Source organism: Panulirus ornatus, chromosome 19 (genome assembly GCF_036320965.1).
Source record: "Panulirus ornatus isolate Po-2019 chromosome 19, ASM3632096v1, whole genome shotgun sequence".
Classification (NCBI taxonomy): Eukaryota; Metazoa; Arthropoda; class Malacostraca; order Decapoda; family Palinuridae; genus Panulirus; species Panulirus ornatus.
In genome coordinates, this window is record NC_092242.1 from 61,806,020 (window position 1) to 61,943,519 (window position 137,500).

At 42.3% G+C, this 137,500-nt stretch overlaps 1 protein-coding gene across 1 annotated transcript; it reads left to right on the forward strand.

The window, feature by feature from the left end:
- The first annotated feature begins 35,585 nt into the window (after nt 1-35,585).
- LOC139755568 (potassium voltage-gated channel protein Shaw-like) lies at nt 35,586-98,861 on the forward strand. Its single transcript, XM_071674044.1, is given in 15 exon segments — nt 35,586-36,127; nt 77,876-78,128; nt 82,318-82,467; nt 83,699-83,831; nt 86,038-86,217; nt 87,172-87,332; nt 89,521-89,717; nt 89,995-90,206; nt 90,769-90,978; nt 91,551-91,740; nt 93,190-93,354; nt 94,725-94,831; nt 95,830-96,234; nt 96,236-96,275; nt 96,742-98,861. Coding segments are annotated over 14 exon segments (2,307 nt in total). The 5' UTR covers nt 35,586-36,127; nt 77,876-78,084; the 3' UTR covers nt 96,855-98,861.
- Nucleotides 98,862-137,500: the final 38,639 nt, after the last annotated feature.

Below are 137,500 nucleotides of genomic sequence, written 5' to 3' on the forward strand. Positions count from 1 at the left end.
ATGGGAGTACATAGGAAGATAGACAAAAAGGAGACTTGTATATATATATATATATATATATATATATATGTGAGAGCACATGGGAGTACATAGGAAGATAGACAAAAAGGAGACTTGTTGGTCTATAATGAAATTCCCCCTCCACGGGACGGTAATAACACCTTAAGTTCCTTACTTATTAGTGACAGAAATAGTATAGTAAAGCAGATGGTACCTTCCCACTCACCCACCTCTCCCTCTGGCACAACAACAGGTTAGGATGATACATATAGATAAGGAGGAGTACCATAGGATGAGAGATAAGGAAGAGTACCATGTAGTATTTAGAGGGTATGCTGTCGAGGATGTGTTTTAGGGATCTGTCAATGTGAACATCTTTATATATATCTAGAACCGACGGTGGAATTCTCCGTGACAAAGCTTCAAAAGAGAAAATTCAAAAAAGAAACGAATAAAAGAGAATGAAAGTTGTTGTCTATGAGAAGCTAAAGATGTGTCACCTTTTGCCTTCCTGAACAGGTTTTATTTTACTGATAACTATTATCATCAAAGTGATTATCGAAATGTGATTTAGAATTGTTGATAATCTTTATCTTAACAACATTCGAAGGCTGTTTACGTCAGTGTTCTGGATCTGTACAACTGAGAGAAAGAGTCTCTCTCTTTTCTCTCTCTCTTTTCTGCTGCTCATGGACAAAACCGGCATAAACATATACATAGAAAACCTTTGGTAATTTTTGCGTAAACTTGGTCTTGGTACCACCAAACTCCCAGGGAGACTCATGAATATTTTCGCTGATCCTGGGAGGATTCTCGTGCCCCAGAGGGCTCTCTTGCAGGGGCGAGGTCAAACCTCCCTGGATCATATCGATCTCCTACAGAGCGCAGGAGGGACGATGGGAAACTCCTCTGAACCATCAGTCTATGAAAGTACACGCTAGGTCCTCATAGGGACGATGCAACCTTTGAATAAGACATTATTTTGTGTCTTATTCTCTTCGTCGTCATTCTTCTTCCACCGAGACATTTGTGGACCAGGTGGTGTTCCATAACGTGAAGTGTACATTGATTATCATCGACCAAAAAGGTCTCTCTGTTTCTCTCCTGGGTAAGGAATCTTGGAGAAAGGTCAGTTAGCGTGTTCAGTGGCCCACGAAAAGGTTAATTTTATGTAGAAGGTTGGCTATCCTTGTGCAGGGTGGCTATTTTCCTGCAGCAAACACAATAGCTATTTCTATATACAACTTAGACACAAGACCTCGTTCTTAATGGTCGCATAATGGTGACATAAGAGCTTAATGGTCAGACAATGTTGACATAATGGACTGAATAGTCACATAATGTCGACATACGACGTTTTATAGGCTGGACAGGGTAGACACTGAAGTTTAAATGGTTGGACAATGTCGATGATAAAGTTCTCTTTGAACAGTGTCAATATACAGGTGTAATTGGTGTAATCATTACAACGAGAAGGGTAGTGTAAATTTCTGTTTCTATTTTCTGATCTTTTTTTTTTTTTTTTTTGAATTAGTGAAGTGTGGTGGGACATGTCCGTAGACTTTTGTCCGTATGCCAATGGCAGAGAGGGAACTCCGCAGACTCTACCACCACATTTTACTACCACACTATACAGACAAGATCTCCCATTCACCAACAGACTACTTAGTCCTATGGAAGCTTATTGTGATAATGCAAAGGATCAAAACTCTCACTTTGATGTGGTAAGAGAAGAAAAACATGTATTGGGTAATGAAATGTGGATATGCAAGTCCGTAGAGTTTTTCATGTTTTGCGGAATATTTGGTTGGAAAAACCCAGAGTTTATTTGTCGTCTTAAACGCTTCCTGGTCCTCAAAGATCTTCATTTGTCTGTGTAAGACTTCTTTAGTACTCACAAGAACCATAACTCTTAAAGTTTTAAATACGTATAACAATGAGGGCGTAAACAATAAGCTTATAAACAGAGGTGTTATGAAGAGTGACCTTATTAACAGTGACCTAATGATCATTGACATAAACAACTGGTCATGAATAGTGACATCATAGACAGTTACATCATAAACCATGACCTCATGACCTGCTGGAAAAACAATAAAAAACTCTGTAGTACACCATCAGTATGACACTGTCTGTGCATTCTAATTCGAGTAATTAATTTCGGAAATGTTTTGATACGAACGAAAAGTTTTCGACAGAAAGGAATTTGGGGAGGGAAACACATTTTGTACGATATTATATCATATAAAATTATGTACTTCATTACCATATACTCCAACATGGAATAATGTTGTATCAGTGTACAATGCATATAATGATGTTTAACTATAGTATGATATCCATCAATATACTCAAAACTGTCAGCATTCGAGGGAATCAAAAGAGAGACCATATCTTCCATGAGTGGTCTTTGATGTTTCAAAATCGAAAAGGAAAAATGAATGTATGCAAATGAGGGGCAAGAGGGAGGGAGGGAGGGATGGAGGGAGGGAGGGAGGGATGGAGGGAAGGAGGGAGGGAGGGAGGAAGGTGGCGCAACCAATTCAGGTTCTATAAGACCCGAGGGTTGAGGCCTTACCTCTAAGTATGCAGGTGGCGTCACGTCGCTGGTGCGCCCTTTTTCCCTTGTCCTGTGTTAATGAATCTTAATTGACCTTAAATTACATTAATTAAACATACACCTACACATAATTAAACTGTTTATGGTCTCATTACACGCTAGGGTGGTTCATCTAGTGGCTCAGACCTGCTCACAACAACACACACAGACACACACAGACACAGACACACACACACACACACACACACACACACACACACACACACACACACACACACACACACACACACACACCTACTCCTTCGTGGAGTAAATGTGAGGATGGCAGGAGAAGACCTAAACCAGATATCAAGGATCAAAAAAGGATGGGAAATCAGTGTTGCCACGTAAGCTCCAGTGAATGAGCGGATGAGAAGGATAACTTGCATAATATACTTTGAATTAAGAGGACAGATAGATAAATAGATAAATAGATGATTAGATAGATAGATAGATAGATAGATAGATAGATAGATAGATAGATGAATAGATAGATAGGCAGATAGATAGAAGACAATACATAGAATGATAAATAGTTAGACGGATATTAAGAAAATATAAACCATCTGCATAAAGGAGAAAATATAGCATAGATTCTAAAGTTGGGACGCATAATGCAGATCTGTTTGCGGCTGAAGTGGCCACAATAGACCAGTGTAAACTGACGAGTTCAGCTATGTAATGGAATTCAAAATAAAGTGAAGCTAGTATAGGGATGTTTAACTGTATCTCTTTACGGTACGACCTCTGAATCACCTTTCAAATACGAGTCAGTGAGAATCCTTCTTAGGTAGCTTCAGAAGCCGAACTTAAGATTAAACTCTTTAAATTTAATAAGGAGTTGAGAAGAAACTCTATATTTATATTCTGTGATCAGAAATTCTTACGCAAACTCTTCCGGAGCACACACAAAAACTGGTCTTGTTTGGTTATGCTACTCCATAAAACCAGAAGTCAACATCTTATTCATGAGGTTGGAAGGACAAGTCTGTTTTCCCGACCCGTTCGTCACCCCTTAGGCATTCTGATCAAACTAAGCAGCCTCCGTAACCCCAGCCTTTATGGTGATATTTTGAGAGATCTTGTGTAGGTCATGTCCTGTGAGATGTATGGAAAACGTGGAAGAAATGTCAGGAGGAAGGAGTGAGGATGGGTGCGGGAGTAGAGTATGTAGGAGAGAGTATGTGGGGGTACATGGGAATATATATATATATATATATATATATATATATATATATATATATATATATATATATATATATATATATATATATATATATATATATATATATATATATATATATATAATATATATATATATATATATATATATATATATATATATATATATATATATATATGTGAGAGCACATGGGAGTACATAGGAAGATAGACAAAAAGGAGACTTGTATAATATATATATATATATATATATATATATATGTGAGAGCACATGGGAGTACATAGGAAGATAGACAAAAAGGAGACTTGTTGGTCTATAATGAAATTCCCCCTCCACGGGACGGTAATAACACCTTAAGTTCCTTACTTATTAGTGACAGAAATAGTATAGTAAAGCAGATGGTACCTTCCCACTCACCCACCTCTCCCTCTGGCACAACAACAGGTAGGATGATACATATAGATAAGGAGGAGTACCATAGGATGAGAGATAAGGAAGAGTACCATGTAGTATTTAGAGGGTATGCTGTCGAGGATGTGTTTTAGGGATCTGTCAATGTGAACATCTTTATATATATCTAGAACCGACGGTGGAATTCTCCGTGACAAAGCTTCAAAAAAGAAATTCAAAAAAGAAATGAATAAAAGAGAATGAAAGTTGTTGTCTATGAGAAGCTAAAGATGTGTCACCTTTTGCCTTCCTGAACAGGTTTTATTTTACTGATAACTATTATCATCAAAGTGATTATCGAAATGTGATTTAGAATTGTTGATAATCTTTATCTTAACAACATTCGAAGGCTGTTTACGTCAGTGTTCTGGATCTGTACAACTGAGAGAAAAGAGAAGAAACGTTTGTGCACGCAGGGAGGTGGCTATGGAGGAATTGTGAGTGAAAGTGGGTGATGAGGGTGGTTAAGTGGGGTGGGAAAGGGGAGGGAAAGGGGGTGAGGAGGAGGGTTAGGGAGTTAGGGAGTGGGGGAGGAGGAGGAAGGAGTGTGGCATAAAGTAATAACACTGAGCCAGATGGTTTACTGACGGTTCTACTTTATGGAAACTGGGAGAGGTGGAGGAGTGAGGGGAAGGGAGAGAGTGAGAGGGAAGAGAGGGGAGGGGGGGGAAGGGAGTAAGGAGGAGTGGGATGGGGGCCTCAGGCCTGGCCTCTCACTTGTTCAGTTAGCTGAGTTTCCCTCCCTCTCCCCCAGGACTTCAGTCAGGACAAAATATATTATACTGAACGACGTTTGCTCGATTTCCGATACTTCCCCCCACCTCTCTCTCTCTCTCTCTCTCTCTCTCTCTCTCTCTCTCTCTCTTAGGTCAGCGTCGCGTCCCCCCAGTCCTGCCTAATGGCAAAATATCTTACGTACTGCCGGGAAGACGTTACTCTCAACCTTACTTCCGTTGGTCTACAAGTTCCCCCTTCGTACATACGCACATACCAGCTTCCAGCTCCGGCGGCCTCTAGCGGGTGGGGTGGGGTGGGGGGCGGGGTGGGGGGGGGATGGAGGGGTACAACTTACGAGAACGCCGCCAGGTGTGGAGGGCGACTTTATACACAGACTACTAAGAGACTTGGCCCTAGGCTGCTGCTGCTGCTGGTGTACTTAGCAACTAAATACTTTCCAAGAACTGTCTGCCACTGTTAAGTCCCTCTGCCATTTTCAGGGGGTTGGTTCAGGTACATACAGCTTCCGAAATCACATTCCAGTAATTTTCTTATGTATATGTATGTAATCCGAATGATTCACCTTAATCTAATTTACAGTTACAGGGTCTTGATGACGTTAAAGTTACTTTCTACCAAGACTAGAGTTCTCAACATTCCAATTTAGACTCGAGGAACTTGAAATAACTCTCCCTAACCGGACCTAACTTAGACTAGGTGGAATAAGTTTGGTCAGAATTCAAGTTAAGTTTTGGGAACAACTGACCCCAGACTTTGTCGGTGTCATTTAAAGTAAGAAAAAGAGTTCCAAGCAGGTCCCTTGCCTTCCATTGCTACCGTTCTAAATACAGACATACAGGAGGTTGCAAGAGGTCACAGGAGGCTGGAAATGATATGCTCAGTGGAGCTGACGTGTGAGCCAGATGTGGGGAAACACCATCGACCTATATTCATAAAGAGAGCATGACCTGGGCACAACATGTTGGCCTGGGTACGATGTGTGGTCTGGGCGCTTCTTGTGGCCTGGGTACAGCATGTGACCTGGGTACAACTCATGTGGCCTTGGTACAACCCATGTGGCCAGGGTACAACACATGCCTTTTTACACGTTTCCAGATATCAAAGAACTCACTTCAGCCGCTCTGTCTGAAGGAAAATCTGGCTAGATTGCTCTCGAAAGAGGCGCTCACCCGCGCCATCCACTTTGGCGCTCACCCATACCAATGTTGGCGCTCACCCATGCCGTTCTCCACCCTTCACCCCTTCGAGGTCAAAAGACTCATCTGTGAGGATACATGAAGTTTTCCAATCTTACCTTTAATCTCTCTCGAGTCATCATATTGACAGACAGATATACCAACAGACCAATAGACAGACAAAGAGACGACAGAGAACGTCCCACCCACACGTCTATATAGGGACGTTACCAAAAGGAACTTTATCTTTCGATCATTACTCATAAATACGAATAGAAAATAATGAATTCCGTCATTCGTTAAACTGTTTATGACACGACAAGTTTTTTCTTTTTCTTTCCAGCTACGAAAAGCTTTTTGCCTTTCCTCTCTCGAATGTGTATCTACAGCGGGGCAACAGCCAATAGCGAGACGTCCAGGTCCTCCCTGATTGGGCGAGAGAATTGAGGTAATGTTCCCAGTGCTCGTGTGATTGACTTAATTAATGACAAGGAAATTGACGAACGTCTAGTTAAGGGGGTCTTCATGGGAGGTTGGGGATGGTAGAGGAGGGTGGGGGAGATCAGTTGCAGAGGTGTCATGATGTTACCAGATGATGGAAAGTTATTGGTAAATAACTTAGAAAAGGAGACGTGACCTTAGTACAAACACTTGATTATGGACATATGAACATCCTCCTCTCGTATGATATCATACTGCAGCAACCAGACTTTGTCATTCTCCCGTGGAATCCACAAAAGCTGGTGTTGTGGCCTTAGGAGCCAATGACGTCAAGAGTGAGTCAGTCGCCCCGCTAAACCCGGGTTACATCACAGAGATGTAAACAAGGGTTGAACAAGATGATGTACGTTGAGGAATATTTCACTAAAGTATCGGACAATTTTCCAGATATTTGAACCATGATTTTGTTCCTCTTCGAACAATGAAAAACACAGTAAGGGTTCGATCCGCTAGGGTATCACAGCTAAGCTTCATTTCAGTAAAATGACAGTGGCAGCGACTTATTCAAATGGGACCTGAGCCAGAGTTAAGGTTGCCCATACATTGGTCGCTGATTCAAAGCATCTCTGGCCCTGGTATACATCTTTCGCTTATGTTCTCAGAGCGACCTTGGAATCACAGCAGGTCGACGGTCCAGTTTAAGAGACAGAATTTAATTTCTAAACACGTCGAGTGAGAGAAAGAGAGAAAAGAAATGGACATGAATTACCTTCCAACAGTCGAGAAAGAATCGTAAGCTACAGCACTATGTGTCTCTGGACCGGACTATTGAAACAAAGAATATATGTTTGCCCATTTGTTTCCGTAACGTAGAATTGCTCTGTGTCACACCCCCAGTCTGGATCTTTCTCATCCCTAATTCTGACGTGACTACACCCCAGTTGTAACACGGTTCCATCTACACGTAACACAGATACCACAGATATGGACAGACAGACAGGAAGATAAGCAGACAAATAGGAGAGAGAAGAGAGTGTATATATAAGGTAAAAAGAAATGGTATCCGGCTTATTTCTCATTAGTTTGGCATTAGAACCGAATGCGAATAAAACTTACAAATCACTGGCATTTCAGGTTATAAAAATGTCGTAGTTTCAATTAACTAATGCAAAACACAGTGTATACCAGAAAATATATATATATATATATATATATATATATATATATATATATATATATATATATATATATATATATATATATATATATATATATATATATATATATATATATATATATATTCATTTCTAATCATCATGATAATCTATAAGGATTTTCATGGGTGTGGTTTCAGCTGAGATATGCATAAATAATGGAGTCTCTAACATGAAGAAAAATCTTGTCATGAATTTCTGAGCGTCTGGTAAACCAGTAAACCCCAAGAAGTCTGGTACACCAAATGTTAGTTTACTTGGCTCGTGACTGTTCAGTTCCTCGTGTATACAAACACAGAGTTCAGTGAATAAATACCTGAGTTGAGAACAAATACTTTGGCCACTCCTGAGTCTCCATGTACGTACGTTCTTCAGCTGAAACCCTGAAGAACACCAGCACGTACCTTGACCTGAACACCAGCACGTACCTTGACCTGAACACCAGCACGTGCCTTGACCTGAAGACCTGCACATGCCTTGACCTGAGGACCTGCACGTGTCTTGCCCTGAGGACCTGCACGAACCTTGACCTGACGAGCAGCACGTACCTTGACCTAAAGACCAGCACGAACCTTGACCTAAAGACCTTGACGAACCTTGACCTGACGACCAGCACGAACCTTGACCTGAGTGACCTGCACGTAAGAGTAATCCCTCTGAAACAAAAAGGTTTTACCCTTTTCTCTTTTACCAAGAAATAGATTTCCCTTAAAAGACCTCGGTATATGTTACATCTTTAATGCTGGGAAAGATATTCTGGGATCTAAATGTTGCTCTGGCATATACATAAAGTCAGCTATCAGGTTTCCTTTTATAGTTGCCTCCATGTAATCTTTTTCTTGATAATCTCTCTCAAGAAAATGATAATAATTCTAATTACTTTCAAGAACCTGATTCGCCTTGTTTACATCATAATAATCTTGATGCTATCCGACACAGTTTCTTATCGCTGTTTCAGACCCTACCTCAAGGGAAATACGACTCTACGACCAGCTGACAAAAGGCGTAAACTTCCCTCAGTTTTCGCTCTTACTCGAGTCTTGCATGACCCTTCATTACTCTTGTCTGGCTCTCCAGATTTTAATTTTACTGCTAATGTGATGACTGAAGAGCTGGAGCGATAAGGTCTCCCCTCCTCCTCCTCCCACCTCCCACCTTCTCCATCCCCCCTCCCCCCCTCCAGTTGTCGTCAGTCAAGCTAGAGAGGAGAGAGAGAGAGAGAGAGAGAGAGAGAGAGAGAGAGAGAGAGAGAGAGAGAGAGAGAGAGAGAGAGAGAGGGGGGGGGGGGGGTTCAGGTAAGGAAAGTGCCATGGGTAAGGGGCCAGGGAAAGAAAGAGAAGACTAGGAAGAGACAGAACCAGGGAGATAGAGAGCCAGGGAAAGGTTCTAGGAGAGAGAGAGAGAGAGAGAGAGAGAGAGAGAGAGAGAGAGAGAGAGAGAGAGAGAGAGAGAGAGAGAGAGAGAGAGAGAGAGAGAGAGAGAGAGAGAGAGAGAGAGAGAGAGAGAGAGACAGGGGAGCTAGAGGCCACACAGAAAAAAAAAACGAAGATCCAAGTGGAGTATAAATGCCTTACGACGTGTGGAGGATATTCTGAAGTTCGTCAGCCTTCGTTCAGGAGACCAACATCACACTCCACCTGCTGTCAGTGGATAAGCCAACCAGCCAATCGACCAGCCAACCTACCAGCCAGCCAGCCAGCCAGCCAGCCACCCAGCTAGACAGACAACCAGCAAGCCAAGGCAGCCAACAACTTACAACTCTGTCCTCGCTGACGTGTATAAACAACCGAGAGCTTGGAATTTGACTCGAATTTCCCCAGGGTCGTCCATGATCGTGGTGTTGTGGTTAGCCTTACTGACCATCACACAACCACGGGCCGCCTGGGATAAAACCCACGTTGGTTCGATTCCCAGTCGCAGCAGCTGGTTCACAGTCCACCCAGCTGTTCGTCACATATAGTAATCACATGGCCCTCAGTGACAGCCTTATGTGTCCACGAGAAGCTGGTGGTTTACAGCGAAGAGAAATTGTATATTTTAGATTAATTGCGTTTTTCGTCGAGATGAAGAATTGTAACAGAGAGATTTATGGAAAATATGAAACCTGGATTTATTGGAAGGTTATCGATAAAAATAATGTTATCTTGCAGAGATAAGAATGATAACACTCCACTCAGATTTTGATATTATAACAACTTGAATTTACCATCTTTCTTCTGCAAATTTTCGATTTTGATAAATTGATATTCATTTCCATTTAATGTCTTTAGCTTTGAAGAGAAACCCAATCAATTTTTAAGGTTACCAAAGATGTTTTTCTGATGTCGGTGTTTTGGGAAAGACCACTCGGACTCTAAGATTATCCCAGGCCACTTGGGGACTATGAGTCATCCCAGACCACTTGGAGTCCCAGGGACCGTCTTAGATCACTTGGGATCCAGGCCAATCCCAGAACGTTCGAGGTCCCAGACCATAATTAGTCCTACGATTTTCAAAACCCACCATGGTCCTATGACAACAGTTAACCACTCGACCACTTCAAGAACAAAATCTAAATTATTGTCTAACTATATCTAAACCTAAATTCTGGTACCAAATTCATCTACAGACAGAAGAAAGATCTACATCACTTTCTCCCAGTCAGACAGTGACATCACTGCAGGCGAGCAAGCACCGTCGCCAGTGATAGAGGCAGTGATTCAATTTGTCCAAGAGAATGATAAGATGTCCGATATTTATCTTTTTGTCCTTTTTCTGAGGTCTTATTTGGTCAGATTTCCAGACGTGCCAATTTAATTCCGCTGACGCGCCAGATGGATCCTGGAGACTGATGGTACAAGTTGTGGCACCACACACACACACTCTCTCTCTCTCTCTCTCTCTCTCTCTCTCTCTCTCTCTCTCTCTCTCTCTCTCTCTCTCTCTCTCTCTCTCTCTCTCTCTCTCTCTCTCTCTCTCTCTCTCTCTCTCTCTCTGGGGCTGTCAACAGCAGCGCCAGAGAGACGACCCTTCTGTGAACACCATCCCAAGAGAAGATAATGCTAAGCAGCGTGTTACCATTAGGTCGATATCTACCCAAGAACTTTAAGGAATACTTACTTCATCCAAGTGCCAATCTGTTTGGATGAAACCGATGAAAACACTTGATTCGTCGCTAAATTACATGGTCATCACGAGAAGAGAGGGACGTACATAACTTCTTAAATTACCTTTCTTTTTAAGCATAAGTATATAAGGTTCCTTAATCCTACACTTTACGTAAGAGATTAAATTCCTTTAACGTATTGTATTGCGTAGGATGGTGGAGAAGAGACCTCGGAATGCCTAGCTGACGTTGGGGGTGAGAGAGAGAGAGAGAGAGAGAGAGAGAGAGAGAGAGAGAGAGAGAGAGAGAGAGAGAGAGAGAGAGAGAGAGAGAGAGAGAGAGAACTGAACTAAATTAACTTTCAGTTGAATAAAAAAAAGAATTGCGAAAGAAAATATGTTTGACAGCTTTTATTACAAATTTAAATGAGAGGAGTCACATTTCTTTTCAATCACCTTGCTTACAAAAGTCATCTCAGACCAATAGATATAAAGATGAGTGAAGGTGACAGAAAACATTGATGAAATAAGTTCTTTTACAGATGCGAACTTCCGGGGTGAGGGAGCAGTGCTTATGCAAATGTCAAAATGAATAAGACTGTGATGATATTTGGCTAAACATCTTTTTGACAGAAGATTAATATCTATTCGAATACATTTGAGTATATGGAGCAAAACCGAATATCTTAGTGAATATCAAACATATAAATGCCATGAATATCTTTTCTAATTCAGTCCACACATCAGGAATGTGGAATACAGCATTGCTAGGAACACTTAAGCCTTCATTAATTTGCGTAATGTACAAAATGATTTAATCTTCGTTAGTGTCATCATCATCATCATTCAAAATAGAACGGCACAGGAGAACGATACGTAATGGCTCTACAATTAAAGGTCAAATAGAATGCAGGAACATATGATAACAACATATATATGCTAATCTTGGAATGAAGATAACCATTTACCAGTCCCCTGTGGTCCGCTTTTAACTGGGTTAAAAAAATTAAGGACATTTTTCAGTAGCGAAATTAGGGGTTTGGGTTGGGGTTTAAAGGATTTTCTTCAGATAACGCAAGAGACATTTATTAACGATGATCAGTGTTTTAGAAGAGTGCCTTGGTCTGGGGAGTAAGAGAAGGTTCCAATATTCATTAAATCATGAATAATGGCTCTATCTCTCTCTCTCTCTCTCTCTCTCTCTCTCTCTCTCTCTCTCTATATATATATATATATATATATATATATATATATATATATATATATATATATATATATATATATATATATATATATATATATATATATATATATATATATATACACTCACACATCAATGATCTCACTTATGTCTGTCGCTAAATATATATATATACATTTATATCACTCTATATAATTCGTATCTGTGTCAACACAGTGGCATTCATTACATCTGTGAAATGTTGAGAATAATGCCGTTTAATTACGATACCAGCTAACAAACGAACACAGCAAAACATTCCCTATTCATAATTGGATGCTGTGTACTGATTTAACATTATGATGATATTTAGGCAAAAATGGTGACTGTGTGTGTGTATATATATATATATGTATATATATGTATTACGTCACTACGTTGAATTATCTTTATATGATTCATGAATCAAGATGATATAGCAATGATTCATGATTCAGCATAGCAGAAATGACTCATGGTTCAGAATAACATAGTTTTGACCTGTACAGGGTTTAGAAGAACACGATAATGATCCATGACCCCAAGATAACCCAATGATGATTCATGACTCAAGATAACACAGTAGTGAATCACGATGACACAGTACGTGGCTCAGAATTACACGGACGCGATTCGCGATTCGAAATAACACAATAATGAATCATGATTCGGGATAACAATGTAATGAGACCTGGCTGTGGCCCACTAACTTTTGCCCCGGTGTAGTTAACGAAGTCAGAGAAGTCTTTTTTTAAATTTTCACAGCCTCGAGGGAAGTCCTCTCTCTCTCTCTCTCTCTCTCTCTCTCTCTCTCTCTCTCTCTCTCTCTCTCTCTCTCTCTCTCTCTCTCTCTCTTCTCTCTCTATCTATCTATCTATCTGTCACACACACACACACACACACACTCACACACACACACACACACACACACACACACACACACACACACACACATACACACAAACATATTTCTTAGCTGGCTTGACAAACTAATATTTTCAAAGGAAAGCGTAGCATACGCTTTTTTTTTTGCGTTTAAGAATAATTAGAAGCGAAGAAAATTTACGTGAAATTCTTATCCTATCTTTCTCTGTTATCAAACTCGTTTACTCAAACTCTGCAGCTAAAAATACATACACATATTGTGAGATTGTCGAATACAAATTACTCCCAAATGCAAAGGAGTTCGAGAAAAATATGAATAGATTAATATTTGATAGATAAATCGAGAGTAAATTTGGAATAGATTAATGCGTGATTAATAACAGTGAGTCCTTGTGGGACGGAGGAATGAGTGACATGTTAATCACCAGTAATCAAGGATGGTAATTACGGGTTGTGTAAACTGCTGTTAAAAGTGTTGTGTTCCGGTGCTCAGGGCGCTGTATGCGTCTGTGTATTTATGCATATATGTATGTATTCATGTGTGTATACAATATATTTCCTAAAGTGATTTGAATGTCACTTGTGCGAATTCCTTCTTTTTTTTTTCCTTTTTTATTCCTCTGTATTCGTATCTGATACTACCTTCAACAATATTCCTCATACGTCTCATTTCAAGTATGTTCCCATTCCCCGCTGTTCCCTAGTGGGTAAAAAAAAAAAAGACAATGTTCCAAGCAGGTACGTGTACTCATGAAGGTTGTGAGACAATGCAGAAATGAGTCGAAATTATGATATGCAGATTAAGGAAATGTCCTGGATTCATGTGACGCAATACATCACACAAGAGGAAGACAGCTGAAGTGGAGGAGGAATATATCCTCTTGTTGGGAGACTAATGTAATTAATTCCCCTGAGAGATAGTAAGAAGGACTGATACTGATACCATTACTCGTAATTCAAATTACCTTTAGAATTATTTCCGATGCCAGAATTGTCTAGTGTTTCAGGATTAAATATTACCTGTGGGCCTAAAGTATCTTAACATATGTAGAGATGTATTAGGTAGCCATTCTGCCAAAGGTTGAGAGAGAGAGAGAGAGAGAGAGAGAGAGAGAGAGAGAGAGAGAGAGAGAGAGAGAGAGAGAGAGAGAGAGAGAAGGCAAGAGTGGCCACATCACATCTCATATCAACATTGGACGCCAAACAAGAGAGTAAGAGTGAAGTGTCTCGATGTTCTTCTTTAGTGCACTCTCCCTTCTCTCTCTCTCTCTCTCTCTCTCTCTCTCTCTCTCTCTCTCTCTCTCTCTCTCTCTCTCTCTCTCTCTCTCTCTCCCTTCCTCCCCTGGACACTCTCTGACACTCACCTGACACTCTCCCCCCTTGCTCACCCAGCCAGCGCTCGCCACACCTCCCTCATCCCTTGCTTTACTACCCGTCTTCTGTTCCCCCAAGCCCGGCCGACACATTACAGGCAAAGATGGAAAATTGTTCCGTAGTCCTCGAACTCTCTCTCTCTATTACCTGCAAGTTTATCTATATATATTTATATACAAGTTTGGAATTCCTACAAGACTGAAGACTTATTCATTCTACTCAACAGTGAACAGTGAAGGGAAGATCTGACACTTGTGAAAAGGGATATTTTGAAGCAATTCATATGGCGTTGTGAGGTACCGTTGTTCTCCTCCTTTGGAACGTTGTTAGATTTGTTCGCTGGGCAGGTGGTGAGCTGGTCCCATGATTCGCTGGTGTAGATGGGCAGTACTACCCGTACCAAGTGCGGCAAAGAAGGTGCGGTAGTCAGGACTGGACGCTGTTTGTTGCTATGGTGACCAAGGTACAGACCCAAGCCCCTGTGGTAGGTGGCTGGACACTACCTCAGCTGCTGCTGCTGCTGCTCTACCACAATCCAGGTGATAGTGGTGGTGGTAGTGCAGGTAGTGGAGATGGTAGTGGTGGTGGTGTTGGATGGCCCAGTTTTGCTGTGTATGGTGCAACAAGGCGACTATAGCAATCACAATAATGACCGTCCAACATTTTAACTTGATGATCCATAAGGTTACCAGACTTAACCAACTCTATGAAAAGACGCCTCGGTACAACACAACCAATACGACTGCTAATTACAGCGTACTGTATGTTACAGAGATCCAGGGGGGTTGACGCTGTATCTATCTAACCTGCCCACAGAACTGGTTACCAGAATTGTGGAAAAGGTACACTAACTTCTGGCAAATGGTAGAATTGCATTCAAAATGGTAACTCTTGGTCACTGCACCTAATAAACACAAAAATCTAATTGCTAAGATAAAGAGATGAGATATCGAAGTGGTACATGAATTAAGAGGACTGAACCACTGCGAGAGGCTGCGGGTTACGCCTCTGTCCGCCATGGAAGAGAGAAGAGAGAAGCGTGACCTGATACCAGCCTCCAAAGCTTTTAAATCAACTGGACGACACTGGCAGTAAGTAAACAGTTCATCACAATGTGCAGTACCAGAATACGAGAGGCCATGACCGACGAGCAGAGAGAGAGAGAGAGAGAGAGAGAGAGAGAGAGAGAGAGAGAGAGAGAGAGAGAGAGAGAGAGAAGCTGGTCAGGAAAGAACGTAAGGAAATACTTGTGTAGTGTTAGGGTGGCTGATGGTGGGTTAGAGTGATGCAAGAAGGAAAGTAGGTACTCCAACACTATACACAAATCTAAAACTCTACTTAATAGTATGAAATATTCAGTAGATTGCACCCCACGAGTGTGCAACTTCCTCTGCAGACAGTGCACACACACACACACACACACACACACACATATGTGGGAACATCAGGGAAGACCTGCTTAATAACCTAATTTACCGCCTAATTAACATTAGCGTCAGAGGTAATGAGATCATTGACCTGACTGTATCTTATAGGGTTAGGTTCTCCTACAGGGCCACCTGCATCTCTCTCTCTCTCTCTCTCTCTCTCTCTCTCTCTCTCTCTCTCTCTCTCTCTCTCTCTCCCTCCCTCCCTCTCTCTCTCTCTCTCTCTCTCTCTCTCTCTCTCTCTCTCTCTCTCTCTCTCTCTCTCTCTCTCTCTACTTTGTTTTTTTCTGTCTTTATATTCATTTTCTTCATTTCTTGCACTTTCCCATTTCTCTTTTTTTCTTTCGACTTCTTCCTCTTAAAAAGAAATACAGGTTAACTTACGTAAAGCTAATCATTGACAGGTCAAGTCCACCCAGGTATGTTGACCTGCAGGTGACCTGTCAGGACGTAAACCATGCTAGACATAGAGGTGAGACTTCAGTGCTCCGCTTTTGGCTGCAACAGGAGCGTATCATACCCATAAAAAAGAGCTTGTTATAACCTTAATAAGGTTGTAAATTGAGAACCCAACAACCTCACATAGTCTCCTGATCATCCTTGTACATTCTTTCCACTGTGTATGACCCCATGGGCTTCCATAATTTTTTTTTCTCTTTTTTTCTTTTTCGAAAATCCTCCTTTACACTCAATTCTAATCTCTGTATTTCCACTAAATCCCCGGAGACATTAATTGTTTTACTAACTCTGAAATCCCTGCCAGGAATTACTGAAACACTTATAGATATGTAATTTCCTAACATCTCTCCTCATGCGAGTCCAAGAAATCTCCTCATTACGAAATCCTAAAGTAATCCTTACGTCATAGAAAATCCAAAACTCTCATGGAAATCCAAAGATAAGCTTTACAACGTAATCCTCAAAATCATCCTTCGTCAGGTGATTCTAAATCCCTTTTCCCCATGTAATCCTTAGTAGAGCACTTTCCCCCTTCTCTCTCTCTCTCTCTCTCTCTCTCTCTCTCTCTCTCTCTCTCTCTCTCTCTCTCTCTCTCTCTCTCTAACCTCTTCCCGGTTCTCCCAGCCTTCTCTCTTCTGTTACCAAGCCTCGCTCTACCAGTTCTCACCTTACATCTCACCTTACAACTTTCTCTCTCGCTCTCTTTCTCTTCACTTTTAGTGTTTAAATAACATCATTTCTTCTTTTCCCCTCGCTTCCTGCACCTGTTTCGCTCACTCGTGGCCTCACACTTCACTCGGACAGAGAAAACCAGAGTGAAAATTGGGGGAATTTTGGCGATGTCACTTTATAATGGTAATTAAGCCATGTTAGATCATTAGGGTAATTAGATTATGTCAGATCATTATGGTAATTGAATCACGTTTTTTGCATGCATGTTCTTAGTTTCCCTTGTTAGCGAGGTAGCGCCAGAGGCACACGAAGAAAAGGCATTCATTTGCTCACATTCAGCCTTCAGCAGTCATGTGCAGTGCGCAGATCCCAAAGCCTTCTATTCAGATCCAAGTTTCAATCTACTGACATTACGTTACCCCCCGTGTACCACATCGCTCCAATTCGTTCTATCCCTTGGACGTCTCACACACTTCTGTATATTCAGGTTCCGATAATTCAAAGCGTCTCACGTCTCTTCTTCGTTCTCCTCTTCCTCACTGTTCCCTCCACTTCTGACGCATACATCCCCTTAGTCGATCTCTCCTCACTCATCCTCTCCGTATGTCCAAACCACTTCTTGCAAACCTTGCTCACCTCTCTCAAACATACTCCGCTCACAACCACACCTCCCTGTATCTCTCTCCACGCACACACACACACACACACACACACACACACACACACACACACACACACACACACACACATACATATATATATATATATATATATATATATATATATAGAGAGAGAGAGAGAGAGAGAGAGAGAGAGAGAGAGAGAGAGAGAGAGAGAGAGAGAGAGAGAGAGAGAGAGAGATGGGTATAATGCAACAAATAATGCAAATAAATATAGCACAAGAACACATGGAAATAAGCCCCACCTTCATGCAGTTGACGGATCTTGCGTAAGTCAACCATGCAAGGAAATTGTTGTGTAAATTCTGAAAAAACATCAAAAATGCAACATCGTCCACAGAAAACCTTGGTCACTTGTCGACGACACGCCGAATCCTTTGCCTGATTTTTACCTCTGAAGATGTGACTAAGTTAAATTTATTGGTTGGATGAGAGACCTTACAGTTCTCAGCTGTCGTTTAACTTCTTGAGTACGACTGTAGGACGATCCTGAAGGGGCACGACAGGACGGCCCTTAAACACGACGCTGTGACCTTGGAGTAGAATGGCCTAGTTTCGGACTTCACCTTTAAGGGTCAGGTCAGACGGCAAGCCATCATACCCACAAAGTCTTGTTCCGTCGTGTTCAAGGGTTGTACCGTCGTGTTCAAGGGTTGTACCGTCGTGTTCAAGAGTTGTACCGTCGTGTTCAACGGTTGTACCGTCGTGCTCGAGAGTTGTACCATCGTGCTGAGGGCGAATTAGAGAGAGAGAGAGAGAGAGAGAGAGAGAGAGAGAGAGAGAGAGAGAGAGAGAGAGAGAGAGAGAGAGAGAGAGAACTTGGGTCTTATTGGTCGGCGATACAGTGTCAACACTGACCCTCACTTCCCTGTGGTCCCTCTCCCCAGCTCCCTAGCGCCTCCCCCCCGCAAGCCCTAAGCTCCTCTCCCTAGCACCCAGGACTCCAGTCCCCTCCCCCCCACCCCCCACCCTCTTCTCCCCTGAGGGTAATATCTGATGACACAACCCCTAAGTGTGGCGCCAGGGCGAGGCTGTCCGTCTGGCTGGCCATCTCTTTGTTTCCCCTTCTGTCTGTCTGTCTTTCTGTCTGTCTCTCTATCTGTCTGTATACATGTGTGTCTGTCTATTTGTTTATCTCTCTGTCTGCCTCTCTATCTATCTGTCTATCTGTTTGTTTGCCTGTCTGGCTATCTAGCTACTTGTTTGCTTCCATGTCTTTCTCATTGTTTGTTTGTTTGTTTAGTTGACTGTAAGACTGTCTTTCTGTCTGCCTCTTTGTCTACCTTATGGTATATACCTTTACAGTCGTCTGTTTACCTGCCTGGTTTTCAGCCCGTCTGTCTACCTACCTGTCTACAGGGAGAGACAAGAGTTGTATGTCTCCCGTCCATAAGAGATCCATACAGACCTCCTCACCAAGTCCCATATCTCTCACTATCGTGATGAATAACAAAACTGGAGTGGACACCAGGGCCATAGATTAGTGATTTAGATAGTAAACACCAACCCCCCCTCACCCACTCACCCCCGATATGGTGTTTATTGATGAGAGTCTGTGTTTATCCTGTGACATCATGGTATCAGACCGATGTGATGCGAACCAACCAATCACAGGCCCGCTCTGATAACGCTAACCAATCAGAGTTTGTGTGTTCAGCTGACAGCCAGCCAATCACTGCTTGTGTACCCTTTTCACGACCAGTCAGCGTTTATTCATCATACTGAAAAGCCAATCATTAGGATCCCTGATGTAAATGGACAAAAAATTTCCTCTCATATTACATTTCACTTTAACTCTTATACTGTGGTCGACGCTGCTTTCGAAAGCACGTGAAAAAGGAGAGAAAACGAGGCGTAAAATACATACATTCATTTACAGAGGAAGCCTCATGAACCCATTTAGAAAACATTGTTGAATTCAGTCGACCAAAAAGTTCCGAAGCAGTGTTTTTATTTGTGAAGCAGTGTTGTTGTCGTTCGGAACCTTAAAACACCAGGTGGTTGTTGAGTCATGATGTGAACATATGATCATTAAAGTCGTCGCTAAGTCACAGATGGGTCACAACTCCTCAAGGTCACCATGAAGGTCGTGGGGATGATCTATTATGGTCTTAAAACCTGTTGCAGCTAGTGTGTGGAGTAGGGAGAGAACGAGAAGGTATTTCCCATTTCACAGAAATGTGATTCAATCACATGTTTACCAAATGGCGTCCTAGCTTCGTCTCTTCGATGTATATCAACTGACTTATATTTCTCTCTTGTGTCTCCCCTGATGATGTGACTATTACACGAAAGTGCACTTGGGAACTTACCGTGGGTGGACCAGATACAGACTCTGAAACCACTTATTCGCTCCCTTTAACCCCTTTTATCCAGTACGTTACAGGGGAGCTTATGCCACGTACCCATTTCATCGACTAGCTCACTGTGGGAGGATGAACAGGTGGGTTAACTGTGGACCAGCTGCCACGACTAGGATTCGAACCGATGCAGACTTGACCCTGGGCGGATCGTGAATGCATCATGGTCAGCAACGTTATCATCCTACCTTTTCACTTAACAGTCTGAGTTAATTCGTCCAATGAGACCAAGGACAATATTTCAACTTTATCGGAAGGACTTTCAACCCTATAACATAGGCACATAGCACACACACTTTCCCCCCCCGAAGGTATTTTAAAAGAAAATTTCTTTTAACTCTGTTTCTTCTGTTTATTCTGTTTACAACAACAAATCTCGAAAGCAGCTTTTGCGTCATAATCACTCACTTCTTTCGTACAGCCGCCACTGTTCCTCAAACATAAACACGAATCCGCGTTAACTCTGCGAACGGAGGCGATGTTCGCGTCCAGAATCCGGATTCTCAATTCTCCTGTTAGTCTTATATCTGTAATGACAGGAGCTTCATGATAGCCAGATGAGCGACCAGGAATTGTATTTTAGCAGGTGCCTCTCTCTCTCTCTCTCTCTCTCTCTCTCTCTCTCTCTCTCTCTCTCTCTCTCTCTCTCTCTCTCTCTCTCTCTCTCTCTCTCTCTGTATGCGTTTTTTTTGTATTTGTGTGTGTGTGTGTGTGTGTGTGTGTGTGTGTGTGTGTGTGTGTGTGTTATTTACATCAAATCACAACATTATAATTGGCTAAGGGACCCCAGAGGCATCGAAGGGAGGAAAATATTTACAGGAAGGTAACTAGGGCTGTGATAGGGCGACTGTGTTTACAGTTATGGAGGAGCCAATCAGCGATCGAGTTGCCTCTCTGGGGGAACTAAGCTCTGCTCGCCAAAGTATCATTTAGAGCCATTTTGAGGAGATAGCATCCTACTTGTTATTCAACACACGTACATTTCCCTTGAGTAGCTTGCCTGTAGATTACTGTATTATTCATATCATCTATGAATGTATGTATGTATGTATCTCTCTATATATCTATCTATCTATGTATCTATCTATCTATTCATCGAGTCTTTCTTCATCAGTCTTCATCATTAGTGTCGTCCATGCCTTACAGACAATATACACTACCGTAGCAATTCTATGAACTATGTTGAGTGAAAAACATAATTCTTTTTTTTCTTCATCTGAGGAAATCCATGTGTCGAGGATGATCCAAAATGCACCACACTGACCCATCAAGACTGGACCGAGCAGCAGAGGAAGGAGACGAAATGGGAAGCAGTGAATCATGGAGCTCTCGCAACACACACACACACTCACACACACACACACCACTAAGGGAAATAACGCCGTAAGGAAGATGTGTTGTGTGTACCACATGCTCCGCCTTGTCTGTTTCCTTGTGGGACAGAAGCTGGTGTTTTTCTGTTGCTTTTGTCTCCCCCGTTTCTCTTTCCCTGAGGGAGGGAAAGTGCTGCTTCTCTTTCTGGGAAAGGAACTGTTGTTTCTGTCTCGTAGTGGGACGGAAAGGTGCTGCTTCTGTCTCGTAATGGGATGGAAAGTTGCTGCTTCTGTCTCGTAGTGGGACGAAGAATTGTTGCTTCTGTCTCGTAGTGGGACGGAAAATTGCTGTTTCTATCTCGTAGTGGGACGGAAAATTGCTGTTTTTGTCTCATAGTGGGACAGAAAGTTTCTGCTTCTGTTTCTTCGTGGCGCAGGGAGGCAATTTAGCATTCATGCATTTTATCATCCCTCATAAGAGAGGGAAAGACGCACTGGTCTGGCAGGAGCAGAGCGGAAGTGGAGGCGAACGTCTTGTGTATTTTCTCTCTCGTTTTATAGACCGTAAAACCAGCCTGTTAGAGAGAGATGCTCTGTGCCTGATAATGTTGTAAACTTTCAGAGTTTATTATACGTCGACATATTTAAGTAATACATGCTAGGAATAATTTAAACACACACACACACACACACACACACACAATAAACACACACAGACACTCTCTCTCTCTCTCTCTCTCTCTCTCTCTCTCTCTCTCTCTCTCTCTCTCTCTCTCTCTCTCTTCTCTCTCTCTCGTCACTATCGTCAGGCCAGACCAGCGAATCTCACTGGGGATTACATGGATTTCTCTCCTGTTAATCGGGGGATTACTCGGATTTTCTCCCTGTTAATCGATATTGGATTTCAAAGGAAGGGATTAACACTGTATTGAAGGCAGTTCAGCCACCCATCGGGTGAGCTTTGCTGGTCAGTGATCAATATCGGTGGTTCTCCAGTGGCGAAATTTAGAATTCGTTCAGCGGTTTCTAAACAAAACGAAAACGTTTGGTGGAATGAAAATGGGTTTCTATAGAACGTCGAGAAATGGTTTCTCTTCGGATATGATACAGTGTGGGATCTACACTATAGTGTGGGGATATAGCGTGGGATCTATACTACAGTGTGGGGATATGGTGTGGGATCTACAGTGTGGGGACACAGTGTGGGGTCTACAGTGTGGGAATATAGCGTGGGATATATAGTGTGGGGATACAGTTTGGGATCTACAGTGTGGGGTTACAGTGTGGGATACAGTGGTAACAACTGTGGGAACTTTACCTAGTGCAGTGATCCGACCTTTGAACACGACGGTACGACCTTGAACACGACGGTACGACCCTTGAACACGACGGCACGCCCTTGAACACGACGGTAGGACCCTTGAGCACGACGGTAAGACCCTTGAACACGACGGCACGACCCTTGAACACGACGGTACGACCCTTGAACACGACGGCACGACCCTTGAACACGACGGTACGACCCTTGAACATGACGGTACGACCCTTGAGCACGACTGCAAAGTCTATGTCAATGATGACCTAGCCTTTGACCTAACGTATACCCTATGTATTATCATACATCCTTTGACCTCGTATTATATTTATATCATACATGAAAATCATCCTATTTCCATCAAGACTATATATCCTAGGCCATCGTAACGCGTCAAATCTTGAGCATTCGGTGATAGTACCATGACATAACACCTGAGGACCAGACACCGTACGACCAGCCTCTGCCATAACGATAACACATCCTTAGTCGATAAGAATGACATCAGACCGATAACTCAGTTACGATGTTGACACTGACGTCAATCAAATAATTAGAGTCAATTAGTGGATTCGTTTGGTCGACAGACTCAGGTGTAATAAGTTTACCTTCACCACAATCGGACGTTTCCCTTCCCTTCCCTTCCCTCCTTCCCTCCCTCACAACGCTGTCTATGGCATATTTCTCTCTCTCTCTCTCTCTCTCTCTCTCTCTCTCTCTCTCTCTCTCTCTCTCTCTCTCTCTCTCTCTCTCTCTCTCTCTCTCTCTCTCCAGTACCTTTGACGGCGCCTGTCCTCGGCCTGTCAACTCCTGGAGGTTTACCGGGAGTTTAGGGAGACTTAGACGTGTGGGGATCTGAGCAAAAAGCCATCTGAGAAAAGATCTGTATATCTATTTTTCATCTTTTTTTTTTTCGTCTTCTTTTTCAGGGAAAGACCGGACGAGTGTCTCTATTTTCGTCCCTCTCAGGGCGATAGATTCGTTCAGGGACGAGATTTGGATACGTGGGTTTATATGGTTTCCAGTGAGGATGAGGAGGTAGGCAATATGAAGATGGTGGGGAGGGAACGAAGGCATTGTGGGGAGGACGGACGGGGAGATGAGGAATGGGGATATGAGTGCCTGTGAAGGTTAGTGGGTGAGAAGGGTACGTCCAATGAGGGTGAATATGAGGAAACACGTTGATGAGGGAGGTAGTGAATGATACAGGTGGACAATGAGGGTGAATATGAGGAAACACGTTGGTGAGGGAGGTAGTGAATGATACAGGAGGACATGAGTATATGGTGAGTGAATGAGGGGAAAACATTGAGTGCTGAGAGGCAGGAATGGGGCGAAATTGGGAGTCAAGAGAGAGAGAAGATAATGGGGTAAATCTGTGATGAAGCAGGAATGGCTATATGGAGGTCTGGGATAAGTGAGTGTAATAGGCGATAGGTCAATGAGATGGGTCTCCTTAAAGGGAGTCACCACTGGGGTTGGGGAGGAAAATAGAGCCCTTACCCCACACTACAACAACAACAACAAACAACAACAACAACAACAACAACAACAACAACAACAACAACAAATAACCCAGAAACCCGCACCCGTGGGAGTAATTCGTTGCTTACTTACCATGACCAAAAAAAAAAAAAAAAAAGAAAATCTCCGACAATTTTTGAAGAATATTTTCATTTAGAAGTGGTAAGGCCTTTCAAACACACCTCCCATTATCATAGAAAACTCTCTCAACTAAAACCATATTTTTTCCCCCTCCAGTTAAATAGAAAGACGGAGAATTTCTTACAAAAGACCGAGCGTTCTCTTTTTGCTGTTGTTTTCTCTTTTTTTTTTCCTTTTCATCGAGATTTTATCAAAGAGGAAATTTCAGTCAAAAAAGAGAGGGGAAAGGATTAGGGTACACTGCTGCTGGTCCTCTTGCTAAAATACCAGCGATATCTATTCTCATGTTTATATCACTGCGATCTCCTTCATGAATTATATAGCAAGTGACATATAGACACACACACACACACACACACACACACACACACACACACACACACACACACACACAACACGTAACACACGGACCTCAAACTTTAAAGTTTAGGTCAAAGGCCGGACTATCAAACCCAAGTGATGGACCGACGTGTTCAAAGGTCGTGCCATCTTTCTGAAAACATCAGAGGGGGATTCGGATTTCGTCTCTCCTCAATACAAGTGAATAATGGAGTAGCTTCAGATCCCCTTACTGCAGCATGGGCTTTCAGGAATGCGTCTCCGTTCAGTATAGATGGATAGGAGAGGCAACAATATGTACCGAGGTACTACGGTATGTTTACAGTTATCGCTTGATGGTTTCTATAGGGTCTATGTACTTAGCTTACTGGTCACTCAGTAGCCTTTAAGAGAGCCAGATTCTACCTGTACTGGGTTGGGATCTATGTAGCATCAGTCGTGTGAAGGATCTAAAGGGCTTAGTTGCTAGTGAATCGATCACAAAAGAGTTCGAGATCATGGTAGGTGGGGGGCTGGATGCTTTCTTACGCTTTGGGATAAGCACATGAGTGAAGGCTGTCTACATAGCATAAGGAAATCGTAAATAGCAAAATTCATGGCTTTTATATCATACATTTGAGTGATGTCAAGTTACATACTTATTGAACTGAAGTGATACAGTGTTAACATGGGGAACATTTAGTGATGAAAACATTTTCGCGTTGGTTTCGTTACAGTAATACTGTAGTTGATATACGCATGAGTGACGTTACTATGGGAAGACGAAGGCATTTGCTTACACAGATGTCAACTTGTTCATCGATTGTTCATGACTTGTGCGTCTGTACGAGCGCTGGTCAGTACAAGGTGTTTCTGGTGATGGACGTAGGTCAGTGGTCGTTAATCTTGATGTTTTATACCAGACGATCGCCCCTATGACCTTCAAGAAACTTATCCTTAAGGAACCTCAGTGGTCAGAGGACCAGATGAGATGACAGGGTCGTCATTGTCATCGTCACAGGCCTCTGTACAGACTGAATGAGTCACTGGTTCACGCGTTCACTGGGAAAGGTGTCTGATTTGCATGTTTCCTTCACAGCCAAGAAGGTGGGACGCTCCTGTGTGAAACCGGTAGGCCAATGCAGGCGGGATCCAAGGCTGGGAGAGAGAGAGAGAGAGAGAGAGAGAGAGAGAGAGAGAGAGAGAGAGAGAGAGAGAGAGAGAGAGAGAGAGAGAGAGAGAGAGAGAGAGAGTACAGGTCGACAAGTCGACCTGTACTCGTTGTTTTGTTTTGTTTGTTTGAGTGGTTTACGACCTTGTTTTTGCATTGTTCCCATTATACACTCTTGTTTTGCATCCTTTTCTCGTGTCGTATTTCTCTCCATTTTACATTCTCGCGTTCCATTTCTCCGTTTTAACTTTCCTGTTTGTATTCAAATTGATGTGCGTATCTTGTGCTTACTGAGGCTGGAGGGAAATGCAAGGGGTTGAGGATTGAATTTTACAAAAGTAAATGAGAAATTGGCTTCTACATGGGGTTAACCTGCCTACGATTTCCCATCGCCCTCAGCTGATGTGAACACAACGAAGAGTTATGGCTCCCGGGGAAATGACAATGAAGATTCTACGAACACGTAAAATGAGAGATAAATGGAAAACGCGAATTGAACACGGAGGAAACGAAAGAGGAGAATATAAAAAGGAGGGAGGGAAAATGCAAATTGAGAATGCATAACGGAGACAAAAATGTAAAACGAAAATGTAATATGGAGAGAAAATAAAAGCAAAACTATAGAGGGTAATACAGAGAGAAACATAATATTCAAACCAAATCCACAGAAGGAAGAGATTCAGGTAAAACGCAGAATGAAACCCAAGGAAATGCAAAACGAAATCAGGAGAGTAAAGCCAGGGTAAAACTGTTTTCATAGAATATGAGAAGGAAGAAAAGCAGATAGAAGTGGGAGGGGAGGTAGCCAGGCCTTCCATTGGAAACCCATCACCTCAGGGGGATGACACACAGGGAGAGAGAGAGAGAGAGAGAGAGAGAGAGAGAGAGAGAGAGAGAGACATAGGAGGCCTGAAGGATGGACAGACACTTCCTGCAGAAGGTACGGGATGATTAAGAAGCCCCTTAGAGGATCACATGGCAAATGTGGAATCAAATACAGTTGTCGCGCTGGAGATGAGATAACGATCTTTCGTTGAACGATCATTCGTTGAACGATCATTCGTTGAACAACTCATAGTACTGATATCGAACCTGGTGGATGTGGCTGTATTGATAAAAAAAACCTTCTAGTCGTATGAGGAACGTGGCTGGGTGGTTGTGCTTACGAAAGTCACATATCACAACAAAATACGAAAATATGTATATCTCTTTTTTTTTTTTCTTTGGCTCGAGATTCTCAGCGAAGCGGATAGGAGATGATCGAAGAGATGCGGGCGCATTTGACTTGTGGATTTTCTTACGTCTATGAGACAGCAATGGTCAGTAAATAACGGAGTGGGAAACGAAAAATGTAGTTCTGGGAGAACATAAGAATGCCCGGAGAATATGGAATGCCACTGCGTCAGTCTGTGAATAAATTGAGGGAGTGTGCACGGGCCTGGAGTCCGTGTGTTGCGGGCAAAGGGTTTTTTTTATTTCTTTTTTCTTTTTTTTTCAGGGCGACGAGACGGGAAGTTGAAGACGATAGTACTGAAGTAAATGCGAAGGAGTTTTAAAAGAGAGAGAAGGATAGAGAGAGAGAGAGAGAGAGAGAGAGAGAGAGAGAGAGAGAGAGAGAGAGAGAGAGAGAGAGAGAGAGAGAGAGAGAGAGAGAGAGAGAGAGCTAGGCCGACAGTGAAAAAAAAAACAGAGAGAAATAGACAGATAAGGAAGGAGAAAGTTGTATTTATGAGGGAAAGAGTGAGGAAAAAAGTAAGAAGATGGCGTCTTAACTTTGAAGTTAGCTTGGACAAGTAGGTCCCCACCAGCGCAGGAGACGGAGTTGGCTGAGTGACCCCCTGGCAGAGCGATGGCAAAGATGGTGTGCTTTCTACAGTTGGTCCACCGTCTTCCAGCTGGTCCACCGTCTTCCAGCTGGTCCAGGGTCATGCAGCTGGTCCACCGTCATGCAGCTGGTCCAGGGTCATGCAGCTGGTCTAAGGTCATGCAGATGGTCCATCTTCCTGTAGTCTGAACCATCATTCTACAGATGGTCTACCAACAGTGTCCATCTGTTTGCTGTAGGGCAATGGTCGGCAGAAGGAGAGGTTCCTCACTGCTCTTAGTCGTGCTCACCAGCTGTAGGAACACGTCTCGTCCATGCTGAGGAAACAGCTGGAAGAAACACCTGGCGCAGCTGAGAGCCAGCTGGTCTCTTGGCCCTCCAGAGTTTCATTACAGACTCACAGTTGTTCATGATAGACACCATCAACGTAGACAGACGGCATCCTCACTCACGCCTCCTACTCTACCTCCGTTGATTATGACGATTTCGTGAGTTCGTGATCACGAACTGATGAGAATTCGTAAGAGGGAATGCTCCTGTGAGTCACTAGAGTATGCATTACATGTCAACAAAGCGAGGGACACATTGTAAGGACAGATGGACAATTAATTCATTTCTGGTTGAGGGGTACAACTGGTTGGCCAGGTTAACTAGGGGCTTGGCCAGCAACTGAAGGAGGGTTTGGGGGCCAGGATAACTGGGGGCTTGGCCAGCAACTGGAGGAGGGCTGGGGGCCAGGCACTGGGGGCTTGGCCAGCAGCCTACGTCTGGTGGTCCATCTTCTTTATCTCTGGCAGACAAGTGACCCATCTGGGTCACATATCCAGCCGTCAACAGCCTGCCTCACATCTGTCTGTTTTGACTCCTGTCAATACCCTGCTTCATATATATGCCAGCTCTGGTATACACTCACACACACACACACACACACACACACACACACACACACACACACACACACACACTCACACACACACACACACACACACACACACACACACACACACAGATACACACACACACACATACACACACACACACATACACACACACACATACACACACACATATACACACACACACATATACACACACACACATATACACACACACACATATACACACACACACATATACACACACACACATATAATACATATATATATATATATATATATATATATATATATATATATATATATATATATATATATATATATATATATATATATATATATATATATATATATGTAATTATATAACTCCCACAATCATTTCATACAGTAATCTATTACGAAATTACGAAAGCTTCAAAACGGCTAAAAACCTGGAGATCAATGAATTCCAGTTTATTTTCATCCAGTAATTACCCCTCCAGTCCAGGGTAATTAAACAACCAGCATTTATTTCCAGGACGAACTTTGCATATTAATTCTTGAGTCTAGGTTCACTAATTCCCCTCCCCACCTCCAAAAAAAAAAAAAAGGGACATCATTATGAATTAAATTCCTACTTATCAATTCTCTCTACTAAGTACGGAGGTCGTATTAGAAACCTTTGATAATTACAGTGTATAATTCGACATATATTGAAATAATTCTCCACACTGAACAAATATATATATATGTATATTTTTTTTTCAGCTTAAACGGGGATGGAATCAACCGAACAACGGTGGTATAAATTGTACAATTTTGTGGTCAACTTTTCAGTGATCCTTTTGTCGCAGACATTTTGTATCCATATTGTTAATTTTCCGGATAACCCTATTGTACAGATGATATACTGTGTACATTTACATCATAGATCTACTGTATGAGTATAGGCCATATGCCATCTGTCTAACTATACAGTTTAAACCTATTGTATATATCTACTGTATGAGTCTATTGTGTAAATGCTGTATAACTCTACTGTATGAATCTGATGTATGAGCCTACTGTATCAGGGAGTAGACAGGACCATGTCATCTATTTGAGAAAGGTATTGTCACTTAATACATCAGTATAGTCGACAATTAATTGTCAACCCTATTAATTTCACCTTAATGTTATTCATCGAATCATTAGTAGAATCATTATACCTGTATTGCTCAGGGATACGAATGAAGGACTATTTCTAAGAATCGTAAGGACTCTTACGAATCATTTAGCATCAGATGAATCACATGGATGTTGAAGAATCCTTTGCTCTGTAGGGAGACATAAGGATTCCAAAGGAAGCATCATGTTTCACCTCATGACCAAGATACTGTCCAGAGTCGTGGATAGATTTCATGATGGGGAAAGATTGCTCATGATATCTGGGTGTAGCATAGCTGCTCTCTCTCTCTCTCTCTCTCTCTCTCTCTCTCTCTCTCTCTCTCTCTCTCTCTCTCTCTCTCTCTCTCTCTCTCTCTCTCTCTCTCTCTCTCTCTCTCTCTCTCTCTCTCTCTCTCTCTCTCTCTCTCCCTCTCTCTCCCCAGAGTAAGCTGGGGAGGATATGGTCCATAGCTTGTAATCAATTCGACGGGTCCCTTTCACAACGTACGAGAGAGAGGAAATGAAAGAGAAAATGTATAAAAAAATAAAGAAATGGAGAGGGGAAGGGGCATAGGTAAGCGGAGGGAGAGAGAGAGAGAGAGAGAGAGAGAGAGAGAGAGAGAGAGAGAGAGAGAGAGAGAGAGAGAGAGAGAGAGAGAGAGAGAGAGAGAGAGAGAGAGAGAGAGAGAGAGAGAGAGAGAGAGAGAGAGAGAGAGAGACTACGACGACCCCCTCAGTAGGACTCGTGTGGGGTCAGGTTCCCGCCCGACATCACCAAGACAGGCACCAGCACTCAGTCACTCCTGGAAACCTCACTGGTGACCCCAAGCTTACATAACTGTGACCTGCTGACCTTACTGGTGACCCCAACTTTGATGCCTGTGACCTGGTGACCTCACTGGTGACCCCAACTTTGATGCCTGTGACCTGGTGACATCATTGGTGACCCAGCTTTGATGCCAGCGACCTGGTGACCTCACTGGTGACCCCAACTTTGATGTCTGTGACCTGGTGACATCATTGGTGACCCAACTTTGATGCCTGTGACCTGGTGACATCATTGGTGACCCCAACTTTGATGTCTGTGACCTGGTGACCTCCTTGGTGACCCAGCTTTGATGCCAGCGACCTGCTGACCTCACTGGTGACCCCAACTTTGATGTCTGTGACCTGGTGACATCATTGGTGACCCAGCTTTGATGCCTGTGACCTGGTGACATCATTGGTGACCCAGCTTTGATGCCAGCGACCTCCTGACCTCACTGGTGACCCAGCTTTGATGACCTGGCTGGTGATTCTCGTATTGGTGCATGTAATCTGGCGACTGTAGTGAGCCAGTGCACGAATCATGGTCAGAAACGCTAATTCGACATCAGGGAAACCCTTGTGTGTGTGTGTGTGTGTGTGTGTGTGTGTGTGTGTGTGTGTGTGTGTATGTGAGTAACCTAATTGAAGGAAACTATAACCATATCATCTAGACAAACAGACTGAGAAGCAGACAGACAGACTGACAGACAGACAGATAGACAGACAGACAGACAGACAGATAGACAGACAGACAGGCAGACAGGCAAGCCCCTCAGGCGTCAATATACCATATTTCCCACCTGAACACATCAGGTTTTCAACCCTCTGTCCTTAATTAATTTCGACCCAGACCCGAATTAGGTGTTGAAGCCCAGGCCTCGATCCTCCCTTCGACCCTCCCTCCTTCCCTCCCTCACTACCACCACCATCCTCCCTTCGACCCTCCCTCTCTCCCTCACCACCACTACCATCCTCCTTCACCACTACCACTCTCCCTCAATACCACCACCAGCCTCCCTCACCACCACTACCACCCTCCTTACCTCCCTGCCCACTGGAACAACCACTGTCTCTCTGTCTGCTCGTCCTGGCTCATCAAGGGAGGTCGTACCTGAACAGACCGTACCCAGATGTTTGTAAAACGACCCTTTTGACCTCCATTACGACTACTGATATTCTGACATGCCCACAACACTATCATCCTCCCGGTCTTCCTCCTAGGTCGTCTCATTTGCATACAAAATACACAGGCAAAACACATAAATGCAAATGATAGACATACCCCCGAGGCAAACACGTCATGAAATGGGGGGATAAATGTGACCAAATATAACGAAGTGGATGATGACGTTAACCAGAGACGAGGGAAGTTATAAATATACAATGCCATACGTACAGATTTGCGAGGCCGGCTCTGAAAATACTTGAAACATTTTCTAGTCTTCATATTCTTGAATGATTTCTCACAACTTTCTCTGGCATAACTTCAACACAGACTCGTGAATGTATATATATATATATATATATATATATATATATATATATATATATATATATATATATATATATATATATATATATATATATATATATATATATATATATATATATATATATATATAATCACAATTACTACCCTTAAACAACGAGGATTCGAACCTTGTACCGTTTGCGTGATAGGCTGGTAAGCCGACTATTTGGCTGTTTCTCATATACCCAACCAAGTGGTCGGCTTACCTGGCCACGACACAAATGGTACGGGGTTCGAATCCATGCTGTTCGAGAGCATATATATATATATATATATATGTATATATATATATATATATATATATATATATATATATATACAGTTCTGTTATTGTCTTTTTCCACTACCTCTGCTTGAAATACGTAGATAGTAATACTATCCAGTTTATCATCAACAATCCAGCTTATTACAGTCTATGTGAACGCATTTGTCTCGTTTCAATCCGACAAATGAAGATTTTCCAGTCATTTCGCCATGAATACCATAGGTTAATTGAAGACTCCAAAATTTCCTTCACATTCACGAATAACATTTCAATATCCCCTCACATCAGAGAGGTTCTATTTGAACACCAGTAGGGCGGGGCAATCCTTTCAAAATATTGGAATATAAAATGCAAATAAAAGTAATTCGCAAAATCCTCTGGAAATCTGGGTAAATCCTCGACCATTGTGAAAATAGACAGGTTTCTCCAGCCACCCACCCACCCCCTGACTCCATGGGAAATGGATAAGGAACGCTGTCTTCTTCACATCTCACTAATTGTGATTCTGAGGATATAAAGCCATACCTGGAGACTAAGAGACATAAAATGACAAAGCCATTAAAAGAAATACAGAAATTTCATGATCCTTGAATCATTTTTTTTCTTTCCTTTCGAACGTGTTTGTTTTGCTATTAGACTATGAGTTTGAGAGTTTGTATAAACATATCATTTACCTACAAGTGGACAGTGATTCTGAAGGACAAAAATGTTATTTCAATTCATATTTTTTTATCGTTTTTTTTTCTCGTCTGATAGTAAGAGTGTCTCATTAATACTGTTTTCAGCCCCGACTCAAAAAACCAAAACCAAAACAAAAAAATACAATCTCCGTCTCTCCAAATGTGTTCTAGGAGGAATTGTGAGTCCCACGTCTCACCAGTGTCAGGTAGGAGTGAGTGTGAGGTAGAAGGGAATACTGTGGTCACAAGATGATGAGGGAGGGGGGGCGAGGAGGGGGAGGGGGAGGATGGTTACCGTAACAAAAGGTGTTGTTGTGGGGGGGGAGATGTCGTCATGGCAACGGCCCAGCTCCATCTCTGTCAGTGGAATGCTGTCAGGTACCTCCTCATAAAGCATTATAACCCCCCTTCCTCACATACACCACACCCCTCACTCACACTCACACTCAAACACTCACATTAATGAGAAATCCCTTTACTTATCCTGAAGTCCGTAGTTCACTTATTTTTTCCTGAAATGGTCATTCATTAATGTTCAGAGTATTCTCAAACTCTCTTAGATTCCATGTGAATCACTCACACTCGCTCATACACTCATACACACGCACTCATCACCAGCCACTCAAGACTCACATACACCACAACGAGAGTCAACTCCGAATCACAAAGACAGAAAACTGAGCAAGGGTCTTTCCTTACCAGTTCGGAAGTCAATAAAGATAATAGTATAATAGACGTAATGAGAGACAGTAACCCGATTTTCGTCTTCTGACCTGTCATGTTGACGGGATTACGAGGGAAAGAAAACGACAAGGTGTTCATGGGTCCTCCTCCCCCTTAACGATGGGTGGCACAGTGTATTCACCCCTTTTCCCACTCCCCCCTTTTTCCTCCCCCAATTTTCTGGTCTAACACCTTCTGCACGACGGGAAGCTGCTCAAACCAGACCAAAACGACTCTCCAGCACGATGGTGCGATCCTCGAACACGACAATACGACACGTGAGTGTGATAGAACGACGCTTTAGCTCAGAGCACGGACCCTTTGAGCACGACCCAAACGACACTTTGAGCAAGACAGAACGACCCTTCAGCAAGGGGGTACGACCTTTCAACACGATGGGTGAGATCCTTGATCACGACGACAATGAGCCTGGGGTATGTTGGCCTGGCCTTTGACCTGACCCCCACGGATAAGGTCAAAGGTCAGGCCATCAATACTCAAGGGTCGTATCTATTACGTTGTAGTGCCGACCAGTCGTGCTCAGGAGGCTGATGTCTTGAGTTCCATCTGCCATGTATCAGAATTACGGTCTCGTGTTAAGAAAATTAGAATCGAAATTCCAGCGCCGAGGTGCTATGGAGGATGTACACACTGAAGTACCAATTGGAATTCCTTCTTTTTCTTTTATATAAATGACAGTGAGAGAAGATCATAACGCTGTGGCGCTCCCAGGGCATGATCACAAAAGGTAAAAGGTTAATGTTGATGTGCACTTGCGTGCCTCGACACGAGTCCTTGCTTAGCACGCGCGTGGAGGTGGACGACAACTAAGGATATAACAGACGTTGGAACGGGAGAAGGACTGATATCTACCTCCTCCTACGCTGGAACACCCCGTTGTGGGCGCCAGAGCAAGCTACAACCATCCCAAGCTACAACCATCCCAAGCCACAACCATCCCAGGATCCCAACTACAGGCACGGTGCATTTACCTCACTGTGCACAGTGGCTGGAATTTCTTGGAAGGCCAGGCTGTGAACGCTGGCTGAAGTGGACACAAATTGGTCTCAGGACAACCAAGCTAGAACCGCAGGCGCTTGAATTGCTTGGAGGTAACCTAACCTTGTTACGTCTTGTGTTGTGTGTTTCAGGCCAAGGAGAGGAGGGTGGGGGGGTCAGACACTGGTGAAGATTGTGTTCCGTGATTCAAAACTAGGGCCAGACACCGGTGAAGATTGTGTTGTGTGGTCCAGGGATGGGGCCAGACACTGGTGAAGATTGTGTTGTGTGGTCCAGGGATGGGGCCAGACACTGGTGAAGGTTGTGTTGTGTGCTCCAGGGATGGGGCCAGACGTTGGTGAAGGTTGTGTTGTGTGCTCCAGGGATGGGGCCAGACACTGGTGAAGGTTGTGTTGTGTGGTCCAGGGCAGGAACCAGGTATTTATAAAGACTGTGTTGCGTGTTCCAGGGCAGAGGTCAAACGTGTGTGTGTGTGTGTGTGTGTGTGTGTGTGTGTGTGTGTGTGGTTATTTTGTTTGTTTTATGTGTATATGTGTGATTGTGTATCCTTATATGAGTGTTTGTGTATGATTGTATGTTTAAGTGTAGGTGTGCGTTTCTCTATGTTTGCGTATAAATATATTATTATACTATATATATATTTATATATATTATATATATATATATATATATATATATATATATATATATATATATATATATATATATATATATATATATATATATATATATATATATATATATATATATATATATATATGCTCGAGAAAACATGAAGACAGCCAACACCTGAGGTAGTGTAGCATCAGCTGAGGGCGACAGGTGTGAGAGAGAGAGTGTCTGGCCAGCAGGCAGGCGGGCAGGGAAGGAGAGAGAGAGAGAGAGAGAGAGAGAGAGAGAGAGAGAGAGAGAGAGAGAGAGAGAGAGCTCTCGCAGCAGCCCTCTCACAGCCAGTGTCGCTCCGGCTTCAGGCGAGGGAGGCTGTGGCTCTTTCTCCTCTCGCGAGCTCTCACCGCCTCCGGCCCCCTCTCCTAAGGACGGGTGTCTCCCTCCCCGCGCCACAAACTTCATATATCCAACGAAACAAATGAACATCACTGCTACACACGAAAGCCTAATATGATATCCAACACCTTGATCTCTATCTTTAGTTATCATTATGATTAGAATTTAGATAACAAAGAGGCGAAAGAGATTTCGAAACCTTTAGTGAATCACGCTTACATATATCTATCTTTATCAAGGCCAGTGATTGTAAGCTGAATATAAGCTTATGCAAGAGGAAAGGAGGAAGAAGTCGAAAGCCATGAAAGTTTTGCTGTATTCTCGTCCTTGTGGGTCGCATTATGGCCTCTTGTGTGTGATGTGTTACAGGCAGTGAGCGTAACACCATGTCACAGGGTGCGTGTAACATGGCCCTTGCTCTTGGATCTCCCTGAGACAGTGTGACGAGATGACGACTCCATCAGGAAAAGATTGATCTGTAACGCTTCCTAAACCAGTAACTAACAAGGTAAGTAACGCACGGGTAATAAAGTAACTCCAGAAGTAACAATTGGTAATAAAGTAACATTCCAGGTAATAAAGTAACATTCCAGGTTATAAAGTAACATTCCGGATTATAAAGTAACACTCCAGGCTATAAAGTAACATTCCAGCTATCAGACTATGGCTATTAAACTTTCATAAGTCAATAATACCAAAGTATGAAAAGTAACAACGCCAAAGTATCAAAAGTAACAACGCCAAGGTAACAAAAGTAACGACGCCAAATTAACAAAAGTAACGACGCCAAAGTCATATAAAGTAACGATATAAAAGCAAAGTAAGGCTACTAAAGTAGAACAAAGTAATGCTAATAAAGTTATAAAAAAGTTACGTTCACAAAATTAACTTTCGGGACTATTGTCCTTAAAGATCCCACTGTCAGTATCCCACGAGGTGCCATAGCCTCATATCCCGAAAAGTCCCACTGACTTGCATCCCAGAACGTCCCACAGACCAACATCTCAGAAGGTCTTACTCATCAACATCCTTCAGGGTCCCACAGACCAACATCCCAGAAAGTCCCACAAACTAATATCCCGAAAGGTCCCAGAGACCAATATCCCAGAATGTCCAGCAAAACCAATATCCCAGTAGGTGAGCCTTAAAACACCCTCACCCCCCAAAAAAATGTTAAAATAAATGAAAATTGAATGTCTTCGCAACACACCACAGGATCTTCAGAAGTGGTGTGGAAATAAAGATATCAGAAGTGATGCGTTTAAAGAATCAGAAACCACTCATCCATGGGGCAAAGTTGACTGTCACAACACATTAATAATAGATTCAAATTCTATATTAAACCCTCAGCGAAATGATCACCAGATTCACAACACTGGTGCTAGAAACCATGTCCCAATATAGATGTCAGAAATTATATCTTAGAAGTAGTGTAGAAACCTACAGATAGAGATGTCGGATATTGCAAATATAGAAACCTATGTGAATATATAGATACCTATATAAGGCTTTAAGTATTCTTATCTATTGTAAAGTACAACAAACAGTTTTTAGCATATGTTAAAGTCAGAAAATCTTCGCTGGGAGATTTTGAATCTCTGTAAAGGTGCCGGAAACCAAAATTAATTCCCAACAAAGGTGTCTGAACTCGTACCACTATCAGGTCTTAAATGGCATCATTTAGTGTCAAAAGCCACATAATATCAAAAACTATATGATGAGTAAAGTGTCAAAAAAAAAACATGTGTGTGTCTTCACCAAGGTGTCAAAAACAATACCATCATCAAGACAGTCAAAAGACGTCAAAAAAAAAAACTCATGTCAGTCAAGATGTTAAGAAAAATGACAGTGTCAAAATTCACATAGCAATCACTAACTGCAAAAAAAAATTAGATAAGATAAAGATTTATTTTCCTCAAAGTGTCAGTACAAGAGAAATATATTCTTTTATCAGAACTAGATAAGATAAAGTACCATTTTCCTCAAAGTGTCAGTAGAGGAGAAATATATTCTTTTATCAGAATCACATAAGATAAAGTGCTATTTTCCTCAAAGCGTCAGTAGAAGAGAAATATATTCTTTTATCAGAATTACATAAGATAAAGTGCCATTTTCCTCAGTGTCAGTGCAGGAGAAATAAATTCTTTTATCAGAATTACATAAGATAAAGTGCTATTTTCCTCAAAGTGTCAGTAGAGGAGAAATATATTCTTTTATCAGAATTACATAAGATAAAGTGCCATTTTCCTCAAAGCGTCAGTAGTGAAAGATATCTTTTTATCAGAAAAAAATCTAAAGAAAGAATCTTGCCTTCTCCAAGATGAGGCCAGAAAGCCAAACATCTCCAACTCTTAAGATCTCCAAAAACTAAGGAGGAGAAATGCAGTACTGAGGAGGAGGGTGCGTGTGTGTGTGTGAGGGAGGGAGGAAGGCAGTGGGTGAATAAAGGAAGGAAGGAAAGGAACGGGTAGAGAGAGAGAGAGAGAGAGAGAGAGAGAGAGAGAGAGAGAGAGAGAGAGAGAGAGAGAGAGAGAGAGAGAGAGAGAGAGAGAGAGAGAGAGAGAGAATTAGTGTGCTAGAGTCTTGGTCACAAGGGGTAAAGAACCGCTTCCGGACACCCCCCCCCTTCAAACACTTACCCTAAGGGGAAGGCAACCTCGGCCCCCTCCCCACCCCACCCCAGCCCCCCTTGGAGAGAAAACGGCATATGTGACACCAGAGAAGACGGACGGGAGAAGGGTGATGGAAGAGGAAAGTAAGTGTAAAAAAAAGCTTAAGAAGAAGAAGAAGAAGAAGAAGAAGAAGAAGAAGAAGAAGAAGAAGAAGAAGAAGAAGAAGAAGAAGAAGAAGAAGAAGAAGAAGAAGATGAAGAAGAAGACGAAGAAGAAGAAGAAGAATGAGAAGAAGAAGAAGAAGAAGAATAAGAAGAAGAAGAAGGGGAGGAGAAGAAGAAGAAGAAGAAGAAGAAGAAGAAGAAGAAGAAGAAGAAGAAGAAGAAGAAGAAGAAGAAGAAGAAGAAGAAGAAGAAAGAGATACGCAAAATAACATAGATCCAGAAAAATAGCGTTAAGGCAGAAGAATCACAGATATAAGGAAAACAGCGATCAGAAAATGCCAATCACTTTGAGGTGCATTCGTAAAATCACTGAAAACAAAAACAGACAAAAGAAATACTACAAAATTAAGCGAAAGTAGAATACAAAAAACAGAATCAGAGACAAATGTAGAATAGAAATCCATCGGTAATTTATATAGTAATGGAAATGTAGCTGATGGGAACGGGAGAAATTCACAAGGGGGTCGGTGCTTACATGACTATTATGTACGCAAGAGAGGGATGGATGTACGCAAGAACGAGATGGACGTAAGCAAGAGCAGGATGAACGTACGCAAGAGCAGGATGAACGTACGCAAGAGCAGGATGAACGTACGCAAGAGCAGGATGAACGTACGCAAGAGCAGGATGAACGTACGCAAGAGAGGGATAGACTTTGTATTTGAAAATACATTGCCAGGTTCAGATCAGGTTTACAGAGAAGTTTAAAAATACACCAAAGAATTTCAGACATGATATATAAATACAATAACCAGAGATATACACAAGAATGATTTTTTCTATATATCTTTGTAGGATATAGAGTAATGTATGGAACATATCAGCAGTATATAGCATAAGATAACAGAGATAAAGGTTAATAAATGTTTAAAAAGGTATAAAAAGGTATAAAACAACTGTATTAATGATTATGAAGATAAGAATTTGATATGCAAATGAATGTCAGGTTTATTACTAACATTTCAAAATGTGAAATGAAAATGTATGAAGAGATAAAGTAATAAATGATATTGTTAAAATGAAATAAAAGGTTTTGAAGGCAATCTTATCTGTGATACTGATAAGAGATTTCGAGAGTGTGAAGATACAGACATGATAGAGATATGAGACATTAAGGATGTTGATGACCAAATATCAATTTAGATTTTGATCGTTAGTCAGAGACAATTTTGCTCGCTGATATAAGGAAACGAACGAAACATAATGACAACACACTATTAAAGAGATAACACAAACATCACTTTCCATAATGAATTGTTTGTAAACATTTTGTTTGTTACGTGTCACACCATAAAATATAATGAAGCAGGTAAAGGAATCGATTGAGCTGTATATCCAGCCCGTCTCTCTCTCTCTCACATCATCATCCCAGATCAAAAAAGAAATGTAAAAACTTTGAGCAACGACCCAGGGCAAAATTAATTGAAAGGTATCGGTGTCTGTGTCTTGCAGAAATGTGTAATGATGGCTTGGCACATGTATACTAATGAATTCGTCATTGGCATCATATAAGTTCATAATATAAAGATCTCATATTTGTTGATTCGAATACGTTGTGTCTGTTAGACAACATATTCCGTTAACAGAAGTTTCATTCGTCTGTTACGAATGACTGTAAAGGCATTCTGCCGGTGTCTGATAGATCAAGACCTCTAGTGTCTGTTGATAATTGAATTTATCTGTCTTTTAACGAAGGTCTCATGTGTCTGTTGATCAAGAGTTTCTGTGTCTGTTGACGGACATGTCTTTCTGTGCTTCCATCAGTCGTTTATGTGTCTGTTGATGGACATGTCTTTCTGTGCTTCCATCAGTCGTTTCTGTGTCTGTTGATGGACATGTCTTTCTGTGCTTCCATTAGTCGTTTCTGTGTCTGTTGATGGACGTCTTTCTGTGCTTCCATTAGTCGTTTCTGTGTCTGTTGATGAAGACTTCTTCATCCTATTAAGTAAGTCTTTCTGTGAAAATCACTCGATGGTTGTCTGTTCATAGAGACTTCTTGTTCCAATACACTGAGCTGAAGAAAATAAGACTTTTTTTGTAATCATTTCATATGGATTTGTAATCATTTCACATGGATTTTTTGTAATCATTTCACATGGATTTTTTGTAATCATTTCATATGGATTTGTAATCATTTCATATGGATTTTTTTGTAATCATTTCATATGCATTTGTAATCATATCATATGGATTTTTTTGTAATCATTTCATATGCATTTGCAATCATTTCATATGGATTTTTTTTGTAATCATTTCATATGGATTTGATCTAACCAAGAATTGAGAAATACCAGCACCATGGAATTTGTCAATTCAATAATTCATTCGATCAAACTTTTGCATCACAACAAAATGTTATTTTGGCTTCTCAGGTCGAATGCATGATAGACTTTTATAAAGGCCCTTCAAGAATCTATCTTGAACACACACACACACACACACACACACACACACACACACACACACACACGCACACACACACATACATACACTGTGAGGTCACGATAGAAGATAGAAACAGATGGAGTGAGATGGAATGAGGAGGAGGAAGAGTTGGAAAGCACCGAAGTAAAAAGGATAAACAAAATTAGATTGCTAAAGAGTCTTGACCCATAAATGGGTGATGGTTATATGAAATCTCTCCATATTTGCTGCAGATGTGTGCAGATACACTTGCCAGACGGTGTGAAGTGTTGTTCAAGACGATGCTTGAGAAAGGTAAGGTGCCGAAGGAGTGACAGAGGGCAATGGTCGTACCAATCTTTGAGAAAGGAGACAGGAAAATTATGCCAATTTACAGACCACTCTCTCCGATAAGTGTGGTTTATAGAGTATTGGAAAAGGTATTCAGAAAGTAAGTGTGTGACTACTTGTGAAGGAGAAACTACTTAAGAGAGAAAAAATGCATGCGGGAGAAGGATCTTCAAAAAGGGTATAAGGTAGGCATTTCTTCAGCGGTTGGAAAATTGGGTTAGAAGATGGGAACAGAGGATGCATGTCAGCGAAGCCTGGTGTGACGAGTGGCGTGCCCCAAGGCATAGTCCTGGGACCATTCCTTTTTCTGATCTGTTTAGATTACTTGCCATATGGACTTTGGACTCATAAATATATGTATTTACGGATGATGCTAAGGACCCGAGAGAATTAAAGATTGAGGAGAATTACTTCATCTTTTAAGAGGACTTAGACATGAAATTTAACCTGGGTTAATGGAAGGTAGTAGCATAGGGCACAGTAATAGAAAGAGTCTCACTTTTGATATCATAATCTGCAGGAATCCAGGCGTGAGCGGGAGGTGGGAGTCGATCCTGTGCGCCACCTGTCGACAGATCCCAACTTTAAAAGGATTGTAAAAGAAACAAACAGACTGTCTGCTGGTAGCTACAAATGTACGTGGACGAGGGTAGGACGTAAGCGAACATGGCTTTCTCTTCGTCTGTTCCTGGCGGTACCTTGCTAACGCGGGAAACGGTAAACACGGATAAAAAAAAGATAATGTATATATAAAAAAAAGGATATCCTTGGCACAACCTAACTATGCAGTGCATGACCAAGAAGCTAAATAAACTCTCATTGAATATTCAGTTCAATTTCGCCTTAATCTCGATTCTGAACGGTAATATCCACAGTGGTCCATGCCCACACTCTCTTCAGGAGGTCCCCGGTTCGTTACCCCGCCTGCATTAGCCACTTAACGACCAGAAACTGTCATGCTCACTCCTAGAGTGAAATTTCCACTTTCGAGCGCCTCCATCACCTTGAAGGTTGAGATCTGGGTTGAGGGTGAGGGTGAATTTTAAGCTGCTCCTTCTACAAGTCCTTCAACCTTTGAGAGCCACGTTTGATGTGGTGTAAGTCTATTGGGTAAAAAAAAAAAAGAGGGTCTCAAAAAAAAAAGAGGATCTAAGACTGTCTCTCTGTGCGACTGAACACCACAAGAAGATCCCGATTTGAGATCGAGTAACATATCACAGAAGTTTGCACCATCTAGAGTTCATGTGGGTACAGTTGCTTCTGCAAACCTCAAAGGAAAAGAGAGTGTTTAACTCTCGCTTTAAAAAACAATGTTTGCTCCTGGCAACGAAGACTGAGGGCTGTGCTTGTCCAACCCAGCAGCAGCGGGCTAGTCAACAACGCCTCAAGTTCACTACCAACGCCAGACAAAGGAACAACGAGGCGCGCAAGGTTCCAACGGGCCAAAAGCATTATCATTAGAATCCGACTTTTGTTAGTAAACCTGAGAGAATATCTTTTCACGTCAACTTGTACTTCTTGTGTGTGTATATATATATATATATATATATATATATATATATATATATATATATATATATATATATATATATATATATATATATATATATATATATATATATATATATATATATATTTATATATATATAAAATCTGGATTTTAGATATCAATGTGTATATTGCCTGTTGTTCACGATACACACCAAAATCGATTAACTGTTGATAATGTAAGTGAGCGGTGTGATCTATTCAAAAGCCTTCCATTACCAATACGTCGTTTATCTAGCCATAACACAAGTGGAACTCTCCTCCGAGATTTTAACTCTGTGGAGGACAACCTTAATATATCTATTTAGACAATCACAGGCTTAATGTCAATGGTTTCCTATGTTATATCAGGTGATGGTATGCTATTAGACAGTTGTTAGCGAGAATATGACATGATATATATGTCCAAGAATGATTGTATACTCCTCTGTTCAGCATTTGAACAGGGGAGTAGCATTTGAAATTACTGATGATGAATAAGAGAAGGAAGTATGAGAAATACCACTAGAAGACGGAAGAATATAGAAGGGAAGAAACTCGAATGAGGAAGGGAGAAGAGGAGGTGGTATAGAGGAAGATGATGTAAATTCGAGTTGATGATGAGGAGAGAAAGCGACGCCTAGTATAATGAGAGCAATCTGTCGCAGCCTCCAGCCCCTCCGCTCCGTTATGGAACCTGATCCCCGCCAGCAGGGCACACCAGGCGCCTCCTGGCTCCGGTGTGTGGGAGAGAGGGAGGGAGGAGATCGCTCCTCCTCCTCCTGCAACCCATCGACAAAGAACATCTCTATCTGTCTATCGGGCTATTTGTCTATCTATCAAATCATCGTCTCTCTCTCTCTCTGTCTCTCTCTCTCTGTCTCTCTCTCTCTCTCTCTCTCTCTCTCTCTCTCTCTCTCTCTGCATCTATCTATATATCTATCTATCTATCTGTCTGTCTGTCTGTCTATCTATCCATCTATCTCCGCATGTGTATTTTCCATTGATCAAAGTTCTTCTTTTACAATCTGATAGGAGTAGTTTGCTATGCCATAGAACATGACGAAAACCCCGTATTTGAGGCGTGTATTCTCCTTTTCGTAAATGCTGTAGAACCCGCTCTCTGCCGGGATAACTTACGTTCTTTTTGGGTTTTTTTTTTTTAGTGACGCGTTCAGATGAGAGAGAGAGAGAGAGAGAGAGAGAGAGAGAGAGAGAGAGAGAGAGAGAGAGAGAGAGCTGCGTGTCCCGTTATCATTTAAGAAACCCGTTTAATCCAGTTATTTCCGGCTCTCCTGAGATAATGTGTCCGGTAAATATTTCCGTTTCCAATTACCGGCCCACAAATGAAGCAGGCTAAACTGCTATTTAATAAAAAAAAATAAAAAAAGATAAGCCAAAGTGTTTTTAGACGAGGGTGCCAGCTTTTCTTGAGCTTAAATCTCTTAACAGAAATAAAATTAAAAATTTCCGGGAAGATTCCGTTTTCAAATCCATTTCGCTTAATAGATGTATCGGTTAAGAGAGTTACGGTTAAGACGGGTTTTACTGTAATGATTTTCTTTTTTTTATTTTAGATCAGAAAAAAACTTTTGTTTGAAAGGCAGAAAATAATGATATAATGGTCTGGTTCTACTAGTGTCATTACGAGCCAAAAATACGAAAAAAATAATGTTAAAAAGGCAATGATTTTGACTAATAGTAAAGTCTCTCTTAACGAATATAGTTTACAGTAAAGCCTACCTCAACGAATATAGTTTACAGTAAAGCCTACCTTAACGAATATAGTTTACAGTAAAGCCTACCTTAACGAATATAGTTTACAGTAAAGCCTACCTTAACGAATATAGTTTACAGTAAAGCCTCTCTTAACGAATATAGTTTACAGTAAAGCCTCTCTTAACCGACATAGTTTACAGTAAAGCCTACCTTAACGAATATAGTTTACAGTAAAGCCTACCTTAACGAATATAGTTTACAGTAAAGCCTACCTTAACGAATATAGTTTACAGTAAAGCCTACCTCAACGAATATAGTTTACAGTAAAGCCTCTCTTAACGAATATAGTTTACAGTAAAGCCTCTCTTAACGAATATAGTTTACAGTAAAGCCTCTCTTAACGAATATAGTTTACAGTAAAGCCTCTCTTAACGAATATAGTTTACAGTAAAGCCTCTCTTAACCGACATAGTTTACAGTAAAGCCTACCTTAACGAATATAGTTTACAGTAAAGCCTACCTTAACGAATATAGTTTACAGTAAAGCCTACCTCAACGAATATAGTTTACAGTAAAGCCTCTCTTAACGAATATAGTTTACAGTAAAGCCTCTCTTAACGAATATAGTTTACAGTAAAGCCTCTCTTAACGAATATAGTTTACAGTAAAGCCTACCTTAACGAATATAGTTTACAGTAAAGCCTCTCTTAACGAATATAGTTTACAGTAAAGCTTCCCTTCGCTACGAAGTTTACAACGAAGGCTCTCGTAAGCAACATAGCATACAGTAAAGGCTCTCTTTATCGGACGTAGCTTACAGTAAAGCCTTTCTTTACGGACATAGTTTTTCGGTTGGGACGTTTCGTTGAAGTGGTCTTCTCGAATTCGAGATGTTTACCTTCTTAATGAGAAGAAGAACCGTAATCTTGCCTCTATTTCCGTCTTCATCCGTAATGTTTCAGGGGTTTTAATCACAGGTAACCGGCCATGTGTTCCTCTAATCACTCGAGAAAGAAATATTCGGATAAACGGGCGTTTTTTACTTTGGGTTTTCCACAGGTTTCATTGCTAAGTTAAAAAAATATGCTAGAATTGCTAGAAATATCTCTTATCAGCATTGATAATGTAATGAATCTTAGGTACACCATGAGAATGATGAAGTTAAAACGAGTAATAAAAGGGGGCCTAATACAAAAGCATTTCCAACTGCAGAGTACAACTGGAAATAAAAATGGTTATAATAACATACTTAAAAGTGGTTTGTTTCCCCCCCCCCACTACCACCCACCTCCCCCCTTTTTTATTTTTTGGGTTCATCCGGGACCTGAATGTGTCCATAGGCAGTGTCGAGCAGTTTGACAATGTATCCCTTATATAAAAACCTGCCCCTAAACTGCCTCCCTCTAAAACAATGGCGTTTAAAAAGACTTAACAATTTGACAAAAGCCCACTTCGGTCTTGCCTGTATACACTCAGTTATGAGAGAGAGAGAGAGAGAGAGAGAGAGAGAGAGAGAGAGAGAGAGAGAGAGAGAGAGAGAGAGAGAGAGAGAGAGAGAGAGAAAGAGGTGAACTTACTGGTTATTAAACATTTATACGAAGGATCTGAACCCAAGGGAGGAGGTAATTAATTACACCTTGGCCTCCTGTCATATTTTTTCTTCTCTGCTGCTACAACAGACACTTTCACACAGGGACTTACAGCTTTCCAGGGACTTACATCTGGTATAAATGGTTTACAGTTTACCTCAACTGGAAGCAGCATCAGTGGTGCTGACACAAAGGAAGGATTTACGATATAGTGTTTGAGGCACCGTCTGCGTTTACAATGGTGCTGAAACAGAGGCAGCATTCACAATGGTGATGGCACAGAGAAACCATTTACAATGGGGTTAACACAGAGAAAGAATTTACAGTACGCACGATCCGCTTTTTCCAATGGTACTGGCATAGGGAAAAAGCATTTAACATGCATATACTAACGCTGAGCTTCCGTGATTTCTCTTGTTTACATTCTACTTCTTTTTACGTCAAGTACCTACACTTACCAAGCAACTAGACAGGTCTGTCTGGGGTTCGAAACCCGCAACCCGGCTTCGCGCTTGTCCAAGGCTTCGAAAACAGTGATTCACACACATGACGATATGTATCAAACATTGAACTGTTCGAAAGCTTAATAAGCTTAACATTCTTAGTTTTAAGGGCTATATCGCGTATATTATTCTAGATGATATTCTATACAGTGACGCGTATTACTCCATAAAGCAAACCAGATAACTCAGTCCGGATGTTTTCTATACTATGTCTAAATGGTAACTGTACTTCAAACATGCATAGAGTTGCAAAAATTCGTATCATCTTTCAACTCAGAACATAAGAGGAAGTTTCTATGGCGTGTGTGTATGTGTGTGTGTGTGTGTGTGTGTGTGTGTGTGTGTGTGTGTGTGTGTGTGTGCGTGTGTGTGTATGCGTGTGTGTGTGTGTGTGTGTGTGTGTGTACTATGATATAAAAAAATGGAAAAACAGAGTCACACAGAAATAACGCAGGATAATACTTGATATCTAGCGAGCCTACCATGATAATAGATAAATAGATACTTTGATAAAACATAATGCAATGAAAACGAACTACGAATAATAGAACAGATAAACTTCCATGTTGTTCAGTCCTAGATTGTGTTAAAAGAGATCCTCAATAACCCCTCACGTACCAGCAAACTGTGCCTACCTGTAGACAGTCCTCTCAGAGACCTCGAACGGTTTAAGGTCAACCCACAGAATGTCAGGGTAACTTTATACCACACACACACACACACACACACACACACACTTCCCTTCACCACCACCATTTCTTTTATATTTGAGGTCCCTCTGTGTTGTGTCATGTGATCCTAGACCCCGAGCATAGAAATACGGTGCAGAGTTTTGAAGTTCGTGAGAAATAGGAAACTGTGTTAGAGAAAAAAAAAGAGATTGAGTCTTTTTACAGATTATTTATAGATTACGTAAATATAGAAATGAGGTGAGAGGTTATGTTCTTAAGTGGGGAAGTGAAGGCTGAAGTGTGTGTGTGTCAGATGTTTATATTAAGGGGCACAGCGTCAGTGGACCTAATCAGCAAAGGACGGATGTATGACAGATTAACTGGTGTCAGAGGATGGTTGTCAGCTGTTGTCAGCACAAGCTGGCTGACACTTGTGGTTGACAAGGTTGACAACGTTTTGGAAGTAGTGATCTTACGTCTTATGTACAATGTCAACCAACATTGTAAGGTATGAGGCACCTGCTTTCATCAACCTAGGTGAACTTGCTCACACATATACGTAAACACACCCACAGAAACAACCAAATAACACTCATATAAACAATACATACATACATTCATGCATACATCCATACATACATCCATCCATACATACATACATACATACGTACATATATACATACATTTATACATAAATTTATACATACATTTATACATACATCACACATACATGCATATATATATGTACAAAAAAAACATACATACATACATACATACATACAAACATACATACATACATACATACTTACATACATACGTACACAGTCTGTGGAAGTCAACATCCTTCTCCTTCATAATACAACACTGAATGAGGCCAGACTCGGGCGTTTTTCCCCCACTTCGACTACCTGTTCTGTTCCAGCGATGTTATATATATGTATATATAATCTCCCGTAATTCCTAGACCTTACAACTTCCTCAATCTCTATTTCTGATGGTGTTCTCAGTCGATGATACACCCGACCTGCCAAATCTCAACTCTTAAAATAAACGACAACCCAAACATTTGCACCCCAAGCCCCATCTCCTCCCTCCTCCCTCTTCCCTCCTCCTTCCTTCCTCTTCCCTCCTCCCTCCTCCCTCCTCCCTCTTCCCTCCTCCCTCCTCCCTCTTCCCTCCCTTATATCCACCCTGATGAAGTATACCAGAGTCGTGGACTATCGTTTTTACGACTATCTTTGCCCTCGTAACTGAGACAAATATTGTTCACTGACAGAGGTCGTTATCTCGTGGTATATCTGTCACTTTGTGTCCCTCTATTTTTGATGTAAAGGGACATTTTTTTTTAACATTCATGTGCAATAAACTCCACCGCTATTTTCCCTCGCTCTCTATTGTACGTTGTAAATATATTTGATGATAACACTCTTTTTTTTCAGGGTCTAACGTGTATTTTGTACGATCCTCAAACGAAATTTCTAGTTAGGTGGGGTTTACTTTGAACTGCCGTATCACTCTAACTATCTACCTCTCTATCTATTCATCTACCGTTATATATATATATATATATATATATATATATATATATATATATATATATATATATATATATATTGGAAAGGATCACAATTTTGCGCGTGATCAACATATTCCTATGAGTCCACGGGGAAAATGAAACGAAAAGTTACCAAGTGCACTTTCGTGTAATAATCACATCATCAGGGGAGACACAAGAGAGAAATGTAACAGTCAGTTGATATACATCGAAGAGACGAAGCTAGGACGCCATTTATATATATATTTATATATATATATATATATATATATATATATATATATATATGTAACTGTGTATGAGGAGGAGCGATCAGTGTTCCCCCCACGCCCTCCTTGTACATCATTATGCAAAATCCCTGTCATTACTCACAGGAAAGAAATACAGTTTCGTTATCAAGCTTTAACCAACTTCTCACATGAGTTGAGTGTTTTGAATCAAAGTCTCTGTCTCTTTTTGGGCGAAAAACCTGACCCATCTTTTTTTGTGTGTGTGTTTTGTTTAACTAGGCCTATTGTATGAGCCACGAAACAATTGATAATCATTGTCAGGCCTCATTGTATGTACTTTTTCATGAATAAACCTGCTGAATAGAATATATTTTTTTTTTAAAGAAAAAACACTACACTGTCTTCTTTTTTATGATTTCAATTAACTTTGATATTTGTATATTTATATGATTTTTTAATCATTGTCCTTGAAAGGAATAAATCACAGAAGTCCTTCTCGTCTCTTAAAACACATATGTTAATGATGATCATGCATGACACCACTTCATAAGGATCATGAAGTGGTCAGTTCTTTTTAGTAAATCACACACTCACACACACACACACACACACACACACACACACACACACACACACACACACACAGTTGTAACACTGTTCATGCTTTTCTCCTCTCTCTCTCTCTCTCTCTCTCTCTCTCTCTCTCTCTCTCTCTCTCTCTCTCTCTCTCTCTCTCTCTCTCTCACATGATAAAAACCAAATTCGTTCACTCGTCCACATCTTTATAACATTTCATATTGATAAGTAATGACTATTCTGCAACCCGGAAATCTGATCTTCATAACATTTCGTGCTGATATTTCAGATTAAGCAACCTGGAAAATATATGAGCTTTCATGCTATCTTTTAATTACTCTAAAACCGTGTGATTCTGTTCCTCATATTCTGTAGTCAACTGTTGATATGTTAATTTGCTTATAATTAGTGAGGTGGAAATTAAATCAGTTCTGAACCTTTAAGAAAAAAAATCAAATCAGTTCTGAACCTTTAAAAAAAAAAAGGAATAAGGAAATACTTGAGTATTAGGAATTCAGTTCCTTTGACTGAACTCAGGTAATTTCTCCCACTCACATCTTTTACCTACACCTGGCTGGAGGAGACGTGAGTTACGGATCGCTAGTCAGTCAGGCCCAGAGAGAGAGAGAGAGAGAGAGAGAGAGAGAGAGAGAGAGAGAGAGAGAGAGAGAGAGAGAGAGAGAGAGAGAGAGAGAGAGACAGACAGACAGACAGACAGACAGACAGACAGAGTCACACAATGCTGTTGTCTTCTGCAGCCACACACATACACACGATCTCTTCCCTCTTTTCCAGCGCCAGAGAATTATAGACTCGTTCTTCATCCTCACAGCTGATGAAATATAAACAACAAGTCAATTTTTATTAACTTGCTGGACTAGCTAACCCACATTTTTGTCTGGGTAAGGTCATGACCTGGATTACCCTACCCACGTGAGTGTCTGAGCTAGGTCATGACCTGGATTACCCTACCCACGTGAGTGTCTGAGTAAGGTCATGACCTGGATTACCCTACCCACGTGAGTGTCTGAGTAAGGTCATGACCTGGATTGCCCTACCCACGTGAGTGTCTGGCAAAGCTCATGACCCAAGTTGGGGAATCTTGGTAAGGTCATGAACTCGCATGACCTTGCCCCACTCAGCGACATGGTACACTAAGGTCTCCCGTGAGATAAGGAATTAACCAGGAGAGCGTTCCAGCGACTTAAAGATGTTTGAATTCCTTGGAAAAATTGCCCAGAATAGCTGTCACAGTGTGGAGTCGAAGGTGTTCAGTTACTAATGTTTCTGAGAATAGACACCTTGACTCCAGCACTGGTAACAGGGACAAAAATGAATCGTCTTTAGCAAGAGAAAGAGTGTTGAATTGTCTGTACACCACCATCGTATTGGAAGAGAATTGTGCGATGTGAATATGATAGCTAAGGTTCTTTCTATATCTATATGCTAACTGAGAGAAATAGCAATCATACAAGTCATGAGAACAAGAGGCGTTTCAAAGGGTGTCAGTTTATAGAATCGAATCTCTCTGTTCAAAGGATCTATCAGAAACAAGTCTTGCTGAATACATGACATACAAGTCTTGACGAAGGTTCTTTATCCTTCTCCCACACTGTATCCTACAAGTCTTGCAGGAGATTGTGAAATGATAATAGATAGTTCAAATTTTTATCATTATCGTATTAGTATATGTTCAATACTTCTGTACACTCGACCTAGCGTGATCTGTGTGATGTTTGAGTGTTCATTCTGATCTGGATGATGCTTTAGTGTTCTCAATTTGATCTGTGTGATGTTTGAGTGTTTAATCTAATCTATGTGATGTCTGAGAGTTCTTAGTTTGATCTATGTGATGGTTGAGTGTTTACAGTTATCTCATTCTTTATTCATATTATGTGTAAAAGAAAAAGACTTTATCACTTTATTTTCATCTTTCAGAATTTTTTCTGAAACTACTGAGAAGTTCATAGAATTCTTTAATGATATAGAATAATATAGAATGATTAGAAAGGTTTCTGAATCCACCGTTCTATCATAGGATATGAATCTATCTGTCTCACGAAAGAATTCTGTGGTCTATCGTATTTCATTATATTTGTTACATCTATATGCTATGGAGGCTGATCTATCTACCTCTATCAGTCATTATGACGTTTTACCACTACGTTCTACACAATACTCACTACACATCACAGCCACCACAACGTACATATAAAAGTTATCTTCAACAAGACTCCGTAACCCTTCCACTACTCCCGATCATGTCTCTCCTCTACATTATCCTCACGTCTAACCACTACATATCCCACTACATATATATATATATATATATATATATATATATATATATATATATATATATATATATATATATATATATATATATATATATATATATATATATATATATATATATATATATATATATATATATATATATATATATATATATATATATATATATATATATATATATATCTCCACTACTACCTTGACCCCTCCCCCATTACATATACCTGCCCCTACCCAGTTACATATCTGGGATCGAATTAGATCCTCCAGGGAAATCTCCCCCACGCCCTCTTTACCTGAATTGAATTTCCCGTTGAATAATGTTGGGCAAGACATCTACTGGTCCCTGCTGCCGCCCTGGGCCTCACCACGAGTCAATGTATTCAAATGTACTTTTGTTGTTGTTTCGCTGTATATCTTCCCAGGGTCATGCTATAATTTCCAGGATCTGGGGGGCTTGTAGTCTGTGATGTATATATCAACATTACCAGCTGATATTTTATCTATTATTCCTTATCTATTATCTATTTCGTTATTTGTCTACTTTTTTCATTTCTTTTTCGGGTGCAAGTGGGATGGTATAGTGAGGAAGACACGAAAGGTATTCGTAGTTTTGTCATTCTTTCGTTCGTTTCTGAAGTTAGAGGAAAGTTGAGTGTTGTCTCACTGGAGATGTAGGTAGGTCAGTCAGCGTACCTAAGGCTTGAAAGGACGAGGAGGAAAGAGTTAGCCAAAGACGATCGACGCTCAGCCACTGGACTCCACTCTGCCTACACTCCTGTCTCCCATCATCACCCAGTGAGGCCAATCTGCTCATTCCCTCAGTGTGTAGAGCAGCGTCATGGAGTAACCTGTGGCTCGGTCATGCGTCCTTCGAATCAAAGGAGACAAATATGGCACTTGCTTTCGAGGTGACGATATCATAGAGGCAAATATATATATATATATATATATATATATATATATATATATATATATATATATATATATATATATATATATATATACATAAAATCCTTTTTTGCCCCAGGAGTCCCTCCTATATAATGATAAATTCTTCCTAGTGGACCATCAAAGAGATAGAGAGAATCGTAAATAGTGAACACGTCCGGCGTGTTGCGTATCTGATGGCTGCGCACGGTAGCAAACCTTCCCTCCCCCGCCTGCGACCAACAATGGCCTCACCCCGGACGTAACTCATGGAGACACTGGTCTCACAGTAACTCTCCAGCGCCCAGCGACCCCTGAGGGATGACTTCCTTCCTCATCTTTACGGCCTGGAAGGCTATGGAAGGGGTGGATATCTCTCCAGTGGTAATCCCTGCTGAAGACAACATTAGCTGGGATATATATATATATATATATAAGGTGAGAATTCTTCTCTACCCTTTGAACACACTGAGGTCATTATCATGGCGAGAGATGGCTACCAAAAGCCTAAGCCAATAGCTAGGTTCTCTCAGAGCAGAGATATAGATATAGCTATAACGTTCGTTCAAGTTTGGGATGAAAGAGAAGAAGAAAATATCCCAGATTTCTTCTTTTTTTCGTTTAGGTGGGATAGGGACGGGGATAGAGGCAAAATTGTGATAGATATCAGAAATCTGACGTTTTGTTCTGGAGTGACGCCATACGAAGCGAGTGTCTCGCTGCCAACGAAGAGATCACGACCTTCGAAAGACATCATAAAGCAATGATGTAAAGGAAAGTAGTCCGAGATACGTGTAGTAACCCGTAGGGAACATAGCGACCTGTTGAAGATTATTCGAAAGGAGGAAAGTGGTGGGGAAAGAGGCGATACAGACTTCAAACTTTTTAGGACATCGTGCGTTTTATATGGACACACTACAACTGGAGAAGTAGTCTGATATGTTCGTCAGTTCTTGTGTCCTGTGTTGGCCCTCCATAACGCTCTTCCTGGAAGCCTTCTTTCAGTGTGCTCTGTCTGGATGCCTCTCTTACCTTGCGCCCTCGCCCCCACATCCTCTAGGAAACCTGCTTCGTGTCCTTTCAAAGACGTTTCCTTATACTTGACGCGTCTTGTATGATCAAGCGATTATCCGGAAGACAAGAAATGTCTTCTACTCAATGTAGAATATTGTGAGCCACTGTGTTGCTCTTATGTATTCTGTAAACTGCTAAAATACTGCTGTAAACTAGTGTCATCTATTGAATATCGTAAAGTATCGTGCACTGTTGTGTTACAGAGTCAAGCACTATTAGATTCATGAAGTTTTGAAATATTTCACAGACTTCTCACCAGGGATCACTCACACATTTCTTTGTTTCTACTTTAAGTCTTCATGATCTCAAAATTAGAACCATATGAACCTGGCTCACACTTCAAAACAATATAATCTTAAGTCTCATAATTTCTATATGTCTGTAAATCATTTATTATATTTTTCTGACACATGTATAGAAAGTATTGACAGTGGGTAAGAAGAAACGAAGGTCGAATGCATCGTCTTCAAAGATATTTTTGCATGAGATGAACGAAGGGAAAATCCTCAAAAAAAAAAGGAAAAAAATACCTGGGATGAATGGGAAATTTTTTTTCTATGTTTCGACAATGACAAATGTGGGACCATTAGGGGGAAAAACGAACATGCAAACGTCATCTGAACTTTGGAAATGAATTTCCACAGGGAGAACTAAAAGCGATAACCAGTGTTGCCATCATGAGGTCAGTGTTTTTGTTGTGAATTCCTCATCACTGCTACCAAAAGAAGACTTTATCAAATTGGTATTATTGTAGCCTCATCCCCTGACCACAATTATGAGAAAAAGAAAATGTTACAAAGTTAAGAACTTAAGCTCACGAGGGAAATAAACTTACTCCATTTGGGATATATCTTATGGTGGAGAACTTAAGCTTTTAACTGTACATGGCCCTTCAAGGGTCAAGGGTGTGATCAAAGGCCAGGCCATCATATCTAAGGATTGTACCGTTCTGTACAAGTGTCGTACCCTCCTCTTCAAGGGTCATACCTTCCTGCTCAAGGGTCGTATCGTCCTGTTCAAGGGTCGTACCGTCTTGCCTAAGGGCTGTCCCTGACGTGCCTTAGGGTCGACTCGTCATGGCCAAGATGTGTATTATTTACAAGAGGAAATACATTAGTATTCCCAGGAGTGTGTCATTCTTCTTGTGTTATTAAGTTCCGCCATGATATATGATCAGACCTCCTGTATTATTGCATAGCAGGACTCAAGTTTATATGTAAATTATATGATTTGTGTCCATCTGTTTTACCCTTGTGCTTCAGTGTGTGTGTGTGTGTGTGTGTGTGTGTGTGTGTGTGTGTGTGTGTGTGTGTGTGTGTGTGTGTGTGTGTGTATATAGCACATCTTTTGCCTCCTTCTCGTGGATGACCTTTCTTGTTGATCTCTGACCTTTTATCGATGACCTTTGACCCTACGTTATCAAGATAAAGTCACTTCTAATGTACACTCAACACTAGTGTCACTATAACGTTTACCAAATTTCTTAATAATTTCCTGTGTTTGAATCCTCGACCCTCACAATTTGAATATATCTTTTTTCCCATCATCTTAGATGTATGACAATTTATTTTATAATTAGTTCATCTCTTTATTCTTATTCTGTTTATTCATTCTATTCTTTATCCCGTTGTTTAACAGTGGCAGCATGAAACACACATACATTCTTAGGCTGAATTGATCAAAATCGAATGTTCATCTAGTTAAGGTAAGGGAAGCAAGCGAATTCTTCACCTAACTAATTCTTAACTCTAATTCTTCAGCTAACTAATTCTTAACTCTAATTCTTCGGCTAACAGTTCTTAACTCTAATTCTTCAGCTAACAGTTCTTAACTCTAATTCTTCACCTAACTAATTCGTAACTCTAATTCTTCAGCTAACAATTCTTAACTCTAATTCTTCAGCTAACAATTCTTAACTCTAATTCTTCAGCTAACTAATACTTAACTCTAATGACCAACAAAGTGTGATGATCCAGGGCTGTGGTGTGAGCGTTACAGTAACATTTCATGCAGTAATTCCACTCCTGTATCATAATTCCCTTGTATATTGGTGGACGCTGGAATTCATATGTTTTGGGTGAACGAAATATCAAATATATATATAAAAAAAAAGGACGGATAGAATCCAACCACATATGCACGTACACAAACATTGTAACAAATATGTATATGCATGTGCATTTATTAATACAGTTGTATAATACACGCATGCAAGAGAGGGAAGAGGAACCGTAAAGTTATACAAGACTGTATTTTACACACACACACACACACACACACACACACACACACATTATATATATATAATGAGAGCGAGCGAGAGAGAGAGAGAGAGAGAGAGAGAGAGAGAGAGAGAGAGAGAGAGAGAGAGAGAGAGAGAGAGAGAGAGAGAGAGAGAGAGAGAGAGAGAGAGAGAGAGAGAGAGAGAGAGAGAGAGAGAGAGAGAGAGAGAGTCGGCTGCTGATTAGTCTAGAGTGTAAGGTTCTCTCTCTCCGGATGTTCATCATGATGCCTCTGTAAGAAATAGGAACGAAAGAAAAAGAAAAAAGAAAGATGGATGTCTCTCATAAAACAGCGTCTGTTGTATCTTGTTGGGGTGGGTGGGTGGAGGTTGGAGGTGGGGGGGATTGTGGAGATAAATGTATTTCTTCTTTTTTCCCTCATCCAGTCTGGTTGGGAAGTGATGTTTTGTAGGCCCAGATGGTTGATGGAGTGCCATCTAGATGCACACATCATCCGTTCTTTAACATCATAATTACTTTCTGGTATATTTTATTTCCTTATATGGGGTATTTCCTAGATTTTTTACTGTACGAGTCTGTATATATATATATATATATATATATATATATATATATATATATATATAGAGAGAGAGATAGATATATAGAGAGAGAGAGAGAGAGAGAGAGAGAGAGAGAGAGAGAGAGAGAGAGAGAGAGAGAGAGCCCGTGCGCCTGTCCTCACCTCTGCTTACACACTTTACCTCATAATTGTCACAATTAACTGTCACCTTCTCTATATTCCTTCTGATTATCTATTCAGAAACATTAGTCTCTTGATCGATTTAGGCTCTACAGCAACAGGTGATTATTGATCTATTCACAATCTCCACCACAAATCTATCGCAACCTTTCAACTTAGTCCTATGGTCGACATAGAATATCCCTGCATTATTTACAGAATATCATCCCATTGAAATCCCAATATCGAGATATTCACCACCAGCTGGACTGTATACATGATAATATCATCAAAGGTCTTTGCCAGGCCAATAAAGGCTTTGTACTCTTTGATTTTAGTAGCTGCTAAAACAGAGAATACTGCTATTAAAATGGAGAATCCTTAATATAACTTTATATGCTGTTTTATAACCTCTGTGTCAATATCTGCCATGCGTGTCTTTCATTTGATGTGCAGATCAGCACCATCTATCATTTCCATCACCTTACAGATGCACACTTACGTATCTATCTCCTCTCATAATGATCCCTTGTTCTTACAGTTAGTGAAGAAGCTTACAACGAAATCTCACTGTGTTTTAAGTCTGATGTTTCCACTTACGATGATATCATACTTGTCAACCCGATATATATATATATATATATATATATATATATATATATATATATATATATATATATATATATATATATATATATATATATATATATATATATATATATATATATATATATATATATATATATATATATATATATATATATATATATATATATATATATACATATATATATATATATATATATACATGTAAATTTATATACCATAGAAGGGGTCATAATATCGTTTGATTAATTCTATGTTTCATGAATGTCTCTTAAAGAAGGTATACACAGATATGCCAATACACATTGACTACATATGTAAATCAATGATCATCCCTTTCTTCCATCAACCTATGTATGGTATGGAGTGGACACACTGACACAAAAATCCTAAGGATAAACATGTTCCTTATTTCTCGAAGTATTAGGTGAGGTTTGGTGGGAAACGCAGCGAAAGAACTAATGCCAAGTTCTCATAAGAAGCGGAAAGGAAGTGTTTGGAAATTACCTAACGACGTCATTGGCCGGATGAAGATATAGACGATATATAGGAATGGAGGGAGGGAGGGGGGGAGTACGGTAGCGGGTGCCCCACTCCCCCCCAGTGTGTTTATATAAGGCTGGAGGAAGGTTGGGTACCTCAGCCTCCAACACATATCATATTCCTGGCTTAATGATGACCTGGAGTGTACCAGAATACGGCCTTCCTCTCTCTCTCTCTCTCTCTCTCTCTCTCTCTCTCTCTCTCTCTCTCTCTCTCTCTCTCTCTCTCTCTCTCTCTCTCTCTCTCTCTCTGTCTGATAGATGCTCCCGTCACCCACCGAGGGAGGTCATAACCTGCACAACATAATGACATGTAACACAGTTATCCGGGTCGTCTTCCTTTACGACGCTCATCTGACCCAAATATATCCCTTGATGATTTCCTCCATAAAACGCTACAGTTAGCCAGAACTTCACCGTTCCCGGCCTTAGACGTGAACAAACAGAAGTGAAGGAGGAGGAGGCGGGGGAGAAAAAAGCATCACCAGATGTGACAGTAGATGTTTGCGAAGGTGTATTCAATTTCAGGGTGAGCCAGAGTTCAATATGTTATCATGTGGTGTGTTGTGATGTGACTATGAGGTCATCTGCGTATGAAAGGACTTTCACACTCTGGTGTGTGTGTGTGTGTGTGTGTGTGTGTGTGTGTGTGTGTGTGTGTGTGTGTGTGGAGAGAGAGAGAGGGTATGTAAGGAGAGGTTAAAGAGGGTTGGGGAACGCATAGGACCCTGAGGAACCCCTTAATACAGCTTGGGGATTTCGGGTGCGATGCTTTTTTCTTTTTTTGGGATGGTGTGTGTGACACTGGCTTACCGTCCCTCTTCAAAGTTTCCTACTATCCATTTCGTGTCGTCAGTACTGTTGAAGTCGTCGTCCAATGGAGGACATGTGATGGATCGTCTCTCTTCAAAGGGTCTTATCCATTTCGTGTCGTCAGTGCTGTGGAAGTCGTCGTCCAATGGAGGACATGTGATGGATCGTCTCTCTTCAAAGGGTCTTATCCATTTCGTCGTCAGTACTGTGGAAGTCGTCGTCCAATGGAGGACATGTGATGGATCGTCTCTCTTCAAAGGGTCTTATCCATTTCGTGTCGTCAGTGCTGTGGAAGTCGTCGTCCAATGGAGGACATGTGATGGATCGTCTCTCTTCAAAGGGTCTTATCCATTTCGTGTCGTCAGTACTGTGGAAGTCGTCGTCCAATGGAGGACATGTGATAGATCGTCTCTCTTCAAAGGGTCTTATCCATTTCGTGTCGTCAGTACTGTGGAAGTCGTCGTCCAATGGAGGACATGTGATGGATCGTCTCTCTTCAAAGGGTCTTATCCATTTCGTTGTCAGTACTGTGGAAGTCGTCGTCCAATGGAGGACATTATGATGGATCGTCTCTTTAAGGTTTTGTCTTCCACGGCAGTTGATCCTTGCAGCCACCACCTGCTTGGGATGAGCCCCCGACCCAGCCATCCAAACCTCCTGCCAGCCGAGGAGGCTCATAACAAGGACTGAGAGGAAGGGGAGGTGGGTCAGGTGAAAGCCATTGGATATGGGGAAGACTCCAGACAACAGAGACGCATCATTAGGATCGTCGTAGTCTTAGAGGTATATAGCCCTGCCCGAGTGAGCCTATCCAACACACAACACGAAGCGTTACTTGAGACTGAAACACAAACCTGGTAAATACCGTTTTTACATAACATGTAATTACGAATCTAAAGACTGGAGATTAAACCGTCAATCTCCAGTAATTCATTTATCATTACTTTTTTTAAAATTTTTCCCTGAGTAGTGTTATATTCCCAGTGATTTGTGTCCAGATTTCGCCACTGGAGAAGATTTTTGTCACCTCGCTTCGGTGTCTCATTCTAAGTGAGTGGAAGTCTTATTCAAGGCTAAGGCATACGTGCCCACGCAAGGCTAAGGATGCGTCCCCGTGCCTGTGTTTGTCTGAGGGGGTCGTAAGACTATACAGTTCATGGGCGACAGGTGACCAAGAGGAGTTAATGAGATGCACACAAAACACCTGGATATATATCTCTCTGCAGATGACATTTCCGGGTGTATGATAATGTCATATGCAAAGAGTGTGGTGAGGGGCGGGGGTTAAGAGAATCTGAATGGATTTAGATCACATGTAATCCCATGTACATTTCTCGTCTGACCACCTCTACATGGGTCACAGCATTTGTGTTTCACCCATGCCCTCCAGCGCTCGACGGAACCTGGTCTGTATCTCCAAGGGTGACCTAACAGTAAGGCCATGGATTCGATTAAGGTTATACCAGTATCATAATAGTCTCTCTCTCTCTCTCTCTCTCTCTCTCTCTCTCTCTCTCTCTCTCTCTCTCTCTCTCTCTCTCTCTCTCTCTCTCTCTCTCTTAGGGGGGTTATCGAGCAACCGTGCACTTACCTAGTGATCTTAGACACAATGAGCTAAGACAATACGATCCTCCAGCATCGCCAGCATAGGAATGGAGAACTTATGGTGAATCTAATATCTGAAAAGCTGTTGAAAGCTGTTATCCAACGTGATAGAAAACACTAATGGTATCCCCTTTAAAACGGAATGGCCCTCTGTGACGTAGTTGGTAATCAGTAAGTATAATCTAGACTTGATCTCCGTTAACTGGTATGCAAATTAAGAGTTCACAGAGGTACAGGGAAAACACCAGACGCATCGAGAGAGACGTGTGTTCACAAAACTGTGTTGGGTCGTCATCCATCGTGAGAGACGAGTGTTCACAAAACTGTGTTGGGTCGTCATCCATCGGGAGAGACGAGTGTTCACAAAACTGTGTTGGGTCGTCATCCATCGCGAGAGACGTGTGTCCACAAAACTGTCTTGGGTCGTCATCCATCGTGAGAGACGTGTGTTCACAACACTGTGTTGGGTCGTCATCCATCGGGAGAGACGTGTGTTCACAACACTGTGTTGGGTCGTCATCCATCGTGAGAGACGTGTGTTCACAACACTGTGTTGGGTCGTCATCCATCCCTCCTCTCAGATCCTTCATGGTTTATTCTGAATAGGTTTTTTTTGTACATTTTTCCCTGAGTTCTGATGTCCAAACATGGCAAAGCCGGAACTCTGTAGGAGGAGGATGAGGAGGAGATGCAGTGCTGGTATGAACTGTGTGAACGAATGCTTTGAGGCAAGCCTTTCATTCCGTGTTTTACATCCATCTCTTTCATTGTTCTTCAGTGTAAGGACTTAGCTCTCTCGTCTAGTGTGGAGGGACATGCATTCTCATTCTAGATTAAACAGACCGTCCAGCTTATCTTTGATTCAGGCGCACTGTCATGACTTAGAGGTTCTTCATAAACATCCGAAATCACATTTGAACCAATTGTCTTTTAGACCATGTTAGAGTTATATACATTCTAGATCATACTAGAGCTATATACACTCTAGATCATATTAGAGCTATATACACTCTAGATCACACTAGAGCTATATACACTCTAGATCACACTAGAGCTATATACACTCTAGATCATACTAGAGCTATATACATTCTAGATCATACTAGAAATATATACACTCTAGATCATACTAGAGCTATATACATTTTAGATCATACTAGAGTTATATACACTCTAGATCACACTAGAGCTATATACACTCTAGATTATACTAGAGCTATATGCACTCTAGATCACACTAGGCAGAACTAGAGGTATGCAAATCCTGGATTACATTAGACGTATAGATATTCGAGATAATGTAAGGAAGAGATGATGATAATATTCTGTTATGATGGACGCTGGTTCTATTCCTCGTGAGTGAATCACAAAGGTCATTTCCCTGGACATGTTATAAGGTCATTTCCTCAAATAAGGTCATGAAGACTTTTCCCAAGTCAGGTAATTAAGGTCAGTTTCCTGGAGAGGTCATGACGTCATTTCCCATCCAGGTCAGAGTGTCCGTTTCATTGGTGAATCATTTATGTGATTTCCGGAGTCAGGTCATAAGGTCATCCTCGGAGTCAGGTCATAAGGTCATTTCCCTGGTCAGGTAGTAAGGTCAGTTTCCTGGACATGTTATAAGGTCAATGACCTTTCACCTCGGGTGTATCTCGACCCCTCTACTCCTCTCTTGACCTCCATGATGTCCATAGAGCACTGAGTATAGAGCACTGAACATAGAGCACTGAACACAGAGCACTGAGCACAGAGCATTTAGCATAGAGCACTGATCATAGAGCATTAAGCATAGAGCACTGAGCATAGAGCACTGAGCATAGAGTACTGAGCATAGAGCACTGATCATAGAGCATTAAGCATAGAGCACTGAGCATAGAGCACTGAGCATAGAGTACTGAGCATAGAGTACTGAGCATAGAGCACTGAGCATAGAGCATTAAGCATAGAGGATTTAACATAGAGCATTAAGCATAGAGGATTTAACATAGAGCACTGAGCATAGAGCTGGAGCCGTCGACAATCTTGGGTCGTTCCCTTAAGAGCTGCACTATTGTGGTCACTACGTCACTGTTATTGTATCCTTATAATACAGTTGTATCTTTATAATACAGTTGTATCTTTATGATACAGTTGTATCCTTATGATACAGTTGTATCTTTATGATACAGTTGTAGTAGCTGGAAGTTTGGTGGTGTATTACTAAGCACTTCACGGATCATCTAGACCTAACGCTGTAGTATTTCATGAACTTCATCGTCAATAAGAGCAAGATTCATGTGATTACAGTTGTCACACATACGTACATACATATCCGGTACAGTGTTGTCAAGTAAATCTAAGTGATTACATATCCGGTACAGTGTTGTCAAGAAAATCTCAAGTGATTACATATCCGGTACAGTGTTGTCAAGTAAATCTTAGTGATTACATATCCGGTACAGTGTTGTCAAGTAAACCAAAGTGATTACATATCCGGTACAGTGTTGTCAAGTCAATCTAAGTAATTACATATCCGGTACAGTGTTGTCAAGTCAATCTTAAGTGATTACATATCCATGTAACAATGCCTTAGATGTACACAACACGAGAGCGATTAAATACATTTGCCAAACGAGCTCAGAGTATGACGAACATAGTGTGATTAATGAGACCAATTATGAGTTAATGAAAGTTACGACGGTAATGGAGTGTAATATATTTGGTGTGTCGTTATGCGTTTTGAAATTTAATAGGTGTTGATTGGTGCACTCTCATTTTTTTTTTTTTTTTTTTTTTTCCAAAAGAAGGAACAGAGAAGAGGTCCAGGTGAGGATATTCCCTCAAAGGCCCAGTCCTCTGTTCTTAACGCTACCTCGCTATCGCGGGAAATAGCGAATAGTATGAAAAAAAAAAAAAAAAAAAAAAAAAAAATATATATATATATATATATATATATATATATATATATATATATATATATATAGATAGATAGAGAGAGAGAGAGAGAGAGAGAGAGAGAGAGAGAGAGAGAGAGAGAGAGAGAGAGATCCCTGTGTGCTAAACGTTGACCATGTCGCCCTGAGGTCAAGGGATCAAATAACAGCCAGGGATGAGCCAACAATTAATTTTCCCAGGTCACCAGAACCTAATTAATAATGAGAGAGAGAGAGAGAGAGAGAGAGAGAGAGAGAGAGAGAGAGAGAGAGAGAGAGAGAGAGAGAGAGAGAGAGAGAGAGAGAGAGAGAAGGGGGTCTGGGGGGGAAAATCCCACAGAGTCCCTGTCGTAATAAAATCCCTCAGGTTTTCATGGGAGGCACACGATATGGGTCGTGTTGGGACACCTAGAGGGGAATTGCAATGGTCGACTCGGCTGTTCGAGTCGGAAAGTTTGACACTTTCTTCCTTTTTACTGGTTGTCTGCTCCAGATACGACTCCTGCAACTGTGGGTTGTGGCTTGCTAGGAAAGGCTAGTTCAGTGCTAGTTTATACTGCTAGTAGAACTAGTCCTGGTTAATAGTAAATGTAATAGTAGGAATGATGATAATGATTATGATAACAGTTCACAATATATACCTTCACATAATGTATATAAGTTTTTATTTTTTCTCTAGACACATTATGAATAAATAATTACCTCATAATAAGACATCAAAGTAAGAAAACTATGCATGAAATGTCATTACCAAATTTGAGGGTATATATATATATATATATATATATATATATATATATATATATATATATATATATACGAATAAAGTGCATATGAACGCGCACCTTCATAGAACATACAAAGCTCCAACAGCCAGGATCGAACCTGGGACCCCTTGTGCAAGAGGCAGGCATGCTAACCGCTAGGCTAAGGGACTGTATAATAGGAAACAACTATTCGAAATACTAAGTACTCGAATACCATTCGTCTCACAATGGTGAGCAACGGGGTCTATCGGTTGTTTCCGAACAGAACACATAGCCAGCTGATAGCGTTTTACCGAACCTGACTGTACAACGCGGAGTTATATGAATACGAATAAAGTGTATATGAACGCGCACCTTCATAGAACATACAAAGCTCCAACAGCCAGGATCGTATTCATATAACTCCGCGTTGTACAGTCAGGTTCGGTAAAACGCTATCAGCTGGCTATGTGTTCTGTTCGGAAACAACCGGTAGACCCCGTTGCTCACCATAGTGAGACGAAGGGTATTCGAGTACTTAGTATTTCGAATAGTTGTTTCCTATTATACAGTCCCTTAGCCTAGCGGTTAGCATGCCTGCCTCTTGCACAAGGGGTCCCAGGTTCGATCCTGGCTGTTGGAGCTTTGTATGTTCTATATATATATATATATATATATATATATATATATATATATATGACATCATATAAAAGAAAAAAGTCTCTCTCTCTCAAGAGCACCGGTACGGAAACTTTTAGCTGGGAACGCCCCCCCCTGGGTCTTTGGTGGCCAGCGCCTCCTGCAAGGTGAACATTTTGAACAACTAGAACGTAGATAGCCAAGACTCATTCCCACCTGTTAAGCCTTTGGAACACCGCCTTTCTCCTCGCACACCCCTGAGGCATGGCATAGTTCACGCAACGACAAACACATTGTTTTTTTTGTTGGGTGTTGTTGTTGTTGTTTTTGTTCTTATCATGCTGATGACATATCCAGACGTCTCGTTTTCCTTTGATGAAAGATTTCTCTCTCTGTCCCATCTTCTGTACAACCTCGCCCACACCAAGGGGCTCTCTGTGTGATGAATACATTACACGTACATGAACGCGCTGTGCTCATGAATACATTACACGTACATGAACGCGCTGTGCTCATGAATACATTACACGTACATGAACGCGTTGTGCTCATGAATACATTACACGTACATGAACGCGTTGTGCTCATGAATACATTACACGTACATGAACGCGTTGTGCTCATGAATACATTACACGTACATGAACGCGTTGTGCTCATGAATACATTACACGTACATGAACGCGTTGTGCTCATGAATACATTACACGTACATGAACGCGTTGTGCTCATGAATACATTACACGTACATGAACGCGTTGTGCTCATGAATACATTACACGTACATGAACGCGTTGTGCTCATGAATACATTACACGTACATGAACGCGTTGTGCTCATGAATACATTACACGTACATGAACGCGTTGTGCTCATGAATACATTACACGTACATGAACGCGTTGTGCTCATGAATACATTACACGTACATGAACGCGTTGTGCTCATGAATACATTACACGTACATGAACGCGTTGTGCTCATGAATACATTACACGTACATGAACGCGTTGTGCTCATGAATACATTACACGTACATGAACGCGTTGTGCTCATGAATACATTACACGTACATGAACGCGTTGTGCTCATGAATACATTACACGTACATGAACGCGTTGTGCTCATGAATACATTACACGTACATGAACGCGTTGTGCTCATGAATACATTACACGTACATGAACGCGTTGTGCTCATGAATACATTACACGTACATGAACGCGTTGTGCTCATGAATACATTACACGTACATGAACGCGTTGTGCTCATGAATACATTACACGTACATGAACGCGTTGTGCTCATGAATACATTACACGTACATGAACGCGTTGTGCTCATGAATACATTACACGTACATGAACGCGTTGTGCTCATGAATACATTACACGTACATGAACGCGTTGTGCTCATGAATACATTACACGTACATGAACGCGTTGTGCTCATGAATACATTACACGTACATGAACGCGTTGTGCTCATGAATACATTACACGTACATGAACGCGTTGTGCTCATGAATACATTACACGTACATGAACGCGCTGTGCTCATGAATACATTACACGTACATGAACGCGTTGTGCTCATGAATACATTACACGTACATGAACGCGTTGTGCTCATGAATACATTACACGTACATGAACGCGTTGTGCTCATGAATACATTACACGTACATGAACGCGTTGTGCTCATGAATACATTACACGTACATGAACGCGTTGTGCTCATGAATACATTACACGTACATGAACGCGTTGTGCTCATGAATACATTACACGTACATGAACGCGTTGTGCTCATGAATACATTACACGTACATGAACGCGCTGTGCTCATGAATACATTACACGTACATGAACGCGTTGTGCTCATGAATACATTACACGTACATGAACGCGTTGTGCTCATGAATACATTACACGTACATGAACGCGTTGTGCTCATGAATACATTACACGTACATGAACGCGTTGTGCTCATGAATACATTACACGTACATGAACGCGTTGTGCTCATGAATACATTACACGTACATGAACGCGTTGTGCTCATGAATACATTACACGTACATGAACGCGTTGTGCTCATGAATACATTACACGTACATGAACGCGTTGTGCTCATGAATACATTACACGTACATGAACGCGTTGTGCTCATGAATACATTACACGTACATGAACGCGTTGTGCTCATGAATACATTACACGTACATGAACGCGTTGTGCTCATGAATACATTACACGTACATGAACGCGTTGTGCTCATGAATACATTACACGTACATGAACGCGTTGTGCTCATGAATACATTACACGTACATGAACGCGTTGTGCTCATGAATACATTACACGTACATGAACGCGTTGTGCTCATGAATACATTACACGTACATGAACGCGTTGTGCTCATGAATACATTACACGTACATGAACGCGTTGTGCTCATGAATACATTACACGTACATGAACGCGTTGTGCTCATGAATACATTACACGTACATGAACGCGTTGTGCTCATGAATACATTACACGTACATGAACGCGTTGTGCTCATGAATACATTACACGTACATGAACGCGTTGTGCTCATGAATACATTACACGTACATGAACGCGTTGTGCTCATGAATACATTACACGTACATGAACGCGTTGTGCTCATGAATACATTACACGTACATGAACGCGCTGTGCTCATGAATACATTACACGTACATGAACGCGCTGTGCTCATGAATACATTACACGTACATGAACGCGTTGTGCTCATGAATACATTACACGTACATGAACGCGTTGTGCTCATGAATACATTACACGTACATGAACGCGTTGTGCTCATGAATACATTACACGTACATGAACGCGTTGTGCTCATGAATACATTACACGTACATGAACGCGCTGTGCTCATGAATACATTACACGTACATGAACGCGCTGTGCTCATGAATACATTACACGTACATGAACGCGCTGTGCTCATGAATACGTTACACGTACATGAACGCGTTGTGCTCATGAATACATTACACTTACATGAACACGTTGTGCTCATGAATACATTACACGTACATGAACGCGTTGTGCTCATGAATATTCTCATGTCATATAGTAGAGATACCAGTGGTGGATAGGCCCGGTCTTCCATGCTGTGATATGTAAGGCAGCAGTAGTGTTGATTTCCCACTCGAGTTCTTGATGATTCTCGTCTCTTGCGTCGTTCTTTTTTTTTTTGGAGGGGAGATGTAGGGGAGAGGAGGCAAGAGCGTGTCTATAACCCTCCTCCTTCCGTCTCGATACCCATTTAACATTGAGAATTCACAGACCTCTAGCTTATCTTCCTAGCGTCCTATAGAGAACAAGACAGAACTGTCTACTTTACCCATTAACAATGACAATCCAAAATAAATTCTTAGTTATTTTTCGGCATATTTTTTTCAAAAGGTTCCTTTCCTCTCTCTCTCTCTCTCTCTCTCTCTCTCTCTCTCTCTCTCTCTCTCTCTCTCTCTCTCTCTCTCTCTCTCTCTCTCTCTCTCTCTCTTGCACGTAGCAGGTGGTTCGCCACATATCCTTACCCACATCTGACCTGACTCAGAATCAGTCTTTAGTTATTGCCTTGTAACACAACAGTGAAAAAAATATACATATAAAAGTATTCTATCCAACATTTCACATGTTCTGTGTGCAACTCGCAAAGTATCAAAATGCAATAGGGATTTGGAGAATAATATGTCTTCCTCGAAACTACCATCGTATGAAAGACTTTGGGCTCAAGTGGCCTTCAAAAGTATTAATGAACTCGAATTGATAATAAATATTTATAAAACAAACATGATCATTCATTATCATTCATTCATGAAAGCCAAAAAAAAAAAAGTGAGGGACTTGCTGATTGAAACCGTGATTATACAAGTGAATAATCCCAACATGATTGATGTATCTGGGAGAAAAGTGGGATTGATGAGTCGCGAGGACCGTGTGATTGATGTATGTATGTAGAGTGTGTGGTTGATGCATAAATAGGTAATGTGTGGTTGGGTGTATCTAGAGGGAGTGTGTGGTTCGTGTGTGTAGAGGGAGTGTGTGGTTGATGCATATATAGGTAATGTGTGGTTGGGTGCATCTAGAGGGAGTGTGTGGTTCGTGTGTCTAGAGGGAGTGTGTGGTTGATGTATCCAGAGAGTGTGTGTGTTGATGTATGTAGAGTGTGTGGTTGATGTACCTAGAAAGAGTGCAGGATTTACGTATGTAGAGAGAGAGTGTAGGGGTTTGATGCATGTAGAGAGAGCGTGTGAAGTTGATGTATCCAGAGAGAGAGAGAGAGAGAGAGAGAGAGAGAGAGAGAGAGAGAGAGAGAGAGAGAGAGAGAGAGAGAACGGTGGCCATCCATCCGCCTCTCACACACTTGGCCAAGTCATTACCCACTTGAGGACCTGAAGATAAGTACCTCAGTCATTCATTAGTAAGTCAGTCCTCAACAGACTCAGCATGAAGAGGCATAATCAGTCTCATTAAACTAGTCTTTATCTTTTTGAATTTACTAATTAACACCAGAGTTAAAAATAAACTTAGAAAGTTATATCTTTTTTCTTTTTTTTTTTTCCTTTTTCCATTTATTCTTTACTCTGGTTTCTCTGTTTCACTTTCCCCCTCTTTCATGTGTGTGTTTGTGTGTATGTGTCTCTCTCTCCCCTGTCATTCCCCTACGTCATTTCCACACACATATGTTCCAATGTGTTTCCCCTCCTTCCTGTTCACTCCTTTATTACCCTACTCTATTCCTTTTCCCTCTACACCGGTCAATCTTTCTTCTTCTCTCTCTCTCTCTCTCTCATTTGGGCATCCGTCTCTTCTCCTCTGTCGCCCTTTCATGTAACTCTGATTTCCATCTTCACTTGTGAATCCTGCGATACCATTTAATGCACTAGGTGTAGGATTACTGTCGAATTACTTCAGGGTTACCTTTAGGATTACGATTATTTTAGGATTACTTTAGAATTACTTTGATATTGTATTAGGAATACCTTAGGATTTCCTTTAAGATTACCTTAAAACTATTTCAAAATTCTCTCATTTGTTTTTCTAAGTGCTTTTGCTCTTCCTGCTTTTCCTAAGCTCAAGAGATGCCATCTATTTCCTCTCCTGTGTTTAATACCACTTAAACATTTCCTCCACTTCACCTGCTCCCCTCACCAGACGCGTTTGTCAACATTAATGTGTCGGAGTCTCTTATCATTTGTTGCAGACTTGATGATTCATGTGTATGTCAACTACAGTGTAAGTGTAACGCCATCAACATGAACATATTCATCAGTCAATGTTCATCATTAAATAGACTAACCACTAAATAAATTTATATATGTCAACACAGTATTACCGCAGCTCAACAAGCATGTAACTTTATATCACATGGTAATCACCATTAAATACATGATGCATATTAACACAATACCACTGCAATTCAACCCATATGTAACTTTGCATCATGTAATGTCCAACGAATCACTACTGAATGTATAATGAATAAACCACATAATTTACTCTGCAGAACTTCCTTTACTATGTAGATAAACTTCAGTCATGTGCTTATCGAAAGCGTAGAAGAAATATCCAACCCCACCTCGATCTAAAGAGCTTTATGACTAGAGTTATGTAATTTCTTAACTATATACATTCAGCCCGAATGGCTGACTGAATTCAAAAGGAAATTCTTTATTTTGTTTGTGTATTTAAAACACACACAGGTTCCTTTCTTCGTCGTTTGAGATCAACAATATCACCTCACATGAGCAAGACTGAGCGATCCTTGAGCAAAACAGTGTGACACCTGAGGGCGAAGGGATAACCCGTGAGCCAGAAGGTATGACCTTTGAACCTATCGTTACAACTCGAAGGTGTTGGTTGATGGTCTGGTCTTTGACCTATAATAACCCTTAAGGGTCAAGATTATAGGTCAGAACATCATAACCAAGGGTTGTACTACCGTCGTGCTCAAGGGTCGTACTACCGTCGTGCTTAAGGGTCAAGATTAAAGGCCAGATCATCATAAGCAAAGGTTGTGCACTACCGTCGTATTCAAGGGTAGTACCGTCGTGCTCAAGGGTCGTACCACCACCGCCGTACTCAGGGGTCGCACCGTCGTGTTTTAAGGGGGTTACTAACACATGTCCCTCACCAACCCGCTTCACCTTCTAATGTTCGATCATCTGTGGTGGCGAGAGACAAAAATGACTGTCTTGAGAGACGGTGATCTAAGTCAGCTTTCCACACCCGTCACCTCCAGTAATTACTTTGAGATGATTCTTACGGCAGCTCCCTCCTGCTGGCGATGACGCGCCAGGCGAGGGGGCGTTGCACCTCCCGCCGTCGTAGACAGAAATAGTTGCCAGTGTAAACAACATCTTAATGAAGTTCTTGGCAACCCTTCCTTGCCTAGCGTTACATCAGAACCTCATGCCCGCCTAGACCGAGACCAGACCCGCCCCACCCAGACCAGACGCACGTCTACACTATACCCAGACCCAGAACAGACGCACATCCAGACCAGACCCACATCCAGAACAGACCCCCATCCAGACTACATCCAGACCCAAATCATATCTTAGAACCATACCACGACCAGATCCCACTACCACACACACACACACACACACACACACACACACACACATACACATACACATACACTCCTTCGACAGACGGTATCAAGAATCAGGCCTCGTCTCCCACCACCACGATATCAGGGACATTCCCAGTCCAGCCTGGCCAGCGGTCGTAGATACAGTCTCCCGAGCCTGACAAATACAGAGCATCAGCTGCGGCAGGGGGAGCCTAGGGGCTACCGTAGCCCCCTGAGGGGCTAGATACGTGAGGGGGTTTTCTCCTGTGTGATGCCCTGACTCAAGGGGCTATCTCGGCCATGCCTCGCCATCCCTTGTAGCTATCAGTCTGAAACTCCATCTTTGGTCATGTTAATTTGCCTGAGTGCCTGTCTGCCCACCACACTGTCTCTCCTTAGCACTGTGTCTCCTTAACACCGTCTCTCTTTAGCACTGTCTGTCCTTAGCACTGTCTCTCCTCAGCACTGTCTCTCCTTAACACTGTCTCTCCTTAACACCGTCTCTCTTTAGCACCGTCTTTCCTTAGCACTGTCTCTCCTTAACACCGTCTCTCTTTAGCACCGTCTTTCCTTAGCACTGTCTCTCCTTAACACCGGCTCTCTTTAGCACCGTCTTTCCTTAGCACTGTCTCTCCTTAACACCGTCTCTCTTTAGCAACGTCTGTCCATAGCACCGTCTCTCCTTAGCACTGTCTCTCCTTAGCACCGTCTCTCCTTAGCACTGTCTCTCCTTAGCACCGTCTCTCCTTAGCACCGTCTTTCCATAACAGAACGTCTTCTTAACACCGTCTTACCTCAGCACCATCTCTCCTTAACACCACCGTCCCTTCACTGAGCCATATCCTTAAGAACTCCCGGACATCTTGGGATAAACAGGTTATTAATGTTCTGAAGCCATTGTAGTGAAAGACAGAGGAGCATCGACCAGACGTTAAATCCTCTCTCGCTAATGGGTGTGTCCACCAAGCCTCTCCCTTGACCATTCGTATTCCTCATTTTACATTTAGACGCTGAACAATACAGGAACATCCTCTTATAGATTTCCTAATTGGGTGAATTCTATTCTCTTCTGGTTGAGGTTTGGTTGATTTGGAAGTTCATTGAAAATCAGACAATGTTTTTGGCAAATGAGATTAAGTATAGCTTTGTCCCTTCTAAAGAGTTGGTTAGAGAATAAAGCTAAGTAAGCTAAGTGTTTCTGGTGAATGCATGTGCAAGTACACCAGTTAGCTGACATAAGCTAAAACGAAGTGATATCGAGTTAGCTCAAGTGAAGAGTCTATTATTTCTCTCAAGTATAAAGAATGATAGATTCTATTGCATAAGATGCAACGCATCCGACCTCCTTCTATTTGTTCCGATGATGAAGACATCAGACTCAAAACAGAGACACATACAAGCATACGTTGCCAGTAAAGAACTTAATCTCTTGTGCTTTGTTGTAAGAGACGAGGAGTCCCTCCTTCCTAGAGAGAGAGAGAGAGAGAGAGAGAGAGAGAGAGAGAGAGAGAGAGAGAGAGAGAGAGAGAGAGAGAGAGAGAGAGACGAGGAATTCCTCCTTCCTAGAAAGAGAGATTCAATATCTATCGACGAACATATTTCTCATTCGTGTGTGTATATGTTTCACTACTGAGACCAACCACACGAGGATGATCCGTTATGGTATCGTAACCTTCTTTAGTGACACAGTGAGGCTATGGAACCCTCTTCCTCCTTCCATCTTTCCCACTTCCTATAACCTCTCCAACTTTAAGAGTCAGGTCTACAAACACCTGAAGGGTTCTAATTAATTTCTTCATTCTTTTTCTCTCTCTTTTTTTTCCCCCCTCTCCTATTTTTCTTTCCACCCGAGATGGCCTTGATTGGAGCATGTTTGGCCCTGTACTTTATCGGTCACTATAAAAAGGAAATAAAACATCCGAGTGGCAATACTGCCTTGGTATTTGAGCGAGGGGGGAGCCAAGAGGCTTTGGAAAACCCACCTTACCCTCCAGATAGTGTGGGGAAGACTGCAACCTGTCCAGCCATCTGGCAGTAAGAGGGAGGGACGACCCTCTCCATGTGCAGCTGTCTGGCAGGGAACGGGTGACCCTAAAACACACACACACACACACACACACACTGGTCTACCCCCCCAACGCGCCACAGAATCATACAGGACTCGACAGTGGGAGTCTCCCTCGTAAATGGGATCCTGGTTTTCTCCCCAATCACCCATAGTGGAGGTTTGACAGGAGGAGATTAGAGAGGGGATAAAATTCACCCACGGGTTGAACGCAGAAGTCCACTCGGGTGATGGGCGATGCGTCGTGTGGACAGGGGCACAGATGAGATCTTCCTGCGCCTGGGGATAAGGAATAGATTCCCTTGTGCTGTAAAGGGAGTGAGATGTACTCCCGAGAGATGCGAGTTAATGAGGTGACGTGTCTTGTTGGCTGGAGCGACACAGCCTTTGGAAGGTGGTGGCAGGACATTTGCATCTGGGCTACATCACGACACACTCACGAGAGACGCTTAATGAAAGCCACCCAAGAGGAGAAGAGATTACCAGTAGATATGATGTGTAGGTGTCTGATCTACATGATTATTGGGATTGGAGTTAACGATGGATAGATAGATACATACATACATACATATATACATACGTACATATACTATTACATAGACAGATGAATAATCAGAGTCCAGAACTGAGGGAGGTGGTCGTTACGTGCTGGGAGGGTCGTTGCGTGAGGAGGTCGTTATTTGCTGGAGGATGGTCGTTGTGTCACTTGGTCGTTGCGTCAGGTGGTCGTTGGGCCCCGGTGGGTCGCTACATTGTGCATGGTCGGACTTGTTGGACTGCCCCAGCAGATGGCATTACGTGAGTGCCCGGGTGACGACACAACATTATTATTATCATCATCATCATCAGCTTCCCTTCGGAAAACACGAGTTTCACAATTCACTGCCACAGTCTGCCTGCCAGCCAGCAGAAGCAGGAGTAGCAGCAGCAGCAGTATATCCGTAAGTATATCAGTAAGTATATCAGTAAGTATTTCAGTAAGTATATCAGTAAGTATATCAGTAAGTATATCTGAAAGTTTATCTGTAAGTATATCTGTAAGTATATCTGTAAGTATATCTGTAAGTATATCTGTAAGTATATCTGTAAGTATGTCTGTAAGTTTATCTGTAAGTATATCCGTAAGTATATCTGTAAGTATATCTGTTAGTATATCTGTAAGTTTATCTGTAAGTATATCTGTAAGTATATCTGTAAGTATATCTGTAAGTATATCTGTAAGTATGTCTGTAAGTTTATCTGTAAGTATATCAGTAAGTTTATCTGTAAGTATATTTGTAAGTATATCTGTAAGACAGAGGAGGTTGAAGACGCGCAACGTCGCCAAATGTAGATAAGAAATAGTTTAAGTAGATTTTCCTTATTCAAGTCATCTAAGAACAGTAGATGAAGAGAACTTCTCTTTTTTTCCTTGGCATACCTAATGAGTTCCTCTCTATAATGAGAGACTAGAGGGGCCCTAAATATGCTAATTAAAAGAAGAAAAAAAAAATGGCGCAACATTCTCTTTTACTACAGCCATTACACAGGGTCGAAGCGGATGTAAAAAGTATATTTAGAATTTTATCCAAAGTATATACGAGTGAAAAGTCTATGGCATCTGTCGTTGTAGAGGCGCCTGCTGATGAACTGGAGGTCGATGTGCCATTGCAAATAATCTGAACAAATTTGGAACTCACTGAAAGTTGAGAATACAAATGAGTTTGAGTTTGAAATTTATGGAATAAATAGATAGAACTTCGTAGAAGCGCAGAGGAAAATGGTCAGGATTTTTGGGTGCTTCATGACTGGGGTGGGGAGGAAGCCATTCAAATAATGTACTTTACGTAAATGCAGCGACGAAAGAATAATTTTAGCACTAGATTAATACTTAATTATCAGAAGAAAAACGCTGATATAATCATTCATAGATATTCACTACTGCTTTTTATCATATGACTTGAAGAACAAGAACAATAGAGAATAATATGATGGAGAAATAATGGGCTTAAAAAGGGTATTGATATTAAAGGAACTAATTTTGATGACCTGGTTCAATACAACTGATTGTCACCTAATTATTCGACTGTGTTTACTCGATACAACCCAGCGGCAAATGGGAAGATAGTTAATGAGTACAGACAGACAGTTATACATACATACATACATACATACATACATACATACATACATACATAAGATGGGCAGGAACTGAAGTATGTGGCCATATAAGTATATGGCCCTGATATATATGATGGTTGTAGGGACCTTTGGCATGAAATGACACTCCCTGGTGATATCAGCCAGTGTCTCAAGATGACACCAAGGGCTCTGTCACCCACCCCACCCACCAGGACACACTCATCATCCCTAGTGTTTACTAAATGTGGAACAGAACGGGACTAGAATATCATCCTCTTCGCCAACACAGATAGTATGTTGATAGTTTAATCTTATTTCTCTTGTATTTCTTTGTCACTGTCTCGTCTTTGTTTGGTCTTTGCCTCGTGGTCCTTGTTTGGACTTTGTCTCGTCATTGTTGGGTCTATGTCTCGTCCTTGTTTGGTCTTTGTCTCGTCCTTGTTTGGTCTTTGTCTCGTCCTTGTTTGGTCTTTGTCTCGTTCTTGTTTGGTCTTTGTCTCGTCCTTGTTTGGTCTTTGTCTCGTCCTTGTTTGGTCTTTGTCTCGTTCTTGTTTGGTCTTTGTCTCGTTCTTGTTGGTTCTTTGTCTCGTCCTTGTTTGTTCTTTGTCTCGTCCTTGTTTGGTCTTTGTCTCGTCCTTGTTTGGTCTTTCTCTCGTTCTTGTTCTCGTCTTCTCCTGCAGTTCCATCTTGCCTCGAGCCCTCCTTCTTCCTCGCTCCCACACTTGTTGCTTCCAAGAATTCTGGAAGGTCTCGTAAAGTGTGGATGCGGCGCTGGTGAAGCTAGCCACACACATATATATACCACGCAACATCTCCCTATTTTTAACTCAGCCAACCGGAGCAGCGTGTTTTATAACTTCCTTGTGTGTCTATGTGCGTGCGTGCCCGTGTGTGTGTGTGTGTGTGTGTGTGTGTGTGTGTGTGTGTGTGTGTGTGTGTGTCTACCTGTCTGTCTTGTCTGTCTGTCTGTGTCGTCTTAGGAGCACAAGCCATCGTCCCATCCTCAAACTTCCATTGGGTTTTTAACAGTCATGGATAACCAAGTCGTGATGTGGTGGTGTGGTGAGGAGGAGGAAGGGAACATCAAGAATGGGACGCATAGCCATGAAACTTCACTACGACTGAGCTGAGTGAAGAGTGCGGTAATGAACGAGCGAGAGAGTGAGTGAGTGTGTGGGGAGCACAGAGTGCGTTTATGGGTACAGGTAAATGAGGGTAATCACTGACAACACTTATACCAGACTCTTGCCCTCTCTAAATGCCCAGAACGGCCGTCATTACCTTCACGACTCCATAAGTACAATTACTGACTGTGGTTGTTTGCGTCTGTGTAACTCCCCGTTCATAGCTCACGGTGAGGGAGGTTTACACTAGTAGGACCCCACCTCTTGAGCATTATGTGTATTAATCATACACCTTTCTAAGCTTCTGTATGATTACTGTATTGATCTATGTTGCTATAATTCCGTAGCTATACATGTCATGCATTTGTGACATGAGCCCTTGGATAGGGGAGTACGAGGATATCCTAACCTCAGGGTCCTCCTTCAGAGGGTAGTCCTAGGTAATCCAAACTTTAGGGTTATCCTTCCATGAGGTAGTACTAGGTAATCCTAACCATAGGGTTGTGGTTAGAGGGCGTAGCACTAACCGGAATATCTTATCTTGTCATTCTCAACTATGTTTCATTATGGAACGTTGGGATGGTGTTGAATCCAATTCTTACTGTTGAATTTCTCTGGAGGAACATGACCTGGCGTCTGGTGGAGTGATCGCTAAACATAGGGTCTTCAGTGCTGAGAATCTTATGGATGGGTCCGTGCTGGAAGCGATGGACGTTTGTAGTTTCTTGCTCTCTGGTTTCTTTGAAGTTCTCAGGATGTCATTCTTGGTCTTCTGTCCTTGTTACACTTGGTCTTCCAGGACCCCCTCGAGCCCCTTTCACCTTTTGGTTTTCCAGGATGCGTCGAGTCCCTAAGACCGCATTTTGATCTTCCAGGACGCTTCCATTCTCTGTCACTCTTGGTCTTCTAAACTCGACCGACTTCAGACACATTGCTTTCTATTCAATGATTCTGTCATTGCAGGACGAACCTGAAGCCAATTATTTACTATTCGAGGACAGACTTAAAGCCAGTAGTTTGTTATTCCAGGAATGACCTAAGGGCCAAAAACTCTTCATTCCAGAATGGACTTAAAGTCAGTAATCTATCATTCCAGGAGGACGACTCTAAAGCCAGTAATATTGTTTTCCAGGACAGACCCAAAAGCCAATGCTTTGTTATTCCAGGCTGGAGCTAGGAACTTGTTCTTCCAGTATGGTCTCTCTATCCAGTCTCTCGTTGTTCCAGGATGGTGTTGGAGAGCCTTAGTTCTTGGTGGTGCTGGTGCCTGAGGTGATGAGGAGGAGAGAACAAGCATGGTGAACCAGAGGGTCAAAAAGCCGGTGTGGCGTCATGATGGTGAGCCACAACTCCCCCAAGAGCCCCGGTGAGCCCGTGTGACGTCCCCCTGGGTGAGCCCCTGGGTGAGCCCACTGGGTAAGCCCACACCCAACGCCATGGACGGTGAAAACAGAATCATCCTTAACGTCGGGGGAATCAGGTCAGTCTACTGTGCCTTCTCCTTTGCTCTCACAAAGCCATAGTGTATGACGAATACATGATGCAACACAGTCGAGAGGAATGCATTAAAGGATCTGTGGACGAGAAATGCAGCGAGGGAATGAGAGAAGAGAGAGAGAGAGAGAGAGAGAGAGAGAGAGAGAGAGAGAGAGAGAGAGAGAGAGAGAGAGAGAGAGAGAGAGAGAGAGAGAGAGAGAGAGAGAGAGAGAGAGAGAGAGAGAGAGAAGCTAAAAGTGGTGTCGGGGAGAGAGAGAGAGAGAGAGACTGTTATTGAAGCCAGAGGATGTTTGTAGAAGGAGAGAGGCGATGATCTATTAGAGAAAACAGAGAAAGTTATGATGTCTATGCCAGGTTTACGGAGCGGGAGTGGGTAATGATGATAGCGACTGTCAAAGATAGAGTGAATACGAAGGTTAAAAAAAGAAAAAAAGGCAACAACAACTGAAAGTGGAATTAGTAAGATACTTGGAAGTGGCAGCTAAGAATAGAAGTCATCGTCTAAGTGGTTATCAGCTGGTAAAGCAGAAGAGGTACCTGGGGTTTGCTAACCTGCATTGACGGAGGCAGGATGGTGAGGCAGAAGGCTTCAGGGGTTGATTGGTTAGCGACAGAGATGTTAAAGTCCTGAAATAAAGGTAAGACACCAGAGAACAGGATACACTTAGCAACTTTATCCCTTACATAAATAAAGTCTTGTTTCAGAGGATTGTAAAGAGAGCTGAATATACTCAACAGTCGAGGGGAAAAAAAAAGGTAGTTTGAGAGAAATGTCGAGTTTTAAGGACACTGTGATTGGTATGAATGGTTGTGAACGAGAGTTTGTCAGTAAAGGAAATCAAAAGAAAGGTCTGGCAAGGATATGGTGGCGGCGTTTGAGTTTATGGAGCAGGAGTGTAGGACTTGACTCGCTGTTTTGGACTTCAAAGGTTCGTAAATACCAAGTACTTGGAGCTTCTAATGAAGATGGAGGAAAGAAGGCGGCTATACACGAACGAGGTGGAAGGAGGAGGCTGCCAGCTGTCTGATAATGGCGCGGGAGAGTGAGTCTGGGAGTGTGGCTGAGTTCGTCAGAGAACTTGAGTGAATATTTCCAATGTGTGTTGGAATTAAGAATGGGATATTAGAATACCAGAGAGAAAAGAAACTCTATGCCATGGGAGATGAAGTCCTTAATTCATGGATGTAAGTTAGATTGGAAAGAATAAGGAAAGATGTGTGGGTGTGGAGACATTACGACGAAAAATGTATGAAGGATGGAAGTATGAGGACTTACAAACAAAAAAAAAATAGGACCTAGATGAGCCACGTAACACCGAACTCTTTGACTGTAAGTGAAAAGTGGGACATACCATTTCAGTACATAAAATTCTCCTACTTGCATGTCGCCAGTAATCTATGTTCTACACGAGAGAGAGAGAGAGAGAGAGAGAGAGAGAGAGAGAGAGAGAGAGAGAGAGAGAGAGAGAGAGAGAGAGAGAGAGAGAGAGAGAGAGAGAGAGAGAGAGAGAGAGAGAGAGAGAGAGAGAGACTGTGAGACTGTGAAGTAATGTAATACCAAACCGACTCTCATATCATGGGTAATGTAATACCGAACGCGACGCGCTTGTGATGGGTAATGTAATACCAATTCGATTCTTGTGTGATATCTGGTCGGTAATTCCCCCTAGCCACTTGTGTCTGACAAAGAGCCTTTGTGACGTTTGTAATCCTTTTACACCACCACCCACAGTGTGAGCAGGGCTCCATGATAAAGCAGACGATGTTATCGGCAAATCTGAAATTGAAAGTTGGGGTGGGGAAAAATAGAGAGTCAGGTGAAGCGAGGTGGGGAAGGAGCATGTTGGAGAGAGAGAGGGGGAGAGCAAGAGAGAGAGAGCAAGAGAGAGAGAGAGAGAGAGAGAGAGAGAGAGAGAGAGAGAGAGAGAGAGAGAGAGAGAGAGAGAGAGAGAGAGAGAGAGAGAGAGAGAGAGATGGAACCACAGAGAAGGAATGAGTGGTACTATTATTTTCATTATCATTATTGTCATTACTATCATTCTTATCATTGTCATTACTATCATTCTTATCACTGTCATTACTATCATTATTATCATTGTCATTATTATCATTATTATCATTGTCATCATCACTATAGCTAACATACTAATAATCATAAACATAATTCTGTTATCATTATTATCTTTATCATGATCATTATAGCTAACATACTGATAATCATGATCATAAGTTTGTTATCATTATCTTTAATCTCGTCATCATTAGCATCATTATCGACTTTCTCTTCATATTTTGTGTCATTAGTACCTCACTTGCCAGTATCATTATGATCATTTCCAGTCGTGTTTTACTAAGTAGCAAAAGTAATAACAACAGTTGTAAAATACAAATAAAAGTAATAACAGAAACTTATGGTAGGCGATGTAGTGGTATTAGCAACCAGGTTTATGACTGTGAAATACTGTCTACAACTGTGTGATGTACAATATTTGATAACAACATACCTGCCAGAGACAGATGTTGGGTGGGTTATAGTCCTGTAATGTGTTGTATGCTGCTAGCATTATAATTATATTCATAATTTCATGTGTTTCAGTTGTTAATCTTTCAGTTTTTGCAATAGATATCAAATTCATTAAAAAAAAAAGATCTTAAGACTTTGAAATGTAATGTTTTAAGGATGATTTTCCACATCTGATACAAATAATGTTTCAGGATATACAAACTATTTTTTTCCCATAGGGAAACATGAAAAGAATTTATATGCCTTGAAAATATACCATCCGGGTCTGTTGCATTATTCATATGGAAAAAATGGCTCTCCGTATAATGCAAGAGACTGTGTTGTTAAATGTAACAACCCCAGGATATTGTTACATTGTACAACCCAGGATATACTTAGATGTTACAACCCCATGGTATTATTGTTAGATGTTACAACCCATGATATTGTTACACGTTACAACCCCAGGATATAGTTAGATGTTACAACCCCAGACTATCATTGTCAGATGTTACAACCCCAGACTATCATTGTTAGATGTTACAACCCCAGACTATCATTGCTAGATGTTACAACCCCAAGTTATTGTTCACCTTACTGGTGGAAACCAATTGTGCTCTATAGCTGTTCCGGCAACTTTCAGGAGAATTATATCAATTGTTATTATCAGAAAAGTCATAATCATGATTATGATTATAATCACAATCATGATTATATAACTCCTCATTAACATCAGGAGTTATAAAATGAATTTTTTTTTGTGTTTTGTTTTTTTGCTTTGTTCCCATAAAATTGTTCATTTTTGCTAACAAATTGTTTATCATTTATCAAACTTTTATTGCACAAATAACTCCAATAAAATATCATTCAATCCTAATAATTACTTTTGGGGGGAATCAGCTACCGTGACCTTATTTGACCTCACAAAGATTGAATTGACCTTGATACTGTAGCGTGACCTTACCCTACCCTCCTCGCCTTCTTCATCATCATGTCGGGTCTGGCGAGGTCATTGGCCAAGTCGATTTCATGATGTATTTGACATATACGGCAGCCACCGTACGGTGCCACCACCCACCCTACCTCCATGTCTGGAAGATTAACGACCCATGGTAAGGGAAAATGCCTTTCGTTTAATAGCACGAGTAAGAAAAATATGTCGGAGGGGACTGTAGAAACAGCTGCAGCGAAAACAAATTGGACAAATTGAAAAAAGGGTATTGGGCATAGGCGAGTAATTGCTTCATCCGTAATCAAACCTGTTCAAGATAAGATGGACTGGGGTATGAAAGGGGAATCTCTCCCGGTGATGAGGGGTTATCTGACGATGGCAACTGATGAGGAAGGTAGAACAAAAGAGGAAGAAGGATTCCGAAGACTTTAAGTCTTGAGGGATCTACCAATCACATGGACTTGGATGAAACGTTGTCGCTTCTCTGAGATATCGGAAATTGGTTCATGTCAGTAGAAACTTCCCATAGATATATACCAGTCTCATCTGCAGCGCACACACACACACACACACACACACACACACACACACACACACGAGACAAGAGACAAGGCAACATAGCTGTAAACTCCCCATATGACAAAGGTAGTGAACACACAAACACACACACCTCATGACATGCCCCCTCCCACCTTCGCCGGGCATCTCTACCGACAGGTTCGAAACTTACAAGGCGACGCTCAAGAAGATCCCAGCCACCCGGCTCTCCCGCCTGACGGAGGCTCTGGCGAACTACGACCCCGTCCTCAACGAATACTTCTTCGACAGGCATCCGGGGGTTTTCGCCCAGATCCTCAACTACTACAGGTACGTCCTGATGCTCTTCTGTTCCTCCCAGGTCGTTCTGGCGGATACGAGAGGGCCTTGCGCTTCCTCTCAGGTTGGTATGAACGTAAGTTTGAATATATATTACCTTCAGGAAGTGGGGGTGCTTCGGTACATTGGAGTGGACTTGGCGACGGATGGGAGAATTGGAAGTGAAAGGAGTCATAGGGTAGGTGAGGGAAATACAGTTCTGGGTTGCATAGAGGAGTATGTAGAAGAAAAGGCCGGCGTCTGTTAAGGCAGACGGGGTTTTGCTTCCAGATACAGTAATCCCAGCATTGTTGTGTGGATGGCAGTCTTAGGCGCTGAATGTCTAGGAATGGAGATGGGTGTACGTGTTGGAAATGAATTGGCCTGAGGACAATGAGTGGTGTGAGGAGGATTGATTTGTGTAAGAGAAAGACACTTAGTACAGCGCGAGGTATGTTTACGAGAGCTGAGCGGGGTGTTTTGAAATGGGTCAGGCAATTTAGAGCGGATATGAGGAGAAAGACGGGTATGATGAACCCATATATTGGTTGTAAATGAATGAAATGAATAGACTCCAAGGAGATGGTAGGATGAAGTGAGAGGTTTTGGGGTATTAGGGTCTGGACGATTAGAAGAATGAGAGGCGTGCATGGGATAGAGTAAATTTGATTGCAGGTGGTATACGGGGGTCGACTTGCTATCAGTTCCAAACGTTGTCCTTTTGTGGTGGGGGAGAAGCAGTCGTATAGAATAACGATAATCATAAATGATAGTTATGAGTGAAATGATAAAGTTTACACTAGTAACAATTAAAATGATAAATCATTTCAATAACAGTTATAATGATAACAATAACAGCATTGAGAAACTGAGGAAATATTCCATATCGTGAGCAACACAACATACAAACATGAGGGACAAGGTCGGCTGGCCAGGATATTGCTGGGTGTCGCACTTGCTCAAGTATATACATCACCTCAACTTGGGATATGAGGACGGTGATGCATCAAATAAAAAAAAAGGACAAATTTTTACAACTTGTGTCAAGTTATGAAGTGGGTGAGTGATGGAGGAGAGAGAGAGAGAGAGAGAGAGAGAGAGAGAGAGAGAGAGAGAGAGAGAGAGAGAGAGAGAGAGAGAGAGAGAGAGAGAGAGAGAGAGAGAGAGAGAGAGAGAGAGAGAGAGAGAGAGAGAGAGAGAGAGGCACCACTCTAACCCTACCCACCTCTCTCCTCCTCCTCAGGACTGGCAAACTCCACTACCCGACCAATGTCTGTGGTCCGCTCTTCGAGGAGGAGCTCGAGTTCTGGGGCCTTGACTCGAACCAGGTCGAGCCGTGCTGCTGGATGACTTACACCATCCACCGTGACACGCAGGTCAGGTCAGGTCACCCATGGGTGCTCTCAGGTCAATGACAGGGTCACCGTAACACGTAGATCAGATCAACCAATCCATAGGTGTCCTCTGGGGTCTATTATGGGATCGAGCGGTTATCTAAGGATTCAAAGGGGGTTCAGAGGGCCTTCTAGGTGTTCATAGGGTCAGCTAAGAGTTCAAAGGGCTACTTTAGGGTTCAGAAGACCAGCTAAGGACCCAGAAATCCAGAGAAGGGTCCAGATGATCAGCCAAAGGGGTGTAACGTTCAGTCGAAAGGGAAATACATACATATATATATATATATATATATATATATATATATATATATATATATATATATATATATATATATATATATATATATATATATATATATATATATATATATATATATATATATATATATATATATATATATATATATATATATATATATATATCCATATATACACCTGCAAAAAACTTTCATTCCTGGAGGCAATCGTCCTTTACGTCGTAAGAAATATATCAAAAGAATTGTTCATTCAGCCAGGAACACAAACACTCAGTGAAGCAATACAATCTTCATATCATCACATATGACGGAGCTCTCGTGGGGGCCGGACGTACGTAGTATTGCCTCGTAAAAATGTTTTAGGAATTCGCGTCAGGAACATCTGTATGTACACTGTTACTTTCCCAGGGTGACAGCTTTTATTATTATTTTCTTTCTCTCTCTCTCTCTCTCTCTCTAACCGAGTCTTTCTGTTGGTCTCTCTCTCTCTCTCTCTCTCTCTCTCTCTCTCTCTCTCTCTCTCTCTCTCTCTCTCTCTCTCTCTCTCTCTCTCTGACACCCACACACACACACAGACACAAACACACACACACAAATGCACATATACACACACAACACCTTTGGACAATGGATACTTCCACGTTAATGTCTTTCGTTCTATTTTTTCTTCTTTCTATTTCATTACAGCAGTTGCTGTTCTCTACACCTGATGAGTCTTTTGATCTAGACCTTATAATTTCCTATCTCAGTTTCCATCAACCTCACGTGATGTCTTTTATCAGCATCTCATAACATTATCTATCAGCCTCACATTGTGTCGTCTCTCAACCTCACATGACGTCTTCTATCAGCCCCACATGACGTCTTCTATTATCCTTATATGATGCCCTCTATCAATCACACATGCTATATTCTATAAGCCACACATAATACTTTCTATCAGCCTCACGTGACGCTCTCCATCAGCTTCAGTCATCATAGATTAGCCTACCAGACTTCAGAAAGCTCCCTGACTTATGTAACTAGAAGAGGAGTCTTCCTTCTCCTCCACCAATAACGTGTCTTGAGCTGTTCCACTTGAAGGTTCTGTTGCAGAGGCTTTTGTTCTTCCAGAGATAACTCTTTACGAACAGCTACATCAGCAGCGCTAGTTCACAGCTTTCAAGCAGGCCCGACGCTTGGTGTAATATTTTACGTTAAACATCCACTCATTCTTATGTGTTTGCTGTCGTCTAGCTATTTATCTCAACTTTCCAGACCATGTTTATTTTCATTCCTCATATCAGAGTGTCTTATGCTCTGGAAATCCTCTGTTATTCAAGGTTTTCTGACGTATATAATCTGGAGTGTTTGTAGCCTTGTCTGATGCCCTTCCCTCTGGATATTCCAGGAACCACTTTATATATTTCATGCGTTCCAAGTATTCCTTTATATCAGGATTCCTCGTTCCCCGTTTTCCAGGAATCAGCCCACATGCACTTTGTTCCTGGTTGAGTTTATCTCACTTCTCATTCCATACCTTCCAGGTCGTTTTACTTCCTATTCCATTCGAAGCCCATGTTCTAAGATCCTCTTTCATGTAACCTTCCTTCTGCACATACAGGTACTGGTCTGTGTGTTGTATATTTGATACATTTCCAGAATCTTTTCATTTACCCTTTGTTTTGCATGCTCCAGGCCTTCATCCCATACACTCCAGGAACCTCTTCACAGGTTCGTGTCGCACGTTCCAGACTTTCATTCCCATACCTTCCAGAGTTCTCTTCGCGTGTTCTTCGTGTCTCATTTTCCAGACCTTCATTTTATACACTTATCAGGACCCTTCTCATGTCCCCTTCGTTTCACACATTCCCGACCTTGTTCCACATAATTTTCAACTCAAGGAATCTGGGACACTTATTTCACTTTCCCCTCGCCTACCCACATTCCAGGCCACGCTAGCCATCCTGGACAAGCTGGACGTGGACACAGACAAGCCCTCCGAGGAGGAGATCGCCAGGAAATTTGGTTACGAGGACGACTTCCTGAGTGGCCGAATGTCCTGGTGGCAGAGAACGAGACCCAAGATCTGGTCACTCTTCGACGAACCTTACTCCTCCTGGATGGCCAAGGTACGTGCAGGCCCTCAAGTCAAGGTACGTGCAGGCCCTCAAGTCAAGGTACGTGCAGGCCCTCAGTTTAAGGTACGTCCAGGCCTTTATGTTAATTTACGTGCAGGCCCTCAGGTTAAGATACGTGCAGGCCCTTCGGCCAAGGTACGTGCAGGCCTTTAGATCAAGGTACGTGCAGACCCTCTTCCTTTTCTCACCCATCCTTCCCGTTCCCTTTCACACCCTCATCACCTGTACAGCTTTCTCCCTTCTTCTTTCCCCCCCCCTCACCCCTGCATCTATCCACCCCATCTCTCGCTCTCCCCATCTCCCCAAGCACTCCCCCTCACGTCTTCTGACTGATCTAGAAGATCTGTAATTAGGTTAGAAGGTTATTCCAACCGCTTGATGAGGATCCTAATGAGGAGGAGACTGAATTATGAGGGGCTAGAAACATGAAGATGATGAAGAAGAAAAATGTAACAAGAGCATTAGGTATGTAACTCATAGGTTACCTCAGCACTTATAAAGTTCATTATAGGAGTAACTCGCAGGTGTTTCAGCGTGTAAAAAGTTCCTCATTGATATAATTAACTCGTAGATGTTTCTACTACGCATGTCCTTCAGAGTAACTCGCAGGTATTGTGATAAGTAACTCGTAGGTGTTTCCACACATGTCCTTAAGAGTAACTTGCAGGTATTGTGATAAGTAACTCGTAGGTGTTTCCACACATGTCCTTAAGAGTAACTCGCAGGTATTGTGATCAGTAACTCAGCGTTGTTTCTTCAAGAGTAACTCGCAGGGATATAAATCAGCACTCATAACACTTTCTATTGATACTGATTGCATAATTTTTTCCTAGTATTATATAAAGTACTACTTTCATGTCAAATGTTCTTAGAATGCCTGTGAGTCAACTCCGCCACGACGCAGACTCACTGGCCCATTTTCTCCTCCCCTGGTGTGTTGGGTAGCTGATCGCCATGCTCTCCGTCTTCTTCATCGTGGTGTCCATCTTGTCTTTCTGCCTCAAGACCCACCCCAACATGAGGGTCCCCGTCATCGTCAATGTCACCGTCAGCGGCATCTCCAGGAACGGTACCAACGTCACCCACTGGTACCTCAACAAGGAGAGGTGAGGGGTCACTAGCAACCTCACCTCTGGGTACTGAAATAAGGGAGGAGTGAGTGCTACTGGTACTTCACCTACTGGTACCTCACCTGCTGGTATCTCAATAAGGGGATGGGAGTTCTTGCTAGGACCTCAACTATTGGTACCTCAGCAATGAAAGAGGACTGGATCTAGTACCCTTACCTTCCACGAACCTAGAGGGGAACTGGTAGATCTTCACAAACACTTTATTCCATAACAATTCCTAGTTTGCATACCCAGGTCTCCATTTCACTACACTGGCAGCCTAGTCAAACAAAGAAATATAAACAGCTTAAAGAAGATTAAAAGTCTGTTGTTTATATACCTTGTAAGTAATCATCTTCTCCATATTAAAAAGAACCGATTTGAATTCTATGTCCGTGTTGTTTGTGCTGTGTATTTGTGTGTGTGTAATCAGCTGTTTGTTCAGTACGGGAGGGAGTTCTACACTCGAGGGGGGCCCGTCTTTTGAGCCTTCTGTTCCATTCATTAAACACATCTATAGAAACAACTTTTCACATCTTTTTTTCAACAAGTCTCTTGCTCCATTTCTGGTTATGTCTTCTGGTTTGCTCTATTCCTGTATCTGTGAAAGAACTGTTCAGTGTCTACGTCATCAATTTACTTTAGCTGAAAACGATTCGAAAAACACGTACCGTCTAGCTGATACTGCAGATCCTGGGTCGTGGAGGCTTTGCCTTGTTAAGCAGCCTATGATATTACCATACATTGAAATTGCTTATACTCTTATTGTGTTGTTTCTTATTTTCCAGAAATATGACAATACCAGCTAAACTTTGAGTCCACCGAGCTATCAAATCTGAGTGAACAGGTTATAGGCTACGATAGATAAAGAATATACCGTGTATGCTTGTCTATAAGTCTACCTCGCGTATAGATCGACCCTTGATTTTTGGCCAAGAAAACAACAATTTATGATATATCTCGTGTATAGGTCGACCCAGGTTTTTGAAGGTAATGGATCAACTAATTATGGTAATGAAGCACCACGTTTTATGGCATATATGAAACTCAATTCAGAAAATCCTCACCGAAAAAAACACTTTACGTCCTATAAAATGAGGTTCACTGAGCCTGAATCGCCGAGCACCAAAGGCAAATTGTTTACCATTTATTATAACAGCACTTTACACTGAAACCCGGTTAGGTTCAGCAACAATACTGTATATTTCCATTCTGGTATTTATTCAAGTCAATTAGGATAGAATATTATTGTAATACAACACTGCTGAATGACAATCATTCGAAAAGCGATTACGGTAACATCTTTTGACTATGAAATAAAGCGAAAGTCGATTGTTTTCGTCATGATTCTATCCCACTTTCCACTGTAATACGTACGTCATTTCAGCAAAAAAAAAGATATTACATTTCCGGCAATGTATTATATCAAACGGATGCGAATAGAATATCATTGTAATATAAAAGTATTTTAACCGAAAACCATTTAAATAAAGAGTGACATCTCTTGAATATCGGAAGTTTAGGTAAAGTCTGCTGTTTTCATCGTGTATTTCATCCTATTTTACACTGAAATTCATCACGTTTCAACAAAACGATACTAGTCATTTCTGAGAATATTTTCATTCAGGCAAAGTTTAGGTAAAAATATACTTTTGATGTAAAAATGTTTTAAAAACTTAAGAATGTGATCATGTCACCCCTGTCTCTATTCTTTTCCATGTTGGGCAAATCCAATGCCCCCTAACCTGTCCCAGTAACGTAGCTCTCTTAAGACTGGTACTAATAGCTTTGTTGACCTCTTCTGAACCCTCTCTATTAGCTCTTTGTGCTTGTTTAGGTAGAGTGACCCTGAGAAGCATATTCTGGTCTTGGCCTGAAGTAAGGCACGAGCAGTTTGCTGAATACTTCCGTATCATTGAACTTAGATGTGCTAATTCTGTTATTTGCCACTAGACAGTTGGTCTTACATATTCTGCTGCATAGATTCCTTAGTAAGTTGACGCTCTGTTCTTCGTTATTCATTTTATTCATGACCTTTCCAGCACCTCCAATCACATTCAGGCAGGATCCATACTCTCATGCAAGTGTGTGTGTGTGTGTGTGTGTGTGTGTGTGTGTGTGTGTGTGTGTGTGTACATGTCGGCCATCTCACCTGAGTGTCACCTGGCCCTCCTATCTGTCGCAGAACGGACCCCCATGACGCCTTCTTCTACGTGGAGGCCGCGTGCAACGCCTGGTTCACCTTCGAGATCCTGATGCGCTTCACGGTCACGCCCGCCAAGATCGACTTCGTCAAGAACACCATCAACATCATCGACTTTGTCGCCACCCTCAGCTTCTACATGGACATCATCCTCAACCAGACGCAGTTCGCTGGCAAGGGTAAGGACGCCTCGAACCGATGTATAGTGTCATTACCAAATATATTGGTTAATGAGAGAACTGGAAATCACTGCTTTTAAAGACATAAATTGTTTCATCTTGTTCTGATGTTCTCTATAACGTCTCTTCTATGAGACTTATTACCCCCGATGTTCTCTGTAAAGATGCTTTGCGTTTCTGTGTCGCTCTCGCTCTTTCTCTCTGTGACAGATATCTCTGTATATCATCTCCTAACGCGCTGCATTCTCACCCCTGGTTGTTGATGTGTCTCTCCCAGAGGACAACGCAGGCAAGGCGGCGGAGGTAATCGAGTTCTTCAGCATCATCCGCATACTGAGGCTGTTCAAACTAACGCGACACTCGGGAGGTCTCAAGATCCTCATCCACACCTTCAAAGCCTCCGCTAAGGAGCTGACTCTCCTCGTCTTCTTCCTCGTCCTGGGCATCGTCATATTCGCCAGTCTCGTCTACTACGCCGAGAGACTGCAGGTAAATCCCTCAACTCACTTTCACACTCATTTCAACCATCATCTTCGTTCGCCTGACCCACTACACATGGTAAATAGAAGTGGGTCTTCTCTCCATCTCCTTGCTCACCGTCTAATCGCCAGCCTCGTCCATACATCGTAATCTCAAGCGCCTCATAAGGTTGTTTGTGATGACTCTTGTCTGTAGAACAAATGACCAGACCTAACATTTGATGGCATGCTTACAATATTCAAGTAATGGAAACCCTCGACATGATTCAAGGATTCCTGAATACATAGATGCACTCCTTCAGGTAAGTACTATCTTATATAACCTTCTTTTCGAAACAAAGGCCACAGGAACAAAAGAACCTTTTAGAATTAAAGTTTTACTCTGTCGGTATTTCTATTATTTCTTAAGTTCTGATAGTAACGTAACTGAGAAATATTTTCTTCCTAGTTGCTATGTTTTCCTCTTAAGTTTTAACAATGATGCTGCAGAATTTGAGTTTCTTCCTTCACGTGTTTATATACGTACCCTGACCATCACAGACTCACTCACGTCTCTGTTGTCTGACCGCCAGGCCAACCCGCACAACGACTTCAAGAGCATCCCCGAGGGTCTGTGGTGGGCCATCGTGACCATGACTACCGTCGGCTACGGGGACATGGTTCCCAAGACCTACGTAGGCATGTTCGTCGGGGCCCTGTGTGCTCTGGCGGGCGTCCTCACAATCTCCCTTCCAGTGCCTGTCATCGTCTCGAACTTCTCCATGTTCTACAGCCACACGCAGGTCAGTGACGAGGGGAGAGAGAGAGAGAGAGAGAGAGAGAGAGAGAGAGAGAGAGAGAGAGAATCATTCTTTCACAACTCTCAACAATGATGTCTTCTTCTCCTATACCTCATCAACGATTAAATTGAAATGGAAATCATACTAAAATGCTTCCCTTTGGTCGTCTGATGGAGGATATTGAGCCATAGAGAACGGTGATAAAGACAAAAATCCCATCTTATCTCGAAGAAGCAAGTCATTCATCATTACCACTCGTCTCGACGCTGAAACATTAATCCCGACACATTATTCTTCACTTAATGTTCCAGCTGTGTTCTCTATTCGATATCACGTTCGATATCATTATCGTCAGTGATATCATGTCTGCTATCTCTCGGTGTCCGAAGTATATCTGTTGTCTTTTTTTATATTTGGCTTGATATACCAAACCAAATTTCTTCTCCTTCGAAATGTATATTGTGTCTCACCCCCTGCAGCTCTCGGAGGCTCTAGATATCGATGTTAGGTTCTCCTCCAGCAGTAAGTAAAGCTGATCATCTGTGAGTGTATATGATGCATCTCTGTCCCTCCAGGCGCGGTCCAAGCTGCCCAAGAAACGTCGACGGGTGTTGCCAGTAGAGCAGCCAAGACGAGCCGCCAGACAGGCCCGGCCAGAGGGAGGCCTCAACCGTCGCATGAACGCCATCAAGCACCACCATCAGGCGGGTCTTAAGGACGGCATCACGCCCAAGCTTACGGGCGCCATGGACAACCTCCTGGCAGGTGTGTGTGCCGTCCTACCGTCCCTTCTCCTCCCTCCCTCCATGGCGTAGACCTTAATGCATGTTGTACAGACGATGTGAAGGAATGTTCCCTGAGGGCCAGTTTAACTCAGGGTCGACAGGTCCTCTCGCATCAGTTATTATCTCAACCACTACGTCTATAATCGCCCCCTTTGCATGGTGTATCATATAAAACAAATCACTAATTGCTTTAAAAATCATATCTCCATGATTCTAATTAATCAGTGTAATGATCATCTGTTGGACATACGCTCGATTTCTTCTTTAATATGTACTTGCATGACTTTTTTTTTGGCTCTGCTTGTGACTGTTTCTGAGACCACGCGTGTGACTGCGAGGGGCCCTTGACCGACCTCCCAGCACCTGGTGGTGTGCGGCACAGCCCTTATCCCCGAGGCATCACCAAAATTCTCTTCCATGTGTGGTGGAGTCGATCCCTCATCCAAACATCTGCTGTCGAAGCCAACCGAACCAAACACCCTGCAGCAGCAGCAGCAGCAGCAGTATCTGTGAGGGGGATACATAAGTTATGATACATCAAGGGGGACGACTGAGCCTCATGTGTAGCCTGGTCTAGGCCATCAATACCACATCTGAATCAGTCATATGACATCCTTGGTGATGTCAGATGACGTATTCCCTCCTGTACTTAAGTTAGATACAAGCTCTTGATACATACGCTGATCACTGTGTTGTAGGTGACGGGGGCTGAAGAGATCTAGAAGTAGTTGTTGAAGGTCCCATATCTTCCATCTACACGAAAAAAAAAAATGAGTTTGAGATGACAGTGATGCTTTCGACTGGCTCAGAGCCCAAGAGTGGCAACCATAAAGGAAGATGTTCATGTTCGGCTCTGAGAAACAACTTTTACCAGCAGCTGATCCTCTCCTTGTGAGGTACTCGGGCCCAGGAGCATCAGGGGCGCTAGTGTGGGTGCAAGGAGTGTGAGCTAAACCCACACACTCCCGGTGATGAAGTGTGATATACTGGTGATGGTGATGACCCATGGTGACGGTGACTTTCAGTCGCGATAACCCATATGGTGTCCAACGAGATGATAGCCCACTGCGATGGTGTCATGAAAGAGTGTGACTCTCTGTGATGGTGACCCATAGTGATGATGACTCACAGCTTTGATGACCCATAGTGATGATGACTCACAGTGATAGGTGACCTACGTTGACGATGACTCATACTGATAATGACTCACGGCGATAGTGACCAATGACGGATGACGAGAATGACCCCGTACCGTGACCTCACAAGTCACGTTCTCCCAAGTTGTTCGATACGTCCTCGCTGACTTAGCCTCACAGACTCGTCTAACAGACAGATGGCTGGCCGCGCCCGCTTCCCCTGTCTGTCCACAGAGCTAGCTGTCCTCCGTCTACAGCTGGCTCCTGTCTACAGGTGGTTCCTGGTCTTGCAGGCACGTTGAATGGGTGTGGCCAGGTGGGTGGGCTAAAGGGACTGAGCCTTTACGCTACAGGTCAGAGTGGGGTAACTGTCCCCCTTCAGGCCAGACCTCCAACAGCATATGACATATTTCCATTCCCAGGCTACCCGTCACCCCTTCAGGCACGATCTCTCACAGGTTAGTTCCCTTACCCCAGACCTTCCCTTACCTGCCCTGCCTCAGTGTCTAGCCTGGCCCTACCCTACTGTATATTGGTCTACACTACAGATCCTGGCTTATCCTACAGTTCCTGGCTTATCCTACAGTTGCTGGCTTATCCTACAATTCTTGGCCTACCTACAGTATTCTGCTGGTCTCATACTATCCTCTGCTGTTATATCAACCCTTGGTCTTCTATATTGGTCTTCTATATTACCCTTGTCATCCATCTATGCCTTCAAGCCAAATGCGGTGCCAGTTTCCTTACCTATATACCTACTCAATTACCTACTTACCTACGTCCTTATGGATCTACCTTCAACGTTTACATGTTGTTGTTAGGCAAAGAATAATGTTCCTTTACCCTCCAGACTAAAATAGTTTGTTACTATAATAAATTTCATCGCATCAAGTTAAATGCATCTGCATATTGGCTCATCTTTATGTATTTCTGGCTCACTTTGCTTGTTTATGTTTCTTTGGATAAGAGATTTCGACTGAAACTATTTTCTTATTCAAACTAAGAAGGTTTATGTATAAAATTTCTATCTGCATCGAAATTTGGCATCTGCAAGTTTGATATCCTTTTCGAGTATTGATGATTTTGATTGTTGTAAATACACCAACATTTAAATGATAACTAATATTTTTCTTTCACAGATTCTTCATATGTCTTACAAGTATATTATCCTAAATTATTAGTTTTTAAGAGTTTATGATTTCTTACTTTTATTCATGTTTTCTGAAGGTATTTCTAGAACCAAACCTTTCTGTATGCTTGACTGGAATATCTTGTACTAAAACCATAACCTCAACACAAGAGTCAGTCAGGGAGATGTTAACCTTAACACACGAGTCAGTCAGAGGGATGTTAACCTCAACACACGAGTCAGTCAGGGGGATGTTAACCTTAACACACGAGTCAGTCAGGGGGATGTTAACCTCGCAACACAAGAGTCAGTCAGGGGGATGTTAACCTCAACACACGAGTCAGTCAGGGAGATGTTAACCTTAACACACGAGTCAGTCAGGGAGATGTTAACCTTAACACACGAGTCAGTCAGGGGATGTTAACCTCAACACAAGAGTCAGTCAGGGGAATGTTAACCTAAACACAAGAGTTAATCAGGGGGATGTTAACCTCAACACAAGTGTCAGTCAGGGAGATGTTAACCTTAACACACGAGTCAGTCAGGGGGATGTTAACCTTAACACAAGAGTCAGTCAGGGGAATGTAGTTAGTCAGGGGGATGTTAACCTCAACACAAGAGTCAGTCAGGGAGATGTTAACCTTAACACACGAGTCAGTGAGGGAAGGATGCTCACGTGGTCTGCTTGTGGTCCTGCAGGATGCGAATCCTACTACAGCAGCTCGCCGACGCCCTTGCACCCGCCCACCCTAGATCCTGCGGCCAAGAACCCGAGGGATCAGAAGGACCATCCACACCTCCTTCAGGTGAGCTCCTGTCTCCGGGACTACTCCTGTGGGCTGACCACACACCCCTCACGCCTCCTTCAGGTAAGGTCCTCCTCTCAAGGGCCAGTACCGCTAAACCAGTGTTGCCAGCAAACCACATAACACACACACACACACACACACACACACACACACACACACACACACACACACACACCTCCAGGGTGTCAACACAGATGCCATAATGAATATACCCAAAAAGGTTCCTTCTAGAAAGTCTATGGTAGACAGATGATCGTGGTGTACGATTTCAGTGATTCTGAACAACAATAATCAAATCTTAGACACCATCCAATGGGCCATTAGATGAATTGATGTCGGTCAGGAGTAAGAAATATAAATGGTTAGGTCAAAATCTAATGATTAATCTTGATAAGACTTGTTGGCTGACGCACCGATCATTGTTCTGAGGACCAAAGCTGAGAGAGTGGATGACCAGGAGGATGAGAGAAGAATATACTGTCTATATTGAATAGGAATATATTAAGAAAACAGTTATAGGACATCATCTCGTAGATAGATACATGTCATGAAAATATTTCATGGCAGTGAAAGGGCCTGATCTGGTTGTTGAAGGGGATGTATGTTGAGGTTCATGGCCCTGAAACGTTGAGGAGCAGAGGACACTACGAATGAGGTTGTGGATGGGTTGTTTTCCGAGAAAGGGAGAAGGAGGAGGAGAGGAGGCGAGGCCACAGAGGTCCTGTGGAACTGTGGGTAATTCTGTGTACTGTGTCGAGCACTTGATGGTCTGTGCGTTATGTCTGTCTTGTCTGGAGATGCGTTTGTCTTGCTGACCTGACGAGTTGTATGACTCTGACCTCCTGACCTTAGATGACCTCATCTGACCTTTTTCTAGCCTGACGAGACCCAAACCTGGTGTGTGACCCATCACGACCCTGACGATTGAATATGTCTAGCATGACCTTGTGTCGTCTTTTTTGACCTGGCATGACCTGTACCACCTTCTCCTACAGCCTCGCTCGGCGACCTTCAGCTCCGGCACCTCAGGTATGGCTCGTCGGACGTCGTCTGGTTCAGCCCTGACGGGTCGGGGGATGGCCTCCCTGTGTGAGTCCCTGGCCTCACCCGGGGCCTACATAGCCTCCACCCTGGGCATCATGACCTCCTCCAGCTCGGATCCGTCCGTCGTCAACACCACCGAGTATGATGGGGCCAAGACGGAGGGCAAGGCCTCCCACAGCCTCCTGCTAGACACCCAGGCTGCCCTTGGGGTGGTAGGGATGATGTTTCCGAGGGTGCCTCCTCCCTTCGTCAGGTCCTCGGACGCCATCGTCCCCACGAACAACATCAAGAACAACAACAACAACAGTGGTGGAGAGGTGGAGATGGAGGAGATGAATATAAACAAGCTAACGAACTGAAGGCGACCGCAGACAACCTCGCCCTCCACCCATCCATAGTAAGTAGTGATTCATCAACAATTGTCCATCTTTCTTTATGATTAATGACAATTTGGTGCCAGTAATGTCTACACCTCATTCCACTGTAGGTGTGGCGTTTACCAGTATATAGAGAAGTTTGATCAAATCACCAAAACTACATTAAATAATATCATCTAGTGTACTGGGATATTCAGGGTGTCATGTATGTGGTATGATAACAGAGGGAGTTATCTGCTTATCTTTGTCAAGCTAATCTAAACCAACGTCATCAATAGGAGTACAAAAAATGTTGCTTTCCTTAGAATTAGAAAGACTGAAAGCACTGCCTTCATTGTCATCAATAAGAGCAATAGAGTTGCTTTCATTATAATCCGTAAGAGTAATATAACTGCTTTCAATTTCATCAATAAGAAAGAAAAATGTTTTCATTGGACAAAGTACACGACCACACACCCATAATGTAACGCTTTCTTTCCCCAACAGTTGAGACGGTCGACACTCCCCCTGACGAGCCAACGACCACAGAGCCCCAGGTGACCCTAGTCGTTCCTCACAGGTCGTCCATCACCACTCTCCCAAAGTTAGATAGTCCTTGAGACGACCTCAGTGACCAGATGATGACAAGATGCCTCAGGTCGTCTAGTAAGGCGTAAGTCTTAGACTAAAAGACGACGACTTTTCCCTCAAACGCCATTTCGCTTTACCCAGAGAGTCGTCCAACCTGAGCGGGGTTGTGGGGCCTTGAAGACACGACCCGCTTTCCCCCCCAAAAAAAGAAAGAAACCTCCTTAGCCTCGCCCAACGGGTCGTCCACCAACCAACCACCCGTCCTCTCATATTGATAACCGCTTGATGGGGTCCATCTTCATGTGTTTAGTCGCACCTTACAGTCGAGTGCGTGTCCCCTCACCAACGAAACCTTGAGTGCGTTACACAGCTTCATCCAACCTTAAATGCATTATGCAATGTGACCCACTCAGCCCCCTACAGGATCCAGGTAACACTATAGTGTCTACGGCTCTGCAGGACTGGAAATAATTCCTCTGGCAAGACACTAAAGCTTTGGACTTTTCCTCTACCATACGATCTATTTCAGTAAAGATGAACCAACACTCGCTCTCAATGGAAGTTTGATTGCTCAAAATACTCCAATGGAAGTACAGGGAATTTGCGGGACACTCTCGAGTTCCTGCTTGAGACGATTATTGAATAATTTAGATAGATAAAGCAGAGACAATGATCAGAACAAGATGATCCATTTAACCCTTGAGGATAGTGCGTGTATGTGTGTGTGCGTGTGTCTCCCGTCTGCGTCCGTGCCTTGTAGCGACGGTCTTGTTTAGTAACACTGTCATTTTGACCCACGACGGAGAGACAGAGCAGCAGTACCCACGTCCCTCTCCTGATGGGAGAGACAGAGCAGCAGTACCTACGTCCCTCTCCTGATGGGGGAGGTAGAATAACAGTCCCCACGTCCTCTCCTGATGGGGGAGAGAGGGCAGCAGTCCCCACGTCCCTCTCCTGATAAGGGAGAGAGGGCAGCAGTCCCCACGTCCCTCTCCTGATAAGGGAGAGAGGGCAGCAGTCCCCACGTCCCTCTTCCCTAATGGAAGTAGAAGGGAATGGGTCCGTCTATTCAGTCTCGACACATTTGGACAAGTGGAGGAAAGAATGGAGCCCATTTATATGTTCTCAGCACTGTTGTATAAGTGGAGTCAGTGAAAAGAGTCCACCCAAACAATCTTGGTTAGTGCGTGTGAATGGAAAGGTGAACAGACAAAATACAGACCTATGTTACAGACCTATATATAGACCTGGTGGAGAAATGCGTCTTCTTTATTCGTCTCCAGGCAATGAATGAAGTGAATAATGGAAAAACAAAATGTATGAGAAACTCCTAAGGTTCAATGTCCAGAAAAAAAAAAAAACATATGTGCAGTGCTTAAGAACAAGAGAATTTACGTAATGAGGCGATTTCTAAAAACTGCTGTGAAGACAGTGTTTGCCAGCATTAGCTTCAAAGAGTGAGGAGATGTTTGAAATTAAAATTGGGATTATGTCCTCGTACAATGGAAGCTCTAAAGAAAAGAATAAAACCATAAAATCTAAGGTAAATGAAACCTACGTGTGTGTGTGTGTGTGATGTTTAGACATTTAGGAAAAGTTGAAAAAAAGGAAGAAAACTGTGTTTACATGAGTGTGTTAAAAGGATTAAATCAAGTAACTTATCCCTCTAAATGAATGGAAGCCAAGCATGGATGAGAACAAGATAAGTGCATCGAGGTTTGAAAAGAAAACAAGAAAGGTGAACGTGATGACGTTATCTGCAACCAAGAAGGCGAAAATTGCCAGGAATTTTGTACACGTAAGCAAGTGAGGAGCAGGGACTCTGGAAGATCATATAGTGCTTACACAAGAGAGGATTACATAATAGGGTTACAGTTGGTAAGAAGTTCAGACGTTCGGAAAAAGTAAGATACATGAATGGTACGTGAGATGCTTTGCTGTGTGAGAGAGTGATTGAGTGTAAGGGCAGAGTGAAAGGCTAGAGTGAAACTACGTAATGCTCAGAATGACAGACTAAGAATGAGGTTACAGGGTTTTATATATATATATATATATATATATATATATATATATATATATATATATATATATATATATATATATATATATATATATATATATATATATATATATATATATATAATATATATATATATATATATATATATATATATATATATATATATATATATATATATATATATAAAGAAAACTGATTGAAAGATTATGATAACAGAGAGAGAGAGAGAGAGAGAGAGAGAGAGAGAGAGAGAGAGAGAGAGAGAGAGAGAGAGAGAGAGAGAGAGAGAGAGAGAGAGAGGATAAAGTGGAAAAAATCAACTAGAGGGGAAATTTCTGACGTACATAATTATCATAAAAGTATTTTCCTACTTACTGTGAACAGTCGGCAAATTTGCTCTGTAAAGTATAATTATTTCCTACACATTTACTTGATAGTGTTGGGTACGCGCACACCGCTTGGTCTCTGTGAAATATGTCACAGTCCTCGTCAAAACTAAAATCAAATATTACCAGAGAAAGAATACTCTATATATATACATATATATATATTTTTTGGCCTTGGTATGGAAGTGAATCTGATATTTGATCTCCATTAGGTATGTAACTCAGAGTACTTGTTGTTCCCTCTCAATGATATATCTCAGTGATGTGTATTTTTCCTTTTTCATGACACAAAGGTGCTGCACAGATGGTCTATGATGCCAAGATGATAATAGGTGGTTCATCATAACCTGACTTTCTCGGTCATCCACTGAGAGAGTGATGTCGACATATTGGAATATGTCTTTCTTTGATAGTTACAGTTCGCTAGTTTGTTATATACTTACACTCAACTCCAGTGGTGACTCCAGTGGTGCTTTTTTTATAATATCATGGGGAAAAAATCCTTGTAAATACGTTGGGGTAAATGAGGGTAAATCCTAGGGGTGTATTGTTTTCTTTGGAGGGGGCCAGGTAAGTAGGTGTGTAGGTAGCTAAGTCGGTAGGTAGGTAGGTACATGGGCTGGTAAGAGGGCTGTAGTCTAATGGGATTACTTACTTGAGGTAGAGAGCAGGTCGACGAGGGTGAGGCAGGGTGATTGACTCACTCTGAGGGGAGCAGATCGCTGAGGGAGAGTAAAATTGACTTAAGCTGGGAGGGAGAAGGGCCGATGGGAGGGAGGAGATGGGCATCTTACTGAGGCTGGGTGAGGGAGTTGGGAATGTATGTGGTGGGTGGATGGGGTAGGCTTGTCCCTCACAGTAGGGAGTCTGGCTAGCTGGCTGACTGGCTGGTTAGCTGGTCTGTTGGGTGGGCGATTGTCTGGCTGGTCAGTTGGTTGGCCAGCCGTCTGGATGGATGGTTGGCTAGCTGCTTGATCCGAAGGGGATCTGGTCAGGAGGTGTGGGGTGGCAGAACCCCCATCAACAACCAGTTGATGAGGTCTGGCTGAGGTTAACTGAGGTTGAATGTGGTGAGGAAGGTGTGTGAGATCAGGGAGCAGATAAGGGAGGCTAAGGGAGGGCAGAGCGAAGATCAGCTAAGGAAGGAAGTGATGAGAAATAAGAGACAAGAAGTGAAAGAAAGACGAGAGACAAAAGAAAAACAAGGGAATACAGGGAGGAGAGGAGGTGAGTTTGAAAAGGAGAGAAGAAATGTAAAGAAATGAAAAACTGCTTTGATAAAGGAGGTCTAGGGTCTACGTCATACATTTAGGATGTATGATGTCACCACGACTGTTTCGTGAGCACATGAACAGGGTGTAAGGGGGATATATGCAAGGGCCTTAGAGAGAAGGGAGGGTCTACGGTATGGTCGGGGTTGGAATGCGAGGGAGGTGAATCTGTCACTGTTTGCAGATGACACAGTTCAGGTGGCAGAATGAAGAGGAAAAACCCCTGCTGATGAAAGAGTTAGAATGAGTGTGTGTAAGAGGAATGTCGACAGTGAACGTAAGGTACTGAGATAGGGCAAGGGGTTTTGAGTGAATCGCTTGGTTCTATGTTTGTAAGGAGAGAACTTGGAGGAAGTGGAGTGCCTCAGGTATCTGGGATTATGTTGGCAGCAGATAAGACTTTGGGGACGAGGTGAGTCATAGGGTGGACTACGAAGCTAAGGGCTTACGTTACTGCATGAAAGAGCGTGTGGAAGTGGGACCAATGTCTGCGAGGGCATAGATGGGTATGTTTGAAGGTACAGAAGCCCCATTAGTATTGTTGTGGTGAACCTGGTATGACTGAGATGGCCGAGTGATTGAAATGTTATGGACATATGGAGAGGAAGAGTGAGGAATGAGTAAGAGGATCCATATCTTAGAAATGGAGGGAACAAGGGAGGAGAGGAGGGAGAGACCGAGAAGAAGGAGGGAGACGGATGGAGGGAATGCGCCTTTGGAGTGTTTAGGCCTGGGAATTAAGAAGAGCGAGAAGTCTGCGTTGGATAGACTGAACAGGATCGATGTTGTATATGGGGAGTAACGTGCTATGAATGGGCTCAACAAAAGTGCATTAAGAGTAGAAGTTATCAATATGTAAGGCATTATATATGACAGCCAGGGAATGGGTATGTGCAAATTATATATAGATATATATATATAGATATATATATATATATATATATATATATATATATATATATATATATATATATATATATATATATATATATATATATATATATATATATATATATATATATATATATATATATATATATAAATATATATATATATATATATATATATATATATATATATATAAATATATATATATATATATATATATATATATATATATATATATATATATATATATATATATATATATATATATATATATATATATATATATATATATATATATATATATATATATATATATATATATCCTTCAGTTGTTCTTTCTGTGACATGAACTTTAGAACTTTTTGTTCTATTACTTTTCTCGACAATCGCAACGACAACGACTTTGAACAACAACAACAAGGACAACAACTACACGTAGATTTATGAACAAGCAATCTGACGGTCATGACCTACAACCATTCATAGCACTGGACCTTCCCATAACCTATCGTCTGGAGGTAGGGAACTTATCGTTCTTCTCAGATCAAAATTAATCAGTAAAACGCGAGTCTCAGAATTTCACAACCGATTGGCCATTTTCTAAATACAGGGCTGCTATAATGTATTTACAATGCATTGTTAAGTTGTAGCTAAAATACGCTGTATAGAGCACTTTGAGCTATGACACCCCCCCCCCCCTTTATATATGATATTCTTTCTCTTACTCAGCCATTTTATTGTTATTATGTACATCACAACCATATTTTGTGAATAATGTTATGAATAGTTTAAGGGAATAAGTTGATTTGTATGTAATAATGATAATGCCCTTCCCATGGTGCCATAAGACGATATATATATATATATATATATATATATATATATATATATATATATATATATATATATATATATATATATATATATATATGCCTTACCCAGGGGATGAGCGGCTGTTTCGAGAGGCCTATAAGATACTGTTCTCAATGTATATAGTATATTTATATTGATATACTGTGATTTGTGTATCAAAATAAAAAGAGCTTACGTCCTTCTTATTCCTCATTATCCTGTGCAAGTCTGTCGATGCGTATGCAAAGGGGTCTGCCCGTCTCTCTCTCTCTCTCTCTCTCTCTCTCTCTCTCTCTCTCTCTCTGTAGATAGTACGGTGGTGTTGGGCAGCCACTGACGAGGGAGGCTACATAAATACCCACTTTGGTACCGGCAGGCTTGAATACGGCTGCGCAGTGAGCCATCACTTCAGAGGCTGTTCAATACCACTCCTTTGCTCCAAGTACAGTGACCCCCTCTTCTCTCTCTACCTCATCCAGCTTCATACTATACCGTGAATGATAACAGGACGGGAAACTTCATCATATGGTTACGTCACGGGTAAGTTTACACCTTCCCTCAACAGTAACAGATCCAAGCGACAGATGGCGTTAGTAAACGTCAACAAACATTCTATCCTCACATGTTAAGTCTGTAGATACGAAAGCCAAGTCTTTCTCTATCGGAACCCCAAGCGTTTTCTTTGTGTTATTGCTTGTCTCTCATAGAACAGGGAAGTTATTATGATCTTGGTGAACAGAGCGAGGATGTAAATGGCCCGAAAGTAACAGCGAGAGAAGTTCTGGTGATACTGACATAGACATTTGGGACGCCAAACGCTTTAGGGAAGAAACAAACAACGACTCGATTTCTTGGACTAAAAATGACAAAAGAAGAAAGATCTTTGACTGTTCTCGCTAATACGTGATAAGAACGTACATACAAACTATCCTTAGAAGTGTTTAGAATAGAAATATTTACCACAGAACAGGGAAAGTGATCAGATAGGGAGCAGTGTCATTATATGAGACAAAGAGGAAAGCAGTTTGGTCCAGATCAGAGCGATAGAAGTGTCATAATAAGCATTTACCTACGATCGTGTTAGTTCAGCCTCTGGTCGACAGATGGCGCAGGCGTCAGCGTAGACTGCGTCTCCTGCTTGTTGTGGAGACAGCCAGCCATCTCTCAAGAGGTACCAACATGGCCCCTGCTCCCACGGCTGGCAGTATGTCCCCTGTTGCTAAGGGTACCTTCATATTCCGTACTCCAAAGGGTGATAACACGTTCTCTACTCTCAGGGGTGATAACACGTTCTCTACTCTCAAGGGTGATAACACGTTCTCTACTCTCAAGGGTGATAACACGTTCTCTACTCTCAAGGGTGATAACACGTTCTCTACTCTCAGGGGTGATAATACGTTCTCTACTCTCAGGGGTGATAATACGTTCTCTACTCTCAGGGGTGATAATACGTTCTCTGCTCTCAAGGGTGATAACACGTTCTCTACTCTCAGGGGTGATAATACGTTCTCTGCTCTCAAGGGTGATAACACGTTCTCTACTCTCAGGGTGATAACACGTTTTCTACTCTCAGGGGTGATAGTACGTTCTCTACTCTCAGGGTGATAACACGTTCTCTACTCTCAAGGGTGATAACACGTTCTCTACTCTCAGGGTGATAATACGTTCTCTACTCTCAGGGGTGATAATACGTTCTCTACTCTCAGGGGTGATAACACGTTCTCTACTCTCAAGGGTGATAACACGTTCTCTACTCTCAGGGTGATAACACGTTTTCTACTCTCAGGGGTGATAATACGTTCTCTACTCTCAGGGATGATAATACGTTCTCTACTCTCAGGGTGATAACACGTTCTCTACTCTCAGGGATGATAATACGTTCTCTGCTCTCAGGGGTGATAATACGTTCTCTACTCTCAGGGGTGATAACACGTTCTCTACTTTCAGGGGTGATAATACGTTCTCTACTCTCAGGGGTGATAATACGTTCTCTACTCTCAGGGGTGATAACACGTTGTCTACTCTCAGGGGTACCAATAACACGTTCTCTACTCTCAAGGGTGATAACACGTTCTCTACTCTCAGGGGTGATAACACGTTCTCTACTCTCAGGGGTGATAACACGTTCTCTACTCTCAGGGGTATAAACGTTCTCTACTCTCAGGGTATAATACGTTCTCTACTCTCAGGGGTGATAAACGTTCTCTACTCTCAGGGGTGATAATACGTTCTCTACTCTCAGGGGTGATAATACGTTCTCTACTCTCAGGGGTGATAATACGTTCTCTACTCTCAGGGGTGATAATACGTTCTCTACTCTCAGGGGTGATAATACGTTCTCTACTCTCAGGGTGATAATACGTTCTCTACTCTCAGGGTGATAATACGTTCTCTACTCTCAGGGGTGATAATACGTTCTCTACTCTCAGGGGTATAAAGTTTCTACTTCGGGGGATAACGTCTCTCTCTCAGGGGTGAAAAGTCTCTACTCTAGGGTGATAAAGTTCTCTCTTCTAATAAAATATAAAAATTAATAAAATAAAAATAATATAAAATATATATATATATATAAAAATAATATTATATATATATAGATACATAGATACATAGATAGATAGATAGATAGATAGATAGATAGATATAGATAGATAGATAGATAGATAGATAGATAGATAGATCAACTCCTAAGGGAGGATTAACGTGTGGATGGACTTTTGACTGACTGCCACAATCTGGATTCGAACCTATCTGCTCGACCCAGGGATGACTCATGAACACATCAAAGTCAGCAACGCTAACCTCTGTACCAAGGAGAGCCATGAAATTGACACATTTGTTTACTTTCACTTAGCTATGACACATACATACAAACACACACACACACACACACACACACACACACACACACACACACACATGGCTGGCTCTGTGTGTCTGTTTCAGCTGCCCTTCCATGGTTTTCACCCACCAACCAGCCTCTCCCACCATGGCTTCTCTCTCTCTCTCTCTCTCTCTCTCTCTCTCTCTCTCTCTCTCTCTCTCTCTCTCTCTCTCTCTCTCTCTCTCTCTCTCTCTCTCTCTCTCTCTCTCTCTCTCTCTCTCTCTCTCTCTCTCTCTCTCTCTCTCTCTCTCTCTCTCTCCCTCTCTCTCTCCACCTCCCATGTTGAGGGGCAGGCAGCGCCACCAGTGAGCCATGACAGAGGCTCAAGACTGTCAGGAACTTTGATGTGTTGCCAATGTCATTTCCCGCCATCGCTGGCAAACTCTTCCTGTTTTCCAACGATCCCTCAACACAAAACGGATTCTTTTTTTTTTTTGCATTGATTTTCACCACAGGAGAAGATATGTTGGATGTCTGGTTCCATCACACCCACATTGCCTGCCACAGTGACCCGTTGATCTGTTCTTATAGGGATATATGAATATCAACTGACTTATATTTCTCTCTTGTGTCTCCCCTGATGATGTGATTATCACACGAAAGTGCACTTGGGAACTTAACGTGTTTCATTTTCTCCGTGGACTCATAGGAATATATATATATATATATATATATATATATATATATATATATATATATATATATATATATATATATATATATATATATATATATATATATATATATATATATATATATATATATATATATATATATATATATATATATATATATATATATATATATATATCATCAGTGTAATGATTTTCTGCTTCGATATATAGGTGAGTATATGACAACAGAAATTAAGAGGAACATTATATACTTGGTGGAAATTCACGTCTGCTGGGAATTGTCTGTACAAATAAGCGTTTGTCTAAGAGTGTTTTGGGGGGAGGAGGAGGAGGGAGGTGACACCATGTTGTGATCTCCCCCACACCCATACACCAGTACCTTCTCAATCCCTTCCCATCACTTCCTCCTCCTCCCCCACCAACGTGTTTGTTGGAGGAACACCAACAAATACAGAATGACGGTGATACAGAGAAGCTGGTGAGGCAGTTTAGCGAGAGGCATAGGGTCGCCGGGGAGTGATAAATGATGGGAACTTTGAACCATCACGACCAAAGTTGGTGGCGATGGGGGAAAAAGTAAAGGGGTAAAAAAATTGGGTTATTCACTTTTCGTCTCTCGATGATGGTTCTGTTCCACCTTTTTTGTTTTTACATTTCATTTTGATGTATATATATATATATATATATATATATATATATATATATATATATATATATATATATATATATATATATATTCAACCCTACGCGCTAAAGAATCGAACCCGGCTCACTGAAAACGGTAGTGGGCCAGCGTTCCCCTGGACCATGGATGACCTAACTGTTGCCTCTCCGAAACTACTGCCACAGCTGTAGATCCCAGCGTCCCACACTGTAGACCAAGAGGACAGTCTGCTCACTCCTCCAGCCCAGAGGAGGCAACAAATCAACCCATGGGCGCATCAGTCACCTCCTCACATTCGAGCATGTGATACTCATGTGTAAGTCAATCTAATCATCTTTTATCTCCTCAGTGGCATAGAGGGAACCCTGTCCACCTACCATTCATGTTGGCCTGGGTTCGATGTTCGGATGGATAAAGGTAAAGTTCTATAGACTGATTTACATACAAGGCATCTTTGGATGAAGGACGAACCATCTGATTTAACACTAGTTTAACTACTTCGATGACTGGAAGCCAGGAGACATAACGGCATGAAATGATAACGAATGGACTCCACTCCCTCAAAGCCCTGAATCTAGGGGGCCAATCAGGTCCGTCCCCCGCTGATGCTTTGTGTGTGTGTGTGTGTGTGTGTGTGTGTGTGTGGAGGGAGAGGGAGAGGAGGATGGTGGTGGAGAGGGCCAGCCCCGACCCTGGCCTGGCTCTAATCAAAGGTGATCACTGGAGATCAGGTATACAGTGGCGGTCCACAAGCTGGGTTAACTTGATGGCAACAATGTTGAGGCAAGTCCTGTTGTGTGTGTGTGTGTGGTGAGAGCAGTGGCATGGAGGGAGAGAGAGAGAGAGAGAGAGAGAGAGAGAGAGAGAGAGAGAGAGAGAGAGAGAGAGAGAGAGAGAGAGAGAGAGAGAGAGAGAGAGAGAGAGAGAGACCACGTAGGGTAAAGACCACTCCCCCCACGCTGGGTAGTGACCAGCTTAAGCCGAGCACCTGCTGTACTCCTGCCGAAGGCGATGCTGGTGGTGTAGGGAACACGAGGATACAGCCATGGTAATGGGAATTCAGGCCGAGAGGCTGTCTCCTTTAAGCAGTAAGGCGTTCCCTCATGCTAATGGGCGGTGGCGAACCCAGTAGGCTGTCTCTTCTTGATAGAAAGGAAGATTGTTTCCCCAGTTAATGGGACTGTCTACGTGAAGGAGAAAGAGGTGTTTCCATGGGATATGGACCGGACCCGACCCAGGCGTCTGTCTCGTGTGAATGAAGAGCATTGATTTCGCACCCTTACGGCTCACGATGTGGGCAATTGAAAGGGACTTAACTCCCCGGATCATACAACGTAGCCCTGGTAAAACGTACATTACAGATGTTTGATTGATATGTACGACCCTTGTTTTGTGATGGCTTGACCTCTAATAAGACTAGTTTCTATAGTAGACGCTCTTGACCAAGTGTGGTATCGGCTCTAGAACAACTGTGGTAGAAGTTCTAGGTAGGGCAGCTGTGACTAGGTATTGCTAGAATGTGGTACAAAATTTTTAAAGTTACAGGGATGGAGACTAGGAAGCCCAGGAGAGAACATGACTATTGTTTTGGGAGGGATATATATGGAGAGAGAGAGGCAGTGTGACGGGAGGCCCACAGTGACCTAGGGAAAAGATATATAACGTTACATGTGATATATGTACTCGTATACAACCGTGTAGTACATATGCCGAGCTATTGAACATGTACTACAACCATGCAGTACATGTATGTGTTCGTATTCAACCATGTAGTACATGTGCCGAGCTATTGAACATGTACTACAGCCATGTAGTACATATGCTGAGTTATCAGACATGTACAAACAGCAATGTAGTACATCTGCCGAGTTGATGCACATGTACTACATGTACTGCGAGCGTAGCACAACTCCCTCCCCACACTGAACAAACAGGTAGCTTCATGTGAGTTAACTTCACGGCACTGTACGCTCAACTTCACCTGAAATAGTCCCTTTATACAACGCATTATAACGTCAAGCGAGGATTTTATCGTATCCTACAGGATCAGATACTCCTGTTAAGGGATATTAGAATACGTAAATATCTTAAGAAGTAGCCATTCACTACGGGAGGAGAATGTGTTCCTCTGAAGGTCCCCCAACCACTGGGTATCGAAGCCTTTTACTATGGTAAGATAGGATCTCGAAGCCTTTTACTATGGTAAGATAGGATCTCGAAGCCTTTTACTATGGTAAGATAGGATCTCGAAGCCTTTTACTATGGTAAGATATATTTTTCCTACACAGAGTAACCTCAGAGCGAGAGAAGGATCAGAAAGCAATCGATGAAAATGGTTCAGCAATTCTCCCATTAACAATTCAACGCACTCTCTCTACCTTTAGGGATGATAACGCAGTCTTTTCTACTTATCCTCACACCTCTACTGTCGCACTCAGAAAAGCACTCCGCACTTTCGCACTCAGAAAAACACTCTCCCCACTTCCAAACTCAGGAAAATGCTAACCACTTTCGCACTCATAAAAACACTCCCCACTTTCGCACTCAGAAAAACACTCCGCACTTCCGCACTCGAAAAACACACTCCCCACTTTCAAACTCAGAAAAACACTCCCTACTTTCGCACTCACGAGAGAGCCACACACTTCATTAGCACACTTGGAACACCAGCTTTAACGTTCATAACAAAAATAGGCCATGAGCATCCCACAACAGTTTGCTGAACCGACAAATAAAACCATTTATCATTATTACCAAACTACTATCGACACCCGAGCAAGGCGAGGTGGACGTTATCTCGATTAGTGTAATTAATGACCCTAGTTTACGTAAGTAATTTGTGGATTATTTAATGATAATTAATCCAAAATTTCCCAAGCATCCCATATTTATAATGAGTCTGGCACAGGGTAGGAGAAAAAAAATGATCCAAGATTAAGTTATTTATAACTTTAAGGTGTAAATCATATATGAGTGACGTAAAAAGAGTTGAACCTGCTAATGTGTTTGATTCTAGTATGATCAGAATTGTGTTTGATGATAATGGATTTCTTTTTTCCAAAAGAAGGAACAGAGAAGGGGGCCAGGTGAGGATATTCCCTCAAAGGCCCAGTCCTCTGCTCTTAAGGCTACCTCGCTAACGCGGGAAATGGCGAATAGTTTGAAAGAAAAAGAAAAAGAAATATATATATATATATATATATATATGTATATATATATATATATATATATATATATATATATATATATATATATATATATATATATATATATATATATATATATATATATATATATATATATATATATATATATATATATATATATATATATATATATATAAAACACATAAACAAAAACTCTGCCACATACAGACACAGTCAGCACCAACAGCACAGAGACTTGTTACTCGTGGCCCAGCCTCCAGCCAGCCTTCCATTGTGTTGTTTTCCCCTGGTGTCTCCTCTTGCCCCGTGTACGAGGAACATGTAACAAATAACTTTTCTAAACTTTTATTTTTCTTTTTTCTCTTTTTTTTTTTTGGTCAGTTTCCCTTACCTTCTCTTTCATACACACGCCAACTATTCCCTTGTTCTTAGACTTTTGTTTTTTTTTTTTCCTCTCGTAAACTTTTGCATATTCCGTTTTTGTCCTTGGTTCTTAGTCATTCATATTCTCTCTCTCTCTCTCTCTCTCTCTCTCTCTCTCTCTCTCTCTCTCTCTCTCTCTCTCTCTCTCTCTCTCTCTCTCTCTCTCTCTCTCTCTCTCTCTCTCTCTCTCTCTCTCTCTCTCTCTCTCTCTCTCTCTCTCTCTCTCTCGCAATATACCATAAGATAACCAAATGAGATGAAAGTTTGACTAATGAACAAATAGATGTCATAATTAGCCAAGCGATTTGCAAATTCAAAGAGACCATAAGGCTCCCAGGCATACATTAGCATAATTAAAAATCAAGCTGTGATTATGAGAATTATCGCATCTGAAAACTATCATGATATTCATGTTTTGTAAACATCCCACTTGGAGAGCTATCAAGCATTCACCTTCCTGTGTACAGCATGTATGTCTCACAACAGTTGTATCTCACAACAGACATGAAAAGATGCATGTTCATTACATGATGGACTTCTCATTCATGAAGGACTATACTACACGTTCTTGTATACCACTGAGTAAAACGCTCTCTTGTGTACTTGAGGCGTTCACTAGAGTATGTGTGTACACCTGGTGTTTACCATGGTGTATGTACCAATAGGTGTGTATCAAATAGTGTGTAAGAGAGTGCGTGTGTGTGTGTGTGTGTGTGTGTGTGTGTGTGTGTGTGTGTGTGTGCCAAGGGTGTATACCAAAGGATGTGTACTAGTGGATGTGTATCAGTGGTGTATACCAAAAGAGTGTATACTAAAGGGTGTATACCAGGGGTATAGAGGGGTTAAGTAATTGTTACGACAGAATTGGAAAGCAGCAATAGGGAGTGCGATAGAAAACTACAAAAGAGTGACAGGAAGTGCGATCGTAACCATAAGAATAATTCTGAGAAAGAAAGAAAAATTAATCAGAAATTCTCAGATCCTTCTTGGGTAGATGGTTTATGACCTGCCCCGACACCAGCTGTGGGGGAGAGGGCCGCAGAGAGGGCCAGGGAGAGGGCTAAGGAGAGGGACAGGGAGAGGGTACGGGTTAGGGCAGGAAGAGGAGGCCGAGAGAGGGCCTGGGAGAGGACCAGGGTGAGAGCCAAGGAGAGGACAAGGTAGAGAGCCAGGGAGAGGACCAGGTAGAGGGCCAAAGATTGGTGTGGGAGGAGATAAGAGGGAGGAGAGCTGGATTAAGGAAAGAGAGGGAGTGGGTGGGGATTATGTGAGAATGATGGGGAGAGTGTGGGAGGAGGATGGGGAGAGCGTAAGAGGATAGTGGGGGGAACGTGGGAGGATGGTGGAGAGGGAGAGCCGTGTGAGTGATGCCTTGAATAACACGATCCTTCAAGCGGATAAAAGTGGATGTGGCGAAGGTGAACCCTTCCCTTGTGGCTCCGTGACCTGTGATATGTAGACTCTAGACTCCAACCCAAGATAACCTTCAAAAGGACCAGTGCTTAACTCCCTATGACCTCGAGGAACACGTCTGGACCACCATCAGTCGCTATAGGACCTCGAGGAACACGTCTGGACCACCACCAGTCGCTATAGGACCTCGAGGAACACGTCTGGACCACCACCAATCGCTATAGGACCTCGAGGAACGCGTCTGGACCACCACCAGTCGCTATAGGACCTCTGACCTCGATGAACACGTCTGGACCATCACCAGTCGTTATAGGACCTCGAGGAGCGGGTCAAGACTGGTCCAGACCGTCACCAGTCGTTATAGGACTTCGACAAGCATGTTCAGACCCACAAAACATGTGTGTCAAGGTCAGCAGTTATCAGCAGCGACTCGCGTGGGCGAATGTGATCATAATGACCTGGACTGAGTGAGAGGCAAGACAAGGGGTTCCTTAATGTCATTTTCTCTTCAATTACTTTCCTCTCAGAGTCTGAACTGTTCGAAAATTGATATGAAAGCCTTCCCGCTATCAACAAAAGTTTGATGGCGGCAGCAACCGTCTTGATAAGAGAGACAGGTGAGTGACAGTGAGGGACAGGAGGCCGCAGACTGTGGAAGGAGCCAAGAGTTTTTCAAAACAGGAGGGATGTTTCATGTCTGGCGGTCAGAGACAGATCTCACTTCCCAAACATTACTCCTCATCACCAATTTTCTTTCCCATTGTTTAGTAATTAGGGTATCTTATTAGATACTGATTATGGTAATTAGTACACATTATTGGATAATGATTAGCATATCATCAATATGTTACCTTTAGAAAATGCAAAATGATGAGGGCCATTTTCAACCAAGACTGTGCCTTGAAAGCATAAAAATCACAAAATTTTAGCAGCTACTGTGCATCAAAATTGTATTTCAAGACGTCTGTTTCGACCGGGAGAGAGAGAGAGAGAGAGAGAGAGAGAGAGAGAGAGAGAGAGAGAGAGAGGGTTCGGTACTGCTTCAACCAGACGCGTTTCGGAACTCTGGGGACTTCACACATATACCCGAACTATTGTGTACAACGACACATACTTCCTCACATGAACTAAAACTTAAGAAGACATTCGTTATTCGCAGACACCAATATCTATTTGCGTCCAGTCTCACGGGAGAAAAAGAAAATACTTTTAATGTAAGTAAATCACCAACTACAGAGACTCTGAAAAATAAACTTTTGAAGACTTCAGTCATGCAGCGAACCAGCAAAAATAATTGGTATGAAACTCGAGCTGAGGAGAAGCAGGAAGGGAGGAAGATGTCAGAGCTAAAGTTAGATCATTTGAGGAGACCGTCAGGGGACGCGACATGTAAACAAAGTAGGTGGAGCCATTTTGATCAGCAACTTTACGTGTTCTTGTGAGTTTTTCTTCTGTTTATGAGCTTCCACTCACACTCTCCAAGAACCTCGTAGCACATGTCCTCCATCTATACATTTATATATATATGTATAGATGGAGGACATGTGCTATGAGATTCTTGGAGAATATGATGTTGTACATCTGGTCCAAAATATCTATGACTGATGTAGCTGTGGTGCCATTGTCCTTGCTGAGGGATACATATGTACGTACATGTGTATGAGGCAGAGCATCAGCGTGCAGTATTGCCAGTACCTTACTTCTACTGTTCCACATAGGGAAAGATTGGATCTCCTGCAGTGTTACCAGCACCTGTGATGTTCCACACGTGTAAAACATGGACACCCTCCTATGTAGTGTTGCCAGCACGGAGAAGGTAAAACGCAATGCCTCATAAGCTGAATATATTTACTCAACATTTCCTAAAATTGAGATAGAGGTCTCTCTCTCTCTCTCTCTCTCTCTCTCTCTCTCTCTCTCTCTCTCTCTCTCTCTCTCTCTCTCTCTCTCTCTCTCTCTCTCTCTCTCTCTCTCTCTCTCTCTCTCTCTCTCTCTCTCTCTCTCTCTCTCTCTCTCTCTCTCTCACACACACATTTCCTACAACATGAGGCGAGGTTCTTCCACCTTCCACGCCAACCCCCGTATATTCTCATCCACCCACTAAGCCAGCCCCTGATACTCTCCTCCACCTCCCAAGCCAGCCCCCTGATACTCCCTTCCTGATACCGGTGAAGTATAAAAGGCAGGGAGAAGGGAGCCTAAATCATATACCATCATGTGGGGAGCCAATATCTTATACTCTCACATGGAGAGAGTGTACATTGTGATGTTAGATGGGACGTCTACCTCATACTGTCATGTGGAGAGCCTATACCTCATCAATGCCACATGGGGAGCCTACCTTATAATGCCATGTATGCAGCTTCTTTATATTTCGACACACACACATACACACACACACACACACACACACACACACACACACACACACACACACACACACACACACACACACACACAGTAACCAAACAATATTCACTCAAATAAACATCCATACACACGTTCAAATATTACATACACAAACAAAAATGGATACACACAGAGTTATGCACACATAGACACAAATACATGCACTCACACACACACACACACACACACACACACACACACACACACACACACACACACACACACACACACACACTAGCACAAATATGCACACAAAAGCAAACGCAGACCTTACCACACAAGCATACACTGCACAGACATAGAGACAGACATACAGAGAGTCGAATTTTCATTTAACGTCCATGGGAAATTCATTAGTGTTGACATATGTTGCCTAATTATACCTCTGTGTTCACCAGACCTGACCATAATCGCCAGCCACTTTAGCTTTCACCTCTGGGCTTAATGAAGATAAATGCATAATGCTGTGTGAGAAATTATAACTAGATAATTAAAGATTTGTAAGAAGTGACGAAGATCATACACACACACCAAAACACACACACACACACACACACACACACACACACACACACACACACACACACACACACTCACATACACTCACACACACTCACACACTAGTGTTGAATGAAGGAGTGAGTGTGCAGATGAGAATTCTGAAGGAGGCAGTGTATTAGACTGTGCAGTGAGCGTAATAATTGGAGAAATCTCTCAAAGGGAAATTCTTATTACACAGAGTGAAGGTTCTGAGCATAAACAAACGTTCAGTTCTTTGCTTGTCGCTCAGGGGAAGTCAGTAATCAAAACAAAGCGAAGGGACTTTTGAGTGAGTGTCTTGCCTTAAGTTTCCAAGTTCCTACAGAGAACTCAAACGTTCATCAACCCCAACTTTACGCAACGAGGCCAGGACACTCAAGTTCCAACAGAGAAGTTTTGCTTTCACAAAGAAAAAACAGAGAAAAAAGAGCAACTCTGGTCATCATGGCTAATTAACTTATTTTTAGAAAACTTTCGTTTGTTTTCTTTCCTCTGTGGAATAATGACTTCGGGCAAAGGGGGGAGTCTCGCTTAAAGCTTAAGCAAAGGTTATGTCCTGGTGAAGACTTACATACTCAGACGAGGATAAACCTGACAAACAAAACTGAACTGCTTTACAACCCTGGGTGAGGAGACTTCTGTAATCCTCCATGATGATAAAGGATTTACAGACTAAATCCCAAAGATCCTTCAGTCTTAATCTTAGACAAAGAGACTGGATCTTAATATTCACTTTAGGTATTATCTTGGATTTAGATATCTGTCGATTTTTCTTGTTTAGATGGACAGTAAGACAAAGAAGCTTAGATGTCAATAAATACTGGGAGCAATAACGTGTCCCAGATCAATATATGTGAGATTAGATTTAGAAATAACTCAGTGGACCTGATTAACAAAGATGGAAATGCTATAGGAAGTTAGAAAAAGACGAGAAGGAAGAAGATAATTTCAAGCTTCTTAGTTCGAGGGGGATAAGGTAACGGTCTTCCTCATGTGTCTGGTCTCCACAGAAAAACTATAGGAAGCAGCAGCCGCCAGCCTCTTGACACGTGTCCAAGCCTTGGTGGCCTGGCCACATGCAGACAGCTCAAGAGACACACTTTTTCATCATGTATTCAGGTAGGTTTATCCACGTATCCAAGAATATCAGGCCCCATATCCAAGGATGTCTATCCACGTATCCAGGTATCTCTATCCATGTAACCACTTATCTCTATCCATGTATCCACTTATCTCTATCCATGTATCCACCTATCTCTATCCATGTATCCACTTATCTCTATCCATGTATCCACTTATCTCTAACCATGTATCCACTTATCTCTATCCATGTATCCATTATCTCTATCCATGTATCACTTATCTCTAACCATGTATCCATTATCTCTATCCATGTATCCACTTATCTATAACCATGTATCCATGATCTCTATCCATGTATCCACTTATCTATAACCATGTATCCACTTATCTCTAACCATGTACCCATTATCTCTATCCATGTATCCACTTATCTCTATCCATGTATCCACTTATCTCTCTCCATGTATCCACTTATCTCTCTCCATGTATCCACTTATCTCTCTCCATGTATCCAGGAATCTTCATCCACATGTTCTCTCTCGAGTCATTAAAAAGAAAGTCGGGAACTTAAGGACGTGCGTGTGTGATGAGCAATTTGCATACTGTCTACTTTGCATATCAACGTATATTCTCATGTAGTTCTATCTTTTCACTCGAATGTCGAGGATTTCTTTATCCTGGAGGGATAAAACTACAGGTCATGTTACTGTTGTCACAGGTCATGTTACTGTTGCCAGAGGTAACGTTACTGTTGTCACAGGTCATGCTACTGTTGCCAGAATTCAAGTTACTGTTGTCACAGGTCATGCTGCTGTTGCCAGAGGTCAAGTTATTCTACAATGCCACAGAACATGTCAGTGTTGCCGCGATCCAGTTTCATGACCAAGAATGGAATCATTAATGACCACGATAATTACGCTTCTATTAAGTTCATAATTGGATGATTATAATTACTTCTTGCGTGAGAGTCTGGCCAGCCATAGACAGAAGACAGGGCAAGGGTAGACAGCAGTAAGACAGAACATTAAGAAAATGAGTCAGAAAAGACAGGTGTGAGGGAAAGATAGTGTCAAGATTAGTGAAGACAGACGTCTGTGATGTAGATGATGAGGTATGAGAGAGACAGGATGAGTAAGAACAGACAAATGTCAGCAAGAAGTTGGGTAAAAAGAGACAGATGTGAGCCAGAGGTTGGGTAAAAAGAGACAGATGTGAGCCAGAAGTTGGGTAAAAAGAGACAGATGTGAGCCAGAAGTTGGGTAAAAAGAGACAGATGTGAGACAGAAGTTGGGTAAAAAGAGACAGATGTGAGCCAGAAGTTGGGTAAAAACAGACAGATGTGAGGAGGTCCAGTGACACGTATGAGAAAAAACAGACAGATGTGAGGCAGGCTGTTGACGGCTGGATATGTGACCCAGATGGGTCACTTGTCGGCCAGAGATAAAGAAGATGGACCACCAGACGTAGGCTGCTGGCCAAGCCCCAGTGCCTGGCCCCCAGCCCTCCTCCAGTTGCTGGCCAAGCCCCCAGTTATCCTGGCCCTCAACCCTCTTCCAGTTGCTGGCCAAGCCCCAGTGTCTGGCCCCCACAAATTGCTAGCCAAGCCCAAGTTTCTGCCCCCCACCCACCTCTCCCAGACGGCTTCTGGCCAAGCCCAACTTTCTGACCCCCTTCCGGCAGCTGTTGGCCAAGCCACACACAACAGTTCTTGTCCTTCCGGCTTCAACGTACGAAATATTAATAACGTAACATGCAAACTTTTCAAAGCGGTGGAAAGACTGGGAGTAAACACATTCTTCCCCAGGTCATTCAGCGTAGTTTCATCCACGAAATTACGTCCGATTTATTTCAAGACACCAATTCTCTCTCTCTCTCTCTCTCTCTCTCTCTCTCTCTCTCTCTCTCTCTCTCTCTCTCTCTCTCTCTCTCTCTCTCTCTCTCTCTCTCTCTCTGAAACTACGCAACTTACTGACCGTTTGTTACACAGATATAGTCGCGCACAACGCATCAGAGACCGAATCAGATACATTTCGAATCGAACCTTCTTCAACAGGTGATTAACCAAAGCGACTGTCGAATCACACACTATCAGCGTAAGAGTGATCAAATATCTATGTATGTTACAACTTGCCTGGAAGCCATGAGTCTGTTCCTTCTTGTGACTGTACTTCAAACCTTCTAAATTATGGTCGAGAGAGATAGTAACACTCAGTGTTTGGTCCTCTTGTTACTCACTGTAAATAAGAGAGACTTTAATTATACACTGGTGTGAGAGTACACGACCTGTGGGGACCATATGTGTGTTCGTGGAGGCCAGTGTTTTCCAGCTGGGTCGGGAAGGCAGTTGGGAGAGAGAGAGAGAGAGAGAGAGAGAGAGAGAGAGAGAGAGAGAGAGAGAGAGAGAGAGAGAGAGAGAGAGAGAGAGAGAGAGAGAGAGAGAGCATACATGAGTAATCAGCTTACGATGCTCCTTGAAGACTTTACAGGTCATTTTCGTCAGATCACGAGGCCGCAGGGGACATCAGCAGCCAACACTTTTTATCAAATTTTGAGGCGCTACTTTAAGTCCCCCTCCTCCTCCTCCTCCTCCTCCTCCTCCTCCTCCACCTCCTCCTCCTCCTCCTCCTCCCGCCTCGTTTCTCTCCCTCCTCCTCCTCCGGCCTCGTTTGTCCCACTCCTCCTCCTCCTTCCGCCTAATTTGTCCTCCTCCCGCCTCGCTTGTCCCCCTCTTCCTCCCGCCTCGCTTGTCCCCTTCTTCCTCCCGCCTCGCTTGTCCCCCTCTTCCTCCTACCTCGCTTGTCCTCCTCTTCCTCCCGCCTCGCTTGTCCCCTCCCGCCTCGCTTGTCCTCCTCCTCCTCCCGCCTCGTTTCTCTCCCTCCTCCTCCTCCTCCGGCCTCGTTTGTCCCTCTCCTCCTCCTCCTTCCGCCTAGTTTCTCCTCCTCCTCCTCCTCCCGCCTCGTTTGTCCCCCTCTGCCTCCCGCCTCGCTTGTCCCCCTCTGCCTCCCGCCTCGCTTACCAACTGTGAATTTTTTTTTCATCTAGTCCGCAGTCGGAAAATGAGAAAGTCAAAGCTTCAAAAGAACTAGAAAAAAAAAGAAAAGAAAGAAACAGGAGGAAAGAAAATGAAAGCAAGGGATACTACTTTATATTTTCCATCTCTTCATCAACCACACCACCAGACCCGTGGTTCTGGTTCCTCAGTGTCCCACCCACCCCTCAGACCCTGGCCTTAACTGTCCCATGTCTGGTCCACCCCCTAGACTCATGGCTCTGACTCCCCATCACATCATTGACCAGACCCATGTCCCTGACCCATTACGTATGTCTCATCCCATCCTAGACCCATTAACCTCATTCCCATGTCTCATCCACTGCAGGGTCCATGCTTCAAACTTCACCATGCAACCCTTATCAGAGTCATGCAATTGACTCCCCCAATGCATCTCTTATTACACCCATGGCTCTGAGTCCCCGAGTGTATCATTTACCAGTCCCACGGTCCTGACACCCGCATGTGTCACCCACTAGAACAGTAAGTCTCCATAGGGTAGAAATTCTGAAGGAGTCGTAATACCCGGCTCTTTATGGAAGAGTTACAGGTGAAAATAGAATTTATTTGCAAAGCTTTTCTTATCTGGTCTTCACAGGATTTCTCTCCTGAGCTTTGACTGCCAAGTGATGGCTTTACTTATGACAAGTCGGGTGATTCTTGGTTACGTCAAGTCAGCTGATCAATGTTTATATCGAATCAGCTGATCACTGCTTTTAGTGAGTCAGGTGATCATTGTTTAGGTTGAGTCAGCTGATCATTGTTTACCTTGAGTCAGCTGATCTACCTCCCCAGTTCTCTGTGAAGGAATTACAGTGAAGGTAACGAGAGAATGTACCTCTTTCGCTTTCATTATCTTTTTTCTTCACTTTTCCATTTTTCTTTATCGCTAGATAAGATATCTCTTCTTTATGTCAAGATGGCTTGGCCATGTCAATCTAATTTCGAGGGGTGATTGAATAAACGATGGCTCATTAGCCTTCTTATAATGCGATGATGATCGGAGTGACGTAATCCCTCCCTCAGTAAGTGGCTCTCCCTCATCATGAGTCTCTCTCCTTCATTATGAGGTAGGGAGTGTAGTGTGGTGGGGCGTCAGCATGTCTATGACAAAGTCTCGAAACTCAAGTGATGTCCTGTATAATCGCATCACGACAGTGTGGCTTGCTTTTGTATTCCTATGTGTATGATTGTCCACACACACACACACACACACACACACACACACACACATATATATGTATATATATATATATATATATATATATATATATATATATATATATATATATATATATATATATATATATATATATATATATATATATGTGTGTGTGTGTGTGTGTGTGTGTGTGTGTGTGTGTGTGTGTGTGTGTGTCTGTGTCTGTGTGTGTGTGTGTGTGTGTGTGTGTGTGTGTGTGTGTGTATGTGAACTAACAATGAAAATAGAATGATAAGATCCTGAATGGCGGGGAAGGTATAGCCAATGGAGCGTAAAAATGAGTAATGGATTTTGTCTGGGTGGAATTGGGAAGCGTAGGTTTGCCTGCTCCATGTCAGCAGAGATTGTAATATGATGACGGATTTAGCTTTTGTGAGGCTAGAGTCCCTGGTGGGAGAGGCCCTGGTTGGGAGAGTCCCTGATGGGAGAGGCCCTGGTTGGGAGAGGCCCTGGTTGGGAGAGGCCCTGGCTGGGAGAGTCCCTTGTGGTGGGGAGGAGTAACCCTTGCTGAGAGATCTAATTTTGATAGTTCGTCACTCATGGAAGAGCTCATGAAGACATTGTAAACTGGACACCTCAAGACAGTTAACACCACAGGAACCATTGTCATCATCCCGTTGATGATGTACTGAAAGATTTGGTTACAGCAGGATACGCGGCCAGAGGCTGTGTGGAAACATCTATCTACGTAAACCAAATTTAACTGATGATGGAACGTCTGTGTAGTGCAGTGTCTGTGTAGTGCAGTGTCTGTATAGTGCAGTGTCTCTGTAGCGCAGTGTCTGTATAGTGCAGTGTCTCTGTAGCGCAGTGTCTCTGTAGTGCAATGTCTGTGTAGTGCAGTGTCTGTATAGTGCAGTGTCTCTGTAGCGCAGTGTCTGTATAGTGCAGTGTCTCTGTAGCGCAGTGTCTCTGTAGTGCAGTGTCTGTGTAGTGCAGTGTCTGTATAGTGCAGTGTCTCTGTAGCGCAGTGTCTCTGTAGTGCAGTGTCTGTTAACTTGTGCAGTGTCTGTTAACTTGGCATATATATCTATACATCTTCATACACGATGATTTATTTTGTAAGAATTGCTAATGCATCGTCAAGGGTTTTCGGTGAAATGGGGAAATGATATCAAAGTCATATCGCTTTCAATCTCTCTCTCTCTTATGCAGAGTCTGGTCACACACACACACACACACACACACACACACACACGCATACACGTTACAAAACTTTAAAAAGTTCTATGACGGAGAAAGTTTACAAGACAGTGTGTCGGTGTGTTGGAGGGGGCACGAGTGTAGAACCCCCTTCTCGTCCAAATAGGTAATTACATCATGGCTCAAAGGGGAAAGAACAAATGCAAAATGCAATTATACAGTGGAGGAATATAGAGTTAGATAGGTGTTCATTCCAGGGTTACAGAGAGAGAGAGAGAGAGAGAGAGAGAGAGAGAGAGAGAGAGAGAGAGAGAGAGAGAAGCAGTGTCGGCGAGTGGGCAAACAATGCAAAATAACCATTTCAACATTCCACTGTTACAAAACATCGTTTCAGTATTCAAAATTTGCCTGAGCCATTTGGTAACGCTAAAAGCATTGGATTAAGGACTTACGTGATCAATTCTTTATATTGCAATTAACATACCAGTTTCTCTTTTCCCCAAACTAAGCCAATGCAGCATTAAACACTGTTAACAAAGCTTTTCACTTATATCAGTATGTTATTTAGGTTCTAAATCTAAAGACGAAATCAAAGCCAATTAATTATAGTTTCTTTCTACGTCTTTGCCTGCTCCCCCAACCCCCAATCCAAACCCACATCCTACACCCTATCCAACAGCATCAGCCCAAGCCAAAAGTATTTTCATAATATATATATATATATATATATATATATATATATATATATATATATATATATAATGTGTGTGTGTGTGTGATCCTACCATTTATGCACCGTGTATTCAATACAGAGAACATATGAACGCCCGTGTGGGGCCATGTTATGCATGTATATTGTGTGCATGTCATCGCATGCACTGAGTGAGCCAGACCTTGGCTCAAAACTGCGCACTTTTGAGTTTTTTTTATACTGAATGATTTTACGAATAATGTACCTAGGTTGACCTTTGATCTATATGGAAAAAAAAAATATATCAAACCTTGTTATTAGCAGAAATATAATGTTATATCACATAACTGTTCTTTCACCATTTCATTTGTCATTCGGTGAACGAAGCGTTTCATTCTGATGTGACCTATATTTGTTTGTTTGTTTGTTCTTTCTTAAAAGTATGGTGGCATAAAGTTGGGTAACGTGTTAAGGCGCACATCCCCTCCCACGGTGGTAAGCCAGGCGTTCCCTCCCCCACCCACTCACTCACTCCCACACACGCCCCACAGAAAGCCATTCACTTTTGCTCTGAATTTTGTCCTTCCTTTCGCTAACTCTGCTGCTAAGATGTAGCAGAAATTCTACTACCCTTGAGCCATAATGGGAGGGAATAGGGACAAGAGGGGAGAGTTGTATCTAAAACTACCCTCTCCCCCTCTTCCCTGGTTAAACACATTCTCTCTCTCTCTCTCTCTCTCTCTCTCTCTCTCTCTCTCTCTCTCTCTCTCTCTCTCTCTCTCTCTCTCTCTCGAGGGGGGGGGGCATACCATTCCTGGAATCCCTCAGCTGTGGGAGCCACTCGCTGCTGTATAATAAACCATTTACACTCTACGGTAAATATTGATTGGATAAGGCTATATTTACCCCCCATCCGAACCCCAAAGTTATGGGGAAGCCATCTACCAACCCCTTAACGTGCGTTTATGTATCGCTTATCTCCCTCCAAGTTATGGGGTACGCCATCTACCACCCTCTTAAATTGTGCCCATTGATCATTTACATGTAAATATACCATTGACGATGGATAGAGATTTCCATGTTAAGAGTGATGGAAAAATCAGACCCAGTTTCTTTCCTGGTCACTGTCCTCTCCTTCTTTATCTTTTATATCTATTTAGCTTTACTACAAAATGGTCTTTCCAATCATTCCCCTCGTAATCCTTATTTCTATTTCTGCCACATCTTTCGTGTCTTGGTGATAGATAAACTATCTATCTCCTCATCTATCATATACATATATCTATATATTCATATATGTATATATATGTATATATACAACTTCGACTCACAGAAGGACAGTGCAAACACCATGTACAAATGGTGTTCTTCTCAAAGTCTAACATCAAGTTTTGGTGCGTCGCGCTCAAGAGACGGAGGAGGAGGTCTGGTTAACACTGTGTATACCAACATCCGGGACTGTGATATATGTGTGTGTGTCTCTCTCCCGGGACCTCAGTAAATCCTTCAAGCCTCCTTCCTCCTGCCAGATACATACGTAAGGTTCGTTAATGCATGCGCGAAGAAGTTCCTTCCTTTTACCTTTATATTTTTTTTTCCCCCGTCTTGATTATAGAAGTGAATAAGGCCATAGATCATGCAGGAATGATAGCTCCATATCAGGTTTGTATTTTGGGAACTGAAACGTATGTAAGAACAAAAAAAAAAAGGGAATTTTGTAATGTGTTAGGGATGTAACAGTGCGATTTAGGTCATGATAAACTAAGATCAGGAAATAGTACATTGCATTTCTAAGAAATAGGAATTGTATTTAGGCGATAAGGCACACTCTCTTCCCTTTTCCTGAAGATGAGGAACTATTATCTAGAAAAAGAGATAGACTTCCATTACTCAGGTGATATTTTGAACATAAGGATGTCTTTAAGTCTTGAGTTCTCCAACGTTTCCTCGTCGTGACTCCAAAACTAGATCGTTCAAGCCTGCTTGAGACGAACAATGTAAGATATACACTTTTAATTACAGAAATGATGTTTTGTCTTAACTTTCGTGGTTAATACAAGCAACAGAACAACGTAGTATGTCATGATACAATGTAATTCAATGCAAGCAAGAGAGTGATGTAATACGATGTAATCTAACTCAACACAATGTAATTCAGATTAATGAGAGAGATGACACTGCTTCATGCTGGCCATTTGAACACCCCGGTGTCTCGCTATCCTATTCGAACAGCTCGACACACAAAGTAGGGTCGCGACCTAGAGTTTAAGAACCACTGTTTCGAGTCAAGAGTTCGAGTCTTTTGAAGCATGTGTCTTGATTTTCACCTGATTAACGAGAGAAGAACATGTTCCCCACATCATAATGCCCTACAGTGTAAAACCGAAAATTCCAGTACCACGCTTCAGAAACTCCTTACGTCTGGCCTAATTGGAATCCAACCCAATTTTTTTTTTAAGGATATTTTTTTTCAAGGGAACGTGGAACTTCAAACGTTTAGGGCCTTTGTTGGGAATTTTTGCCTACGTGATCTGAGGGAGTGAGGGGGAAAAATATGGGTACCTTGGCGAGGAATATTTCCCAAGATATATGTAGATGACTGGAATCTGCATGGAGAGAGTGGAGGAAATATTCTATGAAAAGGAAAAAAACCATATTTGTAAGTCTCCTTTTGCACTGGAAAGAGACAGTGTTGTTTATGACTGCCTCCTCCCCCCAGTCCTCTAGGTTGATGATGTCAGTAATCCACACTGGTGGTGTCAGTCCCAGGTATAGACGTTGATGTCCTTCGGGGTCAGCGATAGTCCAGTCAGTCCCAGGTATAGACGTTGATGTCCCTCGGGGTCAGCGATAGTCTATGTTGTGTCCGCGTTGATGCTTAGCGTCGTCAGTTCGCGTTATGTTTATGTGGGTGATCAATTGGTAGCATCACTGTGTGTATACAGTAATGTCCTCTGTCGTGTGTACACTGATGTGCGCGTTGATGCCTCCTTCAGTATACGCTTTGATGTCGTTCGTCTCGGCGGTGGCAATCCCCAGCAGCTCACAACCAACTCCACCAACACCTCACAATCCAACTCCACAACACCCTACACCCAGTTTCCCAACTCCACAACACCCTACACCCAACTTCCCACTCCACAACACCCTACACCCAGTTTCCCAACTCCCCAACATCCTACACCCAACTTCCCACTCCCCAACACCCTACACCCAACTTCCCACTCCCCAACACCCTACACCCAACTCCCAAACACCCCCATACCCAACTTCTCATTCTCAATACACCACACAACACTGCTAACTCCCCCACACCCCACTACATCCTCCCTCCTCCCCAAGCTTCACCCCAGCTCTTCAACAAAATCTCTACCAAGTTTCAGCAGAATTTCCAACCCGTCTGAGACGAACTGGTAAACAATCTATAATCCCCAAACACAGCAAAGGGGGTGGGTGCAATAAAGAGATTAAACAAGAATTTTCTAGGTGTACTTAAGGGTGAGTGTCTGGGGTACACATCGTTTCATTTTCAGCCAAGTCTACACTGTTGGTGTTGACCAGGGATTTGTTGTTTAAAGTACCTGGATTACTTGAGGAAATCCCTGGATTTATCTATCTATAACAGAGTGGAAATCAGTTATCGTATGGATAGACATAGAAATACGTGAAAATTGAAAGCGTCAGGTGTTTCATCATATTCGAATCCTGATTCATTAAGGTATCATCAGAGCTTCATGCAAATCCAATCCAATCCAATGGTCACGACATCACACCCAAGGGTCGTACACCTTCGTGTCGTCGTCCTACAGAGTCGTATTGTCGTGTTCGAGATCCGTGCCGTCTTGCTTCAGGTAGTACCTCCCTCCGAGCTGAAGGGTCGTCCAGTCACCTCTCTCTCTCTCTCTCTCTCTCTCTCTCTCTCTCTCTCTCTCTCTCTCTCTCTCTCTCTCTCTCTCTCTGTCCCCCAATCCAATACACTATGGTCGTACGCCATCATTTTTCTCCAGTTTATTCGATTAAACTCTAATATGAACTCCACTCTAATCCATCTCTCGGTTAATAAGGTTAATCCCGCTTGGTCATCTTGCCTAGCTCGTCATAAAGACACTAGTGAGTGGAAGACACGTATAAGACATGTGTGTATCACGGCTGTCCCTCGTTCGCTGGTTATAGAGACTTGAGGCCCATCAACTGCCAGGGTCATTAAGGTCGCGAAAGTTAAGTTATCATTATCAATCACCAAAAAAAAAAAAACACCTTTTTCTTACTGTAATTAGCCCAAAAAAGAACCTTTCAACTTTGGGAACAATTTGCATCTCAGTGTACTTCCAAAATACAATACCCTTATCAAAGAAGTCTCACATATCCGTACTGTAATTAAGAATGATTGCCCTTGTCTCCTCTCTGAATACTCATTTCCATAATCATCTTCGCTTCTCGAAATGTTTCATTTATTCCTGTTACAATAATTGTCTCTGACAGATACTCAACCCTTGCGTATATATATATATCCTTACGTCATATCAACCCTATTACATACTGACTGATCAATCATTAAGGTTATCATCTGCCTATTACATATTAATTGATGACCTATACGTATCATCAACCAATTTCATATCATCATCCAATTACATATTGACGGATGTACCCACAACGTATTATCGAGAAATTACACACTAAGTGATAACTACATATCCTTATCCATTATTTACCCACTCTATACTGACACCGAAAAACTATATGTATTTTGCCATATGTATACATATCTCCACCTAATACGCTCCTTACCTTCGTGTATCATCAACCACGTAAGTTAACTCCATATTCCCGTTACACACCGCTTATCTACCTATAAAACACACCCTCCCCATCTCTATCGCACATTCCACCAGCACACACGCCCCATCTACAATACATACACCATCTCCCTGCACCATCTACAGCTACACATGATAATCCGCTCACACCTCTTCCGCCCACTGTACATAACCTACAAGCAATACACTGCTCTACACGAACCCATACACAATTCTCCATCTACGTATGTCTCCCTCGCTTACCCCCATCTCGTATACATGATCTTACGTGTACATACATCCTCTCTACCTCTGCCCCACCCTCCCCTCTCACCTACATCTCAACACTACACCCAGACACATCACAGGTCCACATACACCCACCCCTCACTCGCAGAGCACTCGGGAACCGACCCAAACTGGTTTTCCAAGAAAGAGTTTGGCTTCTCTTGTACCAGAATTCGCTTCAGTTTGAATTATTCCCAAGTATATTTCTGTACGTTTGCCTTATGGAAGTGTCTCCCAGCTCAGCTGTAAATACATATATAGTGTGAACGAATAGGGCCTTTGTTGTCTTTTCCTAGCGCTACCTCGCACACATGAGGGGCGAGGGGGATGTTATTCCATGTGTGGCGAGGTGGCGATGGGAATAAATAAAGGCAGATAGTATGAATTATGTACATGTGTATTTATATATATGTCTGTGTGTATATGTATGTGTACATTGAAATGTATAGGTATGTATATTTGCGTGTGTGGACGTGTATGTATATACATGTGTATGGGGGTGGGTTGGGCCATTTCGTCTGTTTCCTTGCGCTACCTCGCAAACGCGGGAGACAGCGACAAAGCATATAAGAAAAAAAAAAAAATATATATATATATATATATATATATATATATATATATATATATATATATATATATATATATATATATATATATATATATATATGATGCCCTTGAGCATATTTACTTAGTCCTTTTCAAACTTTCTGAGTGTAATCTCTCACTACAAAAGTTATCTGTAAGACTATGACAGAAACTTTCAACATAATCCGTGAAAAATGCACAAAAAAAATAGCTAAACAAAGGATTGGGAAAGAAAAGAAGAATGAAAATAGAACTAAGAAAAATGGTGAATAGAACAAATGAAGAGGAAATGATGAATATAACAAGAAAGTAGAGAACATGATAAAAATATCAGTGAATTACAGATAGAGAAAGAGAGTATAAAAGTGACGCACACACACACGCACACACACACACACACACACACACACACCACACACACACACACACACACACACACACACACACACACACACACTTGAGCGTCCACCCAACCGGGCAGGTAGAGAGTGGAGTGACACTCAAGTGTTTGTCCCTCTCGTATCTGGAACTCACTCAAGCGTTTGTTTCATAAAGGATTCTTGTAGTTACGAGTGACAACAACACTGTTCCTCCTGACTCATGAATAAATGATGAGTCATTGGCATTGACCAGTGAATAAGTGAGGAGTAATTGGCAACGCTTTCTCCCCTAACCCATGAATAGAAATAAGTAATTGGTAACGCTGTCTTTCCTGACCCATGAAGAACTTATAGTGAAATGGCGTTACTCTACCCCCCCACCCCCACCCCCCTACACCCCATCTCCCCTCCTCCGTCATCTACCATAGTCTACCTGTAGACCTTATGTTAAAGTATATGGCTTTACCCTAGCCCCATCATCTACCACAGTCTACCTGTAGTAGACTTTATGTTAAAGTACATGGCTTTACCCTAGCCCCATCATCTACCACAGTCTACCTGTAGGAGACCTTACGTTAGTACATGGCTTTACTATAGCCCCATCATCTGCCACAGTCTACCTGTAGTAGACCTTATGTTAAAGTACATGGCTTTACCCTAGCCCCATCATCTACCACAGTCTACCTGTAGTAGACCTTATGTTAAAGTACATGGCTTTACCCTAGCCCCATCATCTACCACAGTCTACCTGTAGGAGACCTTACGTTAGTACATGGCTTTACCCTAGCCCCATCATCTGCCACAGTCTACCTGTAGTAGGCCTTATGTTAAAGTACATGGCTTTACCCTAGCCCCATCATCTACCACAGTCTACCTGTAGTAAACCTTATGTTAAAGTACATGGCTTTACCCTAGCCCCATCATCTACCACAGTCTACCTGTAGTAGACCTTATGTTGATGTGGCGTTACCCTCTTCCAGCCTGCTACCTCAGTCTACCTGCAGTAGACCTTATGTTGATGTGGCGTTACCCTCTTCCAGCCTGCTACCTCAGTTTACCTGTAGACCGCGCATTGTTGTTGCCGACCCATCCCCTCCCCCTTAGACCCGAGCCCCTCTTCTCCCCCTCCCTCAACCCCATGAGCTACATCTGTCTACCTAAAGCCGACAGACTCTCCTCTTGTAGCAACAATAACAGCGGGATGCAGGACCCCTTCGCCTCATCTGGTCTCCCCTATAAACAATGTATCAGCTTCTCTGTTTGCCTCAGTAACTCTTTTGTTTACCTCAGTAAACTTTCAACCGTCCGTGTGCCATTCTTTGGCTTCCGTTTACGAGGGAGAGACTTTTTTGTATATTTTAGGTATTTCATTTAGGTGTCACCAATACCTTTAGTTTCTTTTTTTCCCCCATATAGTTTCCACATATCTAGTGAGCACTGGTTACGGTGAGGCGTCTTACGGAGGGAGGGGGGCCCAGGTCTTAACTGAAATATGAAAATGACTAGATTGACAGAGAAGAGAAGAGAGAAAAATAAAGATAGACTATGAGATTTGGAGGAAAAGTGAAAGACAGGTGAGTCTGATAGATGTTGGATGAATCTCATGGATGTAGAGTGAGTCTGATGGATGTAAGGGTGAGTCTGACGGATGTAGGATGAGTCTAATAGATGCAAGGATTGTGTAGAGATAACCCTGTAATGGCAGACAAAAGGAAATCATTTGCATATTCCTCGTATGGGGGGAGGAAAGATATTTTTTGTCACATTTCTCTCAAGCTAGGGAACTAGTAAATGGTGTTCAGGATCTATCTATGAGACGTTGCCTTTGCGAAAAGTAACATTACACAGGTACTACAGACAACGGCAAAATACTACAGATTTTAGTAACAGCTGAGTAGATTTCTCTGATATTTCGACATGAAATGTAACATAGTGGTTTTGATGTACACTGTGTCAAAACGTATGTGACATACTATTAAAAAAAGCATCCGGAATACTTGTTACTCGTCCATGTGGATTATTTACTCAGAGGTTCATATTCATAAGTATCTACTTACGTAGAGAGTTCTGAAAGACAAAGAGACGAAGGTCCACATACATAGTGAGAGTGCATGTGGCCCCCACATACACAACATTGAGAGTTTATGTGGCCCACACAACATAGTAAGGGTGCTGACCGCACAACATAGTGAGAGTTTATGTGGTCCACATACATAGTGACCACACAACATAGTGAGAGTTTATGTGGTCCACATACATAGTAACCACACAACATAGTGAGAGTTTATGTGGTCCACATACATAGTAACCACACAACATAGTGAGAGTTTACGTGGTCCACATACATAGTGACCACACAACATAGTGAGAGTTTATGTGGTCCACATACATAGTAACCACACAACATAGTGAGAGTTTATGTGGTCCACATACATAGTGACCACACAACATAGTGAGAGTTTATGTGGTCCACATACATAGTAACCACACAACATAGTGAGAGTTTACGTGGTCCACATACATAGTGACCACACAACATAGTGAGAGTTTATGTGGTCCACATACATAGTGACCACACAAAATAGTGAGAGTTTATGTGGTCCACATACATAGTGACCACACAACATAGTGAGAGTTTATGTGGTCCACATACATAGTGACCACACAACATAGTGAGAGTTTATGTGGTCCACATACATAGTGAGAAAGTAAATCTGGTTCACACATCATAATGTATGTGGTCTTACAATTATCCTGAACACGTGAGGAAGATGTTTAAGATCATGATGTTAGTGGATGTAGCTTGATATTGACGGCCATAATGACCCTGGCACTTGACAGACCTAGAGCCCAAACGACCAGTCAACCATAAGGAGAATCGAGTCATTTCTCTGGCTATGACATGAACCCGGTAGGTCGGAGAAGCGACAAGTGCTGAACACTCCCTTATTCTCCTCTGGGAAAACGAGAATGGATGTTATCCTGGAGACTCGATAACAGAGTCGGCTTTGATGGTATTACATTACCCTGTAAAGGCAGCAGAGGCTCTTCACCCAGCTCTACATATGGCTGGGAGAGATAGAGACATAAGGAGTGAACACGATGACGATCATCTCAATATATGTGAGTGACTGAGTGCCTTCACAACACTGGGTTATGCTAACGTAAGACTAAGAGGCAAGTGTACATATGTGTCTTTCTGGATTGAATGATGTGTGTGAGAGAGAGAGAGAGAGAGAGAGAGAGAGAGAGAGAGAGAGAGAGAGAGAGAGAGAGAGAGAGAGAGAGAGAGAGAGAGAGAGAGAGAGAGAGAGAGAGAGAGAGAGAGAGAGAGAGAGAGAGAGAGAGAAGACAGAAAAAAAGAAATTATAAAGAAAAAGGTTATGTAGATAGATAGAAAGATATAGAGATATATTAATAGATAGAAAGATGGATAGTGTGCTTGTTTGTTTGTTTGTGTGTGTGTGTGTGTGTGTGTGTGTGTGTGTGTGTGTGTGTGTGTGTGTGTGTGTGTGTGTGTGTGTGTGTGTGTGTGTGTGTGTCTGTTAAGCTCCTCTCCTTCGTTCAGTGTCTTCTTCTATTCAGTAGCGTTGGATGTTACATGAAAGTCATGTGACACATCAGCAGTAACTGCTACACTCTGATACGTGCACCAGAAACATCTCCCATTGATGATAATGGACGGCAAACACATCCCAGCGACCAAACGTGCGCGCCAACCATATACCAGTGACCACGAAACGACCGCAAACATAATCCAGCGACCGAAAAACCTTGATCAAGGAAAATCTGCAAGTAAACTCCACCGATCTAGAAAAGACCCCAAGCGCTTTCTGACCATCAAGAAAGGACCACAAGCACATTCCAGTGATCAAGAAAAGACCACTAGCACTTTTTAACCATCAAAAAAGAGGACCTCAAGCACATTCCAGCGACGAAGAAACGACCACAAACATTTTCCGGCGAACAAGAAAATACACAAACGTATTCCAAGAACTAAGAATAGACCGCAAACATATTCCAGCGACAGGTAACGGGGGCCTCAAGCAAGAAAGGACCCAGCAGTGCATGACGTCACGGCTGGAAGCTTGCATTATCTGGATGCGTCCGCGAGGGGCTTAGCTAACAGCGTCCGGGACAATCTTCAAGGGTCTGGAAGCACTCAGAAGGGCTCACCAGTGTCTTCCTGAGGCTAGAGAGACTCTGCAAGAGTCCAGGAGAGTTCCAGCAGCGCTCTGCTAGAGTCCAGGAGAGTTCCAGCAGCGTTCTCAGGAGTCAAGGAGAGTTCCAGCAGCGCTCTGCTAGAGTCCAGGAGAGCTCCAGCAGCGTTCTGAAGAGTCCAGAAGATTTCAACCAGCAATCTCAAGAGTCCAGGAGAGTTCCAGCGGCGTTCTCAGGGGTCCAGGAGAATTCCAGCAGCGTTCTGCAAGAGTCCAGGAGAGTTCCAGCAGCGTTCTGAAGAGTCCAGAAGATTTCAACCAGCAATCTCAAGAGTCCAGGAGAGTTCCAGCAGCGTTCTCAAGAGTCCAGAAGAATTCCAGCAACGTTCTGCAAGAGTCCAAGAGAGTTCAACCACCGTTCTCAAGAGTCCAGGGGAGTTCCAGCGTCGTTCTCAAGATCCCGGAAGACAAGATAAATCCAGCACATTATTCCCTCCGGGATCCATGCATTTGAATACAGCCTCCCCGACCGACCGACCAGTAAGCAAAGGCAACGCCTCAGGGTGCTTTCCCAAGCATGGAGTCTCACAGCGAATGATTACGCCACCACAAAGTGACTGACTTATACGATGCCACCAGATATCATGATATACTTTGAGGATAAAAGACGACCTGGAGACCAAAGACTACCATGGGCCTCGTCCGTTATGTTGGTCGGAGTTAATGTGTGGTCGTCACTCGGGTTAGTAAGAGCCAGTGCCAAGCCAAAGACCGAGACGGACGTGTTGCATACGGACGGATGAGGACCTGTGTGTGTGTGTGTGTGTGAGTGAGGACTTACAACGAACCTTTGGGTAAGGACTTAGAAGGACGTGTCCGTACGTAGGAGCATTGAGTGAATCACGGACGAGGTCCATTACTTGTCTTGGTGACACTTGAGACATGTTTTCTTCTCTCAACTCTTCCCACTTTTTTTTTCTTTCGTTTTCTGTTTTCTTGGGGGAATCTGAAACCCTCTCTTCCCTGAGGAGCAACGTGATATGTGGCGGCCGAGTGTGTGTATGTGTGTGTGTGTGTGTGTGTGTGTGTGTGTTGAGGGGTGTTGGGGAGGAAGAGGGAGGTTTGAGGTCGTGAAGGCCAAGCGCAGAGGTTTCAAACCTTTATTGCTGCTTCTTATGACCCTGAACCTCCAACTCCAGGTCACAACACATGTTCCCTAACCCCACTTAACAACCCTCCCTTCCCAACACACACACACGCACACACACACACACACACACACACACACACACACACACACACACACACACACACACACACACCATCTGGCTCTCTCAGGTTTAACCCTTTAAAAGAGAGATTGACTTGTTTCTAAAGGTCATACAACTACTTGCATATCCTGAATATTTCATGTTCGTGTGTGTGTGTGTGTGTATATATATATATATATATATATATATATATATATATATATATATATATATATATATATATATATATATATATATATATATATATATATATATATATATATATATATATATATATATATATATATATATATATTGAAGTATATTGATTTATAGAGATCTTCCATTTCCAATCATTTCCATGCAAACTTGCTTACATTATATTTTCAGTTATCTCTTCATCACAGGACCAGCACGTCACGTCAGGTAACCACTTACTGTGATGATAAATGACACACGTGTTTTCAACTCGTCTGCAGAATGATCAACTCTTTTTTTACAACATTTTTTGAAGACACTGTGTTGCTGTGAGGTCAACCTGAAGATGATAAATGATTAATTATCATTGTTATCATCTTTATCAACATTCTTGTTATCATAATTTTCCCTCTTATCGTGAATTTCTTGTACTGTTATTATCATCATTACCAAAAGTACTATTGCTTTACACAAATGTTGTGATCACTGCTATCATTATCATTATCATGATTATAATAATTATTATTATTATCATTATTATCATTATTATTAGGATTATTATCATTATCATTATTACTAATATCATTGTTATCATTATTATTTTTGTTATTATTATTGTTAGTATTAGTATTAGTATTGGCATTTTTATCATCATTACTATTATCATTGTTATTATGATAATTATTATTATCATTATCATAATTATCATCCCCAGGACACACCGAGAGGCCCGAAGTCTGAAAACCACCCCCTCTGTTCCCCTTCCTTACGTCAGCTCCAGAAACAACATTTCCCCTCCCCTCCTCCTCGGTCCTCCTGTGGTGCAGGGGAGGGATGGAAAGGGGGAAGGGGGACGTCAGCCCTGAGGAGACCACGTCAGCTCTACGTCAGCCTTGGCGACCACAGAGCTGACACGTCCTGACGACCCTCATGGTTAGTTCCCATGTCTCTCTTAAGATTCTAGATTTCCTTCTCATGCTTTCGTAAGACTCCGTTCATGCTCTCTCTCTCTCTCTCTCTCTCTCTCTCTCTCTCTCTCTCTCTCTCTCTCTCTCTCTCTCTCTCTCTCTCTCTCTCTCTCTCTCTCTCTCTCTCTCTCTCTCTCTCTCTCTCTGCCACCCACCAGTCCCAGAGGAGAATGGGAGGTGACAACCACACCAAGAGAGCCGAGGGATCACACCTAGACCATCTGGGGTTGTAATAACGCGACGACACGTGTCATACATCCACACAACACACACACAATGACAGCCACCTGGTCTCTGTGTGTCTCTGTGTATTAGCGTGTATGACCGTGTATAAGTATGTGTTTAGGAGTTTATGAGTGTTTAGGAGTTTATGAGTCTATGTGTGTATGTATGTATGCGTGTATATTTGTATGTATGTATAAAATCTTGCCTAACTTTTGTGTGTGTGTGTGAGAGAGAGAGAGAGAGAGAGAGAGAGAGAGAGAGAGAGAGAGAGAGAGAGCTGCAGCCGGGCCTGTAACAGATCCTACACCTGTAAAAATACAGTATCAGATACAATACAGTTAATGATAACAATTAGGTCGTGAATTAGGTTATAAAGGAAGTCTTGCCTGATGTTTACCCTGTGTGTGTGTGTTGTGTGTGTGTGTGTGTGTGTGTGTGTGTGTGTGTGTACATGAGGTAATTAGTTTTCAAATCATCCACAGTATCAGGCGGCAGAGAGATAAGAGAATCAAATACACAAAAATTGATGATGAGTAATTAAGATCTTTCTTCTGTATCTACATCAAGGACAACTCTCTCTCTCTCTCTCTCTCTCTCTCTCTCTCTCTCTCTCTCTCTCTCTCTCTCTCTCTCTCTCTCTCTCTCTCTCTCTCTCTCTCTCTCTCTCTCTCTGTACTGTATCTATATATATATATATATATATATATATATATATATATATATATATAGAGAGAGAGAGAGAGAGAGAGAGAGAGAGAGAGCTATTTCTATACGTCCCAGGATATTGTGGCAGTGTATATTTCCCGTTCTCAAAGTCTGAAGTGTTGTAAACCTCAAGAAAAATGGGAAGAAAATTCCTCAAATTCCATTATGTTTTGTGTATTTTTTATCGCTTTCAGAGACCCGGACCCCCTGGCTGGCTGGAACCCATCAGCTGCTCCCTTTCCAGGATCCTGGATGCACATACGTCTTACCTGAGGTGTTTGCTGGACGAGACGAGAGCTGTGTCGCACCACCTGGTACCAAAGGTGTCCAACTGGATCCTTCAAGAGTTAGGTCTAAGGTCATATTATCATAATAAAAGGATCGTATCGTACTGCTGGATTAAGGTATGGCTTGAGGTGTCTGTCATCCCACACACACACACACACACACACCTCCACCACCCACCTCCCAGGTGTGAACTAGTCACTCTTACCTCCAACACTCACCTCCAACACCTACCTCCAACACCCACCTAATATAGAAAACTTTTATACGAGAGAAAACGGTGAGGGAGTTGGGAAAGATGTAACAAGATAAAAAGAAATATAATATGTCACGCATGCACACACACACACACACACACACACACACACACACACACACACACACACACACACGCACACACACACGAGTGTAAAATCCTCACCTCCACGTACATCATAGATAGATAATTACATGAATACTGTTTACAGGCTCATTAGCAGTACTTTCTCATTACTATTGCATTAATTCCCCGCCTGTCAGATCACCTCTTGAGCACAAAGGTCGAGGTCAAAGGTCAGAACAAAGGAACACGTTAGAGTCAGGTCATCGGGTTCCTAGTGTGAGTCTATTAAAATTGCGTCATTAGGGTCGAGTTATTAAAGTTGGGTTGTTTGCGTTGTCTCATAATAGCCACGTAATTAAAGCCACGTCATCGCGTAATTGAAGCATCGTTATTAGCGTAGCATGATTAAAAATAACGTCATTAGCTTCGCTTTTTTTTTCCCTTAGAGTCGAGTCATTGAGGATTGCGTTATTAGAGTAGAGTCATTAAGGTCGAATTATACTTATTAGAGTCGTTACATCAGCTCTTGTTAGGAGGTCTGTTTGGTCTGTTTGCCGATAGCCAGGCGCTGACGTGCGTGTAGCGACAGCTGACGTGCGTGTAGCGACAGCTGACGTGCGTGTAGCGACAGCTGACATGCGTGTAGCGACAGCTGACATGCGTGTAGCGACAGCTGACATGCGTGTAGCGACAGCTGACGTGCGTGTAGCGACAGCTGACGTGCGTGTGGCGACAGCTGACGTGCGTGTAGCGACAGCTGACGTGCGTGTGGCGACAGCTGACGTGCGGGACCTGTCTGGAGACACACGTCGAAGCAGCAAAGTAGGGGAGCTTGGGTGGGACAGGGGCGTCTGACAGCTCCCAGGGGGTTAGGGTCGTAAGGCCGATGGTGCCGTGGTTGGGGCAGGGAGGAATCTGGTCGGGGTTGGGTCTTGGAGGGTCTTGGGTGTACGGAGGAGTCGGGGTTGGGTCTTGGAGGGTCTTGGGTGTACGGAGGAGTCGGGGTTGGGTCTTGGAGGGTCTTGGGTGTACGGAGGAGTCGGGGTTGGGTCTTGGAGGGTCTTGGGTGTACGGAGGAGGGGATGAGGTTGGTTGCGAGGGGTTGGGAGAGGTTGGGAGAGCAGGGGAGGGAGTTAGGGAGAGGGAGGAGGAGTGTTGGGGATCAGGGAGGAGAGGGAATTGGGATTAAGGAGGAGAAGGGAGAGGCTGGGGCTGGGATGAGAGGGAGTATTGTGGGCTCTGGGACAGGAGGAGGGGGACCTTGTCTGGGGGGGGTTGAGGGGGGGGAGGGAGAGTCACCTAAAGAAGAAAATCAACGTACAACTCTCACCCTGTAGCTCTCACCCTGTAGCCCTCACCCTGTAGCTCTCACCCTGTAGCTCTCACCCTGTAGCCCTCACCCTGTAGCTCTCACCCTGTAGCTCTCACCCTGTAGCCCTCACCCTGTAGCTCTCACCCTGTAGCCCTCACCCTGTAGCTCTCACCCTGTAGCCCTCACCCTGTAGCTCTCACCCTGTAGCTCTCACCCTGTAGCCCTCACCCTGTAGCTCTCACCCTGTAGCCCTCACCCTGTAGCTCTCACCCTGTAGCTCTCACCCTGTAGCCCTCACCCTGTAGCTCTCACCCTGTAGCTCTCACCCTGTAGCTCTCACCCTGTAGCTCTCACCCTGTAGCTCTCACCCTGTAGCTCTCACCCTGTAGCTCTCACCCTGTAGCTCTCACCCTGTAGCCCTTACCCTGTAGCTCTCACCCTGTAGCTCTCACCCTGTACCC